The following is a 142,007-nucleotide window of genomic DNA, read 5'->3' as shown; positions in this document are numbered from 1 at the left end:
ACCCTATCATAAAAACTGACGGCCTGACGGCTATTTCCCCCACTCCTTGCATTTCACAATGCTAGTATATTTAAGTACCAAAATTGACCCCGTGCCACGGCACGTGCAATAGCACGTGCGACACGTGACCACTAGTGCGACAAGCTGGACTCATCTGCTCACCGGCTGCACTGATTTGGTGTCGCTAGTTGAAGTCGTTTCCACGCCAGAGGACCCCGAGTAGGCCAATGTCGGATTTTCCCGGAGGTTACCCCATCAAACACGTTTGCACGTGGCACGTGCTTTTCAATCGCCCCATATCTGACCCATACCATGTGGTAGCCGACACCCTGGGGCACAACATATTGGAACATTTTCCAAATCTAACGTGGAAATTTTTGACAAAATCGATTTGAAAATAATTTTTCGAAATCGCCATAGGCTCAACATGGGGTAAGTGTTCGTGACGATTACCCGAAATTTTGTCAATTATATTTTAAGTAATTACCACCGTCAGTTGGGGTGCCAGCCCGAGATCCGACCCTAAAAATATCAGGAAATATAATTGACGAAATTTTTCGCAAATCGCATTTTAATTTTTTCCCATGTTAACCTTATGGGAAAATGCACGTGCCGATTACCCCAAAACGGGCCATTATATTTCATAACGAAGCATAACAACATGTTCTATGGTCGTTTCTCAACAGGTCCTGAAAGTTTAAACAAAATAGTATCATATAATTTTGTGCAATAAACGAATGAAAATGTCTCTGCAAAAACGTCCATTGACTTAGCATGGGGAGCAAAAAAAGTTCAACTTCAAACTCGTGCAACTCAAGTTAACGAATTCTGACGGGTATACGGCGCACACGGGCTTGTACCTGAACGTGTCGGTCATAAAATGGTGTGCAGCAAACCATACCTTGATCGGCGATTTTTTCCGCTATTCGCGATCGCGCAAAAAGTGTCCAAAACCCCATTGACTTAACATGGGCGAAAATTGAAACGCACGTGCCACGTGCCACGAGGTTTTAAGCGAGTAGCGACCGGTACCATCAGGTAGATCGCCTCCGGGAGCCCATACAATGAACTTTTTACGAAAATCGCAATGCACGTTTAGGCCCCACCCAAAATGTCTCGATTCGCGGCCAGCTTTGCAAAACATAGCCCGGAGAAGGACCGCTCCGGTTGTTTTTCAATAAAAAAACACAATTCTAACGAATAGTGTTTGTCTTTTCAAACAACCTGCGGTTACGGACTGACGGGCACGGAACCCTATTCGCCGGTCTATAGCGGCGTGCCAAATTTGAGTGCAATCGGCACGGCCATTTTCGAGATCCGGAAGCGTCACACTGCACGTGCGCACGTGCAACGTGGATCCCAATTGACTTGTGCACGGTACTCTATTCGCCGGTTATTAGCGATGTACCAAATTTAATCTGAATCGGCCCAGCCGTTTCCAAGATCGGGAAACGATCCCTACACGTGCGCACGTGCAGCTGCACCCCAACCTTGGCACATGGAAATACACACTAACTGACTTGTGCACGGCACCCTACTAACCAGTCTCTAGTGGTATGCCAAATTTGAGCACAGTCGGCCCGGCCGCTCTCGAGATCTGGAAGCGTCGTCCTGCACGTGCGCACGTGCAAAATGAGTCCCATCTGATTTGTGCACGGCACCCTACTCGCCGACCCCTAACGGTGTGCCAACTTTGATCACAATCGGCCCAGCCGTTCTCGAGATCTGGAAGCGTCACCCTGCCTGTGCGCACGTGCAGCGGCACCCCAACCGTGACACATGGAAATGCATTGACCGGTGGGTGTCTACATCCATGCCAAGTCTCAGTGCAATCGGCAAAGTAACTACAGAGTTATTAGACTTGTAACCGAACTGACACCTCTTCGTTTTGCACGTGGCACGTGCATTAGGGGTCACCCATACGCATCGAGAATAGCACAATACGTGTCAGAAAGGGAGGAGCTGTCCCACACAAAAGACCGCGAGTGAATCGGTCCAGTGGTTGCAGAGATATAAGGTTTGTAAAGGCGCCCCCACGGCGACCGACTGCTAATATTTAGCAATAATCAGTGTCGCATCCGCACACGGGAGGTATCCCCGTCACCTGTTCGTATAGTCTAATGTGGTTGGGTTCAAACAACAGTCGAGCCCTGCTTTTTTACAGCTTTTCTTAAAAACGGCACATCGTGCAGTGACGTTCTATACATTGTTGGAAAGAGCATCGAAAGTTGTATATTTTATTAACTTTTCACTTTGGTATATCTGCAACGTAAAAAGTTATTAAGCAACAAAGACGCTCCCATTGACTTTCCATGTTAAAAATTTTAAATTTCAAATGAACTTTATAAGAAAAAATGAGTTCTGCTAGCTTAACGAAGCATAACGGCATGTACTATGCTCTTTCCTCTACAAGATATATGAGTTTGGGCGAAATCTATCTCTAAAATTTTGTACAAAGATCGAATGAAAATGTCTCTGCAAAGTCTCGACATCGCCGTCCATTGACTTAACATGGGACACAGCAAAATTCCAACTTTGATCTCGTGCAAAGACACGTCCCGAGATTCTGAGGGGTATACAGCGCACACTGGCGTGTACCCAAACGTGTTTGCCATAAAATGCTGGGAAGAAAACCACCTCTTCCTTGGCTCGTTTTCCCGCCATTCGCGATCGCGCAAAAAGTGTCCAAAACCCCGTTGACATAACATGGGGAAAATGGAATCGCACGTGCCACGCGCAAAAGACTTTTTAGCGAGTAGCGACCGGTGCCATAAGGTAGATCGCCTCCGGGAGCCCATACGCTGAAATTTTTACGAAGATTGTACATTTCGTCTAGGCCCCCGTCAAGTTGCCCCAATTCGCGGCCAGACTTGCAAAACATAGCCCGGACAACGACCGCTCCGGTTGTTTTTCAATAGAAAAACACAATTCTAACGAATAGTGTTTGTCTTTTCAAACAACCTGCGGTTACTAGCGGTGTACCAAATTTGAACTCAATCGGCCCGGCCGTTCTCGAGATCTGGAAGTGTCACCCTGCACGTGCGCACGTGCAGTTGCACCCCAACCGTAGCACATGGAAACGCATGGTTCGGTGTGTGCCTACAACCTTGTTAAGTTTCAGCGCAATCAGCCCAGCACTTACCGTGTTATTGTCATAACAACAAAAGTGACACCTGTCCGTTTTACACGTGTCACGTGCAGTAGGGGTCACCTGCACGCATCGTGCGTAGTAAAATACTTGTAAGAAGGGTATAAGCTACCCCACACAAAAAACCGCAAGTGTATCGGTCCAGTGGTTGCGGAGATATAAGTCGTACAAAAACGTGCCCACGGCGGCCGGCCGCTAATATTTAGCATTAAATCGCATCCTTCTATGGGAGGTATCCCCGTCACCTGTTCGTATACTGTCTGAGCAAAGACCATATATAGCTGTGAGCTCAAATCTCGGTTATGTCGTGTTTTTTTTACTAAATTTCTCAAAAACGGCACAACGTGCAATAACGCTCTATATATCATTGGAAAGAGCATCAAAAGTTGTATATCCTATCAACTTTTCACTTAAATATATCTTCAACGTACAAAGTTATTAAAGGGACCCTCCCACCTTAACATTAGTTTTGAGTTGAGATAGCCAAGTTTGCGGCCAGGCTCAGAAACAACCATTTATCCTGGTCGCATCCCCCGCAGCTTTATGGTGTTCAAGAAATTTCTTCCCTTTACTTGCAGGGTGGGACCAGCGTGGTCCCTATCTCTTAACCATTACGGGAGTCTGATGACGTCATCAGGCTTTCGAACGTCCGTTAAATGTTTGACTAAAACGTTTTGTAGCACGCGGTGGTATATGCTGCTTTGCGCGCAACAAATGCCGCACTTTCAAATAAAGTCGCTAGGAACAGCGGAGATCCCAAAAAGTAAACAAAAGTAAAAGTCTAATATCTTGAAAACCGGTGAATATTTTTCGATGAAATTTGGTAGATATTCGTTTTTGCTCTTTCTGAACCGAGCGACATCACTTTCATGCCAATTCATTAACTTTTTTGAAGGTGGGAGGGTCCCTTTAAGCACCAAAGACGCTCCCATTGACTTTCAATGTTAGAAATTTTCACTTTTAAACGAGCTTAAAAAGAACAAACGAATTCTGACAGCTTAACGAAGCATAACAACATGTTCTATGGTCGTTTCTCAACAGGTCCTGAAAGTTTAAACAAAATCGTATCATATAATTTTGTGCAATGTGCGAATGAAAATGTCTCTGCAAAAACGCCCATTGACTTAACATGGGGAGCGAAAAAAGTTCAACTTCAAAGTCGTACTACAAAAAATATCGACTTCTTACGAGTAGACGGCGCATATGGGCGTGTACCTGAATGTGTCAGTCATAAAATGGTGTGCAGCAAACCATACCTTGATCGGCGATTTTTTCCGCTATTCCCGATCGCGCAAAAAGTGTCCAAAACCCCGTTGACTTAACATGGGGAAATGGAATCGCACGTGCCACGTGCCACGAGGTTTTAAGCGAGTAGCGACCGGTGCCATCAGGTAGATCGCCTGCGGGAGCCCATACCCTGAACTTTTTACGGAAATCGCAATGCACGTTTAGGCCCCGGTCAAGTTGCCCCAATTCGCTGCCAGACATGCAAAACATAGCCCGGAGAAGGACCGCTCCGGTTGTTTTTCAACAGAAAAACACAATTCTAACGAATAGTGTAGTGTTTGTCTTTTCAAACAACCTGCGGTTACGCAGCAAAAACGCCCGCCGCCAAACGAGAGGATGAGCCTTGCACGTGCAGACCGGAGTCGGTGTGCTACGGACTGACGTGCACGGCACCCTATTCTCCGGTCTATAGCGGTGTGCCAAATTTGAGTGCAATCGACCCGGCCATTTTCGAGATCTGGAAGCGACACCCTGCACGTGCGCACGTGCAGCCTGGGCCCCAATTGACTTGTGCACGGCACTCTATTCGCTGGTTTCTAGCGATGTACCAAATTTAATATGAATCGGCCCAGCCGTTTCCAAGATCGGGAAACGACCCCTACACGTGCGCACGTGCAGCTGCACCCCAACCGCGGCACATGAAAATCCATACTTACTGACTTGTGCACGGCACCCTACTAACTAGTCTCTAGAGGTATGCCAAATTTGAGCACAGTCGGCCCAGCCGTTCTTGAGATCTGGAAGCGTCAGCCTGCACGTGCGCACGTGCCAAAGGGGTCCCAGCTGAGTTGTGCACGGCACCCTACTCGCCGATCCCTAACGGTGTGCCAACTTTGATCACAATCGGCCCAGCCGTTCTCGAGATCTGGAAGCGTCACCCTGCCCGTGCGCACGTGCAGCTGCACCCCAACCGTGACACACGGAAATGTATTGCCCGGCGGTCGCCTACATCCATGCCAAGTATCAGTGCAATCGGCAAAGTAACTACAGAGTTATTAGACTTGTTACCGAACTGAGACCTCTTCGTTTTGCACGTGGCACGTGCATTAGGGGTCACCCATACGCAGCGAGAATAGCACACTACGTGTAAGAATGGAAAAGGCTATCCCACACAAAAGACGGCGAGTGAATCGGTCAAGCAGTTGTGGAGATATAAGCTTAGCAAAGGCGCACCCACAACGGCCGACTGCCAATAATAAGCAATAATCAGTGCCGCCTCCGCACATGGGAGGTGTCCCCTTCACCTGTTCGTATACTCTAATGTGGTTGGGTTCAAGTCACAGTCGAGCCCTGCTTTTTTACAACTTTTCTTGAAAACGGCACATCGTGCAGTGACGTGCTATACATCGTTGGAAAGAGCATCGAAAGTCGTATATTATATCAACTTTTCACCTATATATATTACTAACGATAAAAGTTACACAGGAATAAAGACGCACCCATTGACTTTCCATGTTAAAAATTTTCATTTTCAAACGAACTTTATTAGAAAAAACGATTTCTGCCAGCTTAACGAAGCATACCAGCATGTACTATGCTCCTTTCTCTACAAGATATAAGAGTTTGGGCGAAATCTATCTCTAAAATTTTGTACAAAGATCGAATGAAAAAGTCTCTGCAAAGTCTCGACATCGCCGTCCATTGACTTAACATGGGACAAAGCAAAATTCCAACTTTGACCTCGTGCAAAGACACGTTCCGAGATTCTGAGGGGTATACAGCGCACACTAGCGTGTACCCAAACGTGTTTGCCATAAAATGCTGGGAAGAAAACCACCTCTTCCTTGGCTCGTTTTTCCGCTATTAGCGATCGCGCAAAAAGTGTCCAAAACCCCGTTGAATTAACATGGGGAAAATGGAATCGCACGTGCCACGTGCCACGAGGTTTTAAGCGAGTAGCGACCGGTGCCATAAGGTAGATCGCCTGCGGGAGCCCATACACTGAACTTTTTACGAAGATTGTACATTTCGTCTAGGCCCCAATCAAGATGTCTCGATTCGCTGCCAGACTTGCAAAACATAGCCCGGACAACGACCGCTCCGGTTGTTTTTCAATAGAAAAACACAATTCTAACGAATAGTGTTTGTCTTTTCAAACAACCTGCGGTTACCAGCATCTGCGATGCTGGGCTCCGCATCGCGGGACCGCAGGTTGTTTGAGCAAGCACCTCTGTAACGCCGCAAAAACGCCCGCCGCCAAACGAGAGGATGAGCCTTGCACGTGCAGCCCGGAGCGGGTGTGTCACGAACTGACGTGCACTGCACTCTACTAACCGGTCTCTAGCGGTTTGCCAAATTTGAGTGCAATCGACCCGGCCGTTTTCGAGATCTGGAAGTGACACCCTGCACGTGCGCACGTGCAACCTGGGTCCCAATTGACTTGTGCACGGCACTCTATTCGCCGGTTTCTAGCGATGTACCAAATTTAATCTGAATCGGCCCAGCCGTTTCCAAGATCGGGAAACGACCCCTACCCGTGCGCACGTGCAGCTGCACCCCAACCGTGGCACATGAAAATACATACTAACTGACTTGTGCACGGCACACTACTAACCAGTCTCTAGCGATATGCCAATTTTGAGCACAGTCGGCCCAGTCGTTCTTGAGATCTGGAAGCGTCAGCCTGCACGTGCGCACGTGCATAACGGGTCCCATCTGACTTGTGCACGGCACCCTACTAACCAGCCTCTAGCGGTGTGCCAAGTTTGATCACAATCGGCCCAGCCGTTCTCGAGATCTGGAAGCGTCACCCTGCCCGTGCGCAAGTGCAGCGGCACCCCAACCGTGACACATGGAAATGCATTGCCGGGTGCGTGCCAACATCCATGCAAAGTACCAGTGCAATCGGCAAACTAACTACAGAGTTATTAGACTTGTTACTGAACTGACTTCTCATCGTTTTGCACGTGGCACGTGCATTAGGGGTCACCCATACGTATCGAGGGTAGCACACTACGTGTGAGAAAGGAAGAAGCTATCCCACACAAAAGACCGCAAGTGAATCGGTCCAGTGGTTGCAGAGATATAAGGTTTGTAAAGGCACCTCACAGGCGGCCTACTGCTAATATTTAGCAATAATCAGTGTCGCGTCCGCACATGGGAGGTGTCCCCTTCACCTGTTCGTATATTCTAATGTGGTTGGGTTCAAGTCACAGTCGAAGCCTGCTTTTTTACAACTTTTCTTGAAAACGGCACACCGTGCAGTGACATGGGTGTAACTTTGTATACTTTCGAGGTCCCATGTGGGACCCCAATGCGAACATTTGGGACCCCAATTGTCATTTTGGGACCCCAATAGTGGAGGCCCCCGAGACGCATCAGCTACTTTGCAAACGGAGGTCCGATATTCATATAAAAGGTTCTCTGTTTAAATAGGAGGCCCCTTGGACAAATCGGAGGCCCTGTTGGACAAATAGGAGGCCCCCTGAACAAGTAGGAGGCCCCCTGAACAAGGAGGCCCCCTGAACAAGTAGGAGGCCCCCTGAACAAGTAGGAGGCCCCCGGAAAACAGGAAGTCCCCTGGAGAAATAGGAGGCTCTCTGGACAAGTAGGAGGCCTCCTGGACAAATAGGAGGCCCTAGACAAATAAGAGGCCCCTAGACAAATAGTAAGCCCCATGGACAAGTAGGAGGCCCTCTGTACAAATAGGAGGCCCCCCTGCAAAAATAGGAGGCCCCCTGGACAAATAGGAGGTCCTAGACCTAGACAAACAGGAGGCCCCTTTCACAAAAGGAGGCCCCTGGACAAATAGGAGGCCCCATGGACAAGTAGGAGGCCCTCTGTACAAATAGGAGGCCCCTGCAAAAATAGGAGGCCCCCTGGACAAATAGAAGGTCCTAGACCTAGACAAAAAGGAGGCCCCTTTCACAAAAGGAGGCCCCCTGGACAAATAGGAGGCCCCTTTCACAAAAGGAGGCCCCTGGACAATTAAGAGGCCCCCTGAACAAGGAGGCACCCTGGATAAAGAGGAGGCCCCCTAAAAATAGGAGCCCTCTGGATAAATAGGAGGCCGCTTGGAAAATAAGAGGCCACTTTAACCAATAGGAGGCCCCTTGGACAAATAGGAGGCCCCCTGAACATGTAGGAGGCACGCTGGACAAATAGGAGGCCTCTTGGGCAAAGAGGCCCCCTAGAAAAATAACAGGTCCCTTGGACAAATAGGAGGCCCCCTGGACAAATAGGGGACCTCTTGAACAAATAGGAGGCTCCATGGACAAGTAGGAGCTAGAGGCTCTCTGTACGAATAGGAGGCCCCCTGGACAAATAGAAGGCTCCCTTAACAAAAAGGAGTCCCTTAAAAAAAAGGAGGCCCCGGGACAAGTAGGAGACCCTTGGACAAATAGGAGGCCCCTGCACAAATATGAGACTCCTAGTCGAATAAAAGACCCCTGGATAAATAGGAGGCCCCTGGACAAATAGGAGGCCCCTGAACACGTAGGAGGCCCCCTAGATAAAGAGGAGGCCCCCTGGAAAATAGAAGCCCCCTGGATAAATAGGGGACCTTCTGGAGAAACAGGAGGCCTCCTGGACAAATAGGAGGTCCCATAGACGAATAGGAGGCCGCTTGGACAAATAGGAGGCGCCGTTAACCAATAGGAGGCCCCCTAGACAAACAGGAGGCCCTCTGTAACAGTAGGAGGCTCTCTGTACGTACAAGAGACCGGCGCTGTAGAAGCTTAGCCGTATGTACGCTAGGAGGCTCTCTGTGCAAGTAGTCGAAGTAGGAGGCTCTTTGTACTGTACCTACAATTACAAATAAGAGGCCCCCTGGGTAACTTAGATGCAACACAAATCGGAGGTCACCTATAAAAAAGCGGGACTCTGTTGGAATACCTGATTTAATAAATTATTTTCCTGATATTCAAATTACTTAGGTAATCCTCGTCCGCACATGGTGGGGGGGGGGGGGGCAGTGGTTGCCACACCCCCCACCCCGACCTAGGTAGTTTTTTTCTGCTCTGCACTAAACATTTTGATTGCTAGAAGTCGGATATTTCGTATAGCTGCTGCTCTATCCTTTTTTAGCGTCCACTGAAAATTTCAAGTTTCTGTGGTTTTTGGTTTCGGAGATATGACCTTATTCTTCAGGTAATGTCATAACCCAAATGACAAATACCCAATATCTTGCGTTGGCGTTGGGTCTTGTGAGCTTTTGACACCTTGATTTCGGCCTTTTTTGTCAGTCTTACCTCCCACCTATCATGGAACATGTTGTTCAATGATGTAGAGATGCCAGGGTCAGGGTCAAGGTCAACCTAGGTCGTCTAAAAATATTGCGTTTTAGGCAAGCTGAATTTACTTTCGTGAAGTTTCTTTGACTGTATTTTTGGCAAAAGCTTCTCAGTTCATGATCTCATGTAATATGGACACATTCACAGTCGGTGCACACATCAGTATACTCGTACACACAGACACACACAGACATACAAACACATGTCATTGACCTTGAGCTAACTTGACCTGAAATGACCACAGCCAGCAAAAACCTAGTCGGATAGTGTGACAGAGGTTCTAGCTGGCTTGGCACCACAATACGGCAGCGTCATCGGTACATGATGAGCAGCGCACGTGATATTCCAACGGGCAACGGTGACCCCAAACAGCAACATTCTTTAGTTTGACCTGACCTGGAAGGTCAATGACTGACCTGATGAGGTAAAATTGGTATCATTGGATTCGTCACTTCCCAAAGAATCTGTTGCTCTTGACCGCAAGGCTTAAAATCTTGTAAGAAAAAATTGTGGTGATGTCGAATAACATACCTACACAAGCAGCGGGCCAACCCATCATATACCGATGACGCTGCCGTATTAGTGCCAAGCGAGCTAGAACAGCTCTTTGTCACACTATCCGACTAATTTGCTGGCTGTGGTCATTTCACGTCAAGTTAGGTCAAGGTCAATGATATGTGTTTGTATGTCTGTGTATGTCTGTGTATGTACTGATGTGTGCACAGATCGGTTTGTGTGTCCCTATTACACTTGATCATGAACTGAGAAGCTTTTACTAAACATACAGTCAAAGAAACTTCACGAAAAGTAAATTCAGCTTGCCTAAAGCGCAATAATTTTAGATGACCTAGGTTGACCTTGACCCTGACTCTGACATCTGTACATCGCAGAACAACATGTTCAATGATAGGTGGGAGGTAAGACTGGCAAAAAAAAGCCGAAATCAGCGTGTCAAAAGCTCACAAGGCCCATAGCCATCGCAAGATATTGGGTATTCGTCATTTAGGACATGACATGACCTGAAGAACAAGGTCATATCTCCAAACCCAAATGCCGCAGAAGCTTGAAATTTTCAATGGACGCTGAGAAAAGATAGAAAAGCAGCTATACAAAGAAAATCAGGTTTCTAGCTTTAAAAATGTTAAGTGTAGAGCAGAAAAACTAACTTGGGGGTGGCGACCCTCCCCCCAGGTGCCGGCGAAGGTTAACCCTCACACTTTCTGGGGTCGGCTTACGGCTAGATTCCTTGCGCAATGCTGTGCCGTTAATTTTTTTTCTATTATAAAGGCATTGTGTTTTATTGTCAAAAGTGAAAAAGCCAGAAATTTTCGTCGATTTCGGATGCCGCGGGGGATATTTACATACAATGTCACCCTGCTGGCCTGGATCCACCAGTAGGGTCAGGTGACCTACCATTTCTTTATCGATATTAAAAAAAAAAAATCATGGCATCAGAGCTGTGACGAAAAATAAGTGGCCTAAATCCGATGAGAAAACTGGATTTGGGGGTACCCCATGTTTGGCTTCTGAGCCTCTGGTCCCCCAATGAAAATTTCTTAGAGGAGGCCCTGGCGTGGCTCGTAAATTACCGCTTCCGCAATTGGAGGCCCCTAATTGCTTGGAGGCCCCCACTAAATGGAGGCCCCCTTGGACGTTTGGGACCCCAATGGTGATGTCAAAGTTTCACCCATGTGCAGTGACGTTCTATACATCAGTGGAAAGAGCATCAAAAGTTGTATATTATATTAACTTTTCACCTATGTATATTACTAGCAATAAAAGTTATAGAGGAATAAAGACGCGCCCATTGACTTTCCATGTTAAAAATTTTCATTTTCAAACGAACTTTATTAGAAAAAACGATTTCTGCCAGCTTAACGAAGCATACCAACATGTACTATGCTCCTTTCTCTACAAGATATAAGAGTTTGGGCGAAATCTATCTCTAAAATTTTGTACAAAGATCGAATGAAAATGTCTCTGCAAAGTCTCGACATCGCCGTCCATTGACTTAACATGGGACACAGCAAAATTCCAACTTTGACCTCGTGCAAAGACACGTTCCGAGATTCTGAGGGGTATACAGCGCACACTAGCGTGTACCCAAACGTGTTTGCCATAAAATGCTGGGAAGAAAACCACCTCCTTCTTGGCTAGTTTTCCCGCTACCTATTGGCGATCGCGCAAAAAGTGTCCAAAACCCCATTGACTTAACACGGGGAAAATGGAATCGCACGTGCCACGTGCCACGAGGTTTTAAGCGAGTAGCGACCGGTGCCATCAGGTAGATCGCCTCCGGGAGCCCATACACTGAACTTTTTACGAAGATTGTACATTTCGTCTAGGCCCCACCCAAGTTGCCCCAATTCGCGGCCAGACTTGCAAAACATAGCCCGGAGAACGACCGCTCCGGTTGTTTTTCAATAGAAAAACACAATTCTAACGAATAGTGTTTGTCTTTTCAAACAACCTGCGGTTACGCAGCAAAAACGCCCGCCGCCAAACGAGAGGATGAGCCTTGCACGTGCAGACCGGAGTCGGTGTGCTACAAACTGACGTGCACGGCACCCTACTCGCTGATCTATAGCGGTGTGCCAAATTTGAGTGTAATCGGCTCGGCCATTTTCGAGATCTGGAAGCGTCACCCTGCACGTGCGCACGTGCAAGCTGTGTCCAATTGCATTGTGCATGGGACCCTATTCGCCGGTCTCTAGCGGTGTACCAAATTCGAGCTCAATCGGCCCAGCCGTTTTCAAGATCTTGAAACGACCCCTCCACGTGCGCACGTGCAGTTGCATCTCAATCGTGACACATGGAATTACATACTAACTGACTTGTGCACGGCACCCTACTGATCGATCTCTAGATGTTTGCCGAATTTGAGTGCAATCGGTCCAGCCGTTCTTGAGATCTGGAAGCGTCACCCTGCACGTGCGCACGTGCAAGATGGGTCCAAACTGACTTGCGCACGGCACCCTACTAATCGGTCTCTAGCGGTGTACCAAATTTGAACTCAATCGGCCCGGCCGTTCTCGAGATCTGGAAGCGTCACCCTGCACGTGCGCACGTGCAAGCTGTGTCCAATTGCATTGTGCATGGGACCCTATTCGCCGGTCTCTAGCGGTGTACCAAATTCGAGCTCAATCGGCCCAGCCGTTTTCAAGATCTTGAAACGACCCCTCCACGTGCGCACGTGCAGTTGCATCTCAACCGTGACACATGGAATTACATACTAACTGACTTGTGCACGGCACCCTACTGATCGATCTCTAGATGTTTGCCGAATTTGAGTGCAATCGGTCCAGCCGTTCTTGAGATCTGGAAGCGTCACCCTGCACGTGCGCACGTGCAAGATGGGTCCAAACTGACTTGCGCACGGCACCCTACTAATCGGTCTCTAGCGGTGTACCAAATTTGAACTCAATCAGCCCGGCCGTTCTCGAGATCTGGAAGCGTCACCCTGCACGTGCGCACGTGCAGTTGCACCCCAATCGTGGCACATGGAAATACATACTAAATGACTGCAACCTACTGATCGGTATCAAGCGTTATGCCAAATTTGAACACAATCGGTCCAGCCGTTCTCGAGATCTGGAAGCGTCGCCCTGCACGTGCGCACGTGCAGTTGCACCCCTACCAAGACACATGGAAATGCATCGCCTGGAAAGTGTCTACCTCCATGCCAAGTTTTAGCGCAATCGGCCCAGTAATTACCGCGAGCTATTGCGCTTATTACAAAACAGGCACCTCTTGGCTTTGCACGTGGAACGTGCGTTAGGGGTCACCCATATGCATCGAGAGTAGCACACTATGTGAAAGAAGGGAAAAAGCTACCCCACACAAAAAACCGCACGTGTATCAGCCCAGTGGTTGCCGAGATATAAGTCGTACAAAAACGTCCCCACGGCGGCCGGCCGCTATTTAGCAGTAAAATCGTGTCGCATCCTTCTATGGGAGGTATTCCCGTCACCTGTTCGTATACTGTCTGAGCAAAGGCCATACGTTACGGTCCAAATTCCATAGTGAGGCGGACATACGAATTTACGAGAGTTTAGCGACGAAATGATTCACTTAATTGTTAAGTAATGGGTATCATTAGGTAGACCATAAATTTTATCTAGCATCTCACCGTAGATGCAGTAAAAAGTGCTTTACTTTTCAATGTATATAAAGACTTGCTCAGCTCAATCAGTTTACTCTGTATTGGCTCAAGCCGTATCATGCGAACGCAATACAAACTAGAGCACCGACAGCGCAGCGCTCCCCAACTCACTGCTCGCCCAGTCCACCCGGGCCGCCGCCACGACGGCCCCCCGCAAGTAGGCATCCCGCACTGCACCGACAGCCGCGGGCGACCAGCTGACCGGCCAGCTGACCGGCCAGCAGCCGGCGGGCGGCAAGCCGCGGATGGCCGACCCGCCGGCGCGGCGAGGGAGGGGAGGGACGCAGCTGAAAGACCCGACTACATATATATCAAAGAAACATTATATGTAATCATCGATGACGCGACATAAATCTGCTTTATGTAATCTGCGGTGTAGTCTGTGATGCCATCACAATGAAAATAGCCTAGTTTTGTAGAGCATCAAATTCTGATTCCATAACGACTCTCGCTAGTCCATTTTCAATTGTAAATAAGCCTTTTATTGCGATGCAAAGTCCCGAAATGGTGCCGACGGCGGCCGGTCCCCGATGGTACCATACCATAGATCCGGTAAACAGGCTAGTTCACATTCCCGCCGCTATGCGGGCGGCGGCGGCGCCACCTGTCCTCGTGTCCGCCTGACACCGTAACGATATAGGTCTGAGCTCAAATCTCGGTAATGTCGTGCTTTTTTACTATATTTCTCAAAAACGGCACCACGTGCAATAAAGTTGTATATATCATTGGAAAGAGCATCAAAAGTTGTATAACCTATCAACTTTTCACTTAAATATATCTCAACTGTAAAAAGTTATTAAGCAGCAAAGACGCTCCCATTCACTTTCCATGTTAAAATTTTTCATTTTTAAACGAGCCTAAAAAGAACAAACGAATTTGCACAGCTTAAAGAAGCATAACAACATGTTCTATGGTCTTTTCTCAACAAGTCCTGAAAGTTTAAACAAAATCGTATCATATAATTTTGTACAATGAGCGAATGAAAAAGTCTCTGCAAAAACGACCATTGACTTAACATGGGGAGCGAAAAAAGTTCAACTTTGACCTCGTGCAAAGACACGTTACGAAGTTCTGAGGGGTATACGGCGCACACTAGCGTGTACCCAAACGTGTTTGCCATAAAATGCTGGGAAGAAAACCACCTCTTCCTTGGCTCGTTTTCCCGCCATTGGCGATCGCGCAAAAAGTGTCCAAAACCCCGTTGACTTAACATGGGGAAAATGGAATCGCACGTGCCACGTGCCACGAGGTTTTAAGCGAGTAGCGACCGGTGCCATCAGGTAGATCGCCTCCGGGATCCCATACCCTGAACTTTTTACGAAGATTGAGCGATTCGTCTAGGCTGGAATCAAGATGTCTCGATTCGCTGCCAGACTTTCAAAACATAGCCCGGAGAAGGACCGCTCCGGTTGTTTTTCAATAGAAAAACACAATTCTAACGAATAGTGTTTGTCTTTTCAAACAACCTGCGGTTACTCGATTCGCTGCCAGACTTTCAAAACATAGCCCGGAGAAGGACCGCTCCGGTTGTTTTTCAATAGAAAAACACAATTCTAACGAATAGTGTTTGTCTTTTCAAACAACCTGCGGTTACCAGCATCTGCGATGCTGGGCTCCGCATCGCGGGACCGCAGGTTGTTTGAGCAAGCACCTCTGTAACGGCGCAAAAACGCCACCCGCCAAACGAGAGGATGAGCCTTGCACGTGCAGATCGGAGTGGGTGTGCTACAGCACCCTACTAACCGGTCTCTAAAGGTGTGCCGAAATTGAATGCAATCAGCCCAGCCGTTTCTGAGATCTGAAAGCCTCACCCTGCACGTGCGCACGTGCAAGCTGGGTCCCAAATGACTTGTGGACGGCACCCTAGTTGCCGGTCTCTAGCGGTGTACCGAATTTAAGCTCAATCGGCCCAGCCGTTTTCAAGATCTGGAAGCGACCCCTACACGTGCGCACGTGCAGTTGCACCCCAACCGAGACACATGAGTATACATACTAACTGACTTATGCACAGCACCCTACTAACCGGTCTCTAAAGGTGTGCCGAATTTGAATGCAATCGGCCCAGCCGTTCCTGAGATCTGGAAGCGTCACCCTGCACGTGCGCACGTGCAACCCGGGGCCCAGCAGACCTGTGCAAGACACCCTACTACGCGATCTCTAGCGGTGTGCCAAATCTGAGCACAATTGGCCCGGCCGTTCTCGAGATCTGGAAGCGTCACCCTGCACGTGCGCACGTGCAGTTGCACCCCAATCGTGGCACATGGAAATGCATACTAAATGACTGCAACCTACTGATCGGTATCAAGCGTTATGCCAAATTTGAACACAATCGGTCCAGCCGTTCTCGAGATCTGGAAGCGTCACCCTGCACGTGCGCACGTGCAGTTGCACCCCTACCAAGACACATGGAAATGCATCGCCTGGAAAGTGTCTACCTCCATGCCAAGTTTTAGCGCAATCGGCCCAGTAATTACCGCGAGCTATTGCGCTTATTACAAAACAGGAACCTCTTGGCTTTGCACGTGGAGCGTGCGTTAGGGGTCACCCATATGCATCGAGAGTAGCACACTATGTGAAAGAAGGGAAAAAGCTACCCCACACAAAAAACCGCACGTGTATCAGCCCAGTGGTTGCCGAGATATAAGTCGTACAAAAACGTCCCCACGGCGGCCGGCCGCTATTTAGCAGTAAAATCGTGTCGCATCCAGACATGTGCATGGATCCGGGAAAATGGATCCGGGATCTGATTCCACGGATCCGGATCTCGGATCCGTAGGGATCATAGATCCAGCTCTTAAATTTATCGAGAGATCCGCAGGGATCATAGACCCGAGTCTATTTTTTGCTTGAGATCCAATGAGATCATAGACCCCATTTACTTCTTTGTCAACTCAGAAATCCCAGAAAATCACTCGTTGCAACTCACAAACGTTTTGTTTTAGTGATTTTATGTGATTGCACGTCATTATCCATATTTTTGTGGCGCTTATTGACGTTGAAACACTTGGAAACCTGATTTCAAATGTTGTGCATGGTGGGATCCACTCGGATCATAGATTCATGTTCTTGGTTTATCGTCAGATCTTATGAGATCATAGATCCATATTCGATTTTCCACGCCGGATCCGGTGGGATCATAGATCCTAGCCTGCAGTTTGCTTCGAGATCCACTGAGATCATAGATCCATCACTCGGATCCATGCACATGTCTGGTCGCATCCTTCTATGGGAGGTATCCCCGTCACCTGTTCGTATACTGTCTGAGCAAAGGCCATACGTTACGGTCCAAACTCCATAGTGAGGCGGACATACGAATTTACGAGAGTTTAGCGACGAAATGATTCACTTAATTGTTAAGTAATGGGTACCATTAGGTAGACCATAAATTTTATCTAGCATCTCACCGTAGATGCAGTAAAAAGTGCTTTACTTTTCAATGTATATAAAGACTTGCTCAGCTCAATCAGTTCACTCTGAATTGGCTCAAGCCGTATCATGCGAACGCAATACAAACTAGAGCACCGACAGCGCAGCGCTCCCCAACTCACTGCTCGCCCAGTCCACCCGGGCCGCCGCCACGACGGCCCCCCGCAAGTAGGCATCCCGCACTGCACCGACAGCCGCGGGCGACCAGATGACCGGCCAGCTGACCGGCCAGCAGCCGGCGGGCGGCAAGGCGCGGATGGCCGACCCGCCGGCGCGGCGAGGGAGGGGAGGAACGCAGCTGAAAGACCCGACTACATATATATCAAAGAAACATTATATGTAATCATCGATGACGCGACATAAATCTGCTTTATTGGGGTTAGCGGTGTAGTCTGTGATGCCATCACAATGAAAATAGCCTAGTTTTGTAGAGCATCAAATTCTGATTCCATAACGACTCTCGCTAGTCCATTTTCAATTGTAAATAAGCCTTTTATTGCGATGCAAAGTCCCGAAATGGTGCCGACGGCGGCCGGTCCCCCGATCTTGATGGTACCATACCATAGATGGTAAACAGGTTAGTTCACATTCCCGCCGCTATGCGGGCGGCGGCGGCGCCACCTGTCCTCGTGTCCGCCTGACACCGTAACGATATAGGTCTGAGCTCAAATCTCGGTAATGTCGTGCTTTTTTACTAAATTTCTCAAAAACGGCACAACGTGCAATAACGTTCTATATATCATTGGAAAGAACATCAAAAGTTGTATAACCTATCAACTTTTCACTTGAATATGTCTTCAAGGTACAAAGTTATTAAGCACCAAAGACGCTCCCATTGACTTTGCATGTTAAAAAAATTCTTCTTTAAACGAGATCAAAAAGAACAAACGAATTCTGACAGCTTAACGAAGCATAACAACATGTTCTATGGTCTTTTCTCAACAAGTCCTGAAAGCTTAAACAAAATCGTATCATATAATTTTGTACAATGAGCGAATGAAAATGCCTCTGCAAAAACGCCCATTGACTTAACATGGGGAGCGAAAAAAGTTCAACTTCAAACTCGTGCAACTCAAGTTAACGAATTCTGACGGGTATACGGCGCACACTGGCGTGTACCAGAACGTGTTTGCCATAAAATGCTGGGAAGAAAACCACCTCCTTCTTGGCTCGTTTTCCCGCCATTGGCGATCGCGCAAAAAGTGTCCAAAACCCCGTTGACTTAACATGGGGAAAATGCAATTGCACGTGGCACGCGCAATGATTTTTGTTGAGAGTAGCGACCGGTACCATCAGGTAGATCACCTGCAAAAGTCTATACCCTGAAATTTTTACGATCCTAAACGCAAAACTCTAGGCCCCACCCAAAATGTCTCGATTCGCTGCCAGACTTTCAAAACATAGCCCGGAGAAGGACCGCTCCGGTTGTTTTTCAATAGAAAAACACAATTCTAACGAATAGTGTTTGTCTTTTCAAACAACCTGCGGTTACCAGCATCTGCGATGCTGGGCTCCGCATCGCGGGACCGCAGGTTGTTTGAGCAAGCACCTCTGTAACGCCGCAAAAACACCACCCGCCAAACGAGAGGATGAGCCTTGCACGTGCAGATCGGAGTGGGTGTGCTACGAACTGACGTGCACTGCACTCTGCTAACTGGTCTCTAGCGGTGTGCCAAATTTGAGTGCAATCGACCCGGCCGTTTTCGAGATCTGGAAGCGACACCCTGCACGTGCGCACGTGCAAAATGGTCCCATCTGACTTTTGCACGGCACCCTATTCGCCGGTCTCTAGCGGTGTACCAAATTTGAGCTCAATCGGCCCGGCCGCTCTCGAGATCTGAAAGTGTCACCCTGCACGTGCGCACGTGCAGCTGCATCCCAACCGTGACACATGAAAATACATACTAACTGACTTGCGCACGGCACCCTACTGATCGGTCTCTAAAGGTGTGCCAAATTTGAATGCAATCGGCCCGGCCGTTCCTGAGATCTGGAAGCGTCACCCTGCACGTGCGCACGTGCAACCTGGGACCCAACTGATCTGTGCAAGGCACCCTACTACGCGGTCTCTGGCGGTGTGCGAAATTTGAACTCAATCGGCCCGGCCGGTCACGAGATCTGGTAGCGTCACCCTGCACGTGCGCACGTGCAGCGGCACCCCTACCGTGGCACATGAAAATGGATCGCCTGGTAGGTGACTACCTCCATGCCAAGTTTCAGCGCAATCGGCCCAGTAATTACCGAGTTATTGCACTTATTACAAAACTGACACCTCTCCGTATTACACGTGTCACGTGCAGTAGGGGTTACCCGCATGCATCGTCCATAGTAAAATACTTCTAAGAAGGGTATACGCTACCCCACACAAAAAACCGCAACTGTATTGGTCCAGTGGCTGCGGAGATATAAGTCGTACAAAAACGTCCCCACGGCGGCCGGCTGCTAATGTTTAGTATTAAATCGCATCCTTCAATGGGAGGTATCCCTGTCACCTATTCGTATACTGTCTGAGCCAAGACCATATATAGGTCTGAGCTCAAATCTCGGTAAAGTCGTGCTTTTTTTACTTAATTTCTCAAAAACGGCAAAACATGCAATAGCGGCCTATATATCATTGGAAAGAGCATCAAAAGTCGTATAACCTATCAACTTTTCACTTAAATCTATCTTCAACGTACAAAGTTATTAAGCACCAAAGACGCTCCCATTGACTTTGCATGTTAAAAATTTTCTATTTTTAACGAGCTTTAAAAGACCAAACGAATTCTGAGAGCTTAACGAAGCATAACAACATGTTCTATGGTCGTTTCTCAACAGGTCCTGACAGTTTAAACAAAATCGTATCATATAATTTTGTACAATGAGCGAATGAAAATGTCTCTGCAAAATCGCCCATTGACTTAACATGGGGAGCAAAAAAAGTTCAACTTCAAACTCGTGCAACTCAAGTTAACGAATTCTGACGGGTATACGACGCACACGGGCGTGTACCTGAATGTGTGGGCCATAAAATGGTGGGCAGCAAACCATACCTTGATCCGCGATTTTTTCCGCTATTCGCGATCGCGCAAAAAGTGTCCAAAACCCCGTTGACTTAACATGGGGAAAATGGAATCGCACGTGCCACGCGCAAAAGAATTCTGAGCGAGTAGCGACCGGTGCCATCAGGTAGATCGCCTTCGGGAGCCCATACCCTGAAATTTTTACGAAGATTGAGCGATTTGTTTAGGCCCCTGTCAAGTTGTACTGATTCGCGGCCAACTTTGCAAAACATACCCCGGAGAACGACCGCTCCGGTTGTTTTTCAATAGAAAAACACAATTCTAACGAATAGTGTTTGTCTTTTCAAACAACCTGCGGTTACCCAGCATCTGCGATGCTGGGCTCCGCATCGCGGGACCGCAGGTTGTTTGAGCAAGCACCTTTGAAAACGCAGCAAAAACGCCCGCCCCCAAACGAGAGGATGAGCCTTGCACGTGCAGACCGGAGTCGGTGTGCTACGGACTGACGTGCACGGCACCCTATTCGCCGGTCTATAGCAGTGTGCCAAATTTGAGTGCAATCGACCCGGCCGTTTTCGAGATCTGGAAGCGACACCCTGCACGTGCGCACGTGCAGCCTGGGCTCCAATTGACTTGTGCACGGCACTCTATTCGCCGGTTTCTACCGATGTACCAAATTTAATCTGAATCGGCCCAGCCGTTTCCAAGATCTGGGAGCGACCCCTGCACGTGCGCACGTGCAGTTGCAATCCAACCGTGACACATGCAAATACATACTAACTGACCTGTGCACGGCACCCTTCTGATCGGTCTCTAGAAGTGTACCGAATTTGAGTGCAATCGGCCCGGCCGTTCTCGAGATCTGGAAGCGTCGTCCTGCACGTGCGCACGTGCTAAATGAGTCCCATCTGATTTTTGCACGGCACCCTACTCGCCGATCCCTAACGGTGTGCCAACTTTGATCACAATCGACCCGGCCGTTTTCGAGATCTGGAAGCGACACCCTGCACGTGCGCACGTGCAAAATGGTCCCATCTGACTTTTGCACGGCACCCTATTCGCTGGTCTCTAGCGGTGTACCAAATTTGAGCTCAATCGGCCCGGCCGTTCTCGAGATCTGAAAGTGTCACCCTGCACGTGCGCACGTGCAGCTGCATCCCAACCGTGACACATGAAAATACATACTAACTGACTTGCGCACGGCACCCTAGTGATCGGTGTCTAAAACTGTGCCAAATTTGAATGCAATCGGCCCGGCCGTTCCTGAGATCTGGAAGCGTCACCCTGCACGTGCGCACGTGCAACCTGGGACCCAACTGATCTTTGCAATGCACCCTACTACGCGGTCTCTGGCGGTGTGCAAAATTTGAACTCAATCGGCCCGGCCGGTCACGAGATCTGGAAGCGTCACCCTGCACGTGCGCACGTGCAGCGGCACCCCTACCGTGGCACATGAAAATGGATCGCCTGGTAGGTGACTACCTGCATGCCAAGTTTCAGCGCAATCGGCCCAGTAATTACCGAGTTATTGCACTTATTACAAAACTGACACCTCTCCGTATTACACGTGTCACGTGCAGTAGGGGTTACCCGCATGCATCGTCCATAGTAAAATACTTCTAAGAAGGGTATACGCTACCCCACACAAAAAACCGCAAGTGTATTGGTCCAGTGGCTGCGGAGATATAAGTCGTACAAAAACGTCCCCGCGGAGGCCGGCCGCTAATATTTAGCATTAAATCGCATCCTTCAATGGGAGGTATCCCCGTCACCTGTTCGTATGCTGTCTGAGCCAAGACCATATATAGGTGTGAGCTCAAATCTCGGTAATGTCGTGCTTTTTTACTAAATTTCTCAAGAACGGGAAAACGTGCAATAGCGGTCTATATGTCATTGGAAAGAGCATCAAAAGTCGTATAACCTATCAACTTTTCACTTAAATATATCTTCAACGTACAAAGTTATTAAGCGACATAGACGCTCCCATTGACTTTCCATGTTAAAATTTTTCATTTTTAAACGAGGCTAAAAAGAACAAAAGAATTCTGACAGCTTAAAGAAACATAACAACATGTTCTATGGTCTTTTCTTAACATGTCCTGAAATTTAAAACAAAATCGTATCATATAATTTTGTACAATGAGCGAATGAAAATGTCTCTGCAAAAACGCCCATAGACTTAACATGGGGAGCGAAAAAAGTTCAACTTTAAACTCGTGCAACTCAAGCTAACGAATTCTGACGGGTATACGGCGCACACGGGCGTGTACCTGAACGTGTCGGCCATACAATGGTGTGCATCAAACCATACCTTGATCCGCGATTTTTTCCGCCATTCGCGATCGCGCAAAAAGTGTCCAAAACCCCGTTGACTTAACATGGGGAAAATGGAATCGCACGTGCCACGTGCCACGAGGTTTTAAGCGAGTAGCGACCGGTGCCATCAGGTAGATCGCCTGCGGGAGCCCATACCCTGAACTTTTTACGGAAATTGAGCGTTTCGTCTAGGCCCCAATCAAGTTGTACTGATTCGCTGCCAGACTTGCTAAACATAGCCCGGAGAAGGACCGCTCCGGTTGTTTTTCAATAGAAAAACACAATTCTAACGAATAGTGTTTGTCTTTTCAAACAACCTGCGGTTACGGTCCAGCCGTTCTTGAGATCTGGAAGCGTCACCCTGCACGTGCGCACGTGCAAGATGGGTCCAAACTGACTTGCGCACGGCAGTCGGCACCCTACTAATCGGTCTCTAGCGGTGTACCAAATTTGAACTCAATCGGCCCGGCCGTTCTCGAGATCTGGAAGCGTCACCCTGCACGTGCGCACGTGCAGTTGCACCCCAATCGTGGCACATGGAAATACATACTAAATGACTGCAACCTACTGATCGGTATCAAGCGTTATGCCAAATTTGAACACAATCGGTCCAGCCGTTCTCGAGATCTGGAAGCGTCACCCTGCACGTGCGCACGTGCAGTTGCACCCCTACCAAGACACATGGAAATGCATCGCCTGGAAAGTGTCTACCTCCATGCCAAGTTTTAGCGCAATCGGCCCAGTAATTACCGCGAGCTATTGCGCTTATTACAAAACAGGCACCTCTTGGCTTTGCACGTGGAACGTGCGTTAGGGGTCACCCATATGCATCGAGAGTAGCACACTATGTGAAAGAAGGGAAAAAGCTACCCCACACAAAAAACCGCACGTGTATCAGCCCAGTGGTTGCCGAGATATAAGTCGTACAAAAACGTCCCCACGGCGGCCGGCCGCTATTTATCAGTAAAATCGTGTCGCATCCTTCTATGGGAGGTATCCCCGTCACCTGTTCGTATACTGTCTGAGCAAAGGCCATACGTTACGGTCCAAACTCCATAGTGAGGCGGACATACGAATTTACGAGAGTTTAGCGACGAAATGATTCACTTAATTGTTAAGTAATGGGTACCATTAGACCATAAATTTTATCTAGCATCTCACCGTAGATGCAGTAAAAAGTGCTTTACTTTTCAATGTATATAAAGACTTGCTCAGCTCAATCAGTTCACTCTGTATTGGCTCAAGCCGTATCATGCGAACGCAATACAAACTAGAGCACCGACAGCGCAGCGCTCCCCAACTCACTGCTCGCCCAGTCCACCCGGGCCGCCGCCACGACGGCCCCCCGCAAGTAGGCATCCCGCACTGCACCGACAGCCGCGGGCGACCAGCTGACCGGCCAGCTGACCGGCCAGGAGCCGGCGGGCGGCAAGCCGCGGATGGCCGACCCGCCGGCGCGGCGAGGGAGGGGAGGGACGCAGCTGAAAGACCCGACTACATATATATCAAAGAAACATTATATGTAATCATCGATGACGCGACATAAATCTGCTTTATTGGGTTTAGCGGTGTAGTCTGTGATGCCATCACAATGAAAATAGCCTAGTTTTGTAGAGCATCAAATTCTGATTCCATAACGACTCTCGCTAGTCCATTTTCAATTGTAAATAAGCCTTTTATTGCGATGCAAAGTCCCGAAATGGTGCCGACGGCGGCCGGTCCCCCGATGGTACCATACCATAGATCAGAGGGCTGTTCACGGGCCCTGTGTGCGGTCGGACCGCACACAGCCTCCAAGCTCCGCCCACTGCGTCCCTACGTCAGCCTTCCGTCACCGCACACAGCGATCGCTGTGGCCGGTCGGGACTGGCCACAGCGGACCGTCCACCGCACGCAGCCGTGACGTCAGAACCGCCTACCCATCCCCTACCCCCACGCCTGCTGGACGCACCGCACACAGCGCACGCAGCAGTGTGCGGTGCCCGTGAACACCCCTCTGGTAAACAGGTTAGTTCACATTCCCGCCGCTATGCGGGCGGCGGCGGCGCCACCTGTCCTCGTGTCCGCCTGACACCGTAACGATATAGGTCTGAGCTCAAATCTCGGTAATGTCGTGCTTTTTTACTATATTTCTCAAAAACGGCACCACGTGCAATAAAGTTGTATATATCATTGGAAAGAGCATCAAAAGTTGTATAACCTATCAACTTTTCACTTAAATATATCTCAACTGTAAAAAGTTATTAAGCAGCAAAGACGCTCCCATTCACTTTCCATGTTAAAATTTTTCATTTTTAAACGAGCCTAAAAAGAACAAACGAATTTGCACAGCTTAAAGAAGCATAACAACATGTTCTATGGTCTTTTCTCAACAAGTCCTGAAAGTTTAAACAAAATCGTATCATATAATTTTGTACAATGAGCGAATGAAAAAGTCTCTGCAAAAACGCCCATTGACTTAACATGGGGAGCGAAAAAAGTTCAACTTTGACCTCGTGCAAAGACCCGTTACGAAGTTCTGAGGGGTATACGGCGCACACTAGCGTGTACCCAAACGTGTTTGCCATAAAATGCTGGGATGAAAACCACCCCTTCCTTGGCTCGTTTTCCCGCTATTCGCGATTGCGCAAAAAGTGTCCCAAACCCCCATTGACTTACTATGGGAAAAATGGAATTGCACGTGCCACGTGCCACGAGGTTTTAAGCGAGTAGCGACCGGTGCCATCAGGTAGATCGCCTGCGGGAGCCCATACCCTGAACTTTTTACGGAAATCGAGCGATTCGTCTAGGCCCCCGTCAAGTTGCCCCAATTCGCGGCCAGACTTTCAAAACATAGCCCGGAGAAGGACCGCTCCGGTTGTTTTTCAATAGAAAAACACAATTCTAACGAATAGTGTTTGTCTTTTCAAACAACCTGCGGTTACACACCTACATACCTTTATGTACAAAGTCACCATAGCAGCCGTTCTGTTTGGTTCAATCAGCTTCACTAATATTGAGTCCTTCTTTGGAAAACATTGTAATTACTGCCGGTGCTGATTTTAAAGCAATTTTTAGTTATGAGAAACTGGTGGCAGCTGGTTGGCATGACAACTGGAGACCGGAGCGACCCTCTCGCCGGCCGGCCCAGACCAAATACACTGGCTAATTGGTGCCGGCTCCGTGGAGGCGCGGAAGGCGCCGAGCCGTCTAATTGACCAGCTGTGTTGGCCGCGCCGTCACATTAGAGGCGCGCGCCAGTGCTGCCAAATCCGGCGCGAGAGCGCTGCCAACTCGGCGTAATGGGGCGTGCGGAACAAACTCGGCGCTTTGGACTTGTCCGAAATTCGAGAACGACGAGATGGCACTGCTGGGAACCGCTCGTTTTGTGTTACGGAACTTGTGGTGTAGAGGTCTAGTTTGCATTGCATCCGCTCTAAGCGTGTTATATTTCAGTTGTCACCTGCAGCGGTATGCGCTATGAATAACAATCCGTGCGAAAAACTCGAATGGTTAGCTGTGCTGCGTCCGAGACTGCAGGCTCGGGCACGACACTGTTGTCAGAGCTGTATGACCCACTTGGGGAAGAGTTTTCTTGTTGTTGATTGATGACCTTTCAGTGAAGCTTCATAGGATTCTTAGCTGATGAACGAATCTGAACTGCATTGAAATTTAAGCAAATTGAGTCATCAACTAAAAGATTCATGGGGCATGGTTTGATTAAATTAACATAATCTCTCGATCAGAGGTCAGTCGTTCGCTGAAGCGGCGTCACACGAGAATGGCACGTCGGACAGGCCGCCGTCCGCGTGTCCATCACAGACGTCCGGTCGGCGGGCTGTCAAAGGGATCAGGGGCGGTGGGGACAGGGGTCAGGGTCAGTGGTCGCCGCGGGGTCCGCCTGTGTCCATCACAAGACGTTCAGTGGTAGAGGATGGTCTCCCCACCGACCTCAACTAGCTCTCAACGCTTAGAGAGGTACCGTAGACAGCAACATACTACTTAATTGATCACTGGGCCTTCTTGACCTTTAAATTTTATTTTGGTAGTTATTTGACCGCATAGATGTTTTATTTCAGCGTCGGAAGTAAGGTCAAATTCAAAGTTAATTTAATCTATCAAGTAGCACAGCACCTGCGTCAGGAGCTTGGCAACTGTTGAATAGTGGTCAACTGTTGAAATTGTTTGAGGAAGCGGGCGCGATCGGAGCTGCCCCAATCCACCATGAAGCACAGACGCCCCGAGCGGCGGCTGGGGCCGCTTTGTTCGCTAAGATAGTGTCGCCGGCCATTGTCGCGCTGCCGGTGACGCTGTGACGTTGGTCCTGAGGAGTCGGCTGCCATTAATTTGGGGCCGGGCGGCGTGCCACGCACAGCTCCCCGGCAGACAGTGACAGCGGCGGCGGGATGGAGCGCGCCCGGCCGACGCTGATGGACCCGAGACGGCGGCCGCTGGGACGCGCGGTGACTCCGGCGCACCGCCGCGCCGGATGACGCGTGACGATCTGTGGCGCACTGCGTCAGACATCGCTGGCACACAGGCCAGCCGGGAGCCATGTTGGCGGTGATAGCGAGTGGCCCGGCTGGTTTACGCAATGACTATCAAGTAGTGCTGTACATTATTTTTATTGGTATTCGCTTACCAAATTCAATTAACCAAGCGGAGAACCGGCCATTTTAATGACGTAAGATAGTCGTTCAAGAACTTATTGGAAGAAGTCATGCGGCAAATAAGCTGAACTTAGGATGCTACCTTCGCGGTTTGAAGTTGAGCAATAACAGGAATGTGATGCAACGTTGCTAAAATAATATGTTATGAATGGCTCGTATATGCCTCCAAGCAACAGTTCATTTTTAGTGTAGCAGCTAGCTATAAAGGTGAGTGCCACGGATTCGGAGCCGTCGCCTCTCATATAAACATCTCTCACTAAATTTTGCATGCTTGCTGTTTTGCTGCAGAAAATATCTTCCAAACATTTTTGTTCGTCGCAGGCGCGTCTGTGTTGTGTGAGCGCTATGATGACGGATTTGCGGGATCGATCACTTTTCCAATTTGTGCCATCATTCCGCACCGCCGCAGGAGCGGTTCGGCGGCCATCCGTCTATCTGTATACCGGGCCGAGTCACCGTCAATATGGGGCGCTCCGGGGATCCCGGGATCCAGGGACACGTGGGAGGGTCCGATGACACATCGGTAATGCCGCCCCTCCCTCCGGTCGGACTGGGGGTCACGTTACACCGGAGAGCCGTAATAGAAACAGGTCACATGTCAGTCACCATGGGCGGCGTGGGCGGCGGGCGACAGACAGATCTCAGTGCGTTAGGATATAGGCGGCCGAGTGATGTTCGTTTTGCGTGGGACTGACGGTTGCCGCGGGCGGTGCCGGGATAATCGTGCGGGACTTCCTGTGGCGCTGCTCGGCGCTCGGGGGCGGCTGAGCTGAGCAGCGTGCTCACGCGGTGGTGGCCGGTCCTGTGTAGCCACCTCCCGAGTTCGCAGTGCCGCCGCCGCCGGTCTGTTTGCTCTCGGCCGACCGGGGCGGCCCGGCCCGCCGCTGACAGCTGATGGACCGCACAGGCCGACCATAGATCAATGCGGCGGCGCGGCAGGAAATTAAGCGCATATATGCAGTGCATCAACTCCTCCCGTCCCAGTTAGTCGTGCCAAATGAGCTGGATAAGCTGATGTCGGCGGGTCGCAGTCACAGTCGCGTCATCAGCAGTCACCATCTGTCTCTCTCCGTCCCTCTCTGCCGGCCCATGGCCCCAGTGACCCGGGCCGGTGGCGGTGTCTGGTCTCCTCACACACGCTGACGAGGCCACTTACCACTGTCGTCCCCCGGGAGTGATGTCGGCTGACATACGACCGCACTCCCGTACTCACACTGCACGCCGGGGAATGTTTATTGAAAACAATGCATGACGTTTTGCAGTTGGTAACTACTCAGCGTACTCACGGTCAAACGACACGGTCCGCTTGCATGATTCATGATAGTGTAAATCGAAGCAAATTGAAAAGCATACTTTTTTACTTCGTATTTATCATACAGCAATGGGCACTCAATCTATGATCAAATCTTATGCCTAATAGGCATTGAAGTATATAGATACATTGTAATGATTCCACGAAATAAAAACAAGCAATTTGATGGAGCTGTAGGCCTCCATGGGGTTCAGTATGTAAGACACTCGTAAAAAACCGCAGTCAATGCGTATTCAATATTCCTGACCATAATGCATCGACAGGTAAGTTTAAGGAGGTCTGCACATGTTTACCACGTAAAGAAAAAAGAAATGAAGGGGTAAAAAACTAAGTAAATATAACCGATATGCATTGAAAACGCGGAATGCAGCAGTCTGTCGCGTGACTTAGTGAAGTTCCCCAGCCTGACCGGGCGGCCTAACAACAGACCGATCGCGCCCGCTGTGGGCACTTTGAGCGATGCGGCACAGTCTAGGTATCAGGCGTATGTTAGCAGAGACATCTAGTGGCCGGCTCAGAAAACACGAGCCGTAGTCTCCCACTGGAGCATATCAGGCATTTGTGCGCGATGCAAGAGCAAACATAGACATCTTGTAGTTTACGCATGCACGTGATAGGAAGTGAAGGATTGTAAAAAAAAAAAAATATTAAGAAATTGCCCGTAACAGGAAATGTAATAATTTCGTTCTCATGAATAGGAACGCTCGGATGTTTTTGAACTATAACGGCCCGGTGGTTTTTATTCTTAGCCTGTCTGTGCCTCCGCTAATTTACTGTTAACTGTGGTATTGGTAACACCCAGGCTTCACTAAGCCTGGGTGTCGCTAAACCTGGCTTTTGAGTGTCGCTAAATCAAATTATGAAAAGCACAAATGCATAGATAGTGCGTACGATTATGCACATACATGCAAAGCCCACCCGAGCGGTCCGTTTTCCACCAATTTGCGGCGCTCACTGCGGTGTCGCCTGAGCCTCCTGGACTTCAACTTCGGCGGTCAGCCTCCGTTTGAATTAATTGCGCTGGGAAACTATGCGGAATTGCGGTAACTCCAATGCAGCGCCGCGCATCACTCTGGCGTACTCTGAGCGGTCTCACTGTCCGGTTCGTAGACCCCAGCCTCAACTTTTGTTTTAATTTCCAACTATAGTTATCCTCCCATTTCGGCACTGCGGCGAGGGGTAATTTTGCCGATATGTCTGCTTAATCACTTTGATGTTACGTGAACCTGCTAAAAATAGGTTAAAAACCATGGTAGTGCTATATTATAGATATGAAACCATTTAACGTAATGAGCTGACTCCGTTAAAACAAAACGAAAAAGCCGTGCTGTTTCGAATCGTCCTTGCCATATTAAATAAGTCTAGTAAAGCAAAGTCTTGAAGTAGTGGAGCTCCTATGGAAATAAATAACTCACCCGTATCACCGCGCTACTCACTCGGAACAGCTCATTATATATGCCTTTGCACCTAAATGTTGCCCTTCCTCACTTAAGTCCTCTAATGTAAACGCTGGCATCTACGCTAATATTTCACTGCGGCAAAGCGACTACGCGACAACAGCGCATTGTTCCGGCTAAGTGAAGTCCGGAATTAATTGTCCGAGTGGTGGAAAAGTGATGCCAAGCTTTATTCAGCACCGCGGGCAGATGCTCCCATTTACAGAAGCTACTATTTTCATCCTTAACCCGCGTTAGTCCGCTCAGACCTGATTTGGATATATTTTGGGGTTTTGCATGCGCATTTGGCAGGAGAATTTTCCGCATTTGCTCAAAAACATGCAGAAAACTCAAAATGCTTTCAAATCAATAGTCGAAAAGAATGGAGCTATAGTATTCGACGAGTTCGAGACGTTCTCAGTGCTCTCGGTTCTCGATGACGTTCCGGACGGTGATCCAAGGCAGGAACGGCACATCTGCCTAGTCTAAGAGGCACAGGGCTTTATGAATGTCGGGCTATGAATGTCGGATCTATGGCTGTCTCGGGCTGTCTGTCAGCGATGCCTATCAGTGTGTGCACTGTGCAGAACTGTCAGGGTGGGTCGGCCGGTCTTTCTGTCAGTGATGTCTGTCCGTCACTGTCGGTCTGTCTGTCAGCCATGGTGTGTGCCTAGCAGTTTGTCAGTGCGTCTGTTTGTCTGTCAGCGTGTGTCGGACTGTCTGTCAGCGATGGTGCCGGTCGGTGACTGGTGCTCTGCGGCCGATCGGCAGTGGTGCCGGGCGGCGCCTGGTTCCACCCAAACCAATTACGGTGCCTCCGAGTCGGACTCTCTCGCCGCCGCCGCCGCCGCCGCCGCCGCCCCATTGTGCCGGGCTGAGAGGAGCGCTGAATAAACGGAGACTCGAGGAGAGGGCGGCTGGTGACTGAATGGTCCGCCGCCAGCGAGCAACAGCTGACTGCCGGCGAAATTACCCACTCCACGGCGACCTGCGCCGACAGCCGGCGGGCACCGAGAGAAACCGGTCCGGCACCTGACACGCTTCAGTTTTATATAAGGGTCGTATTTATGAGTGATGATATCCCGATATGAATGGTTAAAAGTGCCGCCATCATCATTGTCAATAACCAGAAGATATGCAGGAATTACATGCCTCGTCTATTTTAGAAATGATTGAACGGGCTGGCTCAAAATTTTCATGGAAAAATAGCATTGTAAGTTCTGGTAACATCCTTGTTTGTGTGCCCTGCACTCGGTTGGTCTCTCGGTCGGTCCGTCAGGCAGACCGTACTGCTCTGACGGCCGGGTCTGTGCCTGCTTTCAGGGAGGGTGGCTACTGAGTAGGGCCACCGCGGCGGAGTGAGCTACCGATCCTGACGGCAATGGTGCCTCTGTGTTTCAGTAAGGGCGAGGACAGTGACTGGAATGACCTGATTTCCCGCTGCGTTTTCAGTTTAGGGCAGCTCAGAAGGCAGGAGTGACCCGATTGTCCTCTGTGTTTCAGTAAGGGCGAGGACGGCGACTGGAGCGACCGGCCCATCCTGACGGCCGACAACCGGACCACGTTCGCCGTGCACAACCTGCAGCCGTTCACCGCCTACAGCTTCCGCGTGACGGCCGTCAACGGCATGGGCGCCTCGCCGCCCGGAGAGGCCTCCTACCACATCATCACACTGCGCGAGGGTAGGTCAACGGGCCCCTCTCCCTCCCCACAGCCTCCTACCACATCATCACACTGCGCGAGGGTAGGTCAATGGTTCCTCCCGCTCCCCCAGCCTCGTCGCACATCATCACGTCACTAAGGGAGGGTAGGTCAGTGGGCCCCTGCCCCGCTCCATGTGACCTCCAATATCACACTAGGGGTAAATGATTTTGTGTAAGCTAGCATTGGGTGAATAAACCAATAGGTTTTCCTTCAGACGGAATCAGCGTTTTGAGCAGGGCGAAAACGGCTTCTACCCTCTGCCCTTTCCAAACAGTGTGCGCGTGTGTGTGGAGGGGGGGGGGGGTGGCACCCTATCAAAATATCATAAAGGAGATTGAAGCATGATACCACCGCCGAATGCAGTTTTTCTACGTTGACATTCAACATTGGTAAGTGTACAATATTAAGGTACTACATTGTGGGTTTTGGTACAATCGCGAGTCTGATCTCAGAGATCCGTTTGGCGTCTCTGCACATTTTCACCGACAATGCTGGCGGTAATTTATCGTCCCGACCATCTTTTAGATCGTTAAAGCCATTGAGATGCAAATAGAGGCTGAGATGACTCGTAACGGCGCACGTTCGGTGCAGGCCCCGCGGTCGCTGCCTAAAGTCGCCAGCGCCAGGCGTGTATCGGCGCTCGATGATGCTGAGAACTGATGGTGCGGTGACAAAATCAGACACTGGCCTGCGTTGGATAGGTGCCATTGTTTTGTACGCTGCCTTCATCAGCTGTAAATAAAGTATTTATTTTGCGTTCATAGTAAATAGTTTGTAAGATTATCTACGAGGGCTTGTCCTTTACATCATGACAGTAAAGTGAAAAGTTAAGTTCGGTCATCGATGGGCCAAATGTAATATCATTTTGATGAAAACTTGGGTTCCGGTTGCTCAGTTCACGACTGAATTTTTTCCTTGCCTTTGTCCAGTCGAGCAATTAAGCCGCACGTTTTCATGTCATTCTCACTATCCACGTGAACTAAAGACACCCTTTTATCAAATCTTCCTATTTCACGAAGCACGGCTATTATTACCCTAGCACTGCGCTACAGCCGTTGATATCGCCACAACTTGGCCACTAATACCGCCCATGGGAGACGGAATTATGCAAATGGTGGCTGCCCGAGTTCAATTAATCCGGTTGGAAGTTACTGGGCTCCCAGAGTCGAGATGATACAATATAAGGAAAGGTCACATCGCTGCAATATCGCCGGGTCGTGTGGACGGACATTGGCACCATTCGGGTCGGACGGGTGCTGGCGAGGCCCGGCTCTGGTCCACTGAACCCCGACCAACTGCCCCAGCACGGCTCTAAAACACCCACGGCAGGGCGGTGGGTAGGTTTTTTTCAGGTGTGGAACCACCTGATGCAAGTACTTGGCACATTAGAAGAAAGTGGCCATTTCATATAAATGCCCATTACTGGGCCAAGTGGCATTAAAGGATTACTAACGACGGCGACGTTATTGTATCCCGTGCTGTCGTTAGATCTCGGAGAAATTTATTTAGCGAATCCTGGCCGGATCAGGGCGGCGTCCTAATGCTAGTGGCCCCCAGAGAGGTTGGATCAGGCTGCAATGGCACCCGGGCTCCGCGAACTCGCTTATTAACTTAGCCTGGATCTTCAACTGAAGTAGATCTCTGATGGCACGGCTCAAGCTAAATTACGATCAAAGCATTTGCGAACAACTATCATTGTGATTTAATATTTTCAGCTATTTCGTGCAGACCGATGCGGTGACTGCTTAGTGCCGTAGTTGTTTCTTTGCATACATACGAAAGTTATGCGGCTTGTCCGAAACTATGGTAGGTGTAACTCTCTGTATAGAGTGAGCACATGGATGGCTGCTGGACTCTGTTACGTCTTTTCGCCATGCTTCTCTAGTAACTAACTACATACCGGGTGCTGAGGTGCCACGGCCGTTGGGGTCAATTCTGAGCTGTCTCAGTCCGCGCCGTCAGTAGATGAGTCCAGGTGACCTGTGGCTGTGACATACAGTCGACCAAAGGTAAGCTTGGTAAACTGAGCCTGTTCGGCTCACACTCTACTGGCGCGGTCAGGGAATCCCGAGTCAGTCTGGCAGTAATAAATACCCGGAGCTGGGCCGGTGTCTTTGTGCGTGGCTGATTGTGTCGCTCCTGGCCTTCAGCTGAGGCTCGGCGCTGTCATATGCCGGTAGTCTCAGGGATCAGCGCGACACTCCGACGTGTGTTAAGCGAGCTGCGCGGCTCCGGCGGAGCGGCCGGCGGAGTCCGGCGACCTCTGACTGACCCGCTGTGATCCGCGCCGGCCGCGACAAAAGGCCTCCTCAGCAGAAATAACGGCGCCGTTCAGAGGAGCGCCGTCACTGCCGACCGCTCCTGGCACGCATTCAATGTTGTCGGAGATGTGCGGCGCTAATCCGCCGCCCGGCCCGACCACACACGGCCGGCTGCCGCCGCCACCGCCGGCGCCGCGCCCGGCTCCCGGCCTCCTCGCTGATTTACCGAGGCCATTATTAACATTGCTGAATATGGCACAAAGGCCGGTCGAGCGGCCCCGGCGGCCCATCTGGCGGCACTGATGGCCGCTGATTCGGATCAGGTACTGGACGGCGGTGACAGACGTGATACAAACAGGTGGTTGAGGGGTTTCGAGGAGGAACCCGTTGGTACTCTCGCACTTACAGATAGCGTATGAGGTACTAGATATATGAGGTACTAGGTATGAGGTCCCGACGCGGTGCTAGAGCATGGAACTTACGCCGGCGCGACTATGCGATCGTCTACCTAATTATAGGCATGCTTCAGAATGTCACCTGTTGAGCCGCTTCACCCGGGTCGTCGAGGTTGATAATTTTCCGAAGGGATGATTTGTCTGACAAGTGGTTAATTTCGACTTACCGCGCGGCCATGGGTGAAATTGAAATTCACGGCGTTGGGCAAGTGAGCCTGCGGGATGGATTAGCGGCCGGTCGGTGTCGGTGACACCACGGACTGATGCGATGTGCAGTGATCGGACAGGTGTCCCGCGGTTTATCGCGGTTCAGCGCTGGCACCCCTGCGGTCCTTATGACTTACAGCGCCGCCAAATGGTACGCGCTCCAGTGGCTTTTGCAGAGATCAAGCGCCCACTTACGCACGCTGTTTGCCAATATGCAAATGGGCGGCTCAGCCCACACCGAACTGTTTACGTAGCGAGGGAATGGCCGTGCTGCAGCTGGCAGTTGGCTCCGCTGTCAGTGTGATAGCCGTAATCAGCGGGTGATTAGCGGGGGAACGCTATGGTAGACTGGCAGCCAGTGAAATGAGCGCTCAGCGCACGACAGGCGTGCATGGAAATCCCATCTGAGCTATAATAACGCTGTGGGATTGACTCGTATGAATACAATTATGCCCACATTATTCGTTGCTCTTTGCATAAGCCATCATCGGTGAAGTGATGAACATCCTGGCTTTCGCCTTGCCTATGATTAAGATAACGGAGGTTTTGTTATCTTTCAACCCATATTTCTGAGGTCAAAAGGTGACGATCAAATGTTTGCTTGGCACCTGACATGACCATCGTTCGTCTCCGATTCCCGTTTTAGTCTCCTATCCCATCTCTCCCTTGCATCATTCTCGTCTCGGTCTCTCTCGCCTCCCCTATCTCCTGTCTCCTGTTCTTTCTGTCGTCTCCTGTCTCTCGTCTCCGTCTCCCATATCCTATTCCCTCTCTTCTCTTCTTATCTCTCCCGTCTTCCTCGCCTAACTCCCGTCCCTCTCCCGTCTCACCCCGGCCGTGTGTCGGCTGTTGCGCTGCCGCCCGGGCCGGTGTCGGTATCGGAACTGGGGCTGTTGATATTTCGCCGGCCGCCCTGCCGACATCCGCGGCCTGCTGAGTGGAGGTCGGCTGCCGAACGAGGCATCGGCATTGGGCCGTATTCTGACCTGGAGACGGGGCCGCATTCCGACCTGGGGCCGGGGGACTGAGACTGGGTCACTGACGAGGGGCTGTGATATTTGACTTGGGGCCAGCGGACTGACGAAGGACTGTGGTCGAGTGGGTATTATAGGGTACCCGCCTGACCACAGGCCTCGCTAATTCTACAGATAGCTGAGTCAATGGTCCAGCGCCTATATCTGTATATCGGGCCGGGGATCTGGAGTCAGAGTAGTCATGAGTGGCTGTACAGTTAAACACACAGTCTCTCCGGCAATAAATGAGACTAGCGCCACCTCGTTCATGCGGTTCACTGCGCGGCCGAGATGACTGAGAATGGGACCGTCCTTCTTTTTGCTGAGCTGTTATGCCATCAATCCCTTCAGCTTTTCAGAGCCATTCATGTGGATGTTGTCTCATTTCGTCGGCGGTCCAGAGTTATATGGGCTCACTGCTCGGCTTCATGATGAACGCTGGAGCTCTCATTTGCACGGTATATAGCGTAGTGTCTATGTTTTCATATAATTGTGAGCTATTTGTTTCAGTTTTGGTTATCACAATAACAATTACGAGTATATTCACCAATGACTCGCCTTTTTTGAAGGCAGAACGGTCCTTTGCTGTTCTTTCGCGCACGCGCGTTACAAACAATTTAATAAATAGACACCTAGCTTGCTGTGTTTGTTACGATCACATTAGACCTTTTGCTGCCTAAGTCATAAACCAATGTGCAACATGTACAAATTTTGATTTTTTTTGTTTGCTGACCTGAAAAGCAAACATGAAGAAGAAATATTGCTGATGCCAATGAAGCGGACGCTCCTTATCTTCTTTCAATGGGCTGTGAATGAGCTGAAATCTGCCGTCAACTTTCGAACTAAATCACATCTGTCTCGGGGCTATATCGCCGATTCGTTTCCGCTTCTCGGGCCCTCTATCGACGCGAAGCATCTTCGAGGAACGTCTGCAGACAATTCAGCAGTTTGACCTGAACCGAAATTTGGCCATTCTGACCTTGTCTCAAACTGAAATTGAATGTGGCAGTGACGAACTGATTAGCAATCAATGTTGTACCTATTTTGTTTCTCCAATTTATTCGTTTTTAACACGCTTACGCTGAGTTGTTGCACATAACATGATAAAGGGGCGTCTTTCAGCTTGACAGAGTCAATGTATTGACTCAGCATCGTCTTTAGTAACACCGGTTAATTTGTTTTCGCGATACAGTAGTGACTTGCTGCAGCTATTTCCCCAGCAGTGACCGGCGCCGCCACTGCAGCCAATGCTCAGTGACCGTTGCCGCTGCTGCAGCTATATGTTGCAGCAGTGACCAGCGCTGCTGTATGCTCAGTGACCGGCGCAGCTGCAGCGACTGTCCCAGCAGTGACCGGCGCCGCTGCCGCAGTCAGTGCTCAGTGACCGGCGCCGCAGGCGCAGTCAGTCACAGCTCACAGGCCACAGCCTCGCCGTATCGCCGACAGCTCCCGGCGGGAAGCCGGTGATTCTGGCGGCGCACAACACGAGTGCCACCTCTGTGCGCCTGCGGTGGCGGCCTCTGGCGGCCGACCAGCTGCGCGGAGAGTTTCAGTCGTACCGAATCACCTATCGAGAGAGAAACGCCACCGGCGACCGGCCGCGGGAGGTGCGCATACCGGACGAGGAGACCCAGGTGAGAGGGGAGGGAGACACGGAGAGAGGGGAGGGAGAGACACGGAGAGAGGGGAGGGAGAGACACGGAGAGAGGGTGGGAGACACGGAGAGAGGGGAGGGAGACACGGTGAGAGGAGAGGGAGACACGAGCGAGCCAAGAACAGGCTCAAGGGAGTGAGGGAGAACCGGACGAAAGAGGAGCCGGCTGAGAGGATCTGATGACTTCACTTACTTCACTGTACTGTTTTTATTAACGTGGTCAATAAACTGGAAAGAACAGAGGATCTGATGAAGCAGAGCCTGGCCGAGAGGTGCGAACTCCGGCGGCTCTCGAATGGTGAGCAATGAGCTATGCCGGTGCTGCTGGCATGCCGTGCAATACCGTCCAGGCGAAACGATCGAGGCACACTGCTGCTGCTATTCTTGTTATGCAGACACTTAATGGGACCGGTGTATTTGTTGATCGATACGACTGCATTGTTATTTTCAAGCCACTGGGATAATATTGCTGAGGTTGCCGGTGTTTGGGCATTCCTACATACGCAGTCGTTCCCGGTGGCTTCTGTTATCCGCCCGCCTTAAATCCGCCAGAGCACAGCATAAGCTTTCATTCCGCTCCATTTAAAACCGAGTCTAAACCAGGTGACTAAGAGGATCGCTGCGGCTTATTGTTACCAAACTCTTCAAAAATACTCCCTTAAGCTCATATCCCTGATTAAATTAGGTGATTATATTTTCTGTGGGGTGCAGATTGTGTTATTTTAATCGGCTGAAGAGTGGTGAGCCCTCATATTTTGACGTAGTTATGAATACTGCGCCATCTCACACCGGGATTTTGTGCGGCCCCATGACAGGACTCCCGCCGTCCGATGGGGGACACTCTGAGAGGTGGACACTCAGAGAGGCCGGAGGCGGACACTCACGAGACAGGGCACTCCGACAGACGGGACACTCCAGGGGAACCGAATACCGATCATTTCAGAAGGTTACGTTTCAGCACATGCTCATGGGGTTTAGTAGATCTCTAACCGGGACAAACAATCCCAAATGACCATTACATAGTATTGCTGTCCTGGCACTGATTCAAATATTAGCCATACGGCAGGCGTTTTCCATCCACTGCTTATCCCTCGGGCGGCAGACATTATTCAGATGGTGCTCGTTCTGCTGTACTTTCACGCCTCTAGTTTTATTAGTTCCGGCAGGTTTTACGGGGTGACACAGTGTGCCGGGAGTCGGCTGAATATTGAATAATGTAGTGCCGGGGAGGCGGGCGGACCGGCGCCCCTTGCGACAGCCGGGGGACGGGCGGACCGGCGCCCCTTGCGACAGCCGGGGAGGCGGGCGGAGCGCGGCCAGGCCCGGCGCCCCGTCCGACAGCCCGGAGAGGTGTCCCGGGCAGAGCCGCGCTCGCCGCGGCGAGCTGTGTTTGTTTTCGGTCGCGCGCCGCGCTAAAAATGGACGTCGCGTTTTTGAATAATGCTCCGATAAGAAGTGAGTAGGACGCCCGCGGCTTTTCGGTCACTCCGGCCAGCTGCAGCTGAGGATATTCTGCCAGTGTTTTCCGAATAGGACGGAGGCTTCCGGTGGCCAAATGTGTCAGAAGGCATCGTGCGTAGCGATGAATGGGGAAAAGGTGTGACTTGTGAGTCGGCTAGTTTTATAGGTAACTGCCGTTACGTTACACGTACGAGTAAGCCATTAGGTAGCCGACTGCTGTAACGTTTGAATATGACGTGATTTAACCCACGAGCCGCTGGGGGGGGCATAAAGTTGCCCCCCCTTTACGTTTTGTGAAATATCTCCGAAACCTGATGAGCTACGAACGTGAAACTTGGCATAGCTTCAAATGAATACCTAGGCAATGTTTGAGGAAAGTTTGGTGGTTGTAGCACCTAAGATGACGTCACAGTGACGTCATAAAGTTTTGTCGATTTGCGATATAGACCGTTTCTGATGACGCTGAGCATGAAACTCAACTGTAAATGAACTAGATAGCACCTGCTGTCATCCTAAAACATCTAACTACACTTCCATCTAGTTTCTGACCAATAATCGACCCTTTATATTCGGTCCCATATATCTGATGTATCGTGAGGAATATGAGAGTCGCAAATCTATAATTTCACTTATGACGTCACTGTGACGTCATTTCAAATGGGATCGACACCAAATTTGGACACAACCTCGGCTAGGTATTCAGGAAGGTGTGTGCAAAGTTTCGCTTCTCTATCTCTTCGCGTTGCGACGATAGCGTCGCAGAAGTAAAGGGGGGGCAACTATATGCCCCCCCCAGCGGCCGGCGGGTGGCGCGGAGGCCCAGCGGCCGCCGGGTTAAAACGGCTAAGAGCCTTTAGAAGAGCTCTCTCAAATGTAAGACGTAATGCCTGCAACTTCATGGACTCCTCCGTTCTCGGGGGACGGCGTGTCTGTTACCTAACGTCCACTGGTGGTGAGCATTCTCCGGCCCACCGTCCACCGGAGCTCAGTGCTCTCTGACCCACCGTCCACTGGCGGTGAGCTCTCTGACCCACCGTCCTCTGGAGCTCAGTGCTCTCTGACCCACCGTCTACTGGAGCTCAGTGCTCTCTGACCCACCGTCCTCTGGAGCTCAGTGCTCTCTGACCCACCGTCCACTGGAGCTCAGTGCTCTCTGACCCACCGTCCACTGGAGCTCAGTGCTCTCTGACCCATCGTCCACTGGTGGTGTGTTCTCTGACTCACCGTCCACTGGAGCTCAGTGCTCTCTGACCCACCGTCCACTGGAGCTCAGTGCTCTCTGACCCACCGTCCACTGGTGGTGTGTTCTCTGACTCACCGTCCACTGGAGCTCAGTGTTCTCTGACCGGCACGGTCCACTGGCGGTGTGTTCTCTGACCCACCGTCCACTGGAGCTCAGTGCTCTCAGACCCACCGTCTACTGGAGCTCAGTGCTCTCTGACCCACCGTCCTCTGGAGCTCAGTGCTCTCTGACCCACCGTCCACTGGAGCTCAGTGCTCTCAGACCCACCGTCCACTGGAGCTCAGTGCTCTCAGATCCACAGTCGTCCACTGGCGGTGTGTTAGCTCTGACCCACCGCCCCGCCGCCTCTCCCTGTTCCAGAGTCACACCATCACCGGCCTGAGGCCGTTCACCCAGTACCTGGTGTCGCTGCAAGTGGAGAACCCGGCCGGTTTCAGCCCCAGCACCACTGTGGTGGTAACCACTGAGGAGGGAGGTAGGTCGCCCGGTACCTACCTCACCGACACAACTGCCCAGCCGTCACCGGGCCCGGCCATACAGCCGGGTCATGGCCACAGCGAACGTGCCACAAACCCGACAGCCGCCTGAGGCCAGTAGTTCACCAATAAAAAACAGACGGCTGCCGATTATTTTTTGACAAAACGATAGTCTCAAAATGTCATTTACTGCTAAAAATTCTAATCGCTGACTTGAAAAATGTAATAACGTAGCTTTCAAGTGCTATATTATTTGGTCAGCAACTACTTCCACCGGTAAATAGGATTTATAGACTATCGTTTTGTCAAAAAATAATCGCAGCCGTCTGTTTTTTATTGGTGAAACTGGCCTCTGAGCTCAATTCAGCATTCGCCGATAACCCTGGTGTTTTCACTGATGCCTTTGTTTATTCCCTTCCCCTTTTTGAGCAAAACGGCTGACTCGATTGTCGATTGACAGTATCGATACTGAGCAGATGCGTAACCACGAGTTTGAAGTTACTGGGGACCACATGGAGGGCCGCAAAGACCAAATATTATATTTCAGGATCAGCCTTCGCCCGATTGGGTGGGGTAGGGGGGAGGGGGTGGGGAGAGGGGAGGGGGGGCATTTTGGCCACACCTGCCAGTTTTTGTTGGGCGTGTAAGGAAAACCGCGGCGCGCACCGCCGCGAAACTTGGTATAGCCTATGATGCCTCAATTTCGCATCGTGTGTGAAAATTTTGACCGCAGGTCACCTAAGGTCAGGCCAGCAGGTCAAGTAAAGTAGCCATGCCTCTAAAAAACTTTGTTACTGCCATTCCAACAGTTAACATCCCAAAAGTTTGAAACTGAAACTTTTGCATGAGGAAATCAGATGAACAATCGTATGTCTCAAAATTTTCACATCGGTGACCTAATGTCAGGTCAATTGTGAGACCTCTCCGTTATAAGTCATGGAAAAAAATGCTCTTCTTTTGGCCAAAAACACATTCAAACACCGTGACACAGGTTAACACTGAAGCGGAAAATTGCCCCTGTGACCCTTTCTACGCCCCTGAGGTTATATCAGGTCATGATGAAACATCTCCAACAATTTTTACCATAACTTTAGGTAGAAACATGCCAGGGCGCTTAAAACACCATGAATGGGTTCAGCTCAACAATACCAATCGAATGACATGCAACATGACCTTTTCCGTGACCTTGATCAGGGTTCAAATTTTCAAGTTGACCTTTTCAGGTCAATTTCTAATTCATTCGACGCGTCTCGACGAGACAAACGCGATGCCGGTAAAATCAGCGTTATAAAAGTTTTGAGTCAAAAGGTAGGTATGATCCAAAAACCTTTTCCGCAAAAACGTCAACCTGGAATCTAAACCGTTGACCTTAGGTCAAATCTGAGAACATCACTCAGAAAGGCATTCAAAAGAGCTACCGAATGCGCTTTCCCGCAGCAATGCAGCTCTATCGGTTCCTGACTTATGTGCCTATTTGTGAAAAGTTGTCAAAATTGGGAACAAAAGTTCGTGAAAATTTTATCTTTGGTGACCTCCAGTGACCTCAGCGTTGACCCGATCAAAAATGGCAAAAGTAATTCTGAAAGACACTGTAGCGAGATATCTGTTGGTTTTTACTGCGTCTTTCTAGCTTGCTTACTTTCCGAGATAATCTGGTGTGGCCAAAAAGCCCCTCCCCTCCCCCATAGCGAAATTGGCTGAGAGGCCCACCCGGGCGCTGGCTAAACAAAATATCCATAGTGTTGTCTTTTCTTACTACATATTACTCTTCACGTCGATTTAGAGACAATATTTGGTAGCAAATTAACCCTATTCCTGGCGGGCTCCGCCGGGACAAGAAACTGGCGGGGGGGGGGGCCGATTCGGCCCCCCCCCCTGAGATCTCGAGAACGAAGCAAGATAGCGACAAGCGGTAAACGGCATCGGATACGCATGGACAAGGTCTACAATTTTTACTAAGGTCATTTTCAGGTCAGGTCAAAGATGACGTCACAGGGGTCGAAAAAGTCAAAATGGCGGCGCTAGATATGGAGAGAGTTTTTCTCGAATAACTTTCGAATTAGTCAAGATAGGAACAAACTAAGGGCATCAGGGGCGGCGGATTCGGGGGGCAGGGGGGCAGCTGCCCCCCCCCCCCCCCTGGCAAACTCGTGGGGGGGCAAAAGTATCTTTTTGCCCCCCCCCCCCATAATTTGTGACAAAGCTTAGACAAGAAACCATATACCTGATTATTCTGTTCGATCATCTGAAGATGTAACCAGATGCCTATATACTTTATCATACGCTGCCTTTCTTAAACGGCAAGCGTTCGCGTTCAACTGAAGTTTTCCTCTCTTCAATCTAGTTTTGGAGGCATTATAAGCGCAGCGGCAACCCAGGCCTTCAGTGACCGCTTACAGGGGCGACGGATACGGGGTGGCAGAGGAGGCACCGTCCCCTAAAAAACTTTTGGAGGAGGGGCAAACGTACATTCTTGCCCCTACATAATTTGTGCCCTACACATGAGGAAAATTTTCATAACCTGATATTGCAGCTATGCGCTCCTACGGTTTGTTCAACGGTGCCTTTTGAATATGTGTAAATGCTAGCCATTTCCGCTTTATGTCATTTTTTTGTCTTTTCAGATTCGATTTAGAGATATTTGAAGTGTGCGAGAGACGCAACTCATACCTTCAGTGGTCGTTTGCCGCTAATTTGTACCTACATAAATGCCAAATCGCAAGCGAGCGGAGAGGGAAGGGTACCATTCGCTTACGGGTACCTAGTTAGGACTGATGAGCGCTCATAATAAGCCACTCCCCTGATTTTTTTTTTTTTTGTCTAGCGCAAGAGTTTCCAGCGCATAAAATGGTAAACGTCGAGGTCGTACACATTGACCACATTGACCAATGCACGGTATGACACCCAAAGGCCAGTCATCAGAGATCTGCTTTGGGCATTCGGAGGCTTGTGTGGGGCGAGTGTAAAAACTGGACGTTCACAGTTCAGTATCCGCTTTATTTCAGTTTTCACTATTAAAAAAGTAAAAATTAATGTTGGAAACTTTTGAGGGTTAGGGCACTGATCATTAGTGGGCCCCCTGTGTCTAAAGGCTGGCTATAGAATGAAGAGCATCAAACACGAACAGTAGCGGCGGAACACCTTCAATTAAGGGGGGGGGGAGGGGGTTACTGCCGACTTTTGGACCCATTCTTTCCATACAACTCCCATAGGGCTAACGTTAAAATGCCAAAATCAAAGGGGATCACGGGTTCCCGGTGCCCTCCCCGTTCCGCCGCCTATGAACACGAAAGCAAAATCTAAGGCATTTTGGAAAAATGAGTATGCCCCGCAGCGTCCGATAAAGTTACCACCTTCCAGTGGGTCAAGCCAACGGGGCCCAAGTCTATAATGGCACTTAACGATAGCACTAACCTTGTCTCACTTTTCTTGAAGTCTGTTCCGAATGGGTTCGGCCACAGACTGGCTGCACTGAGGTCGTTTGGCATGCGCAACTGTAATTAAAGCCACCTGAGGCGCCCTGACACCAGGCTGAAGCTGGGTAGGAAATGCTTCGTCTTTGCAGATATCACTGGCCGCTGATTCTCGAGTGCCTAAAACGGTAGACGTCGTGGCAAAATTTGGCGTGATAATTTGGACCTTACCGCAGTCAGCGCACCCTAAAGCCCTAATAAAGAAACGCCCCACCCAGAGCTTCTGGATTCTCGTTCCAGTCCACCGTTCCTTCACCCCAGCCCGCCGCCGCGCTCCCTCGCCTCAGCCCTCCGTTCCCAACTTGACGAGCGTTTGGGCCTTAGTTAAGCCTTGCTGTAGGCTTACTGTATAAACCCATCGAGACAGCCCGTCTCGGTGAGCTATAGTTGGCGAACTACTGCCTTGGGGAGGGTTTCTGGCGGATCGCTGTCCCAATAGGTTTAGATGCGACCGACTGTCTCTGAATGTTAAAGCGGTCTCCTCCCGCTGTGAGCTAGTTTCAGTTGATATCTGTATCAGAAATACTTTTTAAAGGAAATCGAACGTAAAATGAACAGAGGAAATGGTAACGAGTTACCTCATCGAAGAATAGCGCTCGCCTACTTCAAAAGGTTTGGCACCGTTCTTCAACATCTGATATGCGATCGGGTTATGGCACAAATTTCCCATTGGAGCTTTTTTCTAATACAGCAATACGAAAAGCGTTACGTCGTCCACTGGCGGATCCAGGGAGCGGGCATTTAAAGCAAATGTTTACTCCCCCTCCCCCTGGCCCCTGCATTGCCCGAAATAGACAAAACGTATCTTATGTTTCCTAATAATAACACTTTTATCGGATTTTTTTTTTGCTATATACTGTTCAGCAGTAGGTCCGTAAGGAATCGAAATCCAAGGAGTTTTTGGAGTTTGGACACTTTTTTTTTGGGGGGGGGGGGGTATGTCCCCTAGAGCGTCGAAAACGCCTTTCTGGATCCGCCTATGACATCATCTCGACTGGGATCTTGCCCCCCCCACGCCAAAATCGAATCCGCCGCCATTGAAGGGCATCATCGTGATCCTCTCGTCAATCCGCATCGAATGATATATATGTTGACCTCGAAAGGTCAAGGTCAAAGGTTGGCCTCAGGTCACGTGACCTCGAGGTCATCATGTATATCATTCGATGCGTCTTGACGAGCTGAACACAATGAGACCATCCACGAGTCTGTATCTTGTTCCTGTACGGAGTTATTGGCCAAAAACCTTTGGTGACCTTTGATGACGTCACATGACCTCACAGCTGCCCTACAGCAAAACAGACCTCAAGGTAGTGAAGGTTGATCGTATATGAAGTCATGTATGGTATATGGGGCCATTCCGACCCGTTTTAGTGGTAAAAACAGGGAATTGATTTTTCCCCCATTGACTTATAATGGGGAGGTCGCGAAATTGACCTGACCTTAGGTCACCGATATCAAAATTCCGAGATATACAAATTGCACATACTGGTACCCTAACTAAAGCCTGAAGAGAAGAAATTGATCGGTCTAAAACTCTAGCTCTGGCGTGATTGCAAACTTTTCTGAGGTAGGGTCACCAAACCGCCTCTGGTGACCTGACCTGAGGTCAGATCAACTCAAAATTTTCAGACATGTTGCGTAGAAGCCTTATAGGAAAAGTCAGAAAATTTGAGCTTCCTAGCTCAACGCGTTTGGGAGAAATAACCAAAAAACCTCAGGGGGGGGGGGTCTCCTGAGGCCCCCCCCCCCCCGCCAGGAATAGGGTTAAGATCTTCGGTTTTACTGGGGACCGGTCCCCAGTGTCCCCAGTGCTGGTTACGCGCCTGATACTGAGTAGAAACCAGTACTCAGTAGTAGGGGTTTATATAGCCTTGGTGGTTTATATAGCCTTGGTAGTAGGTAAAATGATCTCGGATTAATTGGCTGTCGAAGTCGCCGGTCGGATCGGACGATTATGTTTTCGGTTGCCGTCATAATCCTGTTTCTAGGCTGTCAATGCGTGTTTGATATTAGGGTCATTGATATTGTAATGTCGGATGATCTCATATAATTTATACAGTCACAGGCACTGCTATTTTTTCATGAAATGTTTCACAGTGATTGTAAAAGAAATTGACATTAGTAGCCTTGACTTTCCGGCTTCCAACTTTGATTTGGTAGCATTGCAATATTAGCGTTGGTGTGACATTTTACGGCGCACTTTGCTCATCCGCCCAGCAACAACGGCGGCAACACGTTCATCGATCATCCCGAAGGCGGTGTTTGGCGCGATCTTGGTCGCGATGAATAATTAGCCAAGGCCGTATAAGTTTAGCTTAAAACTCATAGCAAGCTTTTGACTATGGTATTGTTCTACGAATTATTGTTCTGTGGTTGTCAGTGAAGTCAAACTTCCTACTAACCCAGCCAAAATTTTGCGACAATGTCTCAAGTCTCTGGATTTGCCCTGCTCACAAACAAAGGAAACTCCATCAAGACATGGACTCCTTTATCTTGTTGTTTATTTTTACTATTAACATGCTTATTGTGTGTAAAATGTGAAGAAGAAGCAGGTAATTTAACATCGTTATGGTTTTGTTTGTGTTGTTTGCTACCATTTTGGTTCGTACCCATTTCAGAAGGCCAATACGTGCACGACGAGCCTAGTGTTTTCTCAGTCTTCTCTTGTATGTTATTTATCATTTTATCAGGGAAATACTTCTTCTGTGTTTTTAGCATTTTATTGTGCATAAGGGTCGGTTGCTGCTGGTGATGTCAATAGTCTCATTGTATTCTGCAAGTTAAATATCAGTGAAATTTGTGAAGATTAATGGCTATAACCATCCAAACGATAACTGTCTGGGACCAGTGTTGGTTGACCAGTGTAGTTTCAGCCTTGGTGCCAGTGGAGAAGGTGTAAACCAGAGCTACCGTTACCGGAGCTAAACCTATGAAAGATCATAAGTAAAGGACGAAACAAAAATGTTTGCTCAGTGGTCATTGCAAAACAGTAAAAAGCATTTGGTAAATGTCATGTTTAAGTCCTAAGAAGATTTCATTGATAAATTTTTCATATTTTTACATTATTTGACATCCTGAATCCAAAAATGATACTCATATGTCTCGCAAATAAAAGAAAAAAACATAATCAAACCTGACCTAACCTTACCTACTTACCTATAACCTACCAACCTACAACCTACAAACCTACCCTAACCTAACCTAACCTACAAACCTACCTACCTACAATCTAAAACCTACAAACCTACAACCTAACCTAACCTAAAACCTAAAATTTTTGCTATTTCATATTTGTATCAAAAGCGCCACAATTGTAGTTAGGACCTAAACTTGACATATACCAAGCATTTAAGGTCGGCAGGAAGAATTATATTTAGATGCACTTATACACCCTGATAAATTTGTCTATTGAGTATTGACTCAGCATTATGACAAGTGTGAATTAGCTGCTTTTGTGGGGAACAGTGTGCAGCTGTTGACTGGGCTGCACACAGTTATCATCTCATCTTACACCTGCCAAATGCCTTATTGTGTCAGAGCCTGAAATTGGAACCATGGGATCTATGAATAGTTACATGTTACAATCATCATATTTTTCACATAGGTGCTTCAGCTCTGTAATATGTGTGCATGATTTGTTTCTAACACTTCTTGACCATTGTCTTATAATCTTCAGTTTAACTGTGGAAAGTGCTACTAATGGCTCATAATTTCATGCCTGAAATTGTTTGGCCTTTGACCCACTTCTGATGCACTTCTGATGAATGTAGTAGTAGGTACCTACTGGCAGCTTTGTTGCACCAAAGGTCCTTGGCTCATCACACCTCTTTGCCTGCCCCGCTGTTGTCTACCTCCACTAAGCAGTGCCTCCACTGACCTGTGCATCCACCTGTTGTTGTGTTGTGTTTTCCCCACGTAGCTAACGCTGCGTAGCCTCGCGGGCCAGCGGCTTTGGAGGAATCTGGTGGGGGCCCAGGCCCGCCACCACGCCACTGCTCCGGACCTCCTCCCCCTCGGGAGTATGTTTCCTAGTTGTAGGCGGATCCGCATCGGGGCCGGGCAGCGGAGCAGGATGTGTTCCGGCGTCGACCATACCGGTCCCTTTACCCGAGCCGGGCCGGTGCCCCGCCTCCAATGAGCCGCTCCGATGTTCTGCCTCCACGGAGCCGTGCCGTTTCCCCGCCCCCACTGAGCCGCTCCGATGCCGCCAGTGCCGGACGCGCCGCGCAACCTGACGGTGGTCAATGTGACTGCGACGACGGCCACCATCGCCTGGCTGCCGCCCGCGCAGCCGGCCGGCCGCATCGAGGGGTACCGCATCTACTCGACGTTGGGCAACTTCACCAACGCCACATGGATCCGCGACACGGGCCCGGCGCTGCAGTACACGCTCCGCGACCTCAGTCAGTGGCCCGCCCGCGCCCCGCACGCCCCCGCCTGCCAGTGGCTGGCGCGCCCCGCACGCCATTGGCCCGCGCCCCGCACGCCGGTGGCTGGCGCGGCCCGCGGCGCGCCTCAGCCGCCCGCTTGAGTGCTCTCTCTCTCAGTCGGTGTCCGTCGGACGGCCTGGCGGCCAGCGGAGCCGGCTGTGTGCCCTCCCTGCGCAGTGAAGTGGTGCATGTGTCTTTATGAAGCACGCTGGAATGCCTGCCTGCAAGAAGCATAGATGAATTCGAGACCAGTCTTGTAACAGAACTGGTCTCGAATTCAACAGTTCAGTCTTCTACCGCATGCCAGTGGCTCTCCCAGCATTCCCATTGCTTTTTTACTGAACACGCAAATTTCATACAACACAATATTCAAGTGCTTTTTAGTCCCGTCTTGGTTGCAGAAAGGAAGAAGAACCAATGGAGCATGCATGACCAAGCTGAGCGAAACAATGTGATACGTGATGTAGATCGAAATCAGTGATTTGTTCCAATTGGCAACCCAAGATAAAGTGTATTATGTTATAGTGTTGTTTGATGATGTTTTTATTTCATGCAATATTCCATTCTCTTGGTTACGTTATGCACATTGCAAGAGGTGGCATGTTGTGTTAGCTTGGATAAAGTTTCTTAGTTGTTGCATGCTTTGTGGTTTATTCTTACATTTGCTGTTTCTATTTCTCACGAGGATGACAGACTATTATAGCTGTCGCTTTTTCACAGAAGTTTTACCTCATGCTACTGGTTTGAACGGCAGGTGGCTTATAAACTTACGCTTGCATGTGCCCATCAGCCGACCGAACGACGATAATTTGCTCCCATATGTCTGTTTGCATTGCCAACCCATCAGTGTCGCCGGCCCTTCCCTTGCGGGCCAAAGTAGCGCGCTCCCAACCAAGCAAATGTCTCTTGCTGATGTGGCCACCTGCCGCTCCTGGCTTGGGGGGCTTTCATCTGAAGCATTGAATATCAAAATGTGGACCGGCGTAATTATATGTACTATAAAGCATTATTGCGAAGCTTGAGAATGTCCTTTTCTTCCGAGTGTCATTCCCTGCACCTAAAACATGAGTTTTTATCATTATGGTGATAAAGAAAATAGCTGCTTCTGACCCCACCAATTGAAGTTCCCAGCTGCTGCAGCACCCTGCCACACCTCACTGCCGTGGTCTCAGCCCGCCTACGGCCACTGACGGTCCCTGACTGCCCGGCAGAGCCCAACTCGACCTACTCGCTGGCCGTGAAGCCGTTCACGTCCAAACACGAGGGTCGCTACTCGGCGTCGGCCGAGCTGCTGACGCAGGCGGCGCCGCCCGACCCGCCGCGGCTACTGCACGCCGCCTGCGAGTCCGGCGCCGCCGTGCGGCTCTGGTGGCAGCGGCCCTCGCTGGCCGAGAGCCGCGCCGTGCGCTACCTGGTACAGAGCCAGCCGGCCGCCGGCGGCGCCGTCTCTGAGCTCCAGGTGCCCGCCAGGGAGGGACAGGTCAGTACCTGGCCGGGACAGGGCAGAACAGAGCGACGACAAGGCAGTACCTGGCCGGGACAGGGCAGAACCTGGCCGGGACAGGGCAGTACCTGGCCGGGACAGGTCAGTACCTAGCCGGGACAGGGCAGTACCTAGCCGGGACAGAGCAGAACGGAGCGACGACAGGGCAGAGACAGTGTCGGGGACAGGGTCTGGTCGGCTGCCGGCGGGCACAGGTCAGTACCTAGCCGGGACAGGACAGGGCAGAGACAGTGTCGGAGACAGGGTCGGGTCGGCTGCCGGTGGGCACAGGTCAGTACCTAGCCGGGACAGGACAGGGCAGAGACAGTGTCGGGGACAGGGTCTGGTCGGCTGCCGGTGGGCACAGGTCAGTACCTAGCCGGGACGGGACAGGGCAGAGACAGTGTCGGGGACAGGGTCTGGTCGGCTGCCGGCGGGCACAGGTCAGTACCTACTCTAGCCGGGACAGGACAGGGCAGAGACAGTGTCGGGGACAGGGTCGGGTCGGCTGCCGGTGGGCACAGGTCAGTACCTAGCCGGGACAGGACAGGGCAGAGACAGTGTCGGGGACAGGGTCTGGTCGGCTGCCGGCGGGCACAGGTCAGTATCTAGCCGGGACAGGACAGGGCAGAGACAGTGTCGGAGACAGGGTCTGGTCGGTTGCCGGCGGACACAGGTCAGTACCTAGCCGGGACAGGACAGGGCAGAGACAGTGTCGGGGACAGGGTCTGGTCGGTTGCCGGCGGGCACAACCTCAGGCAGTCCGTACGAAGGTCTCGGTGGTTCGCTGTGGACTTGAAAGTTGTGCTGTGAGGTGAATAAAACTACTCTGATGTCTATCTCTACTGTTCTGTCCTTTTTATCCTCAGGACAACCAAATCCTTTTCAACGCCTCAAACCCCGGTTCTGGGCTGGATGGCACCTTCATCAGACGTGAGTGGCTCCTCAGAAGCATGCTCGCCTGCGGTGAAGTGACCCCTAGCGGGGTGGATGGCCTATCCACGAGAAGCAAACAGGCATTAGTCCTCTCTGCCTTGTACTTTCCTGTGTTCCGTTGCCGTTTGACTTATTTTCAATACTGACCAATCCGGTGTCCCTTCTTTGTGGTTCAACGTCATCTTCCTCTGCGGTAGCGTCTGACCTCCCCCCCCCCCCACCCCACCCCCCCCCCCCCCCCCGCGCCCGGCAGTACCGGCTCTCCAACCTGACGGCGGGCGTCACCTACAAGCTGTGGCTGGTGGCTGAGTCGCGTGACACGGCGGCGCTGCGCTCGGCGCCCTCCGAGTCGCGGCTGGTGGAGGCGCGCCAGCGCTGCCCGCCGGCCGGCGGCGGCGGCGGCGGCGGCGACTCGTGGCTGGACGGCGGCGGCACCACGCTGCTGGTGGGCTGCCTGTGCGCGGCGCTGGCGCTGCTGCTGGCCATCACCGCCCTGCTGCTCTGGAGGTGAGGGTGGGGGAGGGACATTGGACAGAACCACGGTGACTATAAATAGAATTAGACATTGGACAGAACCAAGCGAGGAGGGTCACACTCACCCTTCGGCTAGTCGCCGTGGCCGTGGCAGTGGCGCTATAGACCTCAGTCTCATTGTTCTATGGACGCGAACCCTGACTGACACCGGCTGGTTTGCTGTGGCAGGCGCCAGTGTCGCTCGTCCTACCTGTACCTGGAGGAGTGGCCGTCGGTGCGCACCCCGCTCGACTCGGACCCGGCCTGGCTGAGAGACGGACCGAACGGCGCGCCGGCTCCGGTGGCCGCCTCCCAGTTCCCGCTGCACGTGGCCGCGCTGCACGCCGACTCCGACATAGGTACGGTGAGGGGGGGGGGGGGGGGTCCGACATATGTACGGTGGGGGACTCCGACATAGGTACAGCGGGGGGGGGGGGGGACTCCGACATAGGTACGGTGGGACCGACTCCGAGATAGGTAGGGGGGGGGGGACTCTGACATAGGTGCGGTGACGGTGGGGGGGGGGGGGCTACGACATAAGCACGGTTTGTGTGTGTGTGTGTGTGGGGGGGGGGGGGGGCTCCGGTATACATAGGTGCGGTGGAATTGACAGCAGTATTTAGGACTGTGGTGAGACAGCCGACTCCGACGTAAGTACGGCGAGGCTCGCGGGCAGGCCGCGCTGTGGGGCACCGAGGGCTCCGGCTCCGATATAAGGAACTCGGAGTCGGGCACGCTGCGGCCGGTGGCGGTATCGGCGAGCAGTGACGGGCCGCGGGCCGGTGGGAGTGTATGACTACCAGTGTGGGGGGCTGTGACTCACTATAGTCTGTTTTTCGTATCTTCTACCTTCACTCAAAGATGTTTTGCCCGTCCAGCACGTTTTTAGGGTATAGTTTTCAAATCTTGACCGCATGGCCCACCACTCATTGCAGGAGTTTGTTGCTCGTGTTGGAGTTCGCCTTCGCTGCGCAGATAAAATCGGAAAAGAAACCTTTAAGCTAGAGTATCGCTTGTATTATCGTTACCACGGTTTAGTGGTACACTGACTACCGACCTATACACAAGGAGGTTTTGCTGTTCATAGGTAACTTGCATTGTGCGAAGCGCTCTTGCTAAGAACATTTAAAGAATAGTTTTAAGCTTGCACTTCCTTTTCATTGGCTAAAAGAAACTAAATGTGTTATATGTTCTGCCAATTTTTTTCAAATGTTTTATTTATGTTTTGCTTTATTTACGTTGCGATAACTTTTACACCGACGAATAACAAAATTGTCTTAGCCCACGCCCGCTTGGGGGTCCCAGGCAGATTTGCTTCATCTTATAGTTTTCCTATCTGCCTCACGCGATCATCCCGAAAAGTAAGAAAGATGCGAAGACGCGGGCAAGAATCGATAGCTCTGAACAATTACTTTAGCAGTATATGTATATAGTATATACCGCATTTTGCTTAGGTCAATAGTGAAGGCCACTGAAGGTAATAAATTTAAAAAAACTCCCGAGCTCAACATGTTTGGACAAATCTGACCAAACCTTGTCAACCGATTGAACTACAGCGCCGTCGAAACATTTTTAGTTCTAGCAGCTATTAGGTATTTTCGAAAGCTGCTGCAGTGATCTTTATCAACTGACATGACTTTTTGACCGCTGGCAATCACCAACGCCTTAGGGCTTATATTATGATATACAAATGCAGGTAATAACAACAATAACACCCACGTATGCATTTTTCGTATTATATTACGCTGAAAGCATGACGGAGTTGAACTGTGCCACCACCGTCGGTGTTTTTCCGCGCCTTCAACACTTTTCTTTCTGGTATCCAAGGAAGTAAGTTAGTTATTCTGGCGACATTCCTTGGTTGTGCTCCTTCTTCACCGCCTTATTTCAGTCACCTAACCCACATTTCTTTTGCTTTGAAACGTTGAAAGAAAACGTTACGATCATTTTGTCTTGTCTGAGACCAGGCCATTACCCTTCTGTTGTTTGAAAACATAATGAAATTAGAAAGGGATAATTTTGCCAGAATGAAAATATGATGACACGTATTTATGCAAATGCATTTCACTTGACAAAGAACATTGCATTTTGATTAACGAGATAGGCCAAGGGGACAGACGTTCGATCTTGCGTTCGAGATAAAAATTGACTTTGCAGCGGTGTTGATTTAATTAGATGTTCGCTGGAGCACGTGATTAGAGAGTTTACCGTCTTTGAGTGAAGGTAGAAGATACGAAAAACAGACTATAGTTCCGGTATGCGGGGATGTACGGCGCCCCGCTGTGATGCAGGTGCTGATATGGTCGGCTCGGCTCTGTGAAAGGACGCAATCTTATCGCACTGCTCACTCGGTGTGATGCGTCTTATGCAATTCGTTTGAATGCTTCCGATGAGGATCATGACGCACTCCGAGTTAGCTTAGTTCTCTGTGGTTGGCTTAGCAACTGAGCCCGATTGTAGACGTCTCGATTCTGTCTGAGGCTGTTCTCCGAGGAAACCCATATCTGTGCAAATGTTCATGAGTGACAAATGGCTTTTCCCAGGATTCTGTAAAGAATACGATGAGATCCTCGAACACACCAGCAAGCTGGGTCTGCCCTCGGAAACGTCACAGGTCGAGGAGAATAAGAAAAAGAACCGATACCAAAACATCGACGCATGTAAGTAGCACTTATGCTGCGTGGTTCTGTATCATAGCTATTGGTGTAACCAGTAACGTTTGGAAGCATTTTGAATGAATTTCTTCCCTATAACAACGCAAGGCGGTCGATCAATGATCATTCATATATTTTTCAATGTCAGGTAGACGGAAAGTTGCGTGGACTTTTCGGAATTGTAAACAGGGTACACAAGTTCAAGTTCAAGTTCAAGTTCGGTGTATTGAGGACATTTCCACATAGTGGCTTAATATTTAGTCCGAGTCAGAGTACATAAATAAAAACATGACACAGTCAATATCACAGTAAATCACAATCAGGAGATGGGTATATAAAAACACGGACCAAAGTCGGACAAACCAGACCCTCGACTAGTTCGATAGCCGGCGCAGAAACTCGGCGCGGGTTACAGAGCCGGTGACAGCCGGCGACAGGCGGTTCCACGCCGCGGCCGCTCGGTAAGAAAACGCGCGGCGCGACGCGGACAGGCGGTATGGAGGCAGCTCGAGAGCGCCCGCCTCAGTCGACCGGGTGCTGCGCCGGGAAACCGCTGCACGAGGGACGAACAGGGAGCGGATCGCCGCGGGAGCGTGCGGGTCTCTCAGCGCCCTGTAGACGCCGAGGCAGTCACGGCGCTCAACCAGCTCGCGCACATCACACCAGCCCAGCGCAGCTAGGATCGGCGATACATGGTGATGCCTGGGCACGCCAGAGACAACCCTCGCACCAAAATTCATCGCCTTCTGCACACGGTGAAGGTGGCATGCAGCGGCGCCACCCCAGACAGAGAGGCAGTACAGGATGTGAGGAAAGGTATGACACTGGATAAGGAGCTTAAGGATGTCGGGACTGAGATGATGGCGAATTTTATACAGACATATAAGGATGGAATTGCACTTTTTGACAACGTTGGAGATGTGCTTTTCCCAGGATAAGGTGGGGTCTAGGGTCACTCCCAGCATCTTCACAGATGGCGAGGGTGTTAGTATGTAGCCTGGCAGGTTAAGGTGGAAGGATGAGGTTTTCTTAAGGTTTTGGGCAGTGCCGACAAGGAGCAGAGTGGTCTTGGATGGGTTCATTTTTAAGGAGTTGGATGTGAAGTAGGAGAGGACAGCACGGAGGGTATCCTCCTGTCGGGATTTAAGGATGGATAGATCTTTAGGACGGGCCGAGTCAAGTAATTGGGTGTCGTCGGCGTAGGAGATGAGGCGACCGTGAGGAAGATAGGATGGAAGGTCATTTGTGAAGATGCTGAAGAGGATGGGACCGACTAGGGAACCTTGCGGAACCCCATGGGAAAGAGGCAAGGACAAGGAACCACCTCTCACCACCTGCCGTCGACCAGTCAGGTAGCTACGAAACCATCTAGGATCAATACCATACCAGCACAGCTTTCTAAGCAGAACGTCATGGTCAACACTGTCAAACGCCCGGCTCAAGTCGATGGACGTGACGGCGACAACATCGCCATCGTCGACACGCCGCGTCATCCACTCCACCGCGTCGATCAGCGCGTCCTCCGTTGAGTGTCTAGATCGGTAAGCATACTGTGACGGAGCTAAAAGGTGACAGCGAGCGAGATAAGATGACAGCTGAGTACAAACAATTTTTTCACACACTTTTGATAACACAGGTAAAATAGAGATTGGCCTAAAATTGCCTGGTAGATCTTTGGCACCGGACTTGTGCAAAGGCACGACTGTAGCGAGCTTCCATGTGTCGGGAAAAGTACAAGAAATGATGGACGCGTTCACAATGTGTAAAATATGAGAGCCTATGACAGTAAAACACGATCTTATAGCCTGCAGCGGTACACCATCATGCCCGACTGCGCGGGACGAAGACAACCGGCTCAGAGCCAGCGACAGCTCCGGCAGCGTGGCAGGCTGCAGACGCAGCCCCGCCGACGTAACACACGGCGGCCGCGGCGGGAGTGGGGAGGGGTCACTGGCGGACAGCTCAGCAGCGATTCGAGGCCCAACAGCTGCGAAATGGGCGTTAAAAGTGTCCTCTTGACCCGGTGGTACCCCCTCGCCAGCACCAGCTCCACCACGGGAAGGACGGAAAGCGAAATCCCTGATGTTGCGCCAAAAGGCTCGGCGATCGGAAAGCATGTCACTGGCTAAAAAGTCGCGCTTGCACTTGATCATAATATACGATCAGCATAATACGAGCATGATACGGGCTTTTTGGCGTTTCACTTGCTCAACCTTTCTCGGTCGCTTCCGCCTTATCACCCGGTATTGTATGACACCGCCGCCCCAGGAGCACCTTTGACCCGTCGCTCCGCTCCGCAGACGACCACACGCTGGTGCCGCTGCGGCCGGTGCCCGGTCAGCGGCGCGGCGACTACATCAACGCCAACTACATCGATGGCTTCCTGGTGCGCAACCAGTACATCGGCGCCCAGGGGCCGCTGCCGCACACGTTCCACGCCTTCTGGCGACTCATCTGGGAGCAGCGCGTCCAGGTGATCGTCATGATCACAAACCTCGTGGAGCGCAGCAGGGTGAGTCTGACGAGGGGGGTGGGGGGGGGGGGGGGGGGGGGGGGTTCGGACAGGGCGGTCAGCGCGGGAGTGCGCTGATCTTATACGGGGCGGGGAGTTGCTAGCTTTCTTTTTAACGCCATTTCGTTGTGACTGCATTTGCTTCAGGGTTTTTTTTTAACAAATCCTGACTGAAATGATTGCCAAGCATTCGTAAACCTTCCGAGTGTTGACGTGATTTCTCCTCAAAATTGCCGCATGCCGTTTCATCTGCTTGACATTCTGTAGTCTATATATAATCGTATTCAGATAGAACCGCCGTCAGCTTAGGTAACCCGACGCGCGTATTGACCAAGTCACCTATTCTCTGACACTGACTGACACGAGTGTCGGTGTTTCCGCAGAAAAAGTGCGACATGTACTGGCCGAAGGAGGGCTCGGAGACGTACGGGCTGATTCAGGTGGTGCTGCTGGACGAGCGGGAGCTGGCCACCTACACGGTCCGCAAGCTGCTCATCCGGCACTCCAAGGTGGGCTGACTCTGAGGGCCGCGGCTGACCGGCAGCGGACGCTGGGGCTGCGGCGGGCGGCGGCAGACCTAGCGGACGGACCGGCGTAAACGCCGCGGGGCGCGCCTCCGTGCGGGGCCGGCCGTTTATGGTTAGAATGTCTGCTCATGTTTGGTGTAGATTGTGGTTTATTGCGCTGTAAAATGGTTCTACTGCCCTGAAGTGAGTAATTACTGTAGACATGGCAAAACCCGTTGATATCGGGCTTGTGCTTGGTCTGATGTTGTCAAGGTGCATTCCTAACCGTTCGTATGGATGGAGCAAATGAGAGGGTGACATCATTACGCTTTCGTTAGCGGAGCGTACGTACGTTACATGCCCTAACTCAATGGTGGTGGTGGGACTTCCTTTAGGGTACGATAACTCTAGAAACATTGGTTGCTCTGCCCCGATGGTCGGATGCTGACAATAATACCCTGCCACCATTGGTCAGTTTAATCACACTGACCTCCCAGTCACGCCCCCTCTAACCGCCGTCCGCCGCCGCCGTCCGCAGAAGGGTCGTCCCGTGGAGCGCACCGTGTACCAGTACCACTACACCAACTGGCCGGACCACGGCGTGCCCGACCACCCGCTGCCCATCCTCAGCTTCGTCAGAAAGTCGGCGGCCGCCAACGGCGACGGCGCCGGGCCCATTCTGGTCCACTGCAGGTCAGTTAGGGGCACTGAGAGACACGGGACGGCGCCGGGCCCATCCTGATCCACTGCACTTCAGTCAAGGGGCCCGGGCTGGTACTGGGTCATGACCAGGTCAGTTTAAGGTTAAAATTGAAGTTAAAAGACGGCTCAGACGTGGCCTAAGAATGTGTTAGAGCGGATTTGAGCCGGTTGCTGTGGACAGACCGTACGGCAGTTTCTGCAGCTCTGTCGGCCATTGATACCGTTATTGGTCGGAACTAGTCCTAATGGGGCTAAGTGGATAAGTGGCCGGGCACTGACGGCTTCTGCGGGCTTCTATTAGAGATGTAAATTAGTAGTCCGGAACATCCGGCGCTAGGGATTGGTCTGCCATTGCCAGACTGGTCCTAAGCCGAATCCCGCGACCCAGGCAGCTCCGCAGATGCTCTCCGACCCCTCTCGATTCAGCCCCCTGAGCTGACACCTCTCCCCCGAGCTGACCCCCCCCCCCCCTCCTCCTCTCAGCGCCGGCGTGGGCCGGACGGGCACCTACATCGTGCTGGACGCCATGATGAACATGCTGCAGCAGCGGGGCTCCGTCAACGTGTTCGGCTTCCTCAAACACATCCGCACGCAGCGCAACTTCCTGGTGCAGACCGAGGACCAGTATGTGTTCATCCACGACGCGCTGCTGGAGGCGCTCGACTCCGGGGACACGGAGGTCCGCGCCGAGCGGCTGCCGGAGTACCTGGAGCGGCTGCGGTCCGCGGACGTGTCCGTCTACCCGTGCCACACGCTGGACAGACAGTATCAGGTGAGGGCAGGGGAACAGACGTGTCCGTCTACCCGTGCCACACACTCGACAGACAGTATCAGGTGAGGGGGGGGGGGGACAGCGTCTGCCCGTGCCACACACTCGACAGACAGTATCAGGTGAGGGAGGGGAACAGACGTGTCCGTCTACCCGTGTCACACACTCGACAGACAGTATCATGTGAGGGGGGGGGGGGAAGACGTGTCCGTCTACCCGTGCCACACACTCGACAGACAGTATCAGGTGAGGAAGGGGAACAGACGTGTCCGTCTATCCGTGCCACACGCTAGACAGACAGTATCAGGTGAGGGGGGGGGGGGGGGACAGCGTCTGCCCGTGCCACACACTCGACAGACAGTATCAGGTGAGGAAGGGGAACAGACGTGTCCGTCTACCCGTGCCACACGCTGGACAGACAGTACCAGGTGAGGCCGGGAGGGGAACACACGTGTCCGTCTAGCTGTGCCACACGCTCGACAGACAGGGGAGGGCCTGGTAGGTCAACCGGCGGACCCCGGGGAAGGTGATGCTTTCAGTGACGCCTCCTGAACGAGACGACTCAAGTGTTCAGTTCACCGACTGGGGTCTCTGTTGTTACACTTGTAAAGCAGGACTGCTGTCTTGGCGATGCCAGTGTATGGTGCGACTTCTTGGCGTTGGTCTGGTCACGTTTGCGCTTTCGATCTTTTTTTTTATTTAACCTACCCAGCGTAGGTGAAAGACTTGCCGCTCAGCTAATACAGCAAGCATCATTAGGAGGATTTTCTCACCCCGCCGGTCCCTAACCGTCTCCGTCCCGCTCCGGCAGCTGATAACGCAGTACCAGGCGGACGAGTACGAGCTGGCCGCCGCGCTGGCCTCCTACAACCAGGCCAAGAACCGCAGCCGGCAGTTTGTGCCGTCCGAGCGGTGGCGCGTCCACCTGTCGCCGCGACCCGGCGTCGAGGGCAGCGACTACATCAACGCCACGGCGCTCATAGGTCCGGGACGGGGCGGAGGAGCTCCCGCCGGGAGTCCGGGAGTGTGGGGCACGGGGCTCGCTGCCCACAGAGGGAGAGCGTTGCGGCCCGGACCCCGAAAGTAGCCGTTTCTGGATCCGGCCTGTGTGGATCCCTATAGGGCGCGCGGCGCACACAATATCCAGTCGCCATTTGTATGATAGCGACTGAAGTCTTTGTCGGTTTGTTTCAAATGAACTCATTATTAATTCCAGCTAGAAGCTTATGTTTCCAATGTCAATCGTCTTCATTCCATTTTCTTTGCGATATCTTTAGCATCAGTCTGGAAATCTCAGTGCCAGAGAACGCATCATGTGCGCTTAAACGCGGAACTACGGACAGGGTACCACCGACATTGCACGTTAGTCGGGTCATTACCGGTTAAGTCACACCGTGTCCGCGCGCCCTCAGGCTACGAGCGGCTGCGTGAGTTTATCATCACGCAGCACCCGCTGACGCACACGGTGGAGGACTTTTGGCGGATGGTGTGGGACCACAACGTGCAGACCGTGGTGGTGCTCACACCCGCCGACGACGAGGTGAGAGCGCGCTTAGTGAGAGCGTAGTGAGAGTCCGCACTGCTCACAGTGAGCTACTGCCTACAGTCACTGAGTGGCAGGCCAATATGGACTGATTCAGTCCGCCGATTGCCTGATGAGTGTTCAAGGCCCAGGCTGCTAATATTTTATGCAGCCCGTAATTTAGTAAACTGGTCAGTGGTTGACCAGGAGCAGCTGTTGGTGTATGCCGAGATACTCATTGGATTTGAATGCCTCCGGATGTCTCCAACAGGCTGATCTATGCCCCCCCCCCCCCCCGCCCCCTGTACGCAGGAGTACCCGCCGTTCTGGCCGACGCTGCACGAGGACATTGACAGTGAGAGTTTCCGGGTGCGTCTGGTGGAGCATCGGCCGTCAGCGGTCGGCTACACGGTCGAGCTGCAGCTGCAGTCCACGCAGGACGACTACCAGGTGTCGGTGCGGGTGCTCGGCTGTCCCGGCTGGCCGCACGTCTCCGAGCCGGCGCACCGGCTCATAGACCGGGTGCAGCGCGCCACTCTCAAATACCAGGACGGGCCGCTGCTGGTGGTCGACAGGTGAGGGGCGCCGCGCCAGCGCCGCTAACAGAACGTCAGCGGCATCAGACAGGATGCGTGTCTGAACAGAGTCGGCGTTTATTGCTATTTATTTGCAGTTTACACCCATACCTGTGTACACTTTTAACAGTGTTTGGTTTAATTGTGGAGCGAAAATCAAACCCGACGTCCTGGATGAACTGTTTTGTCTCATGCTGCGTCTAGTCAAGTTTTTTTTTTTTACGGGACAGCATACAGTGTTTGATATCTGTTCCAATAGATTCAATTTTAAAAGGTAAGTGTCCTTATGCCTTGGAGAGCTCTCCGCGTCTCTCTACTCAGCGATCTGACGGTGTGTCCCTCCGCGCCTGTCACGTCCAGGTACGGCGGCACCGAGGCGGCCACCTTCTGCTGCCTCACCACCCTCTCCAAACAGCTGCGCGACGACGGCGCCGTGGACGTGTACATGTGCGCCAAGCTGTACCACATGCGGCGGCCCGGCGTCTGGCAGACACAGGTGAGGGGTGTGCTGGGGTGACTGGTCGCACCGTGCACGGCTCCGGCCGGTGCACGGCTCCGGCCGGTGGTGTGCGACATATATATCTGCGGTTGGTGAAGGGAGAAGTCATACGATTGACCGGTGACCAGCGATGACAGGACGTAGTGACTTCGTGTGACTGAGCTCTCCAGTCTCGATTTGTTTGTTAATACTAGTGTCTGACCCCCCCCCCCCTCCCCTGACAGGACGACTACACGGCGCTGTACCACTCCGTGGAGGGCCTGGCCCGGCCGGCCGTCTCGCCCACGCCCAGCGTCCAGTCGGAGGCCGAGTCGCTGCTGCGGCCCGGCACGCTGGCGCGGCGCAACGGCAGCCTGCGCGCGCCGCCGGACGGCCGCGAGTCGTACCTGCGCGCCGACTGCGTGTGACAGCGGCCGCCGCCGGCCGCGGGACCGCCGAGCCCGCGGACGGCCGCCGCCACCAGTATTACCGACCAGCCAAACGTTCCATAACGGCCCGGCACGGCCCGGCAGCCGCCGCGCCGCGCCGCGCGCACCTGGAGCCTGCTTTCTCATGTAGTCATCGGCGTACCTGTGATGGTGTGGAGGCACGCGCGTGCGCGGGACGTTTTGATACTAGCTTTTGGTGCTTTCATGGCGCGAGGCGTCCCGAGGTGCGGCTCCTCGGGGCGGGTGTGTGTGTGTGTGTGTGTAGTGTACGCCGACCTATTGGTACGTGTCCACGAGGGCCGCCGTGAGCCGGTCGGCGAGTATTAATGGCCGAGTGTGATCGGGACTCGTGGTCCAGTCGGAGGGTAATGCATTCCTCCCCACAGTGTTCAGTGAACTCCCGAAACAGAGTGTACGAGAGTCGCAGTCATCCTTCAAAAGCATTCAAAGACATTAGCGAGTTAGCCGGACACCACCGCTGGGGTATGTGCATCCGTATGACTAGTAATTTATGTGTGTAGAGTCAGGGGACATCGGCCACTCGCCTCAGTTATAGGTTACCATGTTATATTTGCCATTTGTTTGGTTGACTTGCTTTTGCGAACGTCCTGTTGCGAATGTGGGGGGGGGGGCAGTTGGAGGGGGGCGATGTGTTTGAGATGAGAGCTGCTGCACGTGGTGCGTTGAAGGGCAGCTGCGGGCCGGTCGAGGTCGGGACCAGCTCGACGCTGCGGTATCAATATGTGGGCCGCTCTGTGCGGGACGCTTTCCGTCGTAACCATGAACTCAATTGGCCGGGCAGTGGCAGCGCAGCCACCCGTGCTGTGTCCCCACTGTCGGCTGCATTTAGCCATACTCATCTAACCACGCTCATTCATTTCCATGCATATACATATTAAACTGTGCACGTTGTTTGATGGAGATAATCGCCGTACGATCAGTGGACAATCACATTTCACAACCAAAATCCTCGGGGGGGGGGGGGGGGGGACTGAAAGCTCGCTTTGGTGTCATGTGTCAGTTTAGATGGCCCCTGCTCCAACACTGCTGCATGTTTATCCACGCAGCACCTTGAGCAGGGAAAATCTACGGAAAAAAAATAAGAGAATCAACGCCCATGGAAGGGGGCGGATAGCCATGAGGGCATTATGTAGGCATGCTGTACAAGATGTTCTTGGGAAAGCATCGGCCTTGAGCCGACCCCCTTCCACTCTAGGACCATTGATTACTAGGGTTAAGTTAGGCATACACTCGCACGTGTTGATTGCAATGGATACTGGATGCATTTTTTTCGGAATGTGTTTTGCACTGGCAGCATAAGCATGGCCGAATGAGAGTTTTGGTGGATTGACGATCGCCACAAGCCTGTATACGGCGTTGGACGCGAAGCGTTTCTGGTGAGAAAGATATACAGCGCGAAATGAATTTACTGTAAACTGCCGTTTTATTGATTAAAAACTACAAAGTGAGTTCACCTTTGTACCAACACCAAAAAAATAGTAACGGAATGCTTCTATGCGACAGAGTAGTGGTACTTGAATAGAGTAGTGCTGGGAAAACTAAGTATTTATAGCAACACCTGCGCTTCTAAGGCACCGATTGTGAAAATTTGGTTTTTTTTTTTCCATCAATTGCTCTTTGATTATTGGAGTTAAACAATACAAATCAATTATTTTGATTGCAACGGTGAAAAGATTTGGATGAATGTGAAAGTGATAGAGGTGGGATAAGTACTCAATTTCAAAGTTGTGAAATAGAGGGCGCTCATTCTTTGCGCGTGCGCTGTGGCGTAAACGACGGGGAGCTGATACGTGTCGCCGTGGTGTATTTCCGGTGTTGTGGTATCTTATGATTATTTAAGAGTGAATATCCTGTGTCCGTTCTATCAAAACCACGAATTTAAGTTTCCTTACCTTTCCTTTAACTGCCAGAAATGAATACATTGACATAGTCCTTATCGACTGATTCGTAGGTCGGGTCGGCTCCAGCTCTCCATATGCCAGGTTTTCTTTTCCCTTGTTAATTTGTTTCGGAAGCGTCTTCTAAGAAGACCATGGCTGAAGAAGTGGAAAAAGAATACCTTTCTTCTCTTAAAGATCTTTCAGTCAATTGTAAGCCCCTGATCAACATGCTTACCCTCCTCGCTGAAGAAAATGAGGCAAATGCGCCGGTGATCGTCCAGACGATAGAAAAGCACCTTTTGCAGGTGAGTTATGTTTACTGTGCTCTGGATGTTTGTTTTTATGCTGTGATTTTTATGTTTGAATATGTATGATGGAATCTGGATTGGGATATACGCTGATGTGATACAATGGGTCTCTACTCAAGTACTCTACTCAAGTATCCGGCAATGGCGCATGTTACGCAATCGGCCTGCTTTTTAGCACTTTTTTGTTACTCAGGAGACTGCAAGTTTGAATTGAGCAAGGTGCCAGCATTTTTTGCTGTAAGTTTAAAATTCCTATTACCTATTCCTTGGCTGATCCTTCCGAGCTTTTTCTTTGTGTTATTGATATAGACAGATTATGTGATATAGCTGATCCTCAATCAGATCTAATATTACATTTGATTTGATATTGCTGAATTTAAGTCTCTTGCTCAAAATCACTGGTTTTGTCACTCAACATTAAGAAATGCCTTAGATTAAAAATAATTTATTTCAAAGTTGCAACACTTAGATTCAGAGAAGTTAATGTATTTGGATGCCTCTGCCTCTCTGACTTTGTGCTGTCAGCTCAGGTCTAGCAATCTTTAAGTCATATTAGAACTTTGGTAAATTCTGGTGATGTATGCGGTTTTGTGTGCAACATATGTCACACATTTAAAATACCAAATTATTGCTTCCAAGTGATGTCATAGAGACAGTACCCCCAAAAAATAAACAAAAATAAAAGTCTAATATCTAAAAAACTGGTGAATATTTTTCAGTCAAATTTGGTAGATATTACTTTTTTGCTCTCTTAACCATGGTATATAGCTTTAAATGACAGCATGAGAGCTTCATAGCTTTTGTTGTGCCATTCTATCTGTTAGTTACATTTTTATTTACCTTTTTTGGTAGGTGGTCTGGTGGTCATTACTCATTACACCCTATTCCCATTTTCCCTCACCATGTTTAAATAGTCTGAGTCAAGTGCAGCTCACCTGGGTTCACCTGAGATGTCTGATTCTATAACTCATGTGAATGTTTATAGCAGAAGATTGATTTTTGTATCATTATGTCAGCATGTCTTAAATCTGTCTTGGTGTATGACTTGCAGTTGACAAAAGTTCTAGTGGTCAATGGTCATAAGTGTCTGATCACAGGCATCATCATCTGATATTCCCTCAGACCTTTAGTAATTTGTAGCTGGGGCTAGAGCTCAGACCAGACCATCTGTGTTTTGCCAAGGAGGACACTATACTGTTGTTATATGGTCGGGTCCTGTGGTTTGATGGGAATCGCGAACTAGAATGGAAGACAGTTGCTTAAGTAGTTTCCACACTTCTGGGTGGCCCAGTGATTTGGAGAGTGTGGTGCCTGTTTTAGATCGATGTCTATTGGTAGTGGTACTAGGTAGCGATTTAGAATCTCATTTCACACTGCACAGCATAAGATTGAAAGGTGTTGACTAATTACAACCCATGGGTCTAAGCTAAGATATAAGATAATGCATAGTTACCTACTGCTTATTTAGTAAACTGATAGGGCTCTTAAAGGTCATTTGCAAGATGTATCTTTTCTGTCTCAGTGTCTGAAAGATCTTAAGTGAGACTGGAGGACTTCATAACCCGCTGGGCTGGTGCTCGTCGCCAACCTCGCCGGGCGGGGGGGGGGTCTGAACAGCCCCCGTCTAACTCGGCTCCTGGGCCACGTAACGACACGTGTTAAGCGGTAATCAAAAGAGAAAAAAACATCAAAATCATTGACAAAAGTACTTCGGTCACCATTTTTCGAAAAACCTGCGCATAACTCGGGAACCAATAGAGTTACAGTGCATTCAATAGCCCTCTCAACGCCCTTTTTGGAGTCAGCTGTCAGATTTGACATAAGGACCAACGGCTTAGCCTCCAGAGGGCAAAAACTCTAAAAGTAGCCATGTTACAAAAAAGGTTTTAAAAAAATAAGATTTGACTTAGAGTACGGCATTCATTTTGCCAGCGTCGTGTTCCTCTCGTCGAGACGCGTCGAATGAAATATATGTTGACATTGAAAGATCATTTTCAACAATTGACTTAAAGGGACCCTCCCACCTTCAAAAAAGTTAATGAATTGGCATGAAAGTGATGTCGCTCGGTTCAGAAAGAGCAAAAACGAATATCTACCAAATTTCATCGAAAAATATTCACCGGTTTTCAAGATATTAGACTTTTACTTTTGTTTACTTTTTGGGATCTCCGCTGTTCCTAGCGACTTTATTTGAAAGTGCGGCATTTGTTGCGCGCTAAGCAGCATATACCACCGCGTGCTACAAAACGTTTTAGTCAAACATTAAAAATCGTTAGATATCTGCGCTGACGTCACACATTCAGAGGGGTATACCTATGCATTAGCCCCTCTGAATCAAAATGCTGCAATTTTGAAATTCAATATTTCCGATTTAAGGCATTTCTCGATGTTGTAAGTGCCGAAACCGGTAATTGTGAGCCAGGGACCCCATTTTGGCTATTTCAACTCAAATCTAATGTTAAGGTGGGAGGGTCCCTCAAGGTCATGACCTGACCGAAAAGGTCATGTAGCATGCCAGTCATTTCGTATGGTCGATCTGGACACATTTAAGGTGTTTTCATCGCTCTAACATGTCTGTCAAAAGCTAGTGCCAAAAAAAAAACTGATAAGAACCTTTCATGACCTGAGATGACCTCGAGGACAGAAGGAGGGGTTGCATGTGCAATTTTCCTTGTCAGTGTGGCCAGTCAAACTATATTTTGATGTTTTTGGAGTGTTAAGAATGGCGTTCGTCCGAAACGGACGCCTTTCAATTCTTTCCCATTGGCTTTTATTGCCGTGCAAAGACAAAACGATCATGTTCGGGTGACCTCTGGCCTGACGTAATAACTTCTGACCTAACGTAAAACCGGCACTATTTTCTTGGCATTATATTCTTCAGCTTGATGACAAAAGGCACGGCAGTATAATGGAGAGGGCGCAAAATTGACTTGACATTTGGTCACCAATATAGAAATTCTTAGATATACATGTTATACAATTGCATATTGTTACTCTTATCAATCGCTGAAAGTGTAAAGGTGATCGTCCAGTCGGTGTGGCTATGACAAGCATTCATGCTTTTCTATGAGGTGAGGTCACTTGACTGACCTAATGGCCATCTCACCTTAACATAAGTTTTTAGTTGAGATAGCCAAAATGGGTTCCCTGGCTTTTGCACTTACCGGTTTGAGCACTCACAAGATCGAGAAATGCCTCAAATCGAAAATATCTTATTTCAAAGTTGCAGTACTTGGATTCAGAGGGGCTAATGCATTAGAATGCCCCCTCTGAATGTGTGACGTCAGCGCAGATCTAACGATTTTAAATCTTTTACTAAAACGTTTGGTAGCACGCGGTGGTATACGCAACCGAAGTGTGACGTCATGACTAGTGGCTGGGGCATAATCAGCTGACGGCCCTGTGTTAAAGCAATGGGACGAAATTTTATCAGCATTTTTAGAACAAACTGGACCTAGTTAGATAGTTTGGGGGCCAGTTTCTAGGTAAACTGAGTATATTCTATTTTTCTACGCCCAAAAAATGCTATATTTCAAAGCGGAAAGGACCGAATTTCGCGAAATTGTTACGGGCGGCGAACTTGACGCACAAAATACATGACCTTGAGATGCGAACTGTGATCGCGTCGGGAGGATTTTGATGCGTAAGGTTTGACATATTTGAGTTTGAGCTGGATAAATATTTTTTATTTGTAAAAAGCAAAGGAGAAAATTCACCATATAAGTTATTTTGAAAATCTTTTTTATTTTAAATCCATTATTTTAAACCTCTTGATATAAAATGTTTTGTATTTCTGCGTCAACTTCGCCGCCAATTAGGTTTTCACGAAATTTTGTGCTTTGCGTTGTTAGAATTTGCAATATTTTTTCATAGAAAAATAGATCATACATCGTTGTCCTAAATTCAGCTACTAAAACTATCTAACTAGGTCCAGTTTTCTTGGGAAAGATCGGCAAAATATTGCCCCATTGCTTTAGCACGGGGCCGTCAGCTGATTATGCCCCAGCCACTTATCGTGACGTCACGACTTCGGTTGCGTTTATGCTGCTTTGCGCGCAACATGTGCCGCACTTTCAAATAAAGTCGCTAGGAACAGCGGAGATCCAAAAAGTAAACAAAAGTAAAAGTGTAATATCTTGAAAACCGGTGAATATTGTTCGATGAAAGTTGGTAGATATTCGTTTTCGCTCTTTATGAACTGAGCGACATCACTTTCATGTCAATTCATTAACTTTTTCCAGAATTGGAGCCTGGAGGATCAAAAGCATGCGATAGCATTAAGGTGGGAGGTTCCCTTAAAGGGACCCTCCCACCTTAACATTAGTTTTGAGTTGAGATAGCCAAATTGGTGGCCATGACCTGCAAATACCGGTTTGGACACTCACAACATCGAAAAATGCTTTAATTCGAAGATATGGAATTTCAAACTTGCAGTTTTCGGATTCTAAGGGGCTAATGCATTGGAATGCCCCCTTAGAATTTGTGACGTCAGCGGAGATCTAACGATTTTTAAATCTTAGACTAAAACCATCGTTAACACGTGGTGGTATACGCTGCTTTGCGCGCAACGTCTGCCGCACTTTAGGGCTGCCAAATTATTGCTTCCAAATAAAGTCGCTAGTAACAGGGGAGATCCCAAAAAGTAAACAAAAGTAAAAGCCTAATATCTTGAAAACCAGTGAATATTTTTCGGTGAAATTTGGTAGATATTCGTTTTCGCTCTTTCTGAACCAAGGGACATCACTTTCATGCCAGTTCATTAACTTTTTTGAAGGTGGGAGGGTCCCTTTAAAGCGACTTGGGTGCGAAATTTTTACAACATCTACGGAAAACCCCGCACTGAAATATCTGCGAAAACCTCAAGGGGGCGGGGTGTTCAGACCAAGATACCTATAAGAAACGTTCAAACACCCCTCTCCCCAGCCTCGCGCGGGATAAAGGTACAGGGTCCGTCCCAGTGTGTAGTAGCTAGATTTTCTTTACAACACAATCTACCTTGAAGGCTTTGCTATATATGTAGTAGTTACCCAGCAGGCATAACAACGAGACGCACGATTCCTCTCACCTAACATTGAAATCAGTATTGTCATTTTCCACTCAGTTTCATGGCAATAGAAAAACAAATCTAAATTTATTTATTTATTTATTTGGTAACAAAAATTGTTTGCTTCACCAGGTGGACAATTGATGTACCTGATGATAGTCGAAAGAGTGGAGCATCGCGCCTCTGTGTTTTTTTCCAATCGACTGCTAACATAGTCTTGTGTATTCCACAATCGGTAGATAGTTTTGAGATTAAACTTGCGCAGAGGGTATGATGTAAGCTGAAGCTGTCATACCTACCGCCTGTATTTTAGCAGGTCTAGCGTGTTAATACCTGGGCTAATACTGTTAACTGCTGGGCTGGGGGAGGTTTACGCCCCCCCCCCCAGTTTTTTCGCGCATATCTCAAAAACCGCGGCGCACAGCGCCGCCGTTTTTGCTATACCTGTTCATACATAATTTCCGCACATGTGAAAATTTCAGACCCGGGTCGTTCAAGGTCAGGTCACCAGATCACGTCAAGTGACCTTACCTCAGAAAAAGTTCAAAGGCTCGCTATAGCTACACCTACCGAGCGATCACTTTGAAACTTTCAGAGATTGATATTAGTAACAGTATTTATAAAATGTATATCTCGGATTTTTTGTATATCTGTGACCTAAGGTCAGGTCAATTTTGCGACCTCTCCATTATAAATAAGCCAATGGAAGGAAATTGAAATGCGCTTCTCAGAACGCTCTCAAACATCGGTTCATAGGTAAACATGACACACTGAATCGGAAAAATGCACATGTAACCCCTCTGTGTGCCCCTAAAGTCATATCAGATCATGAACGGTCACCAGCAGTTTTTGGCTATAACTTTTGATAGAGACGTGCTAGAGCGGTGACAACACGTCAGATATGTTCAGCTCGACAATACAGATCGACTGATATGCAACATGACCCTTTCCGGTCAAGTCATGACCTTGACCTTAGGTCAGATTTTCAAAATGGCCTTTCAAGGTCAACAAATAGTTCATTCGACGCGTCTCGACGAAAGGAACACGATGCTTTCAAAAGTAATGTGGCTTTCTTGAGTCAAACGTTATTGCCGAAAAACATGTTTCGTGAAAACGGCTATTTTTAGTTTTTGCCCTCTGGAAGCTAAACCGTTGACCTGATGTCAAATCTGAGGACAATACTCATAAAGGTCTGTAAATGGGCTATCGAATGCGATTTGGTTCCCGAGTAAGCCGTTGGCAGTTAACAAAATTATTGAACTGGGCTAAATTTTACCTTTAAAGATCTGTGGGGACCTGACCTTTGACCTGACTTTAAAAATTGTTTTGAAGTATTTATCGCCAGTCGCCACGTAATTGTGTCAAATAAGTTCGTAAAAACTTCACCGAAAATTAGACAGATTATATGTACGGCTCTCCAGTAAAAGTCTTGTTGGTTTTGCTTTTTCGGACATATCTGGTCCTATATAATGTTTAAATGCATAAGTATCAACCCGGATTATGTGTATGCACATTTACCACGAGACTGTGAAATTTCATCGTTGTATGCCAAATACTTTCCGAGATATCCACCAAAAACCTCATTTTCTGCCGTTTGGGGTATTCTGGCCGCAATCTTCCTGGGATCGCCTATGACATCCATGGTGCCACCTAGCGAGAGGGACGCGGAAACACAGAATCATGAATGAATCGAGCGCGTAGTAAACGGTGTATGGAAGGGAGACTCGGCAGAGGCTATCCGGGTGGCCGGCGCGCGGCGCGCCCTTAGGCATCGGCCGACCCTTCGGACCGCGTGGGGTCAGAGGTCGCGCTCGGGAAGTCTCGGCTCTGGGTTTTAGCGCTGTGGAGTCAGGAAGGGAGGGGAGGATAGCGCTAGCCCGACTGACTAGTATCTCGGCTGATTCGTGTGGGGTGGAACGGATCACAGAACGGGATGGTGGCTAGTGGTGGATGATGGGATGTTGGTTAGGTTAGTGCGTACTGCGTAGAACGTAGCTGAACATGCTTTTTTCATGGCAAACAACATGCAGCGCGGGATTATGCCAGAACTCATACAAAAAGGAACTAATATTTCGGCCGAGGGAGTGGATGAGTGCCGTGACAAAGCATGACGATGCTGCCAAAATCGGGATGCTTGTTTGCTCCCATTTTTTTTTATTAAGTTTTAACCCTAACATGCAGCGCTTGATCCGAACTTAAAGGTCCCCGACTGACCTTGGACCTTAAAATCGCACCCGTCCGGTGCGCCACCTTTTCTTCAGGGGCGCTCTTCTTGGTTGTATCTGTTCTTACCAATAACTAAAGCAAATCGAATGCGTAATAAAAAAGGCATACCTCAAACACAGTTTAATTCACATCCGCTCGTGTGCATACTTGTTTTTGCCTATACCTTCTCGCATCATAATATATCACTTCAGTGCTTAACCTTCAACGGAATTTTGGGTTTTCTGCATATACCCCGGCCGAGGGGGGGGGGGGCGATTACGACCCCTCTCCGTCTTTTTGCCCCTAATTGAGCTAGCGCCTTGCGGATAAAACTGAGCGCGTGCGTCGTATGAGATGCAGTAACTGGTACCCGAGTTGAATGTCTCAGGTCCACCGATAAACTCTGAGGTCAGTATAAGTGCTTCAAGTCGCGGGATCGGTTTTTGGTAAACAGTTTCACCTTAAGTGGTTACAGAGTCAAGAGTTTTGCATGCTCAAACGCGTCGAATAGTTTACGCTTTGTTTTTGTTGAGGTCAATTTAAGGTGTTTACCTCAGGTCATGTCAGGGCAGAGCCACTCAGGCCACGAGGCTGACTCAAGGAGGTCATATCGCTTCTTCGATGCGGTAGGTCCTTACAAGTCCACTGGTGGCTTCCCGACTCGCTAGCTCAATTTGATCGGGACTTTTTGGTGAAATCTCCTGTGACCTTAGTGACGTCATAAATGAAGTCGCCTAACTTTAAGAATGGAAAAGTGAATGCTGGGGCTTGCAAAAATTGTATAAAATCGCGAATTCATGCGCTTGAGACAGCTTTAGATGGCTCCCGGCGCCAAAATAACAGTTTTCATATTTCCCAATTGATTACCTAATAATCGTGAGGTTGCGTGACCGACCTGACTTCAGGTGACTCTTAAGAAAAATACGAGATAGCTACATACAAGTTGTGAGGCCTCTGGGAGATAGTACTAGATCATATAAGCTTCATTCCCCGTTGAAAAGTCCCCTGGCACGAAGGGTGCTGCGACGTCGCGACATTTTGGGGCCTTATAAGGCCCCAAAACCTCTGTATACAGAGGTTCACTTTTGACGCCATTGGTCAACGGCCTGACCTTAACCTTCGCACTTGTAGGAGGGTGTCGAACAGACCTCCTACCCTCAGTTTTTCGCAAATAACTCGCGCAAAAAGCGGCTGATTGCGGCGAAACTTTCAGTATCCTCGAGTTATTCAATATTACGCCTACCCTATAATTTGCATGACCCTAACTCAAAAGACCTTTGACCTGTGACCTGTTTTCCGAGACCATGTTTGGCCGGAATCGCGTTTTGGCGTATTTCGAGTAGAACGCGTTTTATTGTCTTTTTGTGGCTTTAAGCGATCAAACATGTGAAAGGATGTTGATCGCATGGATTCTAGTGGGTATCAAGGTCACGTGAAGATCAGTCAGGTCACTGACCTTTGATGACCTTTGTTCACTCTTTCGAGTTCTACATGTTTCTAGGGTAGATTTTGGAGTTGATTTCGCATTTAGAAACCGTTTGAACATTTAAGAAGTAGTTTTGGTTCACTCGTAACATGTGACCTGACCTGACCTGACCCGACCTGGCCTAAATGCACGAAAACATCATCTGTGATTAAAACTAACTTGAATTTCGTGATCAGCACCCCGCAAAACTCTATAACAGCTTCACTTTACGAAGCTCTAACAGGCCCCGATTCCCCGACTTTTGAGTTATATTGACCTGTCAACCAATGACGTAGGACCTTAACCCGGCGGCCGCTGGGCCTCCGCGCCACCCGCCGGCCGCTGGGGGGGGCATAAAGTTGCCCCCCCCCTTTACTTCTGCGACGATATCGTCGCAACGCGAAGAGATAGAGAAACGAAACTTTGCACACATCTTCCTGAATACCTAGCCGAGGTTGCGTCCAAATTTGGTGTCGATCCCATTTGAAATGACGTCACAGTGACGTCATAAGTGAAATTATAGATTTGCGACTCTCATATTCCTCACGATACATCAGACATATGGGACCGAATATAAAGGGCCGATTATTGGTCAGAAACTAGATGGAAGTGTAGTAATATATTTTAGGATGACAGCAGGTGCTGTCTAGTTCATTTACAGTCGAGTTTCATGCTCAGCGTCATCAGAAACGGTCCATATCGGAAAACGACAAAACTTTATGACGTCACTGTGACGTCATCTTAGGTGCTACAAACACCAAACTTTTTTCAAACATTGCCTAGGTATTCATTTGAAGCTATGCCAAGTTTCACGTTCGTAGCTCATCGGGTTTCGGAGATATTTCACAAAACGTAAAGGGGGGGGGGCAACTTTATGCCCCCCCCCCAGCGGCTCGTGGGTTAACCCTCGCCGGCACAGGCCATTTTGCGTCCTTCGACGGCACAAGGGGGGTTGGTACGACCCCCCTCGCGTTTGGCCCCTGATCGAGCTAGAGCTTCGCGGAAAAAACGAGCGTGTTGCCCGTCACGAGAGGAAGCCGATGATACCCGATTTTAAGGTCCTAAGTCATCGGGTGACCTTCCAGGTCAGGTCAATGACCCAAAAACCGGGAAAATCGGGACCTGTTAGAAAGTCGTAAAGTGTGGCTGCTATGAGGTTTTCCGGGGTGCTGATCACGAATATCGTATTAGTTTTGATCAGAGATGATGTCTTTAAGCATTTAGACCAGGTCGGGTCAGGTCAACCGGTAGGGGTTGTGACGGGTATTCGTAATACGTGTCAACCGCCTCTGACAGCTTCGTAACATGTTACGAAGGCACCAAAACTACTTCGTAAATGTTCAAATGGTTGCTAAATTCGAATTCAGCTCCAAAAACTAGCCTAGAAGCATGTAAAACTCGAAAAAGTGAACCGAGGTCACCCGAGGTCACCAAAGGTCAATAACCTGACCTGACCTTCAGCTGACCTTGAAACCCACCCTAATGTATGAAAGCAACATCAAATCACATGTTTGAACGTTTGAAACCACGAAAAGCTTGCAAACGCGCGGCTAATGCGAGCCGACATACGCCGAATCGCGATTCCGGCCAAACATGGTCTCGGAAAAGAGGTCACAGGTCAAAGGTCATTTGGGTCAGGGTAAAACAAATCAGGGTAAGTGTAAAGTTGATTAATGCGAGGGTACTGAAAGTTTCGTTGCGATCGGCCGCTTTTTACGCGAGTTATTCGCGAAAAACCTTAGGGGGGTTGTATCAACCCCCTGTGCCGGCGAGGGTTAAAATTGGGTATCATCGGCCTCCTCTTGTCACGGGCAATACGCTCTTTTTCCGCGAAGCTCTAGCTCGATTAGGGGCTGAACGGCAAAGGGGTCCAACGGACCCTCCTCCCCCTCTTTACGATAGACGCTGGCAAAACACCAATATGGGCGAGGGTGAAAATACAGCTGCTGTCATAAAAATTCAGCTTGAATCAAAGGTCAGGCTTGCCAAATTTCAGCTCTCGCAGCTATCAACAAAAATAAACATGTGGAAGCGGCAACCGCCTCCCCCCCCCTCTCCTCTCGGCCACTGCCAGCTAGGTTTTAAGCGTATCATACACGTTACAAAGCATCATATCAAGAGGACACGCCCCAGCAGTCATATGCACTGAACACAAACTTATTACCCACGCTAGTGTATCGGCACCATAGCACATGGTCGAGACTGTCGTCAGCCACGGACTCGCACTCGACCAACCCTCTGAGCCCGTTGACTGCGGGTGACCTTGACATGTCAAGCCTGATCGGCGGCCGGCCGCTGTCGTGCGGTCGTTACACACGGAGGGGAGGGAGACACAAAGCTCTACGTTAAAGCTGACCTCTGACCTTTCCCTGCGCCCTGGTCACTGACCCCGCTCCATGTCGCTGGGCGGTGGCATGGCGGTGGAAACCGGTTCTAGCCTCTACACATGCCACCATTCTAACCCTCCCCTCCCCACGCTACTACGCTGCGTGGAGTACGCTCGTGCGTAACTGGGCGGAGCAAGGGGTCACGCGATACAGGGGCGGAACTGGTTGCCCTCCCGCTCGCCGAGCGACCAACGACTAATACCCTGGAGAACCGTACTTGACGCCATCAGCTGCAATCAAACCGCTGTTTAACCCTATTCCTGGCGGGGGGGGGGCCTCAGGAGCCCCCCCTGAGGTTTTTTGGTTATTTCTCCCAAACGCGTTGAGCTAGGAAGCTCAAATTTTCTGACTTTTCCTAAAAGGCTTCTACGCAACATGTCTGAAAATTTTGAGTTGATCTGACCTCAGGTCAGGTCACCAGAGGCGGTTTGGTGACCCTACCTCAGAAAAGTTTGCAATCACGCCAGAGCTAGAGTTTTTGACCGATCAATTTCTTCTCTTCAGGCTTTAGTAAGGGTACCAGTATGTGCAATTTGTATATCTCGGAATTTTGATATCGGTGACCTAAGGTCAGGTCAGTTTCGCGACCTCCCCATTATAAGTCAATGGGGGAAAAATCAACTCCCTGTTTTTACCACTAAAACGGGTCGGAATGGCCCCACATACCATACATGACTTCATATACGATCAACCTTCACTACCTTGAGGTCTGTTTTGCTGTTGGGCAGCTGTGAGGTCATGTGACGTCATCAAAGGTCACCAAAGGTTTTTGGCCAATAACTCCGTACAGGAACAAGATACAGACGCGTGGATGGTCTCATTGTGTTCAGCTCGTCAAGACGCATCAATGATATACATGATGACCTCGAGGTCACGTGACCTGAGGTCAACCTTTGACCTTGACCTTTCGAGGTCAACATATATATCATTCGATGCGGATTGACGAGAGGATCACGATGATGCCCTTAGTTTGTTCCTATCTTGACTAATTCGAAAGTTATTCGAGAAAAACTCTCTCCATATCTAGCGTCGCCATTTTGACTTTTTCGACCCCTGTGACGTCATCTTTGACCTGACCTGAAAATGACCTTAGTAAAAATTGTAGATCTTGACCGTGCGTATCCGATGCCGTTTACCGTTTGTCGCTGCGATGTGTAGTTTTTTATATCTGAAGGGGGGGCCGAATCGCCCCCCCCCCCCCCCCGCCAGTTTCTTGTCCCGGCGGAGCCCGCCGGGAATAGGGTTAAAGGAAATAGTTCACTTTTAACATGGGGTTTGGAACTGGAATAGCAGTTTTGTTGCTTGCGCTGAGACTAGCACAAATCAGAAGCTTTTACGGCCCAACGGTCACCCTAGACGAAGAGATTCCATTTTTCGTTCCGAAAAGAATGCCTTGCAGAGGAATGCGTGCCTTGCTGAGGAATGCAGTCACGTCATCGTCAGCCAATCAGAATGCTGCTTACAGCCGATGGGTTTGTCCTACGCAATATGATTGGCCAACGCGTAATAAGCTTCCGCTTCAAACATTATTTTATATAGAATATAGTTCTTCTTATACTAAAATATAGAAAATAATCCTTTTTACAAAAACGTTTTGTTTTATTTTCTGATCATTTTGAGCATAAAAAACATAAATCCATAGCAAAATACTAATTTCAGGAAAGTGAACTATTTCCTTTAACAATGCATGCAGAGTGACATTTTCGCGTTGTTTCTTGAATCTTGATGAAGCCTCGTTTCTCATGTTTTTCTCCGAACACTCGATTCTACCGTGCTGGTGGTTTTAAGCCATCACCTCCACTACGCAGTTGGTTGGGTCTACACTACAGCGTTCCACGTCATGGCTGATCCGAGGTGAAGTGATTTTTCTTTACAATGTGGCCTTCAGTAGAGCCTAAATGGCTTTATACGAGCGATGCGGTTCCATTTAACTAACAACGCGGCAAAAGCCTGACATACTGCGACGATCTACCATCACCTTTTCAGCCCTAACAAACAAGCATGCAAACAAATTCCGTCACCTGGGCGTGCGCGTCACGTGCCAACTGCCAGGTCTGTGGCCGCCTCCTGTGGCACGTGCCCGGTAGCGGGCCCGGCTTTTCGACCGTTACAATCGTCACGCCGTCTCGAGGCGTCCGAGCTTGGCGCGTCCGTCATGCCTACTGGAGCGATTTCCCGCTGACGGTGTGAGCGTTTTGGCTAGTGAGCGCGGTTGCAGCTGCTCTGATTTCCGGCTGGTCCACGCCCGGCGATACAACGACAGCGCTGTAGTTCTGTTCCGTCCAACAACGACGCAGTTAGCAACAGGTTTTGCTGCACGGGCCGGCGTTTTGGCGAATGGCTGCAGCTGCCCTACTCGGCGCTCCGTTTATCGGTGCGCAGTTTCACGGTTTGACGCCGATGGCTGCTGAATGTGAGTCGCGGTGTTCCCCGTGACCCGCGCCCGGTCCGGCGCGGAGTGCGCTGCGGGAACGGGGCTGGCTCGCTGTCGCGGTGACGGCGGGTGGCGGCGGAGGCAGACCTGACATTTCGGTCGCCGGCTCCTGCCGGGCAGCGCGGGTAGACAGGAGAGTTGAACGGCAGGGTTGAGGGGCGATTTCCCAGTGCTGCACGGACAGACGTACGGCCGGGAACGATGTGAATTGATGGCTTGATGAAATAGCATAATGTCAATGGCTCGACAAGTGCTTGGGTTTAGGATTGGACGCACAATTCGATTATATTTCAGCGAGCTAGTGCAGGATGACATCAAGAAGTAGTTTCATCAGATAGCCTTGAAACTGTTGGTCACAAAGTAAACCTCGGCTGCCTCTGGACCAGTCGGTAGCCGTTTTGTTAGATCTGTTTGCATACGATGTTATGTTTGCTATTTATAGTCACCGTGATGTTAACGGCTGGACGCCACGTGTCCTTGCTGTTATTCAAAGTTGGGGAATACCTGCTTTCATTCTCCAGAAGCCTGCCGGGCAGTGAGCGAGTGGTACCCATTGAGCTGACGCCGCCACCTGCTGGTTTGTTTCAGACCGAGCACAAGCTGCCCTGCCTGTACCTGATGGACTCCATCCTGAAGAACGTCGGCAAGCAGTACGTGCAGCTGTTCACCCAGAACATTGTGTCGACGTTCGCCGGCGTGTTCGAGAAGGTAACATGAGCGGCTGCGGCGCCTCCACCCGCCCCGGTCACATCTGCTCGCTCCTCTTGCAGCAGCGACACGGCCGCGGCGGCGGCGGCGGCGGCGGCGGAACACGGCAGCGGCGCTGGACACACCACGCCGGCGGCCGGCGCTCGTCAGGTGAGGGGAACAGACACCGCCGGCCGAGACACCCCGTCCTCCCTGACGCTCCTTTCCATGGACCGTTTCCAGAAGCGTCAAAAATTGTTTGAATTTCCACACCTGACATTTTTTCTTTCCATCGTTCCTTTCCGCTTCCTTTTAATGCGTCCTCATCTATCTATGCTATTTTATTCTTCCTTGCGTCTTGTTTTTCCTACTTAGCACGATATTAACCTTATGCTTCTCTTGTCTTTTTGTCGACACATCGCCTTTGTTTTCTGTCCCGTCACATCTTTAGCCTAGTTTTTAACTAACGTCGGCCAGACTAAATTGTTCGTCAATAACATGGTCTTTTGATTGTTTTGCTATTTGTGATGTAGCATTACATTGCAGCGTCTGTAATCCATAGTCATTATCTTCGCCTAATTGCATGACTTACGAAAGATTTCAAATGGTTCGACTACTCGTTGCCAGCCAGTTCACTGAACGCACATCTACCGCTTGTCGTGTGCACCCATTTTCTGACAGTTGTTTTCCTCCCACAGGTGACGATAATGCCTCCGGCCGCCGCACGGCCCGCTCTGCCGTGGGTGTGTGACGTCACAGCCAGCCCAGAGTGTGACGTCACCGTGTCTAGCGCCGTGCCGAGCCGAGCCGAGCCGAGCTGACCGGTGCCGGCCGGCCGCCGCCCGCCGCGGACCGTACTTACCACCGACCGCCGGCCGCAGAGCCCGCCTGGGCCACTGTCATACTGCAGTGTGTTACAATAATAAAACAGTCCCTCCAGTGTCCGCAGTTTCGTTCGCCTGTGACAATTACACGCACGAACGAAACGCATGGAGCGCCGGTCGCATCAGGGTCCCCCGGAACTGGGGCGGCGTCCGGCACCGGGGGCGTGACCTTGGGCGCCGGGGGAGGGTAGACGGCCCGCGACGGTGGGCCCGGTCTGGACCTGCAGGATGCCGCGAGCCCGCGAATTGGGCAGTCACAGCGCAACTGGCGTGGACTGGCGTGGCGCAACAGCACATCAGACTAGTTATTCCTGTAGTTTGGACGGAGCTATACGCAAAATTTCTGCTTCGCACTGGACATCAAAAACAGTTTACTACCCAAACTAACTGGGGAAACGGGCTGCAAGCATTCCACACGAATGTTTAACCATAGTTAGAAAGAGCTTCGTCGTTCGTAGAGATGAAAGAGTTCAACCTGCACCGCTTTTTTTAATTGTTGGACGCAAAACATTTGTACCTAATACATAGCAGCTGCTCGATGTGAAGCCTGCAAGAAAGGTCGAAGATCTTACGCGCCAAACCGGTTCGGCAGCACGGGCTCGCTGCCCCGCCCGCCTTCCCATTCGTCACAGCTCGTTCACCGTTAGTTTGCAGTTGGCACACGGAAGCAGCGGCAGTGCACAAACAATGTAGTCGCTTACTTTGCACTACGTAGATACATTATACTAGCGACACAATGCGGGGCAGGCACTGTTCACAGCGGAATCGTTGCGTTTGCAGCAAGAGATTAGTTATTAGTGATAATAAGGCTGACCAGTTCAACACAAGACAGCTGACCTCTTTCCTTCACAGGATGTTTCACTCTCCGAGACTTGTTTGCGTTCGAGAAATTCCCTGGTTCTACACCGGTTGAGTCTGTGAATATGTACGGAAATGGCGCGTTTATTTCTTACGATGGTGTTGTGCCGTGATGTTGCCCTCGTAGGTAATCTGCACCAGGCCACATAATCAGTTTTTCGGAGGCGCCCTGTGACCCCGTGTCGGGGGCGCCCTGTGACCCCGTGTCGTCCTGTGACCCCGCGTCGTCGGGGGCGGCCTGTGATCCCGTAACTGATGTACCGAGTGGCCCGCGGTCTGATGGACGTATCGTTGCGGCAGCTACTTACCCGGGGAGGCGGCGCACAGGACATTAGCAATGGACAGAGCCCCTCGGCGATCCTTGGAGTTGATTTGACCCGGCGCTGAGGCTGGTTGGGTGGTCTCCGTAGTGGCAGAGACCCACACCCGTGGTGGCAGAGATCCACACCCGTGGTGGCAGGGATCCACACCCGTGGTGGCAGAGATCCACACCCGTGGTGGCGCTCCGGGGCTGAGCTCTTCGGTGGGTCGGGGGAATTCTGGAGTAACGGCTGATGCGGGGCCCGTCCTAGGGTCTCCCCGGGATTTGTCATTTCTTGGAGTGACCCTCGCGGGTGGGGCCGTCCTAGAATCTCCCCGGGGCCCGTCCCAGGTTTTCCCCGGTCCCGTACTAGGTTCTCCCCAGGCCCGTCCTGAGCTCCCCCCGGGTTAGGCAGAGACCCGGGACGGGCCGCGGGTAGTGGGCCAGATTGAGCCACGAAGGTATGCAGAGGGTCTGCCGCCTGCCCTTGAGGTGGGCGGCTCACCCAACCTGGATATGGGGTTGGGTGGGTGAGGATGGTGCAAGTTCTGGTATTCGGTGGAGGCCATGAGAGGTGTCATCTCATATTACCGTGACTATTATTAGCTGATTATGGGGGAGAAACGAGTCGCAAAGTGGCTTGGTGACACGGTTTTTACACGGGCATTGCTTAGAAGTGGTGACCCGTGAAGTGTAGGGGATAGTCATGGGCCCGCGCCGGTTTCTGACCCCTGTGGGGAGGGGTGAGCGGGCTGTGAACCTCCTCTGCCCGGGGCTGTGACCCGTGTTGGTAGGGGAGGGGGTGAGCGGGGCTGTGACCCGTCTATGGGGAGGGGGTGAGCGGGGCTGTGACCCGACTGTGCCCCTGCAGGTGGACGAAAAGGTGCGCTCCTCCATGTTCCGTCTGCGCCAGACGTGGTCCGGCGTGTTTCCCGCCAAGAAGCTGTACGCCATCGACCTGCGAGTCAACAGTATCGACCCGGCGTGGCCCATCATGAGCGCCGGCAGCAAGAGCAGCACCATCCACATCAACCCCAAAGTGTTCAAAAAGGTACGCGCCCGCGCACACGTCAGATTCCTGAGTCTGATCCTCACGGACACGGTGTAGTCGACTGGTTTACGGTTTATGTCTCTGCGCGATATCACGAGGGTTATTGTGGATTGCCATAGTGTGTGCGGTGATAGGCCTCGTTGGAGCTGAGTTATCGTCAGAAGTGACGATGTTCGGCGGTCCCGTCACACTATCTGAGTATGACTGACTGTGACTGACCGGCCGTCCGGTGTCACAGGGGACGGTGCCGGGGTTGTCCGGGGCCGTCTGTGTGACTGACTGACCGTCCCCTGTCCTGGGGGACGGTGCCGGGGTTGTCCGGGACCCGTCTGTGTGACTGACTGACTAACCGTTCCCTGTCATGGGGGATTGTGCCGGGGTTGTCCGGGGCCCGTCTGTGTCTCTCTGACTGACTGACCGGCCGTCCGGTGTCACAGGGGACGGTGCTGGTGGTAGGCCGGTCTAAGTGACTGACCGTTCCCTGTCACAGGGGACGATGCCGGGGTTGTCCGGGGCCGTCTGTGTGACTGATTGACCGTTTGCTGTCACAGGGGACGGTGCCGGGGTTGTCCGGGGCCGTCTGTGTGACTGACTGACTGACTGTTCCTGTCCCATGGGACGGTGTCGGTGGTGCCTGAGGTCCCGTCTGTGTGGCTGATTTTAACGGACTTCTCTGTCCCAGAAGACGGTGCCGGTGGTGCCGGAGACCCCGGCGGCTCCCGCCCCACCGCCCGCCCCTCCGGCCCCAGCGCCGGCCGCCTCCACGCTGGACCTCATCACGGAGAAGCAGATGGAGCTGCTGAACCTGCAGATCCAGAAGGTGGAATTAGAGCTGCAGTGCGCCGCCACGCCGGCCGAACAGCTCGCCAAGAAAAAGGAGCTGCTGGAGCTGCGCACAGAGAAGGCACAGCTCGAGCTGCAGCAGGCCACCAACAAACTCAAAAGCAAGGTATGTGCTCGACAGACTGGATCGGATACTTCCGTTATGATGTGATGAGTTGTGGAATATCGTTTTTTTTTCTTGTCGTTTCGTGGCTCGACACGGAACCGTTATCATTTGCCGGTCTGCTTGCTCTACCGCCGGCAGTCAGGTCGGACGCCAAATGCTCAAACATTGACACTACACTATTTGTCTAATGACGCCAGGCCAAATATCTGTATCCTGTGTGGTCAGTGAGTCATTGCCTCACTGATCCCGCCGTCTGCGGACTGTGACTCTCCCTCCCTGACCCGCGCCCCTCCGTTTCAGGCGGCGGCAGCGGCGTCCACCACATCCACCAGCACCTCCTCCAAGGTACAGAGCAGGGCAGACCGAGGGAGTGGGTCACGAGACAGAGTGTAGAGTGTCCGCCAGGGCTCGGCTCGCGGGGTAGAGCGTACGGCCACCAGCGAAAACTGAGCCGTAAATTAGCGCGATTAACAACCTCCTGCGGGCAACGGTGCAGTTGTTTGATCAGTTACGTATAGCTGCTGGCAAATGATACTCTGTCATTATTATCACAGTCTGGTCCCCAGTGCCGGGCGCAATCTCCCCTCCCATCTCCCCCTCCGGCGGTGCCTCCGCCACTCCTGTTGTGATGGGCAGCCGAATCCCGGCCCGCCGGCCCGCGCCGTACAGCTGTGTGTACTGTGTAGTGGGGACGGGCGCCTGCCGTGCACGGCTGCACACACTGCCTGCCGCGCGCGGCGGGGGATCGATAGGACACGCTGCGCCGATGTTAGTCAGGTCCCCGGCTGTACCTAACTAGTGCATACACGCAGTGGCAGCACCGCTCGCTATTGAACGCCATACACAGCATTATAGACAGCTGGGCTACGGAATGGAAACGCAGAGCAACTGTGGAGCCATTCATAGAAGCTTCCTGAAGGCTTTTAGCGTATGTTCTTTGCACGGCCGTTTCATCAGTAGTAGTGCTAGTATCGTTGCTGCTTCCATCACACAAATCAGCGTCACTTATCTTATCGCCAGCCTCCTGTTGGCATCTTATGCCTATTTAGCCTAGATAGCAGATGAAAATTGCGTCATTGGGATTTTCGGGAACGAAATGTTGGTAGCGGTGACAAACATACAGTCTTTTGCACACATGCAGTCATATCCACCAGTGCAGCCGTCACTGAACGGCTCAACTCACAGAGTTAGATAATGGATGACGAAGGGCCCTTTGCCACTCTCTGGACCTCACTGGCCTCCGTGTGTCTGTTGACAGACCAAGTCGGCGGCCGTGTTCACCACAGCGACGAGCAGCACTGCGCCCGCTCAGGTGGGCGCTCAGGGGACAGTACAACGTGCCGCTGTCTGTGACTAGGGCGCGGAGGGATGCTAATAATCGCTGGACGGGAGGGGGGGGGGGGCATTAGCTCGCGTCTGATGTAGTGGATAGATAATCATAGGAATGCTAGGAGGGTTGCAGAGTTGGTCATGTACTAATTACATGTGTTCCGGGGAGTATGCCTGTGATAGTGTACGCAGCTAACGCGAGGTATGCGGTTGGTCTGGTCCCGTGGTTGTCCTGTGGAAGTTCCGATAGTAGCTGAGCGGCTGCGGCACTAAAAGACATACACCGCCAGTCTTGTTCCGGTCCCGGCTGAGCACACACCGGTACCCTCTGACTATCTGTGTGTGCTCAGAGGGCAGTAGACGCCCTGTCCGGCTAGGGGTAGGGCTCGCCGTCTACGTCCAGTCCCGGCCGCGCCGGCCGCCGTCTGTGCCTGGTCAGGGGTAGAGTACACCGTCTGTGTCTGGTCAGGGGTAGAGTACACCGTCTGTGCCCTGTCCGGGCCGCTCCGGCCGCCGTCTGTGTCTGGTCAGGGGTAGTGGCCGCCGTCTGTGCCCTGTCCGGGCCGCTCCGGCCGCCGTCTCTGACCGCCGTCGTTGCAGCCGCCGCCGGCGCCGGCCGCTGCCGAGGAGGAGGAGGCCCCCTCGCCGCCGCCTCCGGTGGCCGCCCGACCGGCGCGCGCCCACCACTCGTCCCGGCACAAGGCCAAGGTGCAGCGCCGACCGCGCCGCCCGCTGGTGACGGTGGTGCCGGGTGGTGCTGGGAGGGAGGGGAGCACTAACCAGACAGTGTGTCCGCGGGTCGACCAGTCGGTGTCTCCTGCACTCTACAGCCGCTGGCGCCCCGGCTCCTCTCAGGCTTTATGCTATACTCTGTACTTTATATCGCACTGCCATGCCGGTACTTATATGTTGCTTTCTCTGGTGTGCCCTGTAACTATGCGCCACGGAACCCTCCCTGCCTGTTCATCAGTGTCCTGCCGTTAGCAGACGGTCTTTCGGAGCTCCCTTGCACGTTGTCAATGTCAGTTTTCTCCGGTAGCCTCTCATCTGATGGTGCACAGCGAATCTCCGTAGTGGAAAGGAAATTGAATTTGCGGGATCTCGACGGTCATCCATTATCGTTTTTTTTTTCTCATTTCGCTCACTTCGTTACAGACGGAACGAAATTTATCGTTGATAATCGGCATATTTCACTTTCACTGGTTTCTTCTCGTGATAATCGTCCATGGCTTTGGCAGTGTTTCGCTTCCCTAGATTTCAGGCAGTCGGAGCAGCTCGCGGTCCTGTCGTAACTACAGCGTCTATGCTGCCGCGTCATCCCGTCCCGACTTAACTCGCTCTACGAGCGTGCTGCCTTTCGTCCGTCCTGTCCAGTCGTCCCTGGCTCCAGTGCGCTGCTCGCCAATATCTGGTCACTGCATGCATGCTGTTGATCGCCGGTTCGGGGGATGTTGGTCGGATAAAGCGGTCATCGGGCATCTTTGGTGGCTTTGTGGATAATGCTGGCCGGTTGTTTGTGTTTGTGTGCTTGTTTGTGGGGATACTCTCATTGTCGGATCACAAGCGGGTCTAATAGATAATTTTCCCTACTCCAATACTGTTTGTGTTTTTCCGGTATCCGTTAAAGCGCCCCATATCTGCCTTCGTCATGGCTAGCGATCTCGGATGTCAACATGTTTGTCGAAGGATCGCATAAGCTGGTAAAAGTATTTTTTCTGTTTGGCGATATGAGAGTGTTCTACAGTAAGTCATTGCCCCCAACTCCAGTCTGAAGCCATTGGAGTCTTTCTTTCGACCGCAGTGGTACTGACCGCTGGCTCCGTGTGTTCACAGTCCAAGATGGCGATACGGCCGGCTCAGCTGGGCACCGCGCACAGCGGCGACCCGCGCTCGGGCGCCCGCGCCGACCCCAGGACGGCCGCCCAGCCAGAGTCGCGGCCCGACCCCAGGGCAGAGCCGAGGGCCGACCCGCGGGCGGAGGCGCGGGCGGACCCGCGACAGGCGGCCACCCGCGACCCGCGGCTCAACCGGACCGCCCCCGCCCCCGCTCCAGCCCCCGTCTCCGCCCCGGCGCCGGCTCCCGCGCCGTCCGCGCCTGTGGCGCCGCCGCCGCCGATAATCCGCTCATCTACCTCCACCTCCTCTGCGTCCCTGCGCCGGAGCTCGCCAGCCACCGCGGGCTCGGCCTCCCAGCAGAGCGGCGCCGCCGCCGACGGCCGGGAGCGGAGCTCCGCGCGCGGCTCCTCCGAGGCCGCCAAGGGCAGCAGCCGCTCCGCCAAGAGCAGCAGCTCAAAGTCCACCAAGTCGTCCAGCTCGTCGTCTTCCAGCAGCAGCAAGTCCAGGGACTCGCCGAAGCAGCCCAAACTGTCGCCCGAGAGTGCCAAGGAAAAGAGCTCGCCCAAGTCGTCGTCAAAGTCGGCCGAGTCGCCGCGCAAGAAGCAGCCCCCTGAGTCGCCCAAGCGGAAGGCGACCAGTGACTCGCCGCGGCGGAAGACGGCCGATCCAGTGAAGCGGAAGGCGACCGAGTCGCCGCGCCGCCGGCCGACCGACTCGCCCAAACGGCGGCACACGGAGACGCCGGTCGAGTCGCGCTCGACGGCCGTCGACGCCGAGGACGAGGCGTCGCTGCTCTCCGACGGGAGCCTGTCTGAGGGCGACGCGCCCAGCCCGGCCGTGTTCCGGCGCGTGAAAAAGTCGCGCAGCCGGCACTACAAGCAGCCGAGCGCGTGGAGTCCCAGCCCCGAGCGGACGGCGCAGGACACGGACCTTCGGGCTCAGCTGGGCGGTCCGCGGCCCGCGCCCGCCACCCCGCCGCCGGCCAAACGACGTGAGTGCAGCCCGCCGAGGGAGCGGCGAGTCTGTTTGGGTGTGGTGTGGGAAATACGGCTGGGATAGAGTCTAGAGATTTGTCTGGTGTGCCCATACTCTGCTTAGTCAGCATTGTGTTTTGGTAACAGGTTTGCGTTAACTATTGTTATATTTTGTCACTGTGATCAGCATGTCCCTCATATTGCGGTCGCCTCCCGGCTGTAAGTCGCCGGTCCCCTCTGACACCCCGCCCCGGCTCCGTTTTTTTCAGGTCGGACGTCCGACTCTGACGACACAGAGAAGGAGAACGTCAGTGACGTCGACCTGCGGCAGCTGCCCGGCCAGAAGGCGCCATCCACCGACGCAGGCGCGGCAGACGCCAAAAAGGCCGGCCTCCAAGAGTGAGTACCGAGTACCGTCAACAGCCGAAGGGGAAGGGGCACAATACAAATGGGGAAGTAACCCGTCGTTCCATCAATGGGGATTGGACTGTGAATGAAGTCTCGATCACTTTGCTTTCAATAAGTTTTCATAAATCTGATGAAATTTTAACTGACTAAATATGTGAGTGCCAGCTAAATCGCTGCCGTTATTGGTTCGTAGCTAGCCGCCCTCTTTTAGCTCCGGTACCGGGTTGATCGGATCATGCCTGTTCTGATTTCACAGCTGTGGAAGGCAGGGAAGGGTGGGGAGGGTGGCGTAGGGGAAACATGTGTTGCAAATCACACGCCACTTGTGGAGAGCCCGTTATCGGTATTTCTGCCTATTCGTCGAAACGAGATATCTCGGTCATGACTTTGAAACGTTTCGTTTATTTTGTAGATGTGCTCTTATAATGTGAAAATGTAGTGTAAATGAAGCATCTCAGGGAGTCCTTGACTTTTTCGATATTGAAAGGATTTACCGATGCCATCTGCCACGCGCGATTGTCGCACTCGCCGCTGATCTCTGACCTCCATCCCTCATCGCGGCAGTCTGTTCGGCTCGGAGGACACGGACCTGCGTTTCGTCGAGCCGGCCTCTGGCGGCACGGGCGGCTGGCGCCAGCTGAAGGAGGCTCGTCCGGAGACGTTCAAGTCGCCGCTGCGGGCGCGCGGTGCTCAGCACTCGGCGCCGCCGCACTCGGGTAAGTCGCTGGCGTCCTACAGGATCCCCCGGCGCTCTGCCGCGGCCTCCTCCGCCGCTCCGGCCGCCGCTGAGCCGTCCGAGGCGGCCGCGCCGTCCCCGCCTCCGGCCCGGAGTCCGGAGCGCCCGCCGTCCGCCGCCGAGTCTCCGGCGGAGCGGCGGCCACCTTCTCCGGCCGGCCCGGACCCGCCGCGGCCGCGGTCTCCGGCCGAGCCGTCCGGCTGGCGGCCCCTGACCGCCGACCTGCCGGCCGACCCGCCGTCCGCCGCCGCCGGCCCCCGCCCAGGTGAGCGCCCCGCCGCGCCGTGCCGCGCTGCGCCGCGCCGCGCGCTCTCTGTCGGTGCTGGAGCCGCGGGCAGGCGGCTGACACTCTGTGGGGCGCGGGCTAACCCTGGTGGCTGGGGCGGTGTGAATGGACCGGTGACGCACAGTGAACATTTGGCTGCACTTGGTGTGAATTAACGGCCTGGACTGTGATAAAATGGAGCCGGGACTATTATCTGCATATATCTCATCTATTTTGATTTGTCGCGGAGGATGGATATTCGAGACAGGCATCGTTGCTCTGTCATCCAGTTGGATGTGGTTAGGGCTAACTGTCAACTTCTAGTGCTTCGGCTACTTGCGAATTCTCCGAACTCTCCGAATCTCCGTCCAATACGTGCGAATGGGACGTCGCGATGTCCATGTTTAGACTAAATGTCGCTGTCGGACAAATTGATATCATGTGTCGGTCCATCGGAGAACCTGAACGGGATGAAGCTCAGGACCTGGACGAATCCATCAGATAAATGTGTATCCTGTCTCCTAAATCGCAGAGTGTTAAGCTGCTAAAAACTCGCGTCATCCATAGAAATAATCTGTTAGGCTAATCGGATTCGGGACTTTTCGTCAGAGGCTGTCGTTCTGGGAGCGCCGACTAAAATGTCACTTTGTAGGGCTATTGAAACGCTTGCATACCATGTAACGCCGCGGCGGGGATGTCGCGTCTCAGTGACGCCAACGGTTCGTGGTCCTTGGCTTAGGGCTGGTAGTCGCGAGGCTCAAGCGTTCAATGGAGCTGTGAAAGTCTGATAGTTACATTCTGGAAGCATAATATTCTGAGCTCAGTCTTGACTGCCTGTTGATCTGGATATCTGCCTTATTTGGCCTGCCAATAGCCAGTTGTATTCGGTGTGTAGGCGTCAGTCTATGGCGGTGGCGGAGGTCGATGGCTGCGTGGCTGCACCTGAGTGGGAGACATAAGTGTGATACATGTCAGTTTCTGCCAAGGTGTTCGGTACTTTCACTCGGTCGTGCTTTATACTGACCTGCCTATGCCTATACTGTACCATGGCTTTGGTATCGGGCTACCCTCACACAATGTGTTTTTGCAGGTCCTACATGGGTTTGGCAAGGTCAGATTTATGCTCTCACTGGTTTCCGTTGTATATTTGTTGCATGATTATCTGGGAAATGGAAGCACGTCTGTCGCATACCTAAATGATTGTGTGAATATTTTATGAAGTATGCTCACTTTACGTTTGCGATGTTGATTTATTTTGTTGGGTCCTACGTGATCTCGTCTCCCTGTTGTTCGGTCTTGTTTTTGAAGCTGACTTGCAAAAGTTCAACCTGCTGTCACGTAATGATGTTGGTCGCATTATTTCAGCCTTGTAACTTAATTAAGTTCCCTCGCCTGTTTAAAACCAACCTGGCTTTACGATGTTGATAACATTAAAATACAGATAGAAGACAACATGTAGAGGCGCACTATGCAGTCTATGCGCGGTGTTCAGTGCCCCATCTAGCCTGTCCGGCGTTGTCTCACCTCCGCCTCGCCGCCGCTCAGGGACCGATGTGGACCTGCGCGTGCCGCCGGGCCGGCCGGCGCTGCTGTCGGCGCCCCCTCCGCCGCCGGCGGGCCGCCACCTGGACCTGGACGGCGAGCTGCGCGCCCTCGAGGAGTCCCAGGAGGCCACCCAGAAGAACATCACCATGATCCTATCGCAGGCCGAGGAGCAGCTCAAGTCGGGGAACATCTCCATCGAGCAGTACAACAACATATTACAGCAGGTGGGCGCCGCTCTGTATCTATAATACCGCTCAGTGACGTACCCCGTGCGGGGGCCGTTTGATCAACTTTATCTGACGCTTGTTGAAGTTCATGGTTTGTTATGCCAGTGGAGTACCTCGGCTATTCTGTCGGCTATCTGTTCAAATTAAAATCGGATTAATATTCACTGCGGCGCTGGGTATAAGTATGCGTGGACTATTTCATATGACCTTCCTTAAAGCTCTTTAAGCTTTCTTAAAGTTTCCTTAAATCTTCTCAAAGCAGAGTGCTCATCCTCTGGTACCACCCGCCGTTTAGGTGATCCAGCTGGACGAGCGTCAGAAGATCCAGGAGCGCCGCACGCTGGAGCGCCGCCAGAGCATGTCTGAGCGCAGCGGCAGCCGGCACGAGAGCGTCTCCTCGGCGGGCAGCGCCGCCGACATGGACGAGCGGGAGCGGTCCAGGGGTGAGTGGTGGGGAGAGGCGGCGGACCTAACTGGCATACTCTGACCACTGAAGTGAACTGATTAGTTTGGGATGGAATTAATTGCTTATTAATTGTTTACGGCTAAATCGCTCGTAGCTCATCGTCCCGTTCATCACGTGAGATTTATCCCCTTTTATCGTTTGAATCCCTGTCTGGTGCTCAGTTGAGACCCTCTCCTCCCCTTCTCTCGGCAGGTGACCCCGGCGGCAGCGACGTGCCGATGCGCGTCTGGGACGACCCGGTGCCGGGCGGCGGCTGGCGGCGGCCGGCCGAGCCGCGCGGCGGCCTCCTGCCGCTACCGCACCCCAGTATGTCTGGCCGCGCGCCGCCTGGCGGCTACCCGGGCCCGCCGGACGACTACCTGGACCAGGACCACCGGCTGCACGGCGGGTCAGTGGCGGCCGCCGCACCGCAGCGGCGGCTCCGGCTGGGCTCCGCCCCGGGCTAAACTCGGCCAAAGATGAATGGACTCAGTCTGAGCTTCAACGTCAACGTCTGAGCGTCAAATCATAGTATTGCGTGCTGTAGCGTGCAGCTGCTTGGACGGACGAATTGGATTTACTCTCTATTCTTTTGTCATTTCTGCCTACCTATTTTTATATTGGTTCGAATCGCCTGAACATAGTTGTTTACTGTAGGTGCTCCGTTGAACATGCAGACTTACATGCCGTCTTGTTAGTAGTTTAGTACACCTTTTCCTATCCCCATCTGACCGGTGTCTGTCCGTGCCCACAGCGGCGGTTATGACGGCCCGTACGGCGGCCGCGGCGGTCGGCCCGGGCCGCCGGGACCCCCGGGCGGTCACCGCGGCCGGCTCGGGCCCCCCGGGCCCCCGGGGCCTCCGTACGAGGGCCCGCCGCCGCCGTTCCGCGACCGGGGTCGGGGCCGCGGCGGCCGGCCCCCGCCGCGCGGCCCGCTCGGACATGGACGGTTCGAGGAGGTGAGTGCGGCGGGGATTGCTGCGGCGGGCAGCACAGGCTGGGTTAGTGCGAAGATCCGGCCAGTAGAGGGGTAGATCCATTGGACGAATGTGGGCCGAACTGATAAGCTATGAGTTTCACTGGGTGTGTTTCATACGTATACTAGAGGTATCAGATGTGTGCATCGTTCTGTTAAGCTCTTTACCTGAATGCATGAATGCTTTCAATATCGGGCAGTGTATTGTCAACAGCGATGTCGGCGTCTCTCGGCCCGTTTCTCCGTCTCTGCGATCGCCCTTCTAACACCATTCTCTCGCCTCCCCAGTTCGAGCCGACCTCTGAGCCGGACCTGCCGGAGGCGAGCGCCGACGACCTGGCGCAGGTGGAGCGCAGCCGCGCCGACAGCACCTCCACATTCATCAACGAGGAGGCGCGCGAGATCCGCTGGTACGGCGAGAACTGCGTCTGCCTCCTGGACTGGGACGACCCGCGCATGCTGTTCTTCAAGCCGGGCGCGCGGCACATCTCTCTGGACGGTCAGCAGTTCCTGTGTCGGTTCAACGAGGGCTACACGGACATCTCAGTGGACGGCGTGCGCCACCGGGTGCGGCTCGGCTACCCGACCAAGGAGGTGTTCCTGGACGGACACGGCTACCAGGTGTTTTTCGGCGGCGACCCCATCCAGGTGATCGTGGACGGCCGGCAGCGAGCGCTCAGCGTCGAGGGGCCGGCGCCCGGCGTGGCCATCGGCCGGCGGCGCACCGACTTCTGCGCCGGCAAAATCAAAATGATCATCGACGGCAACGAGACGGTGCCCATCTACCTGGACTGCAAGCCGCAGCGGTTCGACGTGGCCGGCAAGCCGCACGTGCTGCGCTTCCGGGACGGCTTCCTGCGGATGGAGCTGAACGGACACGTGATGCGCACCGAGTTCGGCGGCCTACCGGTGCCGGTGGTGGTGGGCGGCCGCAAACACTACATCCGGCTGACGCGGGTGCCGGTGCGCGTCCGGCCCGGCCGCATGGAGATGAAGGGCATGTTCCCCAACCACCAGGCGCCCTGGCCGCTGCCCTGGGAGGACCGCGAGTTCCAGCTGATGCCGATGGCCGGGCCGGGCCGCCGCGAGGACGAGGACGAGGAACCGTACCGCGCCGGGCCGCCGGGGCTGCCCGGCCGGCAGGGACCGCCGCCCCGCGGACCACCGCCGCGCGGACCGCACGGCCGCGGTCGGCCGCCTCTGGGACCGCCCGGACCGCCCGGTCCCGGCGGTCCGCCCGTCTGGGAGGAGCCGCCCGACGACCTGCCCCGCAACCGTGAGTACCCGTGGGAGGGGGGGGGGGGCTGCGGGGAGCGGAGGGCTTTAACTCGAGACGGGAGCGGGACATTGTGCAGATGAGTATGAGTAATTTGCAGTGTCCGGCGCCGATTTATCGGCGGTAATATAGCAGTGGCTGTGGTCTCTCTGGCAGTGAGTGCTTCCCCTTCATCTGACGGCCGCTCCTCTGTGTTTCAGCGGCCCCCTCTCTGGACGTCATCTCCAACATGATGCCGACCACGGTGACCAAGCCGCCGACGGGGCCGTCCTATCACTCCACCGAAAACCCCGGTCAGTGGCACGCTCACAGAGCTGAGACCTACCAGCTATTGTAAATCAACTGAATCTTATTGGCGATACCGAGTTTCCTTTCTTAGGTGACCGCCTTTGGGAAGCCCGTTTCCAAAGGTCCCTTATGTGATTGTCCGTCATTAACTAACTGTCTCTCGTTGTCTGCAGGCGTGGCGCTGGCCCCCGGCGCCGGCGGGATGGACATCAACGAGCTGCTCAAAAAGCTGGCCACGAGCGGGCTGATCGGCGCCGCGCAGCTGCCAGCCGGCGGCAAACCCAACGCCAGCCGGAGAGAGGAGGAGATCAAAAACATCAAGGAGATCAGCTGGAAGTCGGATAGCCTCAAAGTGTGAGTACCTCTTAGCGAAGCTGGCTAAGTAGGAATTTTCACAACAGTGATATTTGTACCGGTGTTAACACGCGTAAGCCATGTCTCAGTACAGAAATAGTCATCAGCCCATCTGATTTCTCCCTCGCTCTGACTCACTCTCTCACTCTTTCGGCAGTCGTCAGCCGGGCATCATCAACCTGCTCTACTCTGGGATCCAGTGCGCGTCGTGCGGCTCGCGCTTCCTGCCCGAGCAGACGGTGCAGTACTCGAATCACCTGGACTGGCACTTCCGTCAGAATCGGCGGGAGAAGGAGGGCGCCCGGCGCGCGCAGAGCCGCCGCTGGTACTACGACCAGGCCAGCTGGATGCAGTACGAAGAGGTCGAGGACGCAGACGACAGGGGTGAGCGATCAGGATGGGGCGGGTCCCGGGGTCTGGCGGGGTAGAGGCGTTGGAGGGTGACAAGTGCGAGGCATCCTCGACTTTTGCTTCAGCTAGAGTGTTAGCGTGTGGATAGGGAGAGTTTGCTGTATTTCGCCAGTGTGTGAGCTGACTCCGTTCAACCTGCAGTCGTCTGTTTGTTGTGTCCCCTCTGACCTTTGTGCTTTGTCCGGCAGTTGACCCGGCATTTGATCAGCCGGATCCAATGGAAGGGGCCGAGGAGGAGGACCCCGAGTCGCTCTGTTCGGCGCCCGTGGGGCCCACCGAGGCCGACAACAAGTGCCAGGTGAGCCGCCGACCGCCGATCGAACAGATCTGGCGTATTTAATGACAGACCAGCTGCTTACATCAGACGTTGCTATGACTTCTGCTTAAAATGATCACATTTTCCTAAATAGCTGTCATTTTCCGCGACGAGCAGTGCCATCTGATTGGCGGATCGGCTAGATTTCCTGTTGACAACTCGTTAGTGATTAACCCCGGGGTAGTTGTGTGCAGTCTGGCGGTGGCTCCTGCCGCGGTAGTGTGTATCTCCCGTTACTGAGGCATCCCCTTCCTCCATCAGGTGTGTGGCGAGCAGCTGCGGCGCTTCTTCCACGAGGAGTCGGAAGAGTGGCACCTGCGCGACTGCATCCGCGTCGAGGGGAAGGCCTACCACCCGGGCTGCTTCGAGGACCACAAGGTCAGTTAGGGCTCCGGCCGAGCGGGCCGAGCCCGGACGGTAATGGTGCTAACGCATTTGTTCGTAGTGCTGATTTGGTGAGATGTATTTCAAAACGACATATAATGTATTGATGTGGTTTGATGTGGCTTAGCTCTGATTACAGTGTCTCTGCAGACTTCTAGCCGCTGTGTTTGTTGTTGGAGGTTTTCTAACGTCTGTGTTTTTCCGCCAGACGACGCTGCTGCTTCAGTCGGTGATGAGCCACGACAGTACGGACGCCTCGGCCGCCGGAGACGTCTCCATGGAGGAGCACGAGTTCAAACCCACACCGGACGACGACGAGGAAGACCGGAAACTGAGCCAGGAGGACCGGAAACTGAGCCAGGAGGACCGGAAACTGAGCCAGGACGACCGGAAACTGAGCCAGGAGGACCGACAACTGAGCCAGGAGGACCGGACACTCTCCCAGGAGGACCGCAAACCGTCCGAGGAGGATCTCAAACCGTCCGAGGAGGAGCTCCAGGCCTCCAAGGAGGAGTACCAGGCCGCCGCCGAGGACAGAAAGCCCTCGGCCGAGGAGCTGGCGTCCGCGGAGGGCGTCATGTCGGGAGCCGGGGACGCCAAACCCACAGCGGATGATCCCAGGCTGGATGAACCGCAGCCGGACGCGGAGAAGGACCCCGCTCCGACTGAGACGGAGCTGCCGTCCGGTCATGTGGAGATGGAGTCCGCCGAGGGGCCCGCGGCTGAGAGCAGTGAGGCGCCGCCGGCCGCAGAGGCCCCGGAGGACGGCGAGCCTGCGGGGTCCGGTCTGACAGAAACGACAGTCGATAGAGAAGCAGAGTCCAGCCCGGTGCCAGCCGCTGACGTGGACACTGCGGCCGAGGACGTGGGCGAACGCGCGCCGGACGTGAACGTGACGTCCACGGACGTGGACGTGACTGAGAGCTCCGTGCGGCCGGAGCAGGACGCAGCGGAGGGCGAGCCGGCGCCCGAGGAGGCGGCCGGCGACTCCGCCGCGGCCGAGGCCGGGCCCGCGGAGCCCGAGCCGTCCCAGGAGTCTGTGCCGGAGGTGGGGGAGGACGAGTCGTACCGAGTGGAGGAGATCGGCCGGCGGCCGGCCGAGCCCGACTCGCAGCTCTCCCAGCCGCCGCCGGTGAAGGAGGAGCCCCTCACGGAGACCTGGAGTGACGCCTCACTGCCGCCCTCTGATGACGAGGACTGCGTCACCGTGACCGTGGCGCCGCCCGCCGCCGGCGTCATCAAGCCGGAGAGGCCCGCGTCGGGCTCTCCGCCGCCGCCGGCGCCGGCCACTGCCGCTGCCGAGCCGCCCCCGACGGCCGCGCCGGCGGTCGAGCCGCCCGTGAGACGCGACCCGTCCGCCTCACCGCCGCCGGCCGCCCCGGCCGTGACGGTCGCGCCGCATCGCAGCCCCTGTAAGTACAGCTGGGGAGCGAGGGTTTGCACATGAAGGAAAGGAAGGGGACCGAAAGATCACTGAGCGCTGGCTGAACTTAAAATGTTAATCACACGTAGCAGCTGTTGCCAGTCACCTAGTCTCTTGTTAGAAAATAGTGAGAGTTATGACCCCTCCCCCCTCCCCCACCACCAATTAGCTTAGCACTGACCAATAGCTTTGTACTGAGCTCTGGTCAAACCGGACATGGACGAGAGACGAGCTGGGATGCCACGCCATCTTTTCAAGCTCGTGGTCGACCTGGCCATTGCCGTGCCCTTCCCTCTATAGCTTATTTCTGCCGGTAGTCGCTATTGTAGATTTAGAGTGCTGCAAAACTGTTCTCTTATTGCCGCTAGGAGGCACATGCCACAAACGAATAGCGCCATTGCTAATCATCGTAACTTTCCGAGGCAATAAATTAGGCAAGGCGTTTGGTGGTGCAATATGCTGGATATTTTGGGGGCCAGATAAGATCTAGCCTTTGGAATTTGACCTATTTAAACAGTGTTCGTTTATACGAGCATTTCCTGGGGAGAGCGCGCGCCCTCTCCGCGCGATAAGAGGCGGGCGGGGTGCCGTAACACTTCCGCACTGATTGTGTCATATAGTCCCCTCGTGTAATGTCTTAGTAATTTGTATGTAAACGCCTGCTTGTTATCCAGATCCTAGTGCAGTTAACGTAAATGACATATTTTTCATCGATTCAGTTTGTTCCGCACTTTCCACTGTTTCACCCATATTCGATTTGATAAACCCATTGCAGCCAACCGTTTTGTGTAGCTTCGCAGTCTGTTGCACAATGACAGGACGCGCTTTTTGCGTTGGGATTTTAATATTGATATGATTATGGCATTGCTTTTCTTTAATTTGTTATTCGTTCGACTTTCTTGAGTCATGTTATCACATTTTAGTCATATTTGATGCCGCATGAGGTGCGTTTTGAATAACTTGGCGTCTTTGCAAAAAAAAAACTTGTTTTAATCTCGCTTTGTTGTGGCATTTATTGGAAGTGCGTTCATGTGGTAAGTATCTCAGTGTAAATAGCAATATTGACTCGTTATTTGTAAATGAAATCATCAGCCAGTGTGGTCCCGCCTGCTGCCTGTATTGAGGTGGGTGCTGTCATAACTCTGCTCAGGCTGGTCCGAACTGTTCAGTGCTCCCTATCAGCTCCCCCGTGTCGACCCCGCGCCCCGTCTGACCGCTGTCCACTGACGCGGCCCCACCGACAGCGCCGGCCGCCGTCCGGCCGCCGCTGGACGAGCCGCAGCAGCTGATGGACGGCCATATTGCCGTACCGGAGGCGCGCCGCCCGCTCGGCGGCCGCATCCGACTGAACCTGGCGGGCGCGGCGCCGGCGCCGGAGCCGGAGGCGCCGCGGTTCTCCGAGCGGCCGGCGCCGGCCTCCGTGAAGCCGGCGCTGGTGGGCCGCCAGCTGACCGAGCTGCCGCTCAAACACAGCGGCGACGAGGAGTCCGGTCTGTGCGCCATCATGTGAGACGACGTGTGCCGCGCGGCGTCGGCGCCGAGCAGGTGTTCAGCTGTGATATTTGTGCGCGCGGCGGGCGGGCGACCGCCGCCGGTCTTGTTTTACCTGTGCCTTGTTCTGTTATCACCAAGAATTATTTTCGCAACTGGCGTTTGTCTGGTGCGGGGTGGGCTGGTGATTTCAGAAGAGGTGGGCTGGTGATTTCAGGAGAGGTGGGCTGGTGATTTCAGGAGAGGTGTGGTGACCAGGTGAGAGGGAGGAGGCGGGGAGAGGCGCTGCTGATTGGGACAGGCTGTCCGGTGGTGGAGAGACGCGACGGACGGAGACGAACTAGGGTCGCTCTGCTACGCTGCTGCTGTCCAGCGGGCGCAGGGAGGCTCCACCGCGCGGAGACGGGAGTTTACCAGGCGGGGATGAAGTCTCTGAGTAGCGACGAGCTTCCACTAAACGGTGACGAACGCTCCTCGAGTGGCCACGAGCTTCACTGCCCGGTGAATAGCGTTCACTGAGCAGTGAATGAGCTTCACTGAGCAGTGACGAGCGTTTACTGAGTGGTGGTGAGACTCACTGAGCAGTGACGAGCGGTCACTGAGGGTATCCACTGGGAGAGGCGCCTCGCCCGGTGCCCGCTCACTGGGCGGTGACCAGCTATCTAACCCTCGGTGACGAGCGTTCACCGACTGGGGTTCACTGAGCAGTGACGGGGAGTCACTGAGCGGTGACTGGGGGTTACGGGACGGGGACAGTTGCCGTTCCCAGTCCGGGGGGGGGGGGGGACTGCCGGCGGCGGCCCCGGACCGGATGGCGCTCGGTCAGGGGTCGCGGTCAGAAGGGGCCGCCGCGGGCCGGGTGGTGTTCGGCGGCCGTCCAGCTGCGCTCCGTCGGTTCTGAGTACAATACACGTTCAGAAGGCGTTCCTGCAGTCTGTACCGGGCAGGGGAGGGGCTGTATCGGGAGGGAGGGGAGGGAGTGTTCACCGTGTGGTCAGCGGCAGTGTGCGGTTTGGTGATAGCACGGGTACCGGTATGTTATACAACCGTCGCAGACCGCACTCGGCGGAACTGTATGGCTTCGTGAAGTGACCTCTGTTTACTCCACGCGGGTACAGCAGGGGTTGAACTCATAGGAGCCCTCCCCACAGCGTGGTTATTGTTCCCTCAGCTCGTCCGTGTAACCTTTGTTTTTAAGCCGAAGAGTTGTTTTTGTTTAGCACATCCATCCGGATACAATCTTCCTTGCTTATTACCATCTAGCGCCCGAAGCTAGGTTTATTTCCAAACTCCTATCCCATGTAGCCTGTGGATGTGTGGGCGGATCCAGGGGAGCGCTGGATGGGGTGTGCGCCGCTGGCTGCGATGGGCCGTGTACTTCAGTCGCTCATTCTGTATCCACCCCTGTTCAGTTCGTGTAAATTAAAACTGGCGTGGTGTGTGCGTTCCAATCAATAAACGCGATAGCCGTATGAAATGTGTATTTCTGGAGTTGAGGATGCTGAGACGTTCCGAGGTATGCGCCGAGACTTAGTAAAAATCTGGTTCCACATCACGCAGCACTCGACACTGACCGTCCCTGAGATATATGTAGGATGACCAAGAAAGTCATTCTGCTGACAAATAACATAACACACATTTGGCACGCACTAAAAGACACTTCCGTGCGAGGTTATTCTTCTGAACCAGTGCGAATAAATTTTTGGCACAGCAGCAATTCACCCAACGACCCCAATCAGCATCACGACGGACTGTACGACTTTCCACAGCCAACTATCTACATCAACCCAGGTAGGGGAAGGTGGGGTAAGACGGCCCAGCGGGGCAAGACGGACCACCAGCCCTCCCGGCTGAACCGTTGCTGGTATCTACTGCTTTATGCACTCACTATGTTTGTTTTCCTTCGTAACAATGGCCACCTTTGAGCTCATGCTGCTAGGATGCATAGCTTTTGAGTTATTGAGAAAAATGTTGTTTTTCGTCAAACCGATCTAATATAAGAGGTCTACGGGTGATTCAATTACGGCGCCTTTCTTGCATGATTAGTTTCTATTTTGCACTTTACTGTGAAGAACAAAGTTATAAACTTAGTTATAGTCACACTTAAGGAAAGGCAAGGTTTTGCAATGTTGCGCTATTTGACATATACGTCATGATAATGACAGAATTTAGATTTGGGGCAAGACGGACCACTGTGGTCCATCTTACCCTGTGGTGGTCCATTGTACCCTGCATATGGAAAGTTCTTTTCCAAAACATTGACACAAGTTTAAGTACCTAAGCTAATTTTTCAGGAAGGAGTCTTTGTTGCATGTGAGCCATGCATGCAAGTGCTCAGTTAGCATGCATTCATGCCAAACGACAATCAACACACATGTTCCCAGCTTTTAGCTGCACTTCCATCACACATGAGTAAAAATAAAGGCTCATTTGGTTATTTTACCATTCTAGTTACTTTTTCTTACAAGAGTACAGAGCAGAAGTGTAAGACACATGAACGGATAGCAGGCACTGCTGGGTGGTCCGTCTTACCCCACGTTTTTTCTTGTCTGAGTTTTTGACATGTCCCTCTTTAAGAGCATCCACCACCTAGATGTCTTTAAGTTGAAATTTAGTCTTTACACATATCAACAGAGGAAGGATTGAGCATTCCGAAGACTATAAATAATATGAATTACGAGAGCAGTGTAGCAAGATATGCGGCCTCAAACCTTAGCTGGTCCGTCTTACCCCACCTTCCCCTAAACAGTTCTCTGAGAGGTTGTTGAATGGTGATGGATATGCCCGCGTGCCCAACGCCACAGACCACACTTCACACAATCACGAAGAATTGGTGCTACTGGTATATGAACTTCCTTTGCACATCGCCACCTTGGCCAATCCTGATAGTCATTCCAAGACCCACGGCCTGCCGGTCTCAGGAGCCCACGGCCTGATGGCTACCATGGCCCACCACCGCCCGTTTCAGGAGCCCACAATGGCCCATAGCCCGCTGGGGTCAGATATCCTGTGGGGGGGGGGGGGGGCAATGACCGCACTAACATGGCTTCAGGTAAGCCGGCAATGTGTATCGGCCCGGCCCGCTCTGGTGTAAATGATCCGGTATGATCGTATGACCACTGACTCGTCCTGAGCTGCCTGGCGACATCAGTCGATCAGCTGCGGTCAGCGCTCCCCACTAACCCCTGGTTTGGCTGGCTCACCGCTCCCTGGTCTTCAGTCCGGCCGGCCTCAGCACCCCACTGGCCGTCTATCCGTCAGACCTGACCCCTCCACTGGCCGTCTGTCCACTGAGGTGACCCTTCCCCCGGCCGTCTGTCCGACTGACCGCCGTCAGGCTCCCCCTGGCCGTCTGTCTGACCGACCCTCACCCCTCCTCTGACCGTCTGGCCGTCTGATCGCCGTCAGGGCGGTCAGCCTCCGTCTCCCGCCGCACCACTGGCTCCCTGTTGAGCGCCAGCTGAATGCGCAGCGCCTGGGCGCCGCTGGCGGCCGCCGCCAGCACACTGAAGCCGGCCAGCGCAGTGGTGAGCACCGGGAAGCTCCAGCGGTCGATGAGCGCCCCGCCCACCGTCGGGCCGACCACGTTACCCACCGAGAACACCGTCCAGAACGCGCTGGACACAAACGCCTGCGTGTGCACGCTCGAGTCGAGGCCGCCGCGTGTGCAGGCCATCAGCAGCCGGCTGAAGATGGGGATGTAGGCGCCGCCCTGGCACAGCTCCTTGAGCGTCATGCCGACCCCGAGCAGCCAGCGGGAGGGCGGCAGCGGCAGCAGCGGCGAGGGCGCCATCAGCAGCAGGCCGCCGGCGGCGCCCAGAAGACACGGCGTCACCAGCAGGTACGTGTTGCGGACGCGGTCGTGCAGCCGGCCCCAGGCCAGGCTGAACACGCAGAAGGTGCCGGTGGCGCCCAGGAAGAACAGGCCCAGCTCCGAGGGCGAGACGCCGACCGCCGACAGCACGTAGGGCCCGATGCCGGGGTCGATGGCCGTCCAGTTCATGGAGACGGCCAGCAGCACCAGGCAGCAGAGCCACGCCTCGCCGGTGGTGAGCAGCACGCGCACCAGCGGCCACAGCGGGCCGGCGCGCCGCTCCGGCGGCGCCACGGACGGCATCAGCGCGCCGGTGACGGCGGCGGCCGCGGCCAGCAGGCCGCCCAGCGCGTAGAACGGCAGCCCGTAGCCGGCCAGCCGGTAGAGGCCGCCGCCGACCGCCGGGCCCAGCGACACGCCCACGCCGGTCATGGTCTCGATGGTGCCGATGGCCGTGTTGGTGCGGCCGGGGAACCTGTGCGCCACCACCGTCAGCGAGGCCGTGTTGATGAAACACGTGGCCACCGCCTCCACGGCGCGCGTCACGAAGCAGGCGGCGATGAAGGCGGTGGTGTCGGCGATCAGCGGCAGCAGGCCGAAGGCGGCGGTGGAGAGCGCGGCCAGCAGCAGGCCGGCGCTGTAGGAGCGCGTGACGCCCAGCCGCGGCACGGCCCGGCCCACCGCTGGGTACGTCAGCAGCTGGGTGGCCGCGAAACAGCTGAACACCGCGCCCGTCACCGTCTCGGAGACGCCGCGCCGAGCCGCCTCCACCGGGAAGAACGGGATCATCAGGGCCACCAGGCAGCCGCCGAGCAGGCTGCCGGCGCACAGACAGGCCAGCAGCAGCCGCTGCTCGCGGCTGAGCGGCGCCGGCGGGCCGCCCTCCCCGGGCTGCGCGGCCCCGTCACCGGGCTCACTGCACGCCGAGTAAGAACTGTCCTGGCCGTCCGCGGCGCTGGAGAGCAGCCGCGACTGCTCCGAGTGGTCCCCCTCCTCGGCGGTCATCCTGGCTCTGTCCTGATCCTGTCTTTGCCCGCTCCTGGTGCTGTCCTGATCCGCTAATGGTCCCGTCCTGCTCCTGCAGCAGAGTCCTGACTCCTGATGGTCTGCGGCGCAGCAGTACGCTCGTCCGTCTCAGTTCGTTCTGTCACGAAGACGCCGCTGGTCCATTTGCCCTGGATCTGCCCACATCACAAACTTCACAATAGCTGTTCGTCTGCAGGTCACCGTCCACCGCATCCACGTTCACCGTGGACACTGATCCAGTGCCCTCACTGCGAGACAACTTGCACTTCTCCGAAACATGCGCACTCCGGGACCGGCGCGCCCGTCTAGCGGTCGTTGAATGCCGGGCGGATGGGGTGCTGGCCCGGTCGGCAGGGGCGCACCCAGGCCGTCTGTGCGGTGCGGCTCGGTCGGTCCGTCTGGCGGTGCTGGCGGTGGCGCGGCGCCAGGGTCCGTCCGCCGCCGGAGACGGTCCAGGAGAGAGTGACGCCGCCCGGAGCCGCCCGAGTCGGACCGAGCGGCCGCCCGGCGCCGGCATGTTGCGCAAGGCGGAATCTGTACGGCTGAACCCTGACCGGCCGCGGACTATTGCGAGAAGTGTTGAAAATTTCGCGGGATTTATAAATCACATCATGGGTTCGGACCTTTTCGGGTCCATAGTTACAGAGTCCCCTTTTCCCGAGGCTATATCTTCCCTAGTTTGCCCTGGTTCGGGCGCGATTGGCGTCATGCGGTACAGTCTACCTTTAGGCGCTTACCACTAGTGCCATCTATGAGCGATAATGGAAACTAATCGGCGTACACGGACGCCGAATTCCTGTGTGGTCAGTATCAGTCTAGAAACGGCTTTTTCACGACCTCCCAGCATCGCTCAGTTAGACTACCAATTGACACATACATACATGTATTAGTACACAGATTTGCGAAGGAAAGGCGCTCACCTCCAACTCTCGCCTGGCACAGGCGACAAACAGCAGCGGCACAGTCACAGACACGGTACAACTCGGCACACCGGGGCGGGCCGCGCGGCGCCCGTCGCAGACAGTCACACAGCGCACCAGACCAGCCCCGCCGCCCCCAGCCGCGCAGAGCGATCAACAGCCAAACAAAAACGCAGCGCGGCGCCCCGACCGGGCCGGGCGGACCTCAGAAACGGCCGGCAATGCAGACTGTAAGGAATGGCTCAGAGACTGCACAGAGAGTTAAGACCGTGAGAGGGAACGGAGACAGGCTGTATGTAGATTGTAGGGAAGGGAGGCAGACTTCATTAAAGGCGGAGAGATAGTCCACACGAAAAAAAAACGAGCATCTAGTAGTTTCGGTGGTTGCGCAGGATGCTAAATAGATATGATACGGGTTTGTGTCAATATAAAATGACGGATATTAGCCTTTCGACGGCTCGGTACCCGCCGGGTACCAGGCCGTCCGGTCCACCATCCAGTGACCTGCCGTTCCCTGGCACACATCTCATAGGTACACAGCTCGCGAACGCAGCAACGAACCCCCAGTCACAGCAACGTAACATGGCGTGAGATCATAACGTATTTGTACCAGCTAGTCCCGTGCAAGGGTGGCCCTAAAACGCTCAAACACAACCGGGTAAATCTGGTGCGCATCCCCCCCCCCTTAAACGGCAACACATGACTAGCTTCGGCGTACGTAAGTAAAACGGCGTCTGTAACAGACTTATACAGCCATCGCGCCAGGTCTCCGTCGACCCGGCGGACAATGTAACATGTTATACAGCCATTCACAATAGTCAACATGGATCGCGCTTCAGCTGCTTTGAACCTCGCGGCCCCACAGATAACCCGGCTCCTCTCAGCCCCATAGACAGTCCGGCTTCTCCCGGCGTCACACACAACCCGGCTTCTCCGGGCGTCAGGCCCGGCCTCTCCCGGCGTCAGGCAATCCGGCTCCTCCCGCTCCACGGCCCAGGCGCGGAGCCCGCCCGGCGATTGTGCTGCCCCCACCGGCTGCCACAGACACCACAGATACAGCTGCGGCCGATAGGTGGTGGGCCGGCCGCTGCCTCCACGGGGGCGCGTCGCCCGCCGCGCGGACCGCCGGGCCGACTGAGGGCTGTGTACCCGGTCAGACCGACTCGGGCGGCGGCGGCGAGCGACGACCCCACCGCAGCGGCGAGCCGCCCGGGCTGCTCACATACCAGTGGGCTTTGGCCGCGTGGTATCGTACGCTCGGATGATGTCGGCCTGCGGTACGGCGCCGCCCTCTTCTTGAGAGAAGGCGTAGCCATCTGCGGACACGGGGCGGAAAGGGGCGCTCAGACGGCGTGGGTCACACAATACCCTACCGACCCGGCTCTACGTGCATAAAAAACAAAATAAAACGGTATAATCCGTAAAACGGCACGTCCGGCCAGCCGATCAAAGTCACCAAGAAACTCGTCACTCAGCGCAAACAGAGCACGGACTAGACGTAACGCTACAGCCGTCCAGGCAAGGTCGGCCGCCGGGCCAGTCAGCTGAGCGGCGCGGCGCATGCTGCGGGGGGGGGGGGCGACCGCCTGACTCACGGGAGAGCTCCACCTCGAGGTCGACCCGGGTCGTGGTGCGCCGGAACACGTTCTTGACGTTCCTCAGCAGCCGGGCGCGCTCCGTTAGTCTGCCGGAGCCGTCAGCTCAGGTCAGTCAGCCGTCAGCTCAGGTCAGCCGGGGGCGGTCAACTGACCCAGTCAGCGGTGTCCGATGCGGCAGAGAGGAGGGTGCCGCGTGCACCAGGAACGGAACACATGCTTTATAGTATCTGGTAGTAGGCGTCACATATTAAACTCTAAGAAAGCACTGTCAAATTATGCTTGAGGCGAGCAGCTGTGAAGTATTGTTTCAAGCTAAACAAAAAGGGAAAACAAACGAAAAATACGGCTATCAAGCATAAAAATCGTGCATTCAATCGCCACGGAATTAAAGTTGGAAGCATTCAAAACACTGCCAACATTGTTACCATGCATGAACTCTGCCCTCTTGGCGCAGTGTTATTAAAGCGACACAACACGGGGGTCAGGTTACTGGCCGAGAGCTCGGGCGACACGGCGCACTGAGTACCAGCTGGGGGCTATCATCTGGTCGGAAGAGAACCACTGCCACAGCCGCTGTCCCTCAGGGATACGGGTCACCAGGTGGCGATGAGTCATTGTTAGGGTTAGTGTTAATCGACGCCCAGCCGGTGGCGAGGACCGAGTGTCCAGTATGGAGGAATACTGAGGTGGAACGGACGGAGACGGCTGACGGGGAGGACGGGGGTGGGGTCCACGGGGAGGACAGGGGTGTGGTACACGGGGAGGACAGGGGTGTGGTCCACGGGGAGGACAGGGGTGGGGTCCGTGGGGAGGACAGGGCTGTGGTCCATGAGGAGGACTGGGGTGGGGTCCGTGGGGAGGACAGGGGTGGGGTCCATGGGGGAGGACTGGTCCATGGGGAGGACAGGGCTGTGGTCCGTGGGGAGGACAGGGGGTGTGTTCCGTGGGGAGGACAGGGGTGGGGTCCGTGGGGAGGACTGACGGCCGCTGCTTACAGAGGAACCGGCTGATCGGCCAGAAGCGGACTTCGCTCGTCGCCGGCGGCGGAGAGGAGCTCTCCGCTGTCCACTGACTGTCCGCTGTCCGAGTGTCCTCCGCTGCCAGCGGCTCCATCTCTGGAGCGGCCAGGCCAAGGTCGGACAGGGCAGAGGGACGCGCGCGGGACACACGGGCAGAGGGCGGCGCCGGCGGCAGAGCGGGGAGCGGCCGGCCGGCGCCGCCCTCTGCCCCTCCGCCGGCCGCGGCGGGCAGTACACACCATGCAGAGCTGCGAGCAGTCAGTGCTAGTCGGATGGCAGATCATGCTTGGTTAACATTCGGGGAGTTCAGTGACGGTTATTCCAGCGGCATGCGTAATTGCGGTAATGCTAATATAAGTACCTGACTGGTATTAGATGTTACATGCAGTCCGTATGAAGGTTGAGAACTGAGGCTCGGGTTCTTCACACTAGGGTGGATTCGCTACACATGGCTCAAATACAATCGGACAATATGAACCTTTATGTCGTGAAGCATCTACAAGTGTGATGTAGCATGAAATAAAATATCAATGTCTTTAATGCATCCATGGTTACACAGGTACAGGTACAGCTTTCCTACTGGACTGCTCATATGGCGGCGTAAAATGGTAAATGGACACCCGCATTTAGTGAGCTAATGGCCAAAATGGCGACACTCGCACCATTACCTGTAGAGTCATGTAACTCCTGATATGTGCACCATATTCTTATAACAGGCTACCCCTAAAATCATACCCAATTATCACCTCTATGACGGTAAAACGTCTAAAGTCAGGGTACAAGTACATAAAACGATAAAACCCGTTAACAAAAGAATTAAGCATATTACGGTACACGATTAAATGCATAAACTAATTGCTAATTACACCAGCATTAAATCACATAAAAGCATATTCTTCTTGTCCAAGCAGACCAAATTGGTGGGGGCGCCAGCCTGGCAGGGTGACTAGATAAGGTACATCCAACAGTGGTCCGTCATATCACAGTGTGGCAGGGCGGGCGGGGGCCCGCGGTGGGTCGGCAGCTACAAACCGAAAGAGTCGTGCACTGTGAGCGCGGCCGGAGCGGTGCCGTTGACCTTCTGGCGCCGCGGCTGCTCCTCGAACACCGTACTGAGCTCTACACTGAAATATACAGAGCTCGGCGCTAGAGAACGGCCACACTGCCGGACGACAGACACGGCAAGCGCCCCGGCGCGCCGGCCCGGGTCCGCCCGCGGCCACTCTCCACATGCCAGAAGCCGCACACGAACTCCACACGCCGACTATGAGGGCACACAGACAGCCATAGCTAGAGAAAACAAAACATCCAGAGACTCATTAACTGGGAGGCATTCAACGCAAGGTTCAGTTTAGTAGAAAACAAAACAAAACAGGACTGCACGGACGGACTAGTGGGGGTGGGTGCCCTGAGGCGGGGGCGGGGGCGGGGGCGGGCCGGTCAGGCGCCGCAGCGGCCGGCGGCCGGCCAGCCGGGACGCGGGGACGCGTACTTTTCCTTGACGTCCATGATGATGGAAGGGTCGCGCGCCTTGATCTCGCTCTCGCGCACCTCGTCCGTCAGCGTCTTGTGCACCGTGCTCCGGATACTGCCGAGACACACAGACATACAGTCACACAATCTGAGTCACAGACAGACAGACAGACAGACAGACAGACACCTCGTCCGTCAGCGTCTTGTGCACCGTGCTCCCGATACCGGGAAACACGCAGATACACACCGTTTGGGAATTCCTAGACGACCCTTTTAACATCACAGCTTGGTAATGGTAACAGTAGAAAAAAAAACTATCATGGGTACATCTACAGATATTATAAATAGCGTCTTCAAGCCTATACTCCGATTCAAGCTTTCGCCTTCAAAATTCTTCGAGCCTTGAGTCTTCAAAATCCAGGCCTATATCGAGATGCGCTAGCGTCCTCCCGTTCTTCCCTCCGTCACTCGAAGCCCTCTACCAGCCCCTCTCTGTGTCTCTCCTCCCCTCCCTCCCGGCGTCCACCCACCTCTTGAAGATGACGTCCGGCAGGATGGTGGCGGTAGGCACCATGATCAGTCCCAGCCAGAAGACGGGGCTGGTAAACACCATGGTGTCCAGGCCGATCATGTCGTGCGCGAACGGCAGGTGCGAGTAGATGAGCAGGAAGGCGAACCACACGCCGATCGAGCCCCAGATGGCCAGGTGGGTGAGACACGTCCAGGCCTGCATCTCCAGGCCGGCCTTCAGTGACACAGTCACCACCACATACTGGCGGAACCGAGGGACAGTCAGACAGACAGACAGACAGTCAGGCAAACGGACAGTCAGACAATCAGACACAGACAGTCACCACCACGTTCTGTCCGGACAAACAGACAGTCAGACAGACAGACACGCAGACAAACGGACAGTCAGACAATCAGACACAGACAGTCACCACCACGTTCTGTCCGGACAAACAGACAGTCAGACAGACAGACACGCAGACAAACGGACAGTCAGACAATCAGACACAGACAGTCACCACCACGTTCTGTCCGGACAAACAGACAGTCAGACAGACAGACACGCAGACAAACGGACAGTCAGACAATCAGACACAGACAGTCACCACCACGTACTGCCGGACGAAGAGACAGACCGAGAGACAAGCAGGTAGCCAGTCAGACAGTCAGAAAGCCAAGCATAGACACACAGTCACTACAACGTACTGCCGGGAAGGGGGCGGGGCGGATGGGGTCAGTTGGAGCGGGCCGGGGTAGCACGACACTCAGCGGGACAATGGACAGAGTTGCCGGATAAAAGTTTTGAAACAGGGACTGTTGCTCCCAAAAGTCCATGGAGTGTATCCACCTAACTAGCTTTGCTTCTCCCAGCCCAGGTAGCAACGGTTCAGCGCCGGCCGCCCAGTCACCCAGTGAGCAAACCCGGCGCGTCCTTACCGTGTAGACCATGTTGCCGAACATGAGGTAGCCGGCGTTTCTGCCGCTGGACCAGGCCACGTCCTGGGTCATCGTGCCGTACGACAGCCAGAACAGCATCACAGAGTGCACCAGCGAGTTGATGATCCACAGCCAAAACACCTGCCGGGAGAACATGGATCAGCGTAGGTCTCAGTAGCCAGAGGCAGGCAGACAGCCCACAACGGCCAAGTACAGCCATACAAAAAGGTCAAATCTGCTGTTACTCAGTCCTAAACAAAGATAGTCTGACATCAGCTAACCGGTAACAAGTACACTGAATGGATCCCAATCGGCAATACACAGCCACCTTACCGCCGTTATATGCTACCGGCGCACTGTAGGCGTTCGGGCCGGTCTAGCCTCTCAGAATCCCAATTTTTTTTCTCGCTTTTATGAAAACAAAAACCATACCAATCGACGGCAAAATGTCCACACATTACATACATGACAGTTATTTGGTCCTGCAATATCTTGGTATGGGGAGAAAGGAGCCTCAAACACAAAGTTTTTTTGGACCGCGGACAAGTCATGATTAACGCATGTTTGAAGAGTCAAAGTATATGCCATGGGGATCCTATGTGCGTTAGTTGTCCACGTCAATGTTTTTATGAGTTGTTCTGTGACATGTTACAATCAATCCTGCGGAAAGAGAAATGAGATGAGGTGCATCATTAAGCAACATGAGAGATCAACATATCATCGCGTCATCTCATATTTTTGAAACTAACATCGATCACTAAGTTAGAGCCGATCTTTTGAGTACCCCTAGGTCCCGCTCTAAATTGTGCGTCACAATACGCAGTGGGATGTTACTGAACTAGTCAGACAGTATAAAAGTGCGCAAACGTGCGCCTCGGCGGCTATGCAACATTTTGCAACACACTGCTCGCCAATATCCCGTGCCCCACTGGAGAGCTGCTATTCATAGCCCCCTTCTAACTCCAAAACTACTAGACCGATTGTCAAAATTCAAAGGGCGTCTGATAGCCCTGGAAAAATTGTCTAAAAGTACCTAATGTTATTGACCTCAAGGTCACCGATGACGTCACAGGTAAGGTCAAAGTAAGAGTTATCGAAGTTTTAGCTTGTTTTTGGACTCTGGTCGCCGGCTAGTAACTCAGATAAGCCTCATTTTTGATAATACACTCGAGAATATGTCTTATATACCCTGATGGTGCCAAACTTGTGCAATTAGTTTTTCAAGTCGACGCCAGGTCATCCTAGGTCACGGAAATTTCAAATCATGCCCCGGTCGCGTGACATATGTTTTATGGTCGATTTAGGCCATGTGTTCAGAAGGCTGTGTCGTATGTGTCATTCAATGCCATTTTCAGCTGAATCTAGCTGAGGTCAAGTCACTTTCAGGTCAGAAAAGGTCAACTTTTGAAGTTTAAGTTTTCATTTAAAAAAATGTGTCTATCAGATGCCGTTTTAGCTGAGGAACACGATGGTGCTATTCATTCTGTGGTACGATATTTTCGAAAAGTCAAAAACGTATAGTACAAAGGTTTAATAATATAATTTTTTATTTTTGATGCTATCAGTTTTCTAAAGTTTATTTTTTTATATTAAATATGAGATGTTAGTTTAAGAGTCCTGTGTATTTTGAGTTCTCCAATGCAAAAAAAAGGATCCAGCTTTAAAACTGAGCTCATAACCCTCGCCGGCACAGGCCATTTGGCGTCCTTCGACGGCACAGGGGGGGGGGGGGCTACGACCCCCCTCGCGTTTGACCCCTGATCGAGCTAGAGCTTCGCGGAAAAGACAAGCGTGTTGCCCGTGACGAGAGGAAGCCGATGATACCCGATTTCAAGGTCCTAGGTCATCGGTTGACCTTCCAGGTCAGGTCAATGACCCAAAAGTCGGGAAAATCGGGACCTGTTAGAACGTCGTTAAGTGTGGCTGCTATGGGGTCTTTCGGGGTGCTGTTCACGAATATCATATTAGTTTTGATCACAGGCGATACCTTTATGCATTTAGACCAGGTTGGGTCAGGTCAGGTCAGGTCAACCGGTAGGGGTCCTGCCGGGTATTCGTAGTACGTGTCAACCGCCTCTGACAGCTTCGTACGAAGGCACCAAAACTACTTCGTAAATGTTCAGATGGTTGCTAAATTCGAATTCAGCTCCAAAAACTACCCTAGAAACATGTACCTAAAACTCAAAAAGAGAACCGAGGTCATCAAAGGTCAATGACCTGACCTGACCTTCAAGTGACCTTGACACCCACCATAATGCATACGACCAGCATCATATCACAAGTTGGAACGCTTGAAACCATGAAAAGACTGCAAACGCGAGCCGACATACGCCGAATCGCGACTCCGGCCAAACATGGTCTCGAGAAACAGGTCATAGGTGAAAGGTCGTTTGGGTCAGGGTCATGAAATTTTTAGGGTAGATGTAAGGTTGATTGACTCGAGAGTACTGAAAGTTTCGTTGCGATCGGTCGACTTTTACGCGAGTTATTTGCGAAAAACCGAGGGGAGGGGGTCTGTTCGACCCCCTCCCCCCTATAGGGGGAGGGTTAAGTGCTGTGGTCACAACGCACTCGTCAACTGTACAGTGCATTTAAATACAATTTCCTGGTGATAAAAAGCCCGAAAGTTCAATAAATCATAGAATGGGCGCGCTCCGTTTTTGCCATATTTATGCAACATTTCATGCAGCCCATGCACATTGCAAAAGCTTATGACATGGCCAAGTTGATCCGTCCACGTTCTCTAATGAATTTGCTACAGATTGGTGTGTCATTTGTAGGCGTAGGTCGCCTAGATTCAAATCTATGAGGACTGAAAGGTGGTGAGAGGCTAGACCCACTGAAACGCCCACTGTGCGGCGGGTTCCTGTCCCCAGCAGCGATCCTCCCTTTGACCCCGCCCCGTCCGCCCCCGGGTCTATTGTGGCCGCGTGTGGGCCGGTGGGCCGATGAGCCCGCAGCCGGCGGCGGGCGCGGCGATTGACGGGAATATTTAGCAGGCGGCCGGCGGGCCGTGTGGGGCGGTAATAGAGCCGCCGGCGCCGCCGCCGACCCGCCGGCGCCGCCGCCGGAACAGACGGCGCCTTCAGACACAGCGAGCAGCCTCAGACCGCTCAGCGCGCGCCGCGTGGGAGGAGGACAAAGTGGGGCGCGCTGGCACTGCATACATTAGGAAGGCATTGGAATACTGCAGTTCATAACGTTACATAAGTCGGACGGTGGTGGCGGTTACGGCGGCAGTCCCAGTTCCCTCGTACTCACCCTCGTGCTGAAGAGCTGTCCCTCCTGTGACGTCTTGTACAGTTGCGGGTACTTGAGTCGCGTCTCGGCCGAACAGGACCGGTCGATGAAGCCCATGATGAGCGGCGGTACCGAGGTGAACAGCTGACGGCAGACGCGCACACAAACAGCGGTCAGCGGCGTACAGCAGAGGGAGGTGTGCCACTGAGTTATGACCTAGCCCGGGAGACAGGTAATGTGAGCCTCATAAAAGATTAACGTTACGAGGCAAAGCGATTATTCCGGACAATATAAACTTCATGAAGAATGCAATAATTCTAGAACATGCACGCCTCTCAGTGAATACACGAGGACTTGAAAGATCGAAACTGCTCCACAAAGCCCCCCCCCCTACCCCATAAATCTGCCTAGATAGTCAGCATCCCGTGCCTCTCGAAGTCAATCTCCCCGCCTCACCAGGTTATAGGCGGCGATGGTCCAGCGCTCGAAGACCACCTGTCCGGACCAGCCCGAGTAGATGGCGTACCACAGCTCCATCACGTACAGACAGATGTTCTTGTAGAAGCTGTACAGCACCACCTGGGTCAGCCGGCTGTAGTTCCACGCGCCGTGCACGAACAGCAGCCGCGCCAGGAAGCGGAACTGGCCGATGGCGTAGTCGGAGCTGTGCGCGGCCTGCAGACCCTCCAGGCCGGCCACCCCGACCCCCACGTGCGCCGCCTGGATCATGGCCACGTCGTTGGCGCCGTCTCCGATGGCCAGCGTGACGGCGCCCGTGTGCTGGGTGACCAGCTCCGCTACCTGTGAGGGGGAGAGCGGGGGCGGGGTCAGAACGGGGTCAGGAAGGGGTGGGAGGGCCCGCGACCAATATCCAAAAACAAGGGGAACTGTGACCAAATAATTTCTTTCTACGCTGGGATTTAAAACAGGCAAATGCTCGGCGCCAATTAAATAGAACTGTCATCACCCCAATATGTCATCACCAATTACCGTTCTTATATTTTCTGATCCATCCCAATGAAAGTCAAACCCAGGCCCGGCCCTCGGTGACCCCGCTGCTGACTGCCACTGGTGCCGGGTGTGGCCGGCGGTCGGCCGGCCTTACCTCTGCCTTTTGTCCGGGACTGACGCGGCAGCAGACCACGCTGCGGCAGCCCAGGCACAGCTCCATGAACTCGGAGCGCAGCTCGTGTGTCAGCGCGTACTGCAGCGTGCGGCCGTCAATGATGAGCGCCACCTGACCAGCCTCCTCGCGGTGGTCACGCATCTCGTTCAGACGCTCCGTCACCATAGCGCGCGTCCGCTGCGGACGGGAGGGGAAAAGAGCTGTAACTCCAGTACAGTACAGACAGACACACTGACAGACAGACAGACAGACAGACAGACAGCCGCTCCTTCACCATGGCGCGCGTCCGCTATCGACGGGAGGGAGGGGAGCGTTAATGGAGGTCCTACGGCATAGACAGACAGACAAAAGGACAGACAAAACATCGGGTGAGCCAACACAACAGGAGCTGAAAGCGCTAACATCCGCCGCAAAATTGCGCAGCTCTTGTGATTCCCTAAAAGCAATGCGCTGTATGGAAATGACTAGCTGAAAGGGTCCCCCAGTCTCACTCCTGTCGCAAAGTTCAACAGCGGACGCATTTCCGATACCAGTGATCTGTAAGATCTAGTCACGGAGAGCCTACCAGCGATCCCTCCATCCTGACGAGTACCCGCCCGGAATACCGCCGGCGGTCTGAGTGAGCCGCGATAAGCCCTCTCCGCCGGGCCGTGGTCTCGAGCCGCTCCCACCAGCCTTACAAAGCCGCGCCGGCCGCCGGCGGCCACAGCCCGGTCAATCACGCTAATGTGCGCTCAGTGAGAACCGAGCTACTGTCGACGCCACACAACCCGACAGCGGTCAACACTCGCCCTCTGTCCCCTCCCCTCTCCCCTCACAGAGTGGCCATTACGCCGCTCTGCCCCCTCCCCAACCATGAGCGCCGTACAATCGATACAGACGGCGAAATACCGCCACTCCAACGAAACCACGCGCAAAAACCGACGGCCGAGGCTGTTTTCTCAAGCATTCTCTCTTCGCACTCCACTAAAATAGCCATCTCCTCCACTCTAATGGATAGCGAGGGGGGAGCGTAATGGGTGCGGGAGGGAGGGAGAGGGAGAGGGAGAGGGAGAGGGAGAGGGAGAGGGAGAGGGAGAGGGAGAGGGAGAGGGAGAGGGAGAGGGAGAGGGAGAGAGAGGGAGAGGTGATAGAGATTCAATCTCTCAGGAAGAGACCCTGCATTCTGCGGCCCATCTCGAGTCGGCCTCATCTCCGTGTCACGCGCCGTCCGCCGCCTCCATCCTCTGCCCGCCACCCTGCCCTCTGCCCGCTCCCCGGAGTCTGCCCTCTGCCCCCCTCTGCCCTATGCCCACACTCCGTCCTCCCCCACTCACGTCCAGGCCGTCCTCGTTCAGTATGAGCAGCGGCATCTTGGAGTGCAGCAGGCGCGACGAGTGGCCGATGTTGATGGCCGTCTCCTGCTTGTCTCCGGTCAGCACCCAGACGTGAATATCGGCGGCCAGCAGGGCCTCTATCGTCTCCGGGACCTGGCAGACAGACATACAGACGTGAATAACAGCCGCCAGCGGGACTTCTACGTCTCCAGTACCTGCCGTATTGGCGCACAGACGGGTGACAGAGGTAGCACGGAGACTGAGAGGGATAACAGAAACCGAAACATGACCGTCGGTGACATGACAACACGACAGGATAACATGGCCGTCGGTGTATGACCGGTTGGAGTCGGACACGATGCATGGTAAGGTGGTAACTCTAGGCAGTGGTATCGAAACATCTTCCACATTTTATGACTATTTTCAACTATCGGCACGCGCTGAACCTGATCAGTTATATCAATCACAGCCTACTAACAAATTCTGAACGAGTTCGTGTCGCAGCGACCAGGATGTCATGTCGAATCGGTCCGGGACATTCCAGGAGCGCCGAGTAATTTACCGGACGGCCCGGCAGTCGGCAGTCGGTACCATTGATTTACCCGCCGCCCCGACGCCGTCCATAATTAACTGTTATTCCGTGGCCGGGCCGCGGTACACTCGGTCCAACCCACCTCGCTTTGGGAGTTTGTGCTCTAGTCCAGCTTGTCCTGGAGTTTGTCCCCGATCTACCTCACCTTGTCCTGGAGATTGTCCCGGTCTACCCCACCTTGTCCTGGAGTTTGTCCCGGTCTAGCCCACCTTGTCCTGGGGTTTGTCCCGGTTTAACCCACCTTGTCCTGGAGTTTGTCCTCGATGGCGGTGGCTCCCAGCAGTACCAGGTTGGTCTCGATCAGCCGGGCGGCGTCCTCGACCTTCTCCTCGCGGCACTGAATGGCCGTGGACGCCTTGTGGTAGGTCTCCTGCCACTCCTGAGGGACGGACAATAAGGATCACATCACACTGAATGGCCGTGGACGCCTTGTGGTAGGTCTCCTGCCACTCCTGAGGGACGGCAGTACCACAGTAAGAGGCACGTCACACCACTCCAACCAGCCAATCATTGAATGGCATAGAACCATTGAAATAAAAACCCGGCAGCCGCCAGTCTGGGACAGTTATTGAGCTGCCGTGGGAGGTTCTCAGAGCTCAGTACTGGAGAGTCTCCCTGAGCCAGCGGCCCGGAGAGGGTGTCCACCGGCGGGTGTTCCGTGAGAGCCGACACGGGGCGAGTACACACACCATTAACAAGGCGGCACCCGACACCGACCAGCTCGACCCCTCCCCTCTCCTCCCTGTGGCCTCATCAGCGCCGCCGGCACCGGGGGCTCTGCCCGCCCCTCCGCCTCCCAGTCCCCGCCCACTCCTCCCACCCGCCTCCCGCCTCCCCCGCGTCCCTCCCGGTTACCTTGTACTCCTGCTCGGGTATATCCGCCACGGCCAGACACAGCGTGCGCAGGCCCTCCCTGTCCCTCCTCTATCCCTTCCCTCCCGGTTACCTTGTACTCCTGTTCGGGGATGTCCGCCACGGCCAGACACAGCGTGCGCAGGCCCTCCCTGTCCCTCCTCTATCCCTTCCCTCCCGGTTACCTTGTACTCCTGCTCGGGGATGTCCGCCACGGCCAGACACAGCGTGCGCAGGCCCTCCCTGTCCCTCCTCTATCCCTTCCCTCCCGGTTACCTTGTACTCCTGTTCGGGGATGTCCGCCACGGCCAGACACAGCGTACGCAGGCCCTCGCTGGCGAACTCAGCCAGGTGAGAGAGAGTGTCGTCCTTGTAGCGCGGGTCGCCCAGTCTCTCGTAGATGACCGTGTCGGCGCCCTTACACATTAGCTGAATCCGGCCGTTCGGCTGACGGATTATCACCTGAGCGGAGCGGGGGAACCGGTCAGGTCAGGTCAGGGAAGGTCAGGGAAGGTCAGGTCAGGTCACCATACACGGCGAGGTTCGGGGCAGCTGGTCGCAGGCGGGAGCCGCGGGACTGTGCCGATATGATTGCGGCTGGAACCAGACATCTGGAAAGGCATGAATTCCAGAAAACAGGCTTGGAGATGAAGCAAAGTTGATTGTCCAATTTACAAGACAGCGAACAGCAGCTAAGCATGAATAATGCAGCTTCATAACTACCTGTCACACGTGTCCCAGATTCATGAATTGTACACCCACTGAGGGGCCTGGCTTCCCAGTAAAACCGACTAGAGCTATCCTATTCCCAGTTGTGCATAATATCGACCCCGCCACAGACAGGCGGTTATCTCGGTTCTAGTCGGCCGCCGTGTCCCATTGGCCGTCTTTGATGTCAGTTCCGCCCGCCCCAGGTGTACCGGTGGCGGCCAGCGGGTGCGCCAGCTGCGGCCGACGGTCAATCACGAGCACGGCCACAGGTGGCACGGCGCCGGTCCGCGGGCACGCGCGGCGCGTCTCACAGGCCACAGCCGGCGGCCGGGGCAGACTTCAATACATTCCCAGACAGTCAGCGGCCCGGACAGACTTCGATACCCTCCCAGACAGCCGGCGGCCGGGACCGACCTCAATACCCTCCCAGACAGCCGGCGGCCCGGACAGACTACGATACATTCCCAGACAGCCGCCACAGCTGCATTCCAAGCCAGCCATTCCCACACAATAGTCACTGCCATAGAATTATAGAATCCCACACAGCAGGGAGCGGATCTGGCTGATTTTAACGGAAGCACACATCCCACGACACAATCTTGGTCCGCTGCTATTGCCCTCACATCCGCCCCCCTCCCCCCACGGAGAACCCGAGTTACCCACAGTGCTGCCTCTCCCCAGCTGCCACCGTCCCACACAGAGACATTCGGAATTCCCCGGAGAGCCCGAGTTACTCCGACCTTCCCCGTCCCCTACTGACCGACATTCCCGGAGAACCCGAGTTACTCCGACCTTCCCCGTCCCCCGCCGACTGACCGATATTCCCCATAGTACCCGAGTTACCCCGACCTCCCCGCCCTCGTCCCCCACTGACCGACATGCGCTTCCTAGTGCTGGTGAACTCCAGGACGTTCAGCACGTCAAATTGCAGCAGCTGGCCGTACGCCTCCACTGAGACCGTCTGAGGCGTGCGGGTGGTGAACGTGAACCCCAGCCGGCGGGCGCCCTCCACCAGCGCCCGCTCATCTGCCGGGAGAGAGAGAGAGAGGGTTACACCGACCGACCGACCGACCGACCGACCGACCGACGGCGCGCCGCTGTCGACTCCAGCAGTAACGGACACAAGTTCGCGCGTCTCTGCTGCTCCCGCCGCCGTCTGCGGGCACTAATTGAGCGCCGTCGGCTCAAAGTGAGACGGACGCCGCCCATCTGCCCCGTATCGCCGCGCGGAGTCGTCTGGCGGTGGCCGAGCAGCCATTCGGAGCGGCGGAGCGGTCCACGCGGCGCGGAGAGGCTCATTTGAGCGGCCGCCGTGCGGTCGTTAATAATGTCACTGGCGACAGTTCACGACAGGGCCGGACGCTGAGGCCGTACCGGCGTTGATTGCACAAAAGTCAGGAAATGCCAGAGAGAGTTTGGAGACGGAATGGGACGCCGAGCGGCGGTCGATCAGCTCGGCAGACGTAGCACAACGCGCCGAGACAAGACCGTCGGTAATGAAAGGTGATTAGAAAGTACAACACGTCGAGGTATTTATGCAATGAGAGTATCAACGGAGGCCTCTGGCCTGGAGAGACTGCCCCGGCGACTGACCTGGCGACCCGGCGCCGGCGACTGACCTGGGGAGGCGGCGTGGTAGACGATGGTTCCCGTGCTGCGCTCCTGCTCCTCAGGAATCACCGTATGACACACAGCCATCATCATCAGGAAGTCCTGCACGGCGTCCGGCGACTTCAGGTCCGGGTCGCGGTCCTGGGGGGAGCGGAGGGGGGGGGGAGAGGTCAGTGAGGTCATCACTAGAGGTCACTGACAAAGGCAGGCTACGGTCAGAAAACGTCTGGCGAAATGGATGTCTTCGGTGAACGCCAATTCACATCAATATGGCTGATATTTCACAGCCAGCCAAATCAAAAACTCAGCCAGGTGGCATGACGATTTAATTGAAAACGTCAATAGCATACTTAAAGCTCATTACCGCCCATCCTTTTATATCTCGCCGCAGACTCGCCTCCCCTTCCAAAGCACACTCCACTCCGCCCCACACCCACCACCACCCCACTCTGTAGGCACAGGCCCACAGAGCCGCGGCGGCGCTGACGCATGACCCACTCAGGGCTGTCCGGTCGACAAACACGGTCAGAGAGGCCACATGGCGCTCGGCGCGACTCGAGTTTCCACTTCAGCGGCAGTGGGCCGGGCCACGGACCCGTGAGAGCCCCGCACCAGACGTGGTGCAGTGGCTGACGGTCCGTCATTAGTCCATCACTTTTAGAGTCGGCTTGAGAACAGTCATACCGACGTTAAAGACAGAGATCCAGTCTGATCATCAGCGTGCATTTTATGTCAAAGTGGTGCTCTGATCTCCAATCATTTCCTGCCGGTTCATATTTCTTTCCTCTCTCACGGGCCCACATCACTCTCCTTCCGACCTATCGCGCGCCATTTTTCGCCATTTGTCATCTCCCGCACAATCACCCGTCCTTCAGATCCTCCGGCTGGGCGAACTCTGGCGTGCCATCCGTCACCCTTTTATCTGGCCTCCCGCCTTCCGTCCGTCCTTTCCGCCGCTCCTACCCTCTCCTCTCCCTCCCACCCTCTCTCCTCCCCCTCCCACCTCTCCGACAATGCGGCTCCCCGGACCACCGCGTCGGTCGGCCGGCCGTCTCCACCGGAGCTCATTCAGCCGACCACCGGGAACAGATTCCCGATCGAACACCACGCTCACCGCCGCGCCGCCCCGCTCAGTCGGAGGTACAGTCGGTGTGTGGGCCGCGGCTATTCACGTACGGTCACCACAGCACAGTGGAACGGCGCCGGCCGCTGGCGACTGTGCCATTCAAAGCGCCGACGACCGGCCGGTCATTCACGAACTGCACAGTAAATGTCAGTCGCCTGGCCGCCGTTGTTTATAAGACGCATCGTTTGGTGCCAGCCGTTTCCGTATACGAATTGACAGCCGGGGCTCTGGCCAAGGCCCTGTCCGGGGGCCCGGCAGGGTTCCGACCAGGCGCTGTCAGGCGAGGTCCCATATGCTTCATTACCAGAAGGTCCCCATCAAGTAGCCGGTGAACGGCGGTTCCAATCCTGCTCCATAATTTCACCGTCAGTTGCCCGGCATGTTATCGAAGACCGATATCGGTTAACCATCGTGAACTATCGGGTATCGATTGAGCATATTAAACCATGTACAGGTCTCGCGGGTTTTAGCGGTAGGTTTTGCACCTAGAAAATTTAGTGTACTTCAGGCTATATCTTCGTCGTCTTAAGCTTTTAAGTGTTGAAGATGCGATCGACTCGTTGGGTAACAAGCCGGCCATGATCGTGTAAAATGGCTTCATCGTAGATCGATTAGTTTCTGAGATATAACCGGAAATGTAAAAGTGCAAAACCTACCGCTTAATCTCGCGAGACCTGTACATCCAGCATAGAACGCACCATGCATTCTCAGTAGCAAACCGACAGTTTCGTTGGCGTTCAGTCCCGGCCACTGCGGCCTCCCATCCTACGTCACCAGCCCCCCCCCCCCCCACTCCGCTCCCCGACCGTTCTCCTCACCTGGAGCGCCTGCCGCAGCTCATCCAGCGAGCTGAACTTGACGCCGGCGATGGTGCACTTTTTGAACTCCATCACGTTCTGTGTGAGCGTGCCTGTTTTGTCGGTGAGCACGTATTTGACCTGCCCGAGCTCCTCGTTGAGGTTGGATGTGCGCGCCATGGCCGGAGTGTCGGTCGGCTCGTGGTACATCTCGTGGTCCATGTTGATGTAGAGCGCCTGGCGGCGGCGGGGTCGGGTCAGTGCGGTACACCTGGCGGGGCGGGATCGGGTCAGCACGGTCACACCGGGCGGCGGACCGCGGCGGCGGCGGGGCTGCGCTTTGATAGCAGTCGATATGCAGAACAGGCCCGAATTGAGTGCCCTCGCGGGGATACAGCAGGCTGGGCACAACATTTGCCGCATAAATGGCTCCACTATGATAATTTGATGTTATTTAGTAGGCTACCTGGCACCCTCCAGTCACATGCTCTGGTCTGCTATCATTAGAGACCAGATATTAGGCTTGTCAAACGGTCAGACCAGTCTGACCCGGCCGGTTAGAGGCCGGCGTTTCCAGCCGCTCCGTCTGATCTGGGCAGCAGGCACAGGCGCGGCGGTGAGAGGGCAGTGAGTGGGTGGGGGCGGGGAGGATCTGGCCACACGTCTGCCCGGGGAGGGTGTGACGTGACTTGAACGGGGAGAGAGCTATCACCATAACACGAGTACACACTACATAACGGCCGGCAACTAGGAGTAAGAACAAGAGCCCACTAACCACACTAGGCAAACCATCACACGAAGAAAATGAAAGCAACAAAAAAGAGGAAACAAACAGAAAATAAACAGGAAATGACTCGTTCAATAAGACAAGAACCTCCACACTTACTAGCGTGTAACGCGTGCGATGAGGATGGCTAGAAGAGCAGTAACAACCGGCGCAATAGCGAGGCGTTTCAGAAAGCAGGCAGCAGTTACAATAAGTCACAATGCGGGCGCAGAGTGCTTAATCTTAGTACATGTGCCTCTGTGGTAAATGAAGTCAGAAATACAAGTCAATAACGTAAAACGATATGCAGATCCGCAAGGGAATCTGCGCTCATTATTCAGTGTATGCTTATGTGAGACAGGCATTACTATGTAGGGTTTGATTGTCATTTAGTATTGTATTTATGCACAAGGTGCAGCCACCAACCTCGCTTTATCCCACTTATACGGCGGCGTGGGTTAACACGCGTGCAGACACCAGGGGCCAATTTAGCCAACCAAAAAACCGAAACCCACACAGGAGCCAGTAAGTCGGAACATGCGAACATCTAGCACAAATAAATACAAACAAGCCAAGCCACTTACAAAACCTCGAAAGCAACTAGCAAGACCTCCACTGCGGAGCAGTAGCTCACTCACCTGAATGAACCTAGCGATCTCGACTGTGACTTGTAACGATATCGGAATCAGATTATTGTATAGAATAATGAACGTCAGCAGGTTGTATCCAAAATTTACCGTAGACATTTCTGAAACAGCAGAAGCGCGCTGGAATATATGACAAAACCAAACAACAACAACAACAACAACCCGTGACGTTCAGACCAGACAAGCCTACGTACAGGACAAGGAAACAGACATTAGCCATGAATATGGCCCAATAAACCTGTATCAACACGGAAGCTCTCCATTACTATCACACAGACAAGGGCACCACCAGACACGAATAGTCCGTGTACCTTTCCGTGGACTCCTTTCTCTAATCACTCTAAGAATGACAGCCCAGACGACGAAAACAACGGGCTTCCATAACAAATACAGAAAATAATTATCCCTTCCATTGGCGCTCCATCCTCAGGTCACATTCAGCCCGGTCCTGTCTTTCGTCTATCCCCCCTCTCCCCACCCTGTCCCGTTCTCCCGCCAATGACCCCCTCAGGCAGCCTCCCCTGGCCACCCCACCCAGTCCCTCCCTGTCCCCGCCGTCCCCTGCGGCAGTGCGTACCGTCGAGTCCCAGGTACCAGTCGGTGGCCTGGTGCGCCTTGGTCCACACCTCGCTGGCCACAGCGCTGATGACACACAGCACCACCAGCAGGCCGAACAGGTAGATGATCTGCGTGTTGGTCGCCTTGTCCATAGTGCTGCGCTTCAGCGGCGCCGCCGAGCTGTTCTTCATCAGCTTGGTCTCGTGACCCGTGTAGACGGCGGCGCCAAACACCCACGTAGTGTTCTTCAGCTTGGCGCCGCGCAGCAGCAGCTGGTCGGGCCCGAGAGGCACCGCGCTGAGAGGGGAGGTCAGGGGAGGTCAGGGGAGGGGACGGGACGCAGCAGCAGCTGGTCGGGCCCGAGAGGCACCGCGCTGAGAGGGGAGGTCAGGGGAGGTCAGGGGAGGGGACGGGACGCAGCAGCAGCTGGTCGGGACCCAGAGGCACCGCGCTGGGGGAGGGGGGAGGTCAGGGAGGTCACGGGAGGGGGACACAGCAGCAGCTGGTCGGGCCCCAGATGCACCGCCCTGCGAGGGGACGTCACGGGAGGTCAGGGGAGGTCAGGGGAGGGGACGGGACGCAGCAGCAGCTGTTCGGGACCCAGAGGCACCGCGCTGGGGGAGGGGGGGGGTGAGGTGAGGGAAGCGCAGAGGTCCAGCGGGCAAAATAGTCTTGCAACGGTTGGTCGGGCCATAGGCCTTTTAGCCAATGACAGATGGAAAAGTGCATTAGAACAGCAGATTTGCATAACAATCAGATTTCAGAGAACAATGCAACTCAAGAGACAGTTGTTTTGCAATATGAACTAGATATTCATTCAAGATGCTGAATATGTTTACCGAGAACATATCACAGCGCAGACGTGCCGCGGAAATTTCGTTTGTAATCTTCTCAAATGGGATCTGTCCGGCGCGGTGACATGTTACCAGCTCTGTGCTCGGCAACAGAGACACCGCGGCGGCCAGTGACCGGCGCCCTCAGTGGCCGCCCGGCCCCGCTCCGCCCACCCCGGACTCTCTCCTCTACTCTGCATCCCGAGCAGCGCCGCCGACACTCACGTTTTGCCCGTCTCCTTGAGTGTGCCGACGAACTCGTAGAGCACCCGGTTGGGCAGTTCGCACTCCACGCTGGCACTGAGCTGGTCGAGGTCTCGCGTGTCGAGCAGGCGCGCCGTCTGCGGAAGGCCCTGGCGGATCTTCAGGTTGGTCTCGCCGTCCAGGTTGGCCGTCTCGATGTAACAGATGCTCTGCGGCTCACTGGCGGGGACAGAGAGACAGTGGTGAGAAGCAGAGCGGCGAGGAACTACAGCAGACAGCTCATGTTGTGCACTGAGCTTAGGCGGTGAATATGCGCACGATTGACGCAGTACGGAATTTTAGCCCCCGAGTTGGAGGCCCCCTCTCCCTGCGGAGGAATAAACCCCCCTCCCCGGCGGGGTCCCCGCCAGAGCCCCACTGACCTGGACGAGAGCAGCACCAGGTCGGCGGGGAAGTACTGGTCGCTGCGCACCTTGCAGATGTTGCCGACCACCACGTCTGACCAGCGCTTCCACTGCCAGTTGTGGTGGTCGAGCACCTCCACCTGCCGGCTGTTGATCTCGTCGTCGGCCCGGTGCCGCTTCTGCGGGCAGCCGAGGGAGAAGGAACGGGTCAGCAGCTAGTCAGCAGGCGCGGAGGGCAGCGAACTGTGCTCTCCCTGACGATGTTTTTTTCGCAACTGTGGTGAATGCACATTTTTAAGCGCCCGACGATGTCTAGACACAATAGAAATACAGATCGGAGATAGATGGAGAAACTGCCGTAATATCACGGTAAATATAGGGACGTATACATAAGTTAAAAACAACAATGGAATGGAACAATATGATCATGGTTATACTTTTCTGTATAACAGCAAAAGCCTGACCCTTCTATGTCAATGCAATCCATTTGGTCAGTGCTATTGCCAATGATGCTCCCAATTCCAGACCATCCCATACACAAGCGCATTACAGCCACCGATAAATGTCACTGGCCGGTGCCACACCCGGCGCTATGGCCCGGCGGCGGGGGTCGACAGCCGTTATAGCTTCCTCTCAGCGGGGCGTCCATCCCCGCCGACCAAACGACCGTGGCCGACACGCACCGGCAGTCGGGGAAATCGATCCGTGTCCAACACACGGCAGAGTCATCGGCGCTGCCGGCCACAGGCACATTTTCCGGATCATTTTCCTCGCACTTCCTGTGCATTATGCAAATGACGATAATCGCAGTACATTGCCGAGTGTACGAGTATGCCGTGCAAATACGGCATGTTTTGGCTATTTCGATCACAATGTGTTTTCACAGTTTTCTTTCCGCTATTTGTCCTGAGAAAGAGCGTGACACTGCCAAGTCGGTCGCTGGACTATGAGCGCCGTGGACCTGGTTAACGCTCAATCTTCAGCTTAGCCCAGAGCATAAAACCGGGTTACACCGTGCAGACACGGGGATATTGCTATCGACCCAAGGCAACCGAAAATAAACACACCCCGACGAAATCTACACCAACAAAAACACAACACCTGTTCTTGCATGTATTGCTCACAGTCACACGTCAGGAAAAGGCTCCGGCTCGAAGCTACGTTAGTCTTCCCTGTACTACCACAAACGAGTTTGAACAATGGAAGCGTTCGAGTAAAATAACAAAGGAGCTCCTTTGAAAAGTCCGGTCGACGGCCGGTGTGTCAAACTCGGCAGGAACTGAACTCTGCCCACCCGGCTGGACGGATCTTCCAGGAGCCCGGAGTCAGGAGTCGGGAGTCCGGAGCCCGAGTCCGGAGTCCGGAGCGTCCGGAGCGGTCCGTAGAGAGGAGGCCGCCCGTCCGGAGACACCGTATGGTATCGACCGGCGGCCGAGCGGACCGGGTGCCGCAGACCGGAGCCGCCGGACCGTCTCCGCTGTAGGACGGGCCGAGAGCGGCCGATATAGACGGATAGATGGACGGGCGGGCCCGGGCCACGGCCCCTCTGACTCACTGGTCAGTCACATGAGAGGCCATCGACCCTCCGCGTGACCCAGTGACATAAAGTAAATGGCTTCCGATAAATGACGGACAATCTGTGGAAGAAGTCCTGAAATGGCGAGAATTTTACCGATCCATCGTCAAACAATATGGTCACTCTGGGAAATGGCTTCCAATTTCCCTAAGCTCGGTTATTTGTCAGCGCTGCAATCAAATGTTCCGTCGTTTCACTTCAAAGTGAAAAATTTCGTCGGTTCAGCTCTGAAGTACTACATTGGCGGAGCAGTCCCTTTGAAGCACAAGCCCGCCGCCCGCCCAGTGCAGTCTGTCTCAGGACCTCACGGTACCCGCTCGGATCGTTCCCGCCTGGTGGCGTGACCTATAGCCGCCACAAAGCCGGCGGTGGCGCGGCGCGGCCGGCGCCGGTCGTTCGGCGGGCCGCGGCTGTATTTCGGGAGCCGGCCGTGAGTGGCGGCGCCGGCCGTATATAACCAGGGCGGGGTCCCGGCGGGTCGGGCCGGTGTGGTCCCAGGTGGGGCGGCGGCGGGGGCGTGGTCCCCGGTCAGACGGCACGGCGGTGCCAGACACTGTTACATCAGCGGTCGGCCCGTCGTCGGCCACCCGGCCGCCGGCCGTCACCCGAATGACCACGCCCAAACCACGGGGAGAGGGAAGGGGTCAACAGAATATGACCACGCCTAGACCACGGGGAGGGGCGGGTCGGCGGCACAGACAATGGGCAGAGGGGTCACCCGTAGACAACAGGGCAGTCCAGGTGATAGACTTTCCCAGACAACATATAGGAGCACCCGCATACAACATAGCAGCCCGAGATATAGTTCTCCGTGACCCGGCCTGCCACCGACCCTCCGTGACCCTTTGGTCAGTCTGCCTCTGACCCGCTGCTGCCGCCGGGTACCGTGCCGTGACCTGGAACAGTTTCCACACCGACCCGACCCGTATTACCGCTCCATTAGGGCGGGCCGGCGACCGACACCGATCTGCTATTGGCCAGTGACGGGGCGCGGCGGCCGGCCGGCACCCGCGGGATGACTCAGACACCCCGGGGACCGGCCGCGCCGGACCGGGCCGGACGGTGGACAGCCGACCACAACGGGACAGAATAATACCCAGTGCGGGCCATTTACTGGTCGGTATGCTCATTGCCCAGAATGCTCGGATTTCTGACGGATTGACAAAACACTTTTTTCTGCTTTGGAAGCACGACGACAAACTGTAAGTTTAGTCTAAAGTGTAATATGTAGTGGTGTGACAAAGGGGAAACCAAAGTAGCTACTGCAAACGTTTAACCGAAACATCAGTATTTTTTTCTTTAGCCCAGTTCCCCCAGGACCGAGGCGAAAAGAATACCTAACACATAAACCCGTCCGTGGGAGTTGACTAGCACTTTGCGTGTAATGACATCACGGCAACCTGCGTACAGTGAACCGCAGACCGAGCACAGTGCCTCGTAACGATTCCCCGCACAAAGACGGGTGGTGTATCGAGTTCCGTTCGCGGAGAGTGATGACGCGTCAAAATGTCCCGGCTGAGGTGAGGCGGAGAATGAGGCGTCATGTCTGGTCTGACGCCACCTTATGACACGGTTCCGTCACTACCCGCTCTCCACCTCCTTCTGCCGACGACCCCGCCCCCCCCCCCCCTGAGGCTATCATCCTCCCGACACTCCGGCCATCATCGGCTCAGCCGGGCTTACGAATATCGCATTCCCCCACATAGCCGGGTCGTATATCCCGGAGCGCCATTATGCGAGCACCACTTGTTGACTTCCCGTTCCTCCTCCTCTCTGTCACTCTACCCCGCCATCCCTCTCCTAGTGGTACCCCTGGCACCGCTGCCAGAACACAGCGCGGCACCGTTAGAACAGATATGGAACACGAACTGCCGGAGCCGGCCGGCACGCCGCGCCAGTTGCAGACCAGCAGATTATGTACCCAGGCACGGTCCCGGGCCGGCGACAGGCCGCTTTCATCCAACCACACTCGACAGACTTTCATCCAGAGACGTACTTTCATCCCGTCACAGGCGTTCATGCCGTCCCAGACTTTCATCCAGTCACGGGCTTTCATCCGGTCACAGCCGACAGACACGTGCACTGTCCGTGATCAGCGGTACAGCGGGGTAACGGCCGGCGGCCCGGTCCCCGGCGCCGGCCACAGAGCAGCACACAGGGCGGCCCTGGCCTGATTCACTGGAATGTAGCCCGACCGCATGACCAGCTATGGGCTAGAACACGGCCTCAACAACACATCAACGGCGGGGCATGCGAACTGGCGCCAGCGCAGCCTCCCACGGCGGGGCATGTGGGGTGGCGTCAGCCAATGTTCCGTGACATGGACCAGTGAGATAGACCAGTTCACGGGGAAGCCAGCAGCCGACGGGGCCTCTGAACATACCACAAACCATGCAAAGACTATCTCGTTGAAAGGAACAAGGCGTTTTAACATCAACATCTCTCACTCCTACAGAGACAACTGAAAGACGTGATGGCTTCGATCTGTTCGTGTCTGCCAACCGGTGTCGTCTTATTTGCCCATCCGTGCCCGTTCAGTAGCGCCCGACAGGTCCGACCACCGCCAGTCCCCCCTCCCGGCGCTCGGTCCGGCGGCACTCACCCAGTCCCCCCTCCCGGCGCTCGGTCCGGCGGCACTCACCCAGTCCCCCCTCCCGGCGCTCGGTCCGGCGGCACTCACCCAGTCCCCCCTCCCGGCGCTCGGTCCGGCGGCACTCACCCAGTCCCCCTCCCGGCGCCCGGTCCGGCGGCACTCACCCAGTCCCCCCTCCCGGCGCCCGGTCCAGTGGCACTCACCCAGTCCCCCTCCCGGTTCGGCGGCACTCACCCAGTCCCCCTCCCGGCGCCCAGTCCCACAGCACTCACCCAGTCCCCCCTCCCGGCGCTCGGTCCGGCGGCACTCGCCCAGTCCCCCTCCCGGTTCGGCGGCACTCACCCAGTCCCCCCTCCCGGCGCTCGGTCCGGCGGCACTCACCCAGTCCCCCCTCCCGGCGCCCAGTCCAGTGGCACTCGCCCAGTCCCCCCTCCCGGTTCGGCGGCACTCACCCAGTCCCCCTCCCGGCAGCACTCACCCAGTCCCCCTCCCGGCGCCCAGTCCCACAGCACTCACCCAGTCCCCCCTCCCGGAGTTCAGTACGACGGCACTCACCCAGTCCCCCTTCCCGGCGCTCGGTCCGGCGGCACTCACCCAGTCCCCCCTCCCGGCGGCACTCACCCAGCCCTCTCCCCCTCCCGGCACTCACCCAGTCCCCCCTCCCGGTCCGGCGGCACTCACCCAGTCCCCCTCCCGGCGGCACTCACCCAGTCCTCTATGAACTCCTTGACGGCCGATATGGTGAGGATGCACACCAGCGGCGTCAGGGTGGTGTACTTTCCCGTCGGAGACACGTCCGGGATTTGCTGCAACAGAGGGGAGGAAAACCGTCAGTAGGGGCCGGATCAGGGAGGGGGGGGGGCGTCTGATGGGGCAGCATGCCGGTCGGGACAGAGGCGAGAGAAGGAAGTTCCGTCCGTCCGTCCGTCCGCTGAGACAGATCTGGGCAGCAGTAATCGGACGGCCGGACGACGGACCCACACCAAGCTGCTGGCGGCGGCCGGACAGAGTCGCTCCACAGGGTTCACAGGGTCCGTCGGGACGGAGCAAAGAATGGGAATCGAAGCAGTACCAGGGAAAATGTGTCAACTGTCAACTGTATTGATCGGTGCCACCTGCATGGAACAGTGTGACGACTTCTTCAACAAACGCGTGTAAAATACATTCGGCTTGGTGCCTGATGTTGGCATAGCGCACTAATTCAGAGGCCAGCCTCGACTACACAGTAAATATTTCAGCACAATGAAAAATTTCAAGCGAATTCGGCAAAACGATGTACAAACATTGACCTGGCACAGAAATACCCCGCCCGCACCATCGGCCTGACGCCTTTCGACCGACGGACAGACGAGCGACCGGCCGCCGCGCCGGAGTGAGCGGAGGGAGCGTTCGATCAGCGACCAGCCGGCGGCTGTCGGCGCCCCAGACGGTACGGTACGGCGGGCCGGGACTCTGCTCCTCAGCGCAGTTCACCCCGCCGAGCGGAGAGGAGAGGAACACCTGCTCCCCGCTGGGAGCGCAATGGCACAGCGAGCTGCCGGCCGGCGCCGGCGTCTAGAGTGGAACTTATTGGAACAATGCAAGATTCAAACACTGAATCATGGAGAACTTTATTGCGACAAAGTCACGGTTGATTATATTTTGCAATTTGCATGTCTTGCAATCCTGCTCAATTCCTGGACGCATCCCCTAGTCCTCGACAGGGAACCCTGTCAAGGCAGCGCACCCGGACCCTGTCCGAGTGGGCGTGACCAGTCCGCTCCGCTCCATGGTTGCTCCATGAGAACTGCCGGCGGCTCGCCATGACCAGGCCACCGTGACTCAGCAGTCGGGACCGTCAACACACGGGGAGCCACACGGGCTGACTAATGCTCCACCCCAACGGAAACCCTCCTAGGCCCGTGACCGATTATACCAGTCCGATTACGTGACTCACATCCGAGACATTCCGAGGCCTCATACCCCGTGTCTGATTCAGAGACGCCCGTAGCTTAGTCCGAGACGCCCGTACCTGAGTCTGAGACGCCCGTATCTGAGCTTTAGAAGCCCGCATCTAATTCAGGGACGCCCGTATCTGAGTTCCGGACGCCAGTATCTGAGCCCGAGATGCCCGTATGTAATTCCGAGACACCCGTGCCTAATTCAGAGACGTCCGTACCTGATTCCGAGACGCCCGAATCTGATTCCTGGACGCCCACCGGCGGCATCCCAGCGATTGGTGGGCCGCCCGCCGGCGCCGCCGCCGCCGCCCCCACCAATCAATAAGAGAGCCACCGGAGGCTAGCCGGCGCCCGGAAGTGGCCGGAAACACGGCCGGGCGCGCACCATACCGGGACCGGCACCGGTACCGCAGGGTGGCGACCTACCGGCGGAGACGGGCCCGCCCGGCCGGGAGCGAGGTCCCGGCGGAGGGCACAGGGCCGGGTACGGTGCGCAGGTAACGTACTCATCATACAGAGGTGATTTGATACATAAACACGCAGTCTGCGACTCAGTCGGGGACCGAGATAAGGTCAAGATAGCATGCCGCCGATTGTCGGGTAATGCCACATCTGTCACCGGATGTAACAACACCACACCATCGAAGAGTCACCAACCACGTTATATCAGTGAGGGTATTCCTTTACTGGGGTCATATTCTAAGGTTGCCCGTCCACTCAGCGTGAATCCCCACATAAGCCCGTCATCATGAGGGTGCCTCAGGAGATTAACCACAACTGCTATTATAGTCTCTCGACTCTAGTCTTCTTCTAGTCAAGCTCTCCTAGTTTCTCGCGCGCATTGGGCGACAGACAGCACTTTATGTCCATCCTACAGACTGAACCCAAGACTGAACCAAAAGTAAACCGACTGAACCAAGATTCTTCAGGAACATTACATATTCTGAAACCCGGAACCGACTATTCGCAGGCGGTATTCCCTGCCAGTTGAATGGAATATTAAACATAAATAACACACGCAGCTCATTTATCCGACCTTATTTCACCGATCCATTTTGATTTCAGAACACCACCTTATGGAGGCAGGTATGAAAAAGGCCGACACCGTCCGCGGCGCAGACGGCTGTGTTCGCCAGCTGATAAATGACGTCATTAGTGCAGAAGCCGGCTGCCGTGGCCGCGGGCACTGCCGCCACGGGGAGATATACTTCAACAACAGTGGAACCGGGTCGGACTGGGACGACTGACGCCCCACTGACCGCAGCCGCCGGCCCCGGCCCAACTCCCAGAGCACCGTTAGCCTGGCAGCGGCTGGCAGCGGCAGCGGCAGCGGCAGCGGCTGGCAGCGGTACCGGTACCGGTCCAACTCCCAGGGCACCGTTAGCCTGGCAGCGGCTGGCAGCGGCAGCGGTACCGGTCGCACGGCGGCAGGAATGTCTCAGCTGCGGAGAACCGCTAATATGGCAAGTGCAACATCGCTTTTGGAATCAGTCATTGAAGCACGCGATCTACACGAATGCTGCTGCGCAGTTCAAACATGCGTGATTACTGTGATTAGACTGGTCAAAAGTCTACTGTCTGCTGCGGATCCACCGACAAGTAGGTACCGCCGACTGCACCTCGCGGCAATGACGGCGGGGCGGAATTTTACCTGAAATGTTTCCTCGTCACCACGGCCGATCTGCAGGATTCCATAGCGCCCGGTCCGGCCCGGCGCGGGCACCACATACCGCCAAAGCCAGCCTCCTTAGACAGCCTGCCGCGCCTGAGACCACGGGATCAGAAAGACGGTCCAACTCCGGGGAAAGTCGCCGGGAAAGATCCGGAAGTCTGCGGCTGAATGGCGGCCGGTGGACGGACGGCCGATCCGTCTGATCTGGGCCCGGCGTCTCACGGTCCGGCGGTGAACGCGGCCTCATGCGGCTCCCCGGCCACGAGGTGGTCTCGGCGAGTTCCAGCGAGTACTGAGCTGCAACGGTACACCGCGATATACTTTACAAATCGCCGGGAATACGGGGCTTGTGGCAGACAATTCAACACCCGACGATAGATAATGAAAAAGTATAGAGAGCGTAGTAAGTATAGAGAACTACATCTGTATCTGTAGGTATAGAGAGCGTGCATGTTTCGATCTGAAGACTGGCATTCAATAATGGACCATAATCACCCGGCATTCCATGCCACGAAAAGACGGCAAACATGAGAATGGTTTCTTGAACTAGTTTGACAATGAATAGAAAAAGGCATCTCGCTCGCTCGAATATATCTCGAGCATGAGTCATTCCCATTTCCCAGGCATTTGACCTGCCCGGAGTCAGCAATGACCCTGCGTATTGCCTCATGACTGTTTCAGTGAAGACGCTGCTACCCATATTCTGCACACAGACACAGATCGCCGGTAAAGGACAAACGGGTCAGTCGGGTGTGCCTGAATGACAGCTTCAGCTTGTTGAGATTCACGATTCTCACCTCGGGAGGGAGCATAAGATGACCTTTGTCCCCGCGTTCACCATGGTAGACGACACGACATCCTGGTATAACGTCAGCCGCCAGTGTCGCTCTCTAGTGCGATGGCGGCTGGCGCAGTGGATATACCGGCCTAGACCACTGCTCCGTTTTCATGTAACTGCTATGTAACACGTGCGACGTGCATTATGCTGGCATGCGATGCCTTTGCAATGCAAAGTCCGGCCGGTCCCGGAGTCCTGGAGCCCCGAGTTATCCGAGTACCGGATGGCTGGGTACAGTCCCCCCCCCCCCCCCCCCGGAGAGGCCACGAGGGAGGGACATGAACAGCACCGGATTGCACGGTATAGAGCTGAGCCGCTAAGTACCGCAGGTGCAGACTGTGTCTCCTCCCCCACCCCACCCCCACACACCTCCCCACCACGCGGCGGTGGGCGGCTGACCGCGGCAGGTGCCGGGAACGGTCGATCGTCCACCTGCGGCCCTCCGTGGGGTATCCACCACCGCGGACATGCCGAACCGTGGGACGCGGGGCGGACACGGCATCTGCTGGGCTGCCGGGCCTGGACACTGGACTGTGGGCAGGCTGGTCTGTGCACTATCCACCGTTCAGTGACAGACGACTCACCACACTGTAACTATATCTGTAACTGCATTTTGCAAAGCACATTCAGGTTACACTGGTTCTTGACGCCGAAAGGGATCGTCATCAGGAGGCCCTCGAACTCCGCGACCCCACGTCTGACGACCCCTCAACCTGCGCCAACGAGCTGCTGCGCCGTGGGCGGGAGCGTCACCTCCCCGGAGGGAAGGTCAGCCCGGCCTCTGGGGTCAACGCGGTAACAATGACCGTGTAGGTGGGGAGTCCCCACACGGGGGGCAGCTGCATCCGACCGTCCAAACACACGTCAGCTCCTCCCCTCCCCCCCCACCTGAGGGTGCAGAGGGTCCGGCCGGTGAGGCCCATCAGACAAACACCAAACCAGTCCCAGGGTCCGCTTCAAAATCCTTGCACTCCCATTGGCCAGTGCAGGGCGTGTGGTCGTTTAAAATCAACAACTGCGGCCATGATTCATGGAACGGCTCGGCGAACACCGCTCCACCAGTGCATGCAACTGCGCGGCAGCTGCAGCGCAGTTACAAACAAAGCACTGCATCTGTAACGATGGGAGTCAACGGCCGGGTTATCGCATCGCGCCGCTGGGCAAATGCAAATACATGATCATGATGATTATTCCCGGCAAGATATGGGGATTGTCACTTCGAACGATGGGCGTTCGGTCGCAGGACGGGAGTCCCCTGAACCTCGCCTCGGGTGGATGTCTGATCGGGACTGAGGCGGCTCGGTGGTCGGTGGCAACGGTCGGTCCGAGCCAGAGTCTGGCTCTGCACCCTACGTCCGCCGGGCTTGCTTGCGGCGGTGCTGCAGCGGCCGCGGAGGCGTCCGGGACCAATTAACCGCGCCGCGCCGGCCGGCTGGTGAGTCGATAGACGCCCCATCATCTCCTCAGTGGGGCACCGAACCGCGCCGGCGAAAAACACCTCCCGACAAACCGTGGGCGCCCCGGCGGAAATCTCACGGCGCGCCGATATATCGACAGCCGGGGGCCATTTCAACAACACAGCTTTTTGTTGTTACGGGAAGGAGCTTCAAAGCAGCCCAATATGCGGTCGTTATCGGTTCTCTCACTAGCAATCTGAAGGGAAATGATTGGGTCAGACAGCAGAGTAGAACAGTTAGGTGAGAAGCAGGACGTAAACAGGGATGGCCTTGAGCCTATCGACACTAAGGTTGTCAGGGAATAAAATATATCGGCTTCTTTATCGTCCAAGCAATATAGTTAGTGGAGGCATTGATAGGTCCTAACTGACAGACAGCATATCCAATAATCTGTGTATTTTCACGCTGCATAGATTTATGACCTCTCACTCGCCAGTATCAGCCTGGAACTTTATAATGATCCAAAAGTCAATAACAAGCTCAATCAAGGACGTATGATGGCATAAATTGAAGTAATTGACGTAGCATAAAACCTACAATAACGGTCAATAAGTGAGAGACCGGGAAACTTTCGGTGTATGAGATGGATAAAACCGGAGCGAGGCGAGGCGGTGGATCGGACGAATCATGTAAAAAAACATTTGCAATTCGTCATTGACGGAAATCACAAACAATACTGGGAAAACATGGAAATTTGCAGTGAACTCAACAAATCACTTAGATGTGAAAGCTGTACTGTGCTACCTTGTGTCAAAAAAACAAAATCAAACAAAAGCTTTAGGACAGACTACACCAGCAGAGAAAACAAAGATTTCAGTTTCTAATTTTGCACGATAATAGCCACCGATCGGATGTTGCCTTATGCCTACCTCTGATGTAATTCCAATAATACAATTTTCTAACATTGTGTTCGATCGATCACAATGAAAGACGTTTATTGTGAACCTATCCATCCCTGTCAGACGTATTTTACCATTCCTCGCTGTGCACCACCAAAACACTGCGGAACTGGCCGAAACTGGCCGAAACTATCCGAAACTGACCGGAACTGACCGGAACTGGCCGAAATTGACCGGAACTATCCGGAACTGGCCGGAAACTATCCGAAACTGAGGGGAACATTCCCTCACTGACCTGCAGCAGCGCGATGAACAGGAAGAAGATGTTCGAGTAGCGCCGGAACTGCTCGAACAGAAACTTGGGCAGGAAGGAGAACACGCTGTACTTGGCCGTGGTGATGGAGTTGGACATGCACTTGTTGGGCGGCTGCTCCTTGTTGATGTAGACGGTGCGCGACTCGGGCACCTCGGGGGCGCCGGTAGCCACCGAGCGCGAGTCCTCATCTGGAGACGGCCGGGGGGGGGGGGGGGGGCGTCACACAGGGTACACGGAGGATACGTAGGTACACAAAGGAGGTAGGTGCTCGTAACATTGTATGGTGGGAAACGGGCGAAACGTGTGGAAAACACAGCACTCAAATACGTAAAAGAATAACACATCAATGTAGGTCTATACGTCTAGTTGACAAAATGCAGCAGGTATGGAGGGTACGGGTGGGGGGGGGGGGGGACTCACGGCTCTCTGCTGGCGTATCAGCGCACTCGTCTGCACTAGTCACCGAAACACTGCGAAAGGACCACACGTGCCGGGCCGTGTCGCGCACACTGTGCAGCAGAGGCGACAGGCACCAGCCAAACAACTGTAACTTGGGCATTTTGGGACACCGAGCGACGGTCCGGAGCAGAGAGCAGGTCAGGTCAGGTCAGGTCACGTTAGATCAGGTCAGGTCAGGTCAGGTCTCGTTAGATCAGGTCGATCGAGCGAGGTTAGGCAATTCTCCTCTCACGATGCTGAAGCTTGCTGCCTTTAAATATACGTCACCAGAGTAAATGGTTATTTTCGCACGATTTTAATGAACTTTATACTCAGCCCAGCAATATGCATAACCAAACAACGGAAAGCAAGCGTCGTTCAGTTCCTGACAGGCCGGATACCAATATGCACGCTCAAGTCACACGGCGGCGGCGCGGCAGGCCCGGGCGCGGGGCTCGGACCGACTGTGCAGCCCCGCCGTCCGCGGTTGGCCGCGGCCCGCCGGCTGACATCAGCCCATGAGACCGCAGATAGCTGCCGGGCGCGAATAAACAGCGGGCCATACCGCCGCGGTCCCAAAGTCGCCCAGTGGGGCGGTGGCGGCCGCCGGAGACGGACGGAGGCCGCCGCCGCTGGGACGAGACCTGGTGGAACGAGCTCCCAGCTGGCACAGACGGGTAAGCAATATTCGCGACAGTCTTAGCGCAGGAGGCGTATCAAAAGGCGAATATATCGGATAGCCCTGCCGGCTAGGTCCGACATTGAGCTCTCTAGGTGTTCCAGTTAGCCGCGCTCAGCGCTGGTGTATTTCGGTCAGACAGTTATGTGTTCCCGCCAGACAGTGGTGTCCCGGTTATACAGGGCATCGTCTAACAGTGCCCTTTCAGAGGGATTCACCAGCGCTCTCTGTGGGTATCCCTGTTAGACAGCGCCGCTCTCCGTGGGTGTCCCTGTTAGACAGCGCCGCTCTCCGTGGGTGTCCCTGTGACTAGACAGCGCCACTCTCTGTGGGTGCCCTCGCTGTTAGACAGCGCCGCTTTCCGTGGGTGTCCCTGTTGGACAGTTCCGCTCTCCTCGGGTGTTCCGAGCAGTAGGTCCGATGCAGAGCTGATGCCGACCGTCCAGTCCGGTCCACTGGCCGCGATAATTGGCTGTCTGCGTCGCGCTGAGCGGGGAGGGGGGGGGGAGGGGACTGAACAGCCGACCGGAGGCGCCCCTGACCGGGACAGGTGGGGGGGGGGGGGGGGGGGGCAGTCGGCCGGGACGGCGCCTCCCAGATAAATCGATGACTCAGTTATGAATGCACCTCTCCGGACCCATCTGACTCGCCACCGGACTCAGAGGCTGCGCACGTAAAGCAAACGAGCCGCCCGTCTCCCAGCAACGCACAACGTTCACTGATTGGCATTCGGCACCAGCTAAAAGTGACGTCATCTGAGGGAAGGAAGACGGAGCGTCCTTCCCCGCCCCGCCATCTTCAGTGGGATCGGCTCAGCAGACCACTACCTACCAAAGCGATAGATACTGACAATCATCGAACATGTTTACCGGGGCGAGTTCTTAACAGAAAGAATCTGAATAGCACTGCAGGATGCCTTATTGATGCCTACAAACTTTAATTTAGCCGCGCCTGGAATCAGAGCTTTTCAAAGGAGGCATTCGTACCCAAAGAATGACGGTGAATAGGCCACAACAAATAGCAACAGGACTGGAGTAATCAATGAATTCCATTGAGGTCAGAATCTGGAACCCTTCCAACAAAGGCCACCAGAGATTCAGTCCAGATGACGGCGTGAGGCCACGGACACGGAGATGGGGAATCGTTAATTTGATACACGGGGTTCCACCACCCGAGCGACGAGCCTGTACGGATCCAAATGGTGAATGTTGAGAGTGCTGGCTGTGTGTTGTGCTATCAACTCTGTTCAACTGCCCACCCACCGTACACGCACCTTTATCATTTGGGGCGTTTTCAGAGGTCGTGCAGACTGCAGCAACCCTCCCATGCACGGCCAGTCACGCACCTGAGATTGGACACGCACGTGCTGACAGCCGCCCGCTGCTGATCGGTCAGTTACCGTGGTGAATGGACGAGGGTAACGAGACACTGACCCCGTCCTGTCTCCCCCACAGTTCACCGTTCATAGCAGCCGGGCCGTGACACCTGCCGGGCTGTCAATGATCAGTGAATAGGTAGAGCGTCGTTCCACGGGAAGGGACGAAGACACTGAATAGGCACTTTATACGGAATCCGTAATGCGGTTGGTTCGCGGGGAGTTTCCCATTGTTCGCAGACTGGGTCGATAAGCAGCAATACCTTGAACCCATGGCGGCGGAGGCTCAATGTCCGACCATTGTGAAACAGACTCCCGCGGCGATGCCACCGACCCGTATCGAATTCCCACCCTGGCACCACTACCAGCGGCGACCACAGACCCATCCCCTACCCGGGCGACCACAGTACCCACCCCAACCCGGCAGTGTGGTGCCTACTACCCCCGTACCCCGCCCACAGCCCGACTGACGGCAGCGCGGCGGCTCACGTCTGGATGTGGAGTCACGTCCGACAGTACAGAGCCGTCGACCTGACAGGTCTGCTAACGGGCCGACGCCGCAGTGACGGGCAGACACGGGCCGCAGTGACGGGCTGACACGGACCGCAGTGACGGGCAGACACGGACCGCAGTGACGGGCTGACACGGACCGCAGTGACGGGCAGACAGACACGGACCGCAGTGACGGGCAGACACGGGCCGGACCGGCGAGCCACCGGCCCGCTAAAACTGCTCTGTGCAGCAGCGTCAACAGAGCCAGCCGATAGGCACGGCAATCCCACTCAACTGGCCCCAATCGGAAAGGTCAACAGCCGGCGGCGCGGTGACCATATGGCGGGCGGGCCGGAGGAGGCCGCGCGGCCCACAGCTCCGGCTCTGGGCCGCCGAGGTCGGGCCGGGTCTCGCAGTGCTGACGCCGGCGGGCGGCCGCCGCTCCGATTGCTGACTGACGACAATCGATGGGGTCGTGACTGGGAGGGGGAGGGGGAGAGAAACCGTGAAGCGGTGGCCGGGGTGGCGCCGCCCCTACTAACCTTTCAGCACCGTGCCAACGTTGCTCAGTTCAATGTGTTCGGACCGCATTGTGGAGCAACTGCCAGTGTCTGATCCGGTCCGACGGACGGGTCGGACGGCGCGCGGCGGCCGGTCACTGCTCGGCGCTCGGGCCGGGGAACGGGAGTGGCCGGACGCACAGACAGACGGACGTCACATTCGGGCCGCGGAGTCCTAGCAGCTTACAGCGGACGGCGGCGTCACTCCGTCACCGAGACGCCTCTCGCACTCGGCCGGCGCACCCACCCACGCACACGGACACGCACGCGCGCCGGCCGCGCACCACAGCACACTGCCGCCGCCGGCGCCCGCGGGCCGGCCGGCGGCGCGCGCACCGACTGTCGCATCGACCGCCTGTTGCCCCAGAGACATGGGCGGTGCCCCTCCCCGGCCCACGGGCGCCCCACCACCGACGACCGGCGCCGCCGTCATTACCGCCTAATACCGGCGGTTCGCCCAGCTCACAGCCGAACCAAAACTCGACGGCTCCTCAACATCAATAATCACAAGTCATATGGCTGAACGCAGACACATGTTTGCTAGTGAAAACGGTGACAATGCAGGTTAACCCGTTAAGGGCATGAACATATGGAATGCTGAAATGGTGACACCGTTGGATTTTCACGCATCGCGTGAAAGCGTGTCGCGTGACTCGTTGTTGTTGCAGTTCGGCGTCATTATATAAACAGTTCGTTGTTGTTGCAGCTCGGCGTCATTATATAAACAGTTCAGGCCCAAATGTCTTCCACGTAAATCAGTTGTTAAGATCAACAATCTCAACCTTACATGCATCGTTCTAATGGAAATGACTCGGTGGTCTCTTCGCTTAGTGCTTGTCTCAATAAACTACAACAGTGAATTACAATGAGGAACTTCTTGCATAACTGCAGTTGAGCTTATCGCAAGAACACGGCTATGCACCACACAGCAAATGCCTCCCATATGCAATGCAATGCTGAGTTACACTGTATGCCACTGTATGCCCAATGTGAGCAAGGCACATCAAAGGAACAAAATAGTTTGGGCATCTCCAGGGATAAGACCATCTGATATATACTAGGATAGCCAGATTCCCAAAAATCATTCCTCAATAAATGTAACTTGCTATCTACAACATGCTAGATCATTCACTTACTTTGCAGAGGTCCTTTGCTGAAGAACTGCTTCATTTTGTTTTAGAACATGTACTTATTGACTTATATTTCAGACATAACTGTTATTCAATCTTAGCATGTCAGCACAATTCAAACTCAGCCTGCAAATGAATATCAATATCAATATACTGATGTTAGTCCCATTCACCCAAAAACTTTGCAAGGATGGAAAATGTAAATAAGTGCTAGGTGGTGTTTTATATCATAGGATATAGGCATATTCCACCCATAGCTTGCAACATTAAACTTGAATAACACATAACATTTAGGGTGTCCTAAGGGCTGTGTCGGTGCCACACAATGTGAAGTCAAGGTTCACCTCAAATAAACCTGTGGAGATTAGAAATGACACTGTGGAGATTGAGACTCAAATAAACCTGTGAAGATTAGAAATGACACTTATCAAAACCTGTGGACTGAAAACAATGTGTACTGGGTCAGGGATAGTCAATGCCTGTGCTCTGGGCCTGAAATCCCTTTCCATTATTCAAAAAATCTTGAGCTGCACAGCCAAAAGATACACTTCAATGTAGCTCGATATATCTCAATGAAATCAATATTCCAATAAAATAGCAGCCAAAATACTAATACACTCCTAGTAAACCTCCTCGAATAAAGTTTCAACCTTTTTCCACTACAATAAACACAAAATTTTGCGCCACAATTGTCTAAGCAGGCAGGCCGTTTGTTTACGTTTCGTGTTCTCCAGCTACGATGAAGCGCATTCATGCTAGCGCAAGCGAAAATCATCACAAGATAGAAATTTGACAAAAGATCGCAGGATCTTATACGGCCTTGCGCGGGAACGGCCTTGGCGCGGGATCGATTTGGAATGAAGCGGATGGAGGGATGGAGTTATTTCTTAGTAGTTCGCTCTCTTTTAGTAAATTCCAAGACTGTAAGTTCTATTAGATTCGCCGATGGTCGGTACACCCAAGATTACTTTACTTTATACCAATACCAATGTCAATATTGGGGGTACACCCCCAATATTGACTTAAAATGGGGAAAATGGAAACGCACGTGCCACGCGCAAAAGAATTCTGAGCGAGTAGCGACCGGTACCAGCAGCTAGATCGCCTTCGAAAGTCTATACCCTGAAATTTTTACAAAAATCGTTGCAGTAGTTTGGGCAGGTAGCAAGGACGTGCCCCAATCCGCGGCCAAGTATGGAAAACATAGCCCGGTGAACGACTGCTCCGGTTGTTTTTCAATAGAAAAACACAATTCTAACGAATAGTGTTTGTCTTTTCAAACAACCTGCGGTTATTTTGTATAAACGCGTTGAATATAATAATAAGAGATATTAACCTTACTCTCATATTAGCCAAAAGATATAAAATTTCAAAAAGACAAAATACAGTTTCGGGAGCTTTCGGCTTTGCGCCTTTATCAACCGTTATCAAACGGTTGATAAAGGCGCAAAGCCGAAAGCTCCCGAAACTGTATTTTGTCTTTTTGAAATTTTATATCTTTTGGCTAATATGAGAGTAAGGTTAATATCTCTTATTATATTCATAATGTCTCTCAAAACTGTGCTAAAAACCATTCAAGATAATAAACGCGTTGAAACCGAATTTCGGCTAAGCGTGGGCCGCGGCTAGCTCACGGTCATAGATACTTTACGGGATACTAGGCTAGTTCCATATATGCTCTCAGCTCAGCCATACCCGCCATACCTTCGGTCGGCTTTACATTGAAATTTGGAGTCTGCCTTGCCATTTGTTATTTACCGGGGTTACATGAGCAAGTAAATGCGTATCAGGAACGGATTTTCCTATTCGCTCACCATTGTAGCCCGTTTGTAATGCGGGCTGCTCATGTAACCCCGAGCATTGATTACCCACTGCTCATCTAGCCGAGCACAATATCCGTCAATCTAGCAGCAGAGCAGCAGCTTAATAATCGTGAATCTGCTGCTGGAAGTCAGACATTCGGCTGGGCCGAATATGCTGCTTTGGCAGCGGATTCGCCGAATGTCTGTCTACGCGCCGAGAATGCCGAAATAGCAATGGAACTAGCTGGGACTAATCGGACTAATCGGACGGGCCAAAGATCTTGACACTCTAGGCCGTTCACCCATCTGATTCGCAGGACGGCATTTTTTTTTTTTTGACACAACACTAGGCGCTCCGGTATGGGCGCCCTTCACCTCAATGACACGAACTTCTAAGATTATTCGTCTTCGTCATTACAGAATCAACTGGTCAAAAATGAAAAACATTCAGACATCTAAGTGGGCAGCCACTAAGTGGGCGATGGTCAATTTGATAAAGAATACTAGTAATTTTCCGCGCGAATAATGCAAAATGGATTAATCGGTGGTTTGGAGAAACTACACTGATTCAATACAGGTCTACCCCATGTACGGCAGTCCCAGCTGCTGACGTCACATGGTGTCGGCGGAGCAACTACGAGTATATACGTAAGCTGCACCATCTGAACACAAGGAGTCACACCGCTCCTACGACCCGTTTACTGCCGAGGCCGCTTACCATTAACACCTCTGTATTTAGCACTAACTGTGACACATCCTGTAAACAAATGACTGCAGATCATGTCCATAGCGCTAATTTGCAGCGCAAAAGTCTGCCTCTCCGTATTCAGGGGTTGACGTCAAACCATCACCCACAGCATATGCCGATGACAACACGTTATGACGAATACACGACGATGAGTGATACAGCTCCACACCTTCACAGGTGACAATATTAGCAGGATAGCCACCCACGACTCAGTATCTGTACTTGGTCGAGTAGTCTTTGGGGGAGACCACGAGACCGCGGCCCTTGCGCGCGCCGCGGTACACCGTTTCCACAATGTCGATCATCTCCTGCTTGTCCTCCATCGCCCAGTTAATCTTGTTGTTGTTTCCCGTGCCCAGATCGATCATAATGTGCTTATTGCGGAAGAAAAACATCACTGTGCACGGGTCGTACAGTTCGTACATCTTATTGAAGTCGGGCACCTTGGTAATGTCCACCAGGTACACCACGGCAAAGTTTTTCACCTTTTCGGCGATGTTGTAGAGCGTCTCGTCCATCTTCATGCACTGCGGGTCCCAGTCGTGGCCGAAGCGGATGACGACGACGCGGTCCTCCTCGGAGAGGATGGCCTGGTCCACCTGCCAGCCGTTGTGGAGGTGCTGCAGCATGTACGACATGGTGGCACGGTGGGGGAGACGACCGATGTAAACTGCGCAGACCGGCGGACTGCCTCGTACCTGATGGCACACAAACAGGCCAGCCAGTCAGGGCATCTGTGTCACCTGTGTGCTGTTTGAGCATTCTGAGTTATTGGTCAAACATTTAAATCAAATATTATAGATTGCTTTATCATCTCAATTATAGCTGGAGCAGTGAACTAGAACTTGCAATGACATAGGTACATACCTA

At 53.6% G+C, this 142,007-nt stretch overlaps 5 protein-coding genes across 20 annotated transcripts in view; 2 read left to right on the top strand and 3 right to left on the bottom strand.

Annotated features, from left to right (window-relative positions):
- The first annotated feature begins 31,474 nt into the window (after positions 1-31,474).
- LOC122387379 (tyrosine-protein phosphatase 99A-like) lies at positions 31,475-62,350 on the top strand. 4 transcript variants are annotated; one of them, XM_043377530.1, is made up of 17 exons: positions 31,475-31,651; positions 37,056-37,243; positions 40,328-40,442; positions 48,128-48,319; positions 49,558-49,826; positions 51,019-51,272; positions 51,468-51,637; positions 53,822-53,938; positions 56,233-56,444; positions 56,828-56,953; positions 57,489-57,643; positions 58,136-58,424; positions 59,233-59,404; positions 59,834-59,961; positions 60,256-60,518; positions 60,879-61,014; positions 61,242-62,350. In XM_043377530.1, the coding sequence occupies exons 1-17, from the start codon at positions 31,597-31,599 to the stop codon at positions 61,422-61,424; spliced, it is 3,024 nt and encodes a 1,007-aa protein (XP_043233465.1). In that variant the 5' UTR covers positions 31,475-31,596; the 3' UTR covers positions 61,425-62,350. The 4 variants fall into 4 exon arrangements, with proteins under 4 accessions (XP_043233465.1, XP_043233462.1, XP_043233463.1 ...); XM_043377527.1 differs by lacking the exon at positions 48,128-48,319; XM_043377528.1 differs by lacking the exons at positions 31,475-31,651; positions 37,056-37,243; positions 40,328-40,442 and adding an exon at positions 46,146-46,468.
- An 861-nt stretch (positions 62,351-63,211) lies between these two features.
- On the top strand, positions 63,212-96,758 carry LOC122387355 (pre-mRNA cleavage complex 2 protein Pcf11-like). Its single transcript, XM_043377464.1, has 22 exons — positions 63,212-63,651; positions 77,778-77,897; positions 80,791-80,970; positions 81,653-81,919; positions 82,220-82,264; positions 83,178-83,231; positions 83,849-83,956; positions 85,082-86,075; positions 86,328-86,457; positions 87,031-87,182; positions 89,013-89,236; positions 89,535-89,682; positions 89,898-90,093; positions 90,439-90,643; positions 90,949-91,936; positions 92,137-92,229; positions 92,398-92,578; positions 92,736-92,962; positions 93,178-93,287; positions 93,567-93,683; positions 93,898-95,101; positions 96,357-96,758. The coding sequence occupies exons 1-22, from the start codon at positions 63,499-63,501 to the stop codon at positions 96,620-96,622; spliced, it is 6,162 nt and encodes a 2,053-aa protein (XP_043233399.1). The 5' UTR covers positions 63,212-63,498; the 3' UTR covers positions 96,623-96,758.
- A 2,863-nt stretch (positions 96,759-99,621) lies between these two features.
- Positions 99,622-101,884, bottom strand: LOC122387378 (MFS-type transporter SLC18B1-like). The gene has a single exon (XM_043377526.1). It carries the CDS (start codon positions 101,420-101,422, stop codon positions 99,971-99,973), a length of 1,452 nt encoding a protein of 483 aa, XP_043233461.1. The 5' UTR covers positions 101,423-101,884; the 3' UTR covers positions 99,622-99,970.
- Positions 101,885-102,309: 425 nt separating this feature from the next.
- LOC122387357 (probable phospholipid-transporting ATPase IA) lies at positions 102,310-139,230 on the bottom strand. Of its 12 annotated transcripts, none has more exons than XM_043377471.1 (24): positions 139,198-139,230; positions 138,594-138,713; positions 133,893-134,101; positions 127,559-127,657; positions 122,701-122,861; positions 122,300-122,497; positions 121,261-121,538; positions 120,675-120,784; positions 119,292-119,507; positions 117,356-117,488; positions 116,611-116,762; positions 115,302-115,487; positions 114,415-114,552; positions 113,582-113,734; positions 112,245-112,442; positions 111,596-111,940; positions 111,161-111,283; positions 107,900-108,040; positions 106,984-107,225; positions 106,473-106,568; positions 106,013-106,104; positions 104,957-105,074; positions 103,959-104,047; positions 102,310-103,679 (listed from the first exon to the last, which is right to left on the bottom strand). In XM_043377471.1, exons 2-24 carry the CDS (start codon positions 138,625-138,627, stop codon positions 103,582-103,584), a joined length of 3,609 nt encoding a protein of 1,202 aa, XP_043233406.1. In that variant the 5' UTR covers positions 138,628-138,713; positions 139,198-139,230; the 3' UTR covers positions 102,310-103,581. The 12 variants fall into 12 exon arrangements, 10 of the variants coding, with proteins under 10 accessions (XP_043233406.1, XP_043233408.1, XP_043233402.1 ...); XM_043377473.1 differs by lacking the exon at positions 139,198-139,230 and adding an exon at positions 134,334-134,383 and having other exon boundaries at positions 138,594-138,690; XM_043377467.1 differs by lacking the exons at positions 138,594-138,713; positions 139,198-139,230 and adding exons at positions 121,839-121,855; positions 134,334-134,952 and having other exon boundaries at positions 121,261-121,521.
- Positions 139,231-141,103: 1,873 nt separating this feature from the next.
- LOC122387360 (thioredoxin-like protein 4A) overlaps positions 141,104-142,007 on the bottom strand; it is a 3,352-nt gene continuing 2,448 nt past the window's right edge. For both annotated transcript variants that reach the window (XM_043377481.1, XM_043377480.1), the window contains exon 2: positions 141,104-141,835. In XM_043377481.1, the coding sequence (XP_043233416.1) occupies positions 141,347-141,775 (429 nt within the window). In that variant the 5' untranslated portion in view covers positions 141,776-141,835 and the 3' untranslated portion in view covers positions 141,104-141,346. The remainder of the gene's footprint in view (positions 141,836-142,007) is intronic.

The sequence above is a fragment of the Amphibalanus amphitrite genome, unplaced genomic scaffold, assembly GCF_019059575.1.
Source record: "Amphibalanus amphitrite isolate SeventyFive unplaced genomic scaffold, NRLGWU_Aamphi_draft 000284F_arrow, whole genome shotgun sequence".
Taxonomy (NCBI): domain Eukaryota; kingdom Metazoa; phylum Arthropoda; class Thecostraca; order Balanomorpha; family Balanidae; genus Amphibalanus; species Amphibalanus amphitrite.
The sequence above is the reverse complement of the archived record's forward strand: the minus strand, read 5'-3'. Positions and strand labels throughout refer to the sequence as shown.

Excerpts from the sequence above, each read along its gene's own strand:
- LOC122387379 (XM_043377530.1), top strand. The coding sequence starts at position 31,597 with ATGGGCGCCTCGCCGCCCGGAGAGGCCTCCTACCACATCATCACACTG. Across the intron at positions 49,827-51,018 it reads TGCCCGCCAGGGAGGGACAG|TACCGGCTCTCCAACCTGAC; the intron begins GTCAGTACCTGG and ends CGCGCCCGGCAG. Across the intron at positions 60,519-60,878 it reads CCGCTGCTGGTGGTCGACAG|GTACGGCGGCACCGAGGCGG; the intron begins GTGAGGGGCGCC and ends TGTCACGTCCAG.
- LOC122387355 (XM_043377464.1), top strand. The coding sequence starts at position 63,499 with ATGGCTGAAGAAGTGGAAAAAGAATACCTTTCTTCTCTTAAAGATCTT. Across the intron at positions 82,265-83,177 it reads CCACCAGCACCTCCTCCAAG|ACCAAGTCGGCGGCCGTGTT; the intron begins GTACAGAGCAGG and ends GTCTGTTGACAG. Across the intron at positions 86,076-86,327 it reads CCCGCCGCCGGCCAAACGAC|GTCGGACGTCCGACTCTGAC; the intron begins GTGAGTGCAGCC and ends CGTTTTTTTCAG.
- LOC122387378 (XM_043377526.1), bottom strand. The coding sequence starts at position 101,422 with ATGACCGCCGAGGAGGGGGACCACTCGGAGCAGTCGCGGCTGCTCTCC.
- LOC122387357 (XM_043377467.1), bottom strand. The coding sequence starts at position 134,472 with ATGCCCAAGTTACAGTTGTTTGGCTGGTGCCTGTCGCCTCTGCTGCAC. Across the intron at positions 114,553-115,301 it reads TCCCCGAACAGGAGTACAAG|GAGTGGCAGGAGACCTACCA; the intron begins GTAACCGGGAGG and ends TCCGTCCCTCAG. Across the intron at positions 103,680-103,958 it reads CCTCGAGGTGGAGCTCTCCC|ATGGCTACGCCTTCTCTCAA; the intron begins GTGAGTCAGGCG and ends CCGTGTCCGCAG.